Here is a 144,179-nt window from a genome sequence, read left to right as displayed (position 1 = left end):
AGCTCAGTAGGGAGTTGCTGTTCTTGATCGCCATTGAGAGGGCGTTCCATAGCCTAGGGGCCAGATAGGCAAACCTGCGACCTCCTAGCTTTTTCAGTTTGATGGTGGGAGTGACCAGTAAGTGTAGATGGGCCCAGCGGAGATTGCGTGCCGGGCAATGCTTTACAATGAGGTCCTTCAAGAAGTCCGGGCTAGTGCAGTGAAGTGATTTGAATGTAAGGCAGCCTGTCTTAAAGGCGGCTCTTTGAGCAACTGGCAACCAGTGCAGTTCACGCAGCAGGGGTCTCGCCGATTGCCACTTCGGAGTTTTGTAGATTAGTCTTGCTGCCTGGTTTTGGACAATTTGTAGGCGATGGAGCAGAGACTGGGCTAAACCTAGGTAGAGGGAGTTGGAGAAGTCGAGGCGAGATATTACCAGGGAGATCGCAACTTGCACCAGTGCCGCATGCGAGAGCAGATGGGAGATCTTTCGAATTTTTCGCAGCTGAAACATGCTGGATGAGATTACTGCCCCCACGTGACCTTTAAGGGAAAGATCGGAGTCAATGATCACCCCTAGGCTCTTAACCGAACCAGAAGGAGCGGGACAGGGGCCTAGGGCAGCTGGCCAGAACGGTGGGCCCCAGTGTGCCACACTGTTTCCTGGCAGGATGAGTTCCGTTTTCCCTGGGTTAAGTTTGAGTTGATGGTGATTCATCCACTGCTGTATGTGGAGCATCACTGCATGGAATTCTGTTACGGCATTGGGGGGATCCAGGGGGAAGATGATCTGCAGATCATCAGCGTAGTTAAACACCGTGATCTTCCACTTTTTTAGCGAGTGAAGCAGTGGCCGGAGATACAGGTTGAATAATGGCGGTGAAAGGGAGGAGCCCTGAGGAACTCTGCATGCTGTGGGTGCCTTAGTAGCCGTGTAGGGGCCCAGGCGGACTGTTTGTACTCTGCCTGAGAGGAATGACTTAACCCACTCGAAGGCGGGGCCCTGGATGCCAGCCTGTCCGACACGGTGTAAAAGGATGTTATGGTCCACCGTGTCGAACGCAGCGGACAAATCCAGGAGTACTAATGCCTGCGGGACCCCCTTGTCGGCGTTTCCCCTCAGAGCATCCAGAACAACCAAAATGACGGTCTCGGTAGAATGTGCCGGCCTAAAGCCTGCCTGGTTGGATTCAAGGAAGCTAGAGGTCTCTATGAATGTGGAGAGGCACATGGGCCTCAAGAAGTTTTGCCAGGTAAGGCAGGAGGGAAATGGGACGGTAGTTAGAGAGAATGGCCTCCTTTAGAGACCTGGGGACAGTGCCCGTGCTGAGGGATGCGTTCAGGAAGGGGAGGATACTGTGTGGTAGGGAAGAAAAGATGTCCCTGAGAACCGAGGGGGGACAGCAATCGTTGGGAGACCCCGATTTAATGCGGGTTGTAAGCTCTGAGAGGATGCCAAGACTGATGGCGGGAAAGTGAGAAAGGATTAGGGAGAGAGGAGTCCAACGGACTAACGGGGCTGGGAGGGGGAATGGTATTCTTGATAGCCACGATTTTCTCGATAAAGAAGGAATTCAGTGCGTTGCATGTCTCTTGTGTGGGAACCTGAGTGGGTAGAATTCTGTCATCAGAGGAGAGATCATTCATGATTTTGAAGATTTCTTTAGATTTGTTATGGGGAGAGAGGATTCTTTCAGAGACATGTATAGCTTTAGCCATGCTGATTGCACTTTTATATTCTTTGCGGGCCGACACAAAAAGCAGTCTGTCAGAGTTTGAGTAGCCACGTCTCCAATTCCGTTCTAGTTGGTGTAGCTTAAGTTTAAGTTCCTTGAGGTCGCTAGAAAACCATCTGTGTGCATTCCCGTGCCTGGCACGCAAGAATTTAGTGAGGGGGGCGAACATATCACTGGCTTTTTGTAACCAGTTGGCGATGTCTTCCTCCATCAAGTCAACGTTGGAATCGGGGTCGATGATGGGGCAAGTATTGGCCATGAAATCTAAGAAGCCTTGGGAATCGTAGGAGCTCCATTTGCGGGACAGCCCTCCTGCCGGCGTTGGGGGCTTAACCCTCCCTTTAACTATAACGTTGACATCGATCAGGTTGTGGTCCGACCAGATACAGGGGGAGATAATAGGATTGGATAATGCTAGATTATGTGTCCAAATGGGGTCAAGTAGGTGACCCTTGATATGAGTGGGTGTGGTGATTTGTTGGGCCAAATTAAGAGTTCGAATAATTCAGTGGAATGAGGTCCAGCTCGATCGTCATCAAACCAGTAATTAAAATCTCCAAGGAGTAGAATTCTGGTATGGTAGGTCATCAAGTTCGCCATCTGTTCACTCAGGGAAATGGGAAACGAGGGCATGGGATGGGGAGGGCGGTAAATAAGTATAAGCGCAAGAGCGCCTGCATTGGTTTTGAGGTTCATGACTAGGTTTTCCACCTCTGGTAGGGCCAGGGAGGCTGTGGCGATGAATTTGAAATTTTTATGGATGATGGCTGCTACCCCACCCCCAGGTTGACCGGATGAACGATTTACATTAAGAATGTAATACTCTGGAGGGAGGGCGGCCAGGATGTCCGGGGTGGAATCTGAGGTGAGCCATGTTTCGGTGAAGTTGGTGTTAAACCACGTTAAGTGGCTTAATGCCAACTTGTAAATATGGGGTAGAGAGCAACGCCACCGGACTGTCAGAAAAAGTAACGCTCCAGTACTGCCCCTTTGATTGCACTGCGCATGCTGCTCGTATTGCGACAGCCGTGGATTCAGGCAGTCTGACCAATCAGAAGATCCCACCCAAGTGATGTTTTGTTTTTGTTCTTTTCCAGCTCTGCCTGAGATTGCCAGAATGCCCTGCCTCTTCTGCAAGGGAGGGAGGTCGATGACAAACTTGCATCAGCCTTGCACGTGTTCCAAACAGGGGTTGCACGCTTCCAAGACCCCGCGACTGCAGTGGTCCAAAGGAGTCAGCTGGATCAGGTACCAGGACGAGAAAGGGCCGCTGACCGCACGCGGAACGGCCCTCTTGATGTCTCTTCCGCTCTGAGGCGCGGGATCTCGCGCCCATGCCAAACAAAATGGCTGCCCTGAGCTGCTCAAGCGTCCCAGTGCTACGGAAGAGGACAGTGTCAAGGTTGGACAATGCTGGTCCAGGCCTGTCGGAGAGAGGAGAAGGGGGCAGTGTGGCATTTCCAGATGTTGGACTACACGAGCCTCCTTCTGGAATAGTAACTCCTCAGGAGACAAGAAAGATGCTCTTGGGAGAAACGCGTTGTGAAGTCGATCTCTACAGATGTGGCCATGGTTGTGTTCCTAATTGCACTGCACAGTAGATATTTTTGATTATTTTTTCATTAAGACTCACCATAGCCTGTATGATGCTCATTTTAATGTTTGTTGTGCTTGTACAGCACTTACTGCAAACCGAGTGCCTCACGAGCTTTTGCCGTAGGGCAGCGCTGCAGGCCTTCCTGCTACGCTGCCCTGTAGCAAAAGAAAAGGGCAGGAATGCGCCGTTTCTCTCAGTTACGGCGCATTCCTGTCCTTTTCCCCTGCACCGCCACATAATGGACTGCTGTGCAACAACGCAGGCACCTTTGCACCATGGTGCAAGGGTGCCTGCATTGCGGGGAACGATTATTTTTGTGCAGGAAGGGAAACCTTCATGTACACAAACAATCACAAGCGGCTTTTCCCTCTTTCTATGGGGAAAAAGAGGCAAAATAAAGATATTTCTCCTTGTTGTGCCTCCCCTGGGGAGGCATCAGTTTTTGGCCCTGCCTCCGATTGACAATTTCTCATATATCTGAGGCTGTGTCAAAAAGCCATGGATGTTGCTGGGAACGCCCCCAGCAACACCCATTGCACGCCCCTTTAATGCAGAACATTGTGTTAAAGGGAACGATATTTACGAGGCAGCATTAAGCCGAAAAATGTGGCTTAGTGCTTCCTCGTAAATATGGAGCAGGCTCCTGCGCCACGGAACGTCACAAAAAGTAAATTTCTTGAGAGCATTCTTTGGAGGAGTAAATGAACTTGAAGGCAAGCCTGAATATTCCTCGGGGAAGGTTTGTCTAAACACATGATCATATAAGGAGCCTTTTGAGTTCAAAGTGTTTATTGATGGACTAGTGTTGCACTTGCAAGATGTTCCAGAGGCGTGAACCCTGCATTGAGAAAGAACAACGTCCCTACCTCATTGTGCTAAAAGACGGTGCTTGTTTACTGATCACGGTGCTTGGTCGACCTATGCGTGAATATTCATTTCTGACCATACGCTGCACCTTTCCCTCAGTAGAGGCAATAGTTAGAACTTTAAGCTTGACTTGTTGCCCAGCCAGCCTACTTAAATTGCCCCTTGAGACCTTAGTGGAGCAGTGACGTACACCTTGGTAAGGGAAGGCGGCCATTTTAAAGTCAGGCGAGGCTTGCAGAAGGAAATCTGAAGGTTACATGTACATTATGAAGCATGTCCCCTTTGGATGCTTATACAACTGAAGGAAACATTAGATAGACCCTGAAAGGCTTGTAGGGCTGGGCTGTTACCGTTGTTCTCTGTATTCAATCTGATTTCTGTTTTGTTCGCATACCCTTCTACACTAACCTTTGTTGCATTAAATTAATCATTGCCTCCCCATTCACCTCCTCTTAAATAGTTATGTAGCACTATCTTTTGTAAGACTAATTTTTTTTCACTTGTTTAGTCTTTCTGTATGTTACACTTTTCATTCCTTCTTTTGTTTTGTCGCCTTTTTTTTTTTTAAGCTCACCATTTTTTTTCGCTTTCTACACTATAAATTTACACAGTATTCTCAAACTAATCTTGCCAATGTTGTTATTTGGATCTAATACTGTAATATATTGTTGAACATAATTCAAATTATTGCTTAATATGTTGGTTTTCTACAAATGAAATATTTTGCCTACTTCTGGCTACTTTGTTGTAAACTGTCAATCCATGTACTTCTCTGTTACCTCAAATCAATCATGTGTTAAGTATCAATTTTCTATTTATTGTTCAGTTTCACTACAGCCTTCATCTGTGAACCTCACATCCCGTTTTGAGGTTTTCACCCACTTGGGTGCAATGTATGAGGAACTTGTATTTCAAGAGTCAATGACAAAACCAATAGGCTGGCAACTGTTGTTTTTTTACATATATGACAGGCCTTGCAGGTTAAAAAGTAACAAAAATACAAATGTTTCTGCATATATTTACCATAAAAAACTAAGAATGTGTCGTCACAAATATAAATAAATAAAACAAAAACATGAAATAAAAGCAGAAATGAAAGCAGAGATTGGACCACTGGCATTGAAGTGGACTATTTTTAAGATGGAAGTGCACAAGGAAATGCTGTAGTAGGTGAAAGTGTGGTAAATAAATAAATAATACCTCTCTTTTTGAATGCATAAATGAATAACAGATAGCTCAATAAATAAGAGTCAAGATTCGAGGTAGTAGGAGTTTTGCAGGTTTTAATACGGCATAAAGGACAGGAACAGGACAACCTGCACGGGAACAGAATGGTAAGCCCTGGCAGCGCTGCCAGGATCTGGATCGGGACAAGGGATAACTTTTTAATAACAGTACATGGGCATATATACATAACGCAAACACATAGCATTACATTGCAATAGGCGTAGCAGTGGGTGGAGCAATAGGTGTGACGCGTAGCAGTCGCGAAAGATAAGGGTGAAAAAGAGGTGTAACAGGGCGTATACATAGACATGTGATGCGAACGTAACAGAATATGTCATGAATGGGGCGGAAACATGGAGGGGGCTACCTGAGGAGCCGGGACCTCTAACCTGATGGTGCGCGCAAACTGGCAATGACGTATCACTAGGAGAAGCTGGGGGCTATGAACTCTGTGCTAGGAGCAGAGACTGAAGTCTGGAGAGTCAGGGCGACATGTACCTAAGCAGTATCTAGTATCTGATGTTTAGAGAACATGTTGATATGAACTAAGAGTCAGGAGGGGAGAGGCTAACGGACTCTAAGACTGGAGCATGCATTATTCTACATGTAGTGCGTGATGAAGAATATTAAATGACCATTAATACAGTATTTCTCTAACGTGGAGACGTAAAAGCTAGACTATGACGGTAACTATTGATGCGATTCAGTAGCTTTAGGAATGCAGAGGAGGAGGGCTGAACTGATAACTGGAATCATAACATACTCTTGGCAGACTCAGAGGCAGAGCCAGGCTGAGCCGGGCACTGCGAGGCAGGAAGTAAGTGAAGGGTCGAGGATACAGGTGGGGGCTGTATCGCTCCTCAGCGAGGCTTCAGAGGACAGGAGCTGAATCTGGTGTCCGGGCCCTTTTGAGGCCTAGAAACGGGGACTTTACAATGGAATAACGTGCACACTGAGAAACGTGGCAACGTAGCTTTACATAGGCCTGATATTCGTAGTATTCACGAGAACTGGAAACTGGCATACTAGAGGTGGACACAACTATAATTGCGTCTTTAATCGAACATGGGGAATAACATATGCATATTAATCATGCACAGATAACATATGATGGAGGACGCGTAGGGACACAGAACATGGCAGAATTTACTTTTCCACATTCCCTCCTTGTCACTACGTTTCCTTCAGGAAACATCAATATTCATGATACCATCTATCATTTCATACAGTATCATTTGCTCGTCTCGAATTTTCTTGGAACGGGATTTAGAACGGGGCTTGGGACTAGGAATACAAGAGGTAGCACAGATGCCGCAAATCGCAGGGCCACATTGTATACAGAGGCAGCAGCTAAATATGATCGCTACTGCAATACCTAGAAAGGACAAGACTTTCCATCCCCAGGCGGAAATTATACTCCAGAGCCAACCGGACCATGTCCAGGTGCCTGGATTTTGATGTAACAGATGGGCAATTTTATGGAGTCTGGTTATAGCTGAATAAACAGACGGCGCGTTATTAGGAATGAAAATGCAGCAACTAGATCCGATGACTCTACAGGCCCCGCCCCTATCGGCCAATATGACGTCAAGGACGAGACGATTCTGGAGCACGACAATTCTCATAAAGGATTGTTCTTCGGTTAAATTACTTAGAGCAGAAGCAGTCTCAATTACTACTGCTTCGAGTGTTCTGGTTAATCTACGTATCAGTTTACTATTCACGACTGTACCTAAATAAGGGAAGACACCTTTATTGATATCTATATATTGTTCTAGAGCAGTTTCAGTATAATCGACAATCGGGAGGTTTCTCTTGTGTCTAGTATGTACTAGGTGGGAATTCCTATGGTAGTCGGGTGGGGCTAGAAAAACAGGTGGCAGTAGGAAGGCAATGTAACAGGTTCCCTCCCAATCGAGGGGCAGACGGACATATGCAGTTTGACCACAAATAAAATAAGAATGACGTGAAGCTTTGAAAATAGATTTCCCACTGTCACTATACTTGACAATAGTAGTACAATCGCTATGTCCTACGTGTACGGAACCATTATTTCGGACACATAATTCGCCTTTGACTGGTAGTACTGAAATAGCAGGTAAGTCTGGAGTAGTATCAGACTGAACATTCAGGACCATGAAATTCGAAGAATAATTACCTAAATTGTAAACTTCGTTTTCTAGATCTAACCCGGTTCTGTGGGGAAGACCTTGCTTGTCTGGAAAACATGTACTGTTAAGAAAAGACATATCTGTTGAGGATGACGTTATCGTGGACCATGCTCCACACGAACCATTATGTGAAAATGGATAAGGAAAGAGTGGCAGAACTCCCTTCGGTGTCTGGAAAGGGGGGAGTCGACCACACACCCAACAATTAGTGGCATTGCTGGTCTGGTGTGAATAATGTAACATGCGGATGAAAGAATTATTTCGCATAGCGAGGCGGTAAGAGAGTTCATGAGGAGGCAGATCACTAAACGTGTGCTCTACTGTAACATTAGAGGACTTATTTACATGAGAAACTGGAAAATACAAGTAGAATGCATAACTGGTGCAGGAAATCATAATGCTGAGAAATAATATGAAACATAGAAAAACGATACATCGGATTGAGTTTTGACTAACTCTCTCACTATGGGGGTCTATTTTATACATGTCAGAAACAGTCTAACCGTTTCACCTAGGGGAGGACTTAGACAATCAAACTGGCTGACTTATTTTACTAGACCGGAGTTTCAACTTATACTCCTGTTGCGGAGTTTTCTCTAACAGGGAGGGTGCAGTATCATTGTTCTTTGCGGGACAGTCCTTGAGAATAGTACTTTGGTAATCCTTCAAATCCTGGGAAATGTTCTTTGAGACGGGTTTCAGTCCATAAAATTTCTTTACGTGCGAAAGATGCACCCAGCCTTTGCGACCCTCCAACTTCACGGCTGTACGGGTGGCGAGGAGGACCTGTCGGGGCTCCTTCCAGCGTGGCTCCAGCGGACTTGAGCGGTCAAAATTGCGAACCAAGACCATGGATCCTGGAACGATTTCATGCGGTGCCACCTCGGTATTGTCTGGAAATGCGGCGGCAACCTGTGAACGACAAGAGTTGAGGGCAGACATCAAGGAAGCTAGGTAATCTGTCAGCATATTACTTGAAACATCGGTAATACTTCGGGGTCTAGGAGTACCCCACATGTTAGGGGGGCGGCCGAAAACGACCTCATACGGGGACAGACCTGATCTGGAATGTGCGACCATGCGCATATAGAACAAAGCGACTGGCAGAGCTACTAGCCAGTCCACACCTTTCTCCTTACATATTTTTGCGATGCGGATTTTCAGGGTCTGGTTATGTCTCTCTACGAGACCTGCTGCTTCAGGATGGCGTACACAATGGAACTTCCACTGGTACCCTAACAAAAGGGAAACATGCTTCATTAACTCTGATGAGAATGGCTGGCCGTTATCAGAATATACGACCCTAGGAAGTCCATAACGGGGGAAGAACTCACGAACCAACTGCTTGGCAGTGGTCGCGGCTGTGTAATCTGGGACTGGATATGCTTCTGTCCACCTGGACAAAGCGCATACAACTACAAGGACATACTTGAAACCTCGACATCGCTCCATCTGAATATAATCCATCTGGAGGACTTCAAAAGGGTGGTCAGGGGGTTGGAATCCCCCTTGTTCCACCGGGACACTTTTACCTGGATTAAACTGACAACATATCATACAGGTACGGACTTTCTGCTTGGCTGCAGCTCGTAAATGCTTGTTGAACCAAATGTTCTGGATACTGTCTAACATAGCTTTTTCCCCTAAATGTGCTGGACTATGTGCGGTATTAATAATGACTTGAACCATAGAGTCGGGGAGAAACCATGTGGCTTTTCCCTTCGTCACCCATCCTTGATTTGTCTGGACCCCTCCTTGTTCAGACCATTTCTTGATTTCATCGGGAGTAGCATGTAACTGGATATCTATGACATCTTGAGTAGGGTCCTTAACTGTCATACATGTAGTCGGATCTGGAGTGTGTGTCATGTTAACTGGAATGTCTGGAATCTGTGCTGTAAGCTTGGCTGTGCGATCTGCTAGATCATTACCCTGGGAAATAATGTCAGTAACTTTCGTATGTGCTTTGCATTTCATGATAGCAATGGATGTCGGTAAATGTATTGCATCTAACAGAGCTTGAATAAGGAGACCATGCTGAATCTTGGTTCCATGAGAAGTCATGAAACCTCTCTCCTGCCAGAGCACTCCAAAGTCGTGTACGACTCCAAATGCGTAGCGTGAATCTGTGTAAACATTAACTTTCCGGTTCTTAGCGTGTATGCAGGCTTGTGTCAGAGCAACTAGCTCTGCTGCTTGAGCGGACAGGGTGTCAATACGGTGTGTCTTAATAACTTCGGTGTCGGTAGTCACTGCATACGCGGCGACTAGTTCTCCTGTACTTGTTCTCATACATGAACCATCCACATAAAGTGTCAGGTCGGGATCTGGTAATGGAATATCTGTCAGATCTTGTCTTGGCTTTGTCGTAATGTTAACTACTTCCACACAGTCATGTGTGGCAGGATTTAAAGTAACTGATGGTAACAGTGTAGCAGGGTTCAGGATGTTGCAGCGTCTGATTTCTATATGTGGCTGGAACAGTGTCAATTCATAACCTGTTAAACGTGCAATTGTCAAGTGCTGGGTCTGTGTTCGATTTAAAAGAACTTCCACGGAGTGTGGAACTTGTACTGTCAGGGAGTGTCCTAATACTATGGAATCACTTTGTCTGATAGCTAGTGCTGTGGCTGCAACTGACTTGAGGCACGCAGGCAGAGCCTGGGCTACAGGATCTAATGTGCTCGAAAAATAAGCACAAGGCTTGTATTGTCCTGCTTGATCTTGTGTGAGAACAGATAATGCTGTACCTTCGCGTTCTGTGACGAAAAGTGTAAAAGGCTTACTGTAGTTCGGTGTTGCTAGAACTGGAGCTTGGCATAAAGCTTCCTTTAACTCATTGAAGCTAAGTGTATGTTCAGATGTCCAAGGGAGGACAGTCGGTACGGCTGCCTCCTGTGTCGTTAACTGTATCAGGGGCTTGGCTAGAAATGCATACTGAGGAATCCATTGTCTGCAATAAGAAGTAAGGCCAATAAAAGCACGTACCTCCTTCTGGGTCTTGGGCTGAGGAAGACTCGCTATTAACTGAATACGGTCTGGTGTCAACTGCCTACCCCTCTTGGACAGTAAGTGTCCTAAGTATACCACTTGCTGGACACAGAATTGAAGCTTCGAAGGGGACACCTTGTGCCCCATCTCGGCTAGGAAATACAAGACTGTAAGGGATGCTCGCTCGCAAGCACGTTCAGAACGGGCTGTGATCAGTAGATCATCGACATACTGGAGCAGGGCAGTGTCAGTTGGCATGTGAATGTTGTCTAGTTGTCTCTTGAGTGCTTGACTGTAAATACTAGGACTTTCTGTGAAACCTTGAGGAGCTCGTGTGAACATATAGCTCCTTCCATTTAAACAAAATCCGAAAAGGAACTAGCTGTCTGGATGAATGGGGACACTAAAAAATGCGTTCTTGAGGTCTATGACTGTAAAAAATGAGGCTTCTGAATCAATGGCTGTCAATAGGGAAGAGATATCTGGGACAACTGGGTACTGGGGAATAATACATTTATTAAGTTCTCGTAGGTCAATCACTAATCGATATACTGGGGGTGCATTTGGATCAGTACGTTTCATGACTGGAATGATCGGAGAATTGCATACATTGGAGTCAGTTTCTACAACTACTCCTTGAGCGATGAGCTCGTCAATAATTTTGGATAAGGCTGCTACAGCCTCAGGTGGCAATCTGTACTGTCTGATTCGTGGTAACACTACACCTGGCTTGAGAGTCACACGATGGGGTGTGATTTGCATGTAACCTACATCAGTTGGACCTTGCGCCCATAAATGCTGCGGAACATTGGACAATCTGGGATCAAAATCTCGTAATACATAGTGACCCTTGAAGTCACGTAGGAACAGACGTATTCCCTCTGGGGAACAGCATATAACTGCACCTAATTCTTTCAGTGTTTTAATACCTAATAGATTTTCTGGACATGACTTAGTAAGTAACAGATCAGTAGTACGGGACAATGGACCTACTTCTAGAGTAACTGGCTTTGATATTTCATTTACGATAGGTTTTCCTGAAAATCCAAGGGAAACATTTCTTGAGCCTGAGAGCGGAGCCCCTGGAACTTCGGCGTAGCTAATTGTGGTCCTACTTGCCCCTGTATCAATCAAAAACTTTCTGTCTTTCCCTAATACTTGACTGTGAACATAGGGACCTTCTTGATCTACAGGTATCTCGATGAGAGGCAAGCCTACCTCCCTCTCTAGGCTGTTTCATGAATATGGCTGATACTCTGGATACTCAGACTGTGCATACTGGTACATCTGCTGTGTAACATGCTGTGTTGCAGCGATGGGCTGCGGTGCTGTAACTGTCTGTGGTGCATTCTGTGGCTGAGGAATCTGTGAAACTTGTTCTTGTCTAGGCGGACGTGGTCTTTCTTTAGTCTTACCAGTAGCTATGTTGTGTTTCAGAACTGCACACTCGTTTATAAAATGACCTGGCTGTTTACAATAATTGCAGTTCCCTTTAACGGGAGCTGCAGGATGACTGGCTTGATTCGGACCCCTCTTCTGACTGTCTTGAGGAACAGATTGTGCAACTAGTACTTTCATTTTCGTGTCTTTCATACGTTTTCTCTCGTGTTCTTGTTCTTCCCTGATTCTATTCTGGTGGTATTGGAGCATCTGTAACATCTGGGACGGGGTATTAGCTTGCCAGGTACTTTCGACTTTCAAAACTCGATTTTTAATTGGTGGACTTGAATTCTCGACTAATTTAGTAACAAAAAGATGAGGGTATGACTCACTACTTGTCTTGAGGCCACTGTTGATGCTAAAACATTTCTCAAATCTAGAATAAAAATCACTAATGTCTTCGTCTTGTTTCTGTTTACAGGCTGAGATTGCATCCCAGTCTTCCTTTTTCGTTGTTAACAATCTGGGTAAAACTTGAATCAATAATTCAGGTAATTCTTTACATTTTGCTCCAAGACCGGTACCTGGTACTCGTGCCTTGTCTTCAGCTTCTAGAACTGCCCAATCGATCTTTTTCTCTCCCACCTCCCATTCTTTTTCCTTGAGCTTTTCATACACCCCTGCGGGCAGCAGAACCTTTAACATTTTAATTATATCTGGATACGTGTATTCTCCCATACGGAGCATGTCTTTTAATTCTCGATGGAACCCTGCTGGATCTTTATCATGACAGGGGATTAATTTTTTCATCTCTAAGAGTTCCATCTTTGTAATCGGAGTGTAAACAAACACTCGTTCTAGTTCGCCACCCGTTCCTCTAACTGGGTGGACTTCTCGTAACGGATTCTGTCTCTCTATGTAGAATGGTTTACTTTCTGGGGGTGAGACATGAACAAAATGCGGGTTCAAAAACGTTCTATATTTGTGACGCTGTTCTAGAATGACACTAATTAAATCGGTACCTAAACCTTTCCATTTATACTGGAGTAACTCATTCAGGACATCGTGTAACGGACCTGGATCAGAATGTTGACCCTCATACAATGTAATGAGGTGCTGAATCATATACATACCCGCCAGTCGTTGCTCGGCTGGGGGCATTTTCAGAAACATTTGTGCCACTATTTCGTCTGGAAAAGTGGTAGAATCAGTAGTCCATCGGACTGCTGATCGGACTAGTTCTTGTTCACGCATGGTACTTAACTCACTGTAACCGATTCGTGATTTCAGAATGTGATCGGTAGCTTGAAACACTTGTTCTAGAGAACCTTGTTCTGGTGCTGGATGATGGAAAGTTGACTTGTGTTCTAGGCGTAAATGGCGATCTGGGAATCTAGATTTTCCTACATACGCTATTCTGGCGGGATTCTCGTCGTCTACCTCTTCAGTATCAGAGTTACTTTCTTCCTCGCTTACTTGTGCTGCTTTACGCTGCTCGTGTACCCTTATTATTTCTTTACGGATTTTCTTGTACATACTCTCTATACTACTGATGGTCTTGTGCTTACCCTCGGCTATATTATCACTCCACCTTGTCAGGGTTCTCATTTCGGCTTGATCTTTGGTCGGATAATCTTGTTCTCTTATTAAACAATTAATCAAAAACTTTAGTATCATGAGCTGGATCTCGGCTTTCCTTTGAGACATGACTTCGCCAATGCTTTCTGGATCATCCCCTGTACGGATGAAACGATATATTCTGTCTAGATCTTCTTTCATATTCGGTAGGGTGACTAGATACTCGGCCACCTTTCTTACGCGGAATGAATATAAAACCATATTATCCTCGCCTGGGACTGGATCATAGCCGCATTCATTAAGGGCTTTTCTTATTTCTGCTACAGACTGATGTCTGGGCGTACGCTGTGACGCTTGTGCATGTAATTCGGCTGACGTTAAACGCTTGTGTGGCGGCGGGGTCTGAGGAGGACCTCCTCCTGCGGCCCCTAAACTAGAATCGTCGACTGATCCTCTTCGTACTAGTGTGGCAGGAAATTGAAATGCGGGCTGAACTGGTATGGCGGGCTGGACCGGGGGGACCGTAGCAGGTACTGCAAGGGGTACCCCGGTGTCTGGAGGAACGGGAAGTGCCTGATTTACAGGGACTGGCGGAGCGCGAACAGGATTTGCATATTCTGGGACTGTGTCGTCCAAATAGGACGAAATGAAAATATCAGCTGCGGTCGGTTTGTGACGTAGCTTGGTCGGAACTAATGGTGGCGGGAAATTACTGGATGCCTCCGGGGTCGCTTTTGGCAGGCCCTCGGCAAGAAGAGGATACATACCCTTAATAAGAGCATGCCTCTGTCTGTCTGACTGTTCGGTTTTAACTCGTTCACCTATCTCGATTAGTTCTTTTTCTTGGGCTCGTTCCAAGGATTCTCTACTTAATTCAGACTTTCTGATTTCTTTTTCGGTTCTTTTATGAGATTCTTTGCGCCATAACTCGATGGCATCTTTCTGTGACTGTCTGGCTTTCTTTTTCCATAATGCCTCTTCTACTCGCATGATGCACTCGGCATCCCATGTACCCGATACGGGCCATCTATACTTTTCTTCTAACTGTTTGGTATACTCTACCCATAAATCTAGATACAATATGGCGCTTATGCCATGCTTCTGATACATAAAATGACCTGGACTGTCCCTAGGCGGGACAGGAACTGCTGCTTCTAGCAGACCCTTTCTAGTTTTTAACTGACGTAACTTAGAAAACAAGGGCATGACTGGACTGTAATCTAGACACAATACAATACACAATGAACACGATACTTATTCCCCATTCATACCACGACATTAAAATACATGAAGAACATTTAAAATAACAGTTCGAACAGAATACTACCTGGAATACGGAACACAGAATACATGAATTTTCTCGAGAACAGAACTGACTAGAACAGAAACCAGATGCACTGCTGAAACAGTACGAAACTTACCGGTCTCATAAAGAGACACGTCAGGACCCGCATCCACCGAAGTGGACACTTCGTTTGTGGGTCTGTGTACCACCAACCCACGGACCAGAGTCAATCAGATTGACCCTGTCTAGATACTACCCCAGTAACGGTACTCACCGGGCAGCAAGAACGGAAGGCCTCGGACTGGACTGGACTGCTTCGACGACGGACGACGAACTTCGGACTTCAGTTACGGGTGGACCTCCGGATACCTCGGACCTTGGACTCTCGGCTTGGGCTCTGGTCGGGACTCGCCGCGTTCCTCCACCGTCTCGTCTGGATGCTGGACCGCCTCCTCCGTCTCCTCCGTGGGCCTGAGGGATACTTGAAGCAGAAATATCTGCCGGTGCGCAGAAGAGTTCCGTCACGACTGCAGAGGGTCAGGGGGTCGGCGTGGCTTCACCGACGCGTGGGGAAAGGGCAAGTCCCTGTTCGGGCGCCATTATGTGGTAAATAAATAAATAATACCTCTCTTTTTGAATGCATAAATGAATAACAGATAGCTCAATAAATAAGAGTCAAGATTCGAGGTAGTAGGAGTTTTGCAGGTTTTAATACGGCATAAAGGACAGGAACAGGACAACCTGCACGGGAACAGAATGGTAAGCCCTGGCAGCGCTGCCAGGATCTGGATCGGGACAAGGGATAACTTTTTAATAACAGTACATGGGCATATATACATAACGCAAACACATAGCATTACATTGCAATAGGCGTAGCAGTGGGTGGAGCAATAGGTGTGACGCGTAGCAGTCGCGAAAGATAAGGGTGAAAAAGAGGTGTAACAGGGCGTATACATAGACATGTGATGCGAACGTAACAGAATATGTCATGAATGGGGCGGAAACATGGAGGGGGCTACCTGAGGAGCCGGGACCTCTAACCTGATGGTGCGCGCAAACTGGCAATGACGTATCACTAGGAGAAGCTGGGGGCTATGAACTCTGTGCTAGGAGCAGAGACTGAAGTCTGGAGAGTCAGGGCGACATGTACCTAAGCAGTATCTAGTATCTGATGTTTAGAGAACATGTTGATATGAACTAAGAGTCAGGAGGGGAGAGGCTAACGGACTCTAAGACTGGAGCATGCATTATTCTACATGTAGTGCGTGATGAAGAATATTAAATGACCATTAATACAGTATTTCTCTAACGTGGAGACGTAAAAGCTAGACTATGACGGTAACTATTGATGCGATTCAGTAGCTTTAGGAATGCAGAGGAGGAGGGCTGAACTGATAACTGGAATCATAACATACTCTTGGCAGACTCAGAGGCAGAGCCAGGCTGAGCCGGGCACTGTGAGGCAGGAAGTAAGTGAAGGGTCGAGGATACAGGTGGGGGCTGTATCGCTCCTCAGCGAGGCTTCAGAGGACAGGAGCTGAATCTGGTGTCCGGGCCCTTTTGAGGCCTAGAAACGGGGACTTTACAATGGAATAACGTGCACACTGAGAAACGTGGCAACGTAGCTTTACATAGGCCTGATATTCGTAGTATTCACGAGAACTGGAAACTGGCATACTAGAGGTGGACACAACTATAATTGCGTCTTTAATCGAACATGGGGAATAACATATGCATATTAATCATGCACAGATAACATATGATGGAGGACGCGTAGGGACACAGAACATGGCAGAATTTACTTTTCCACAAAAGCAAGAAGTGAATGACGTGAGCAAGTTCATGTACCAACAGAGTCAATGTGTTGCTACTGCACGGGAACTTTTGGGGTATACAGTGTTCTCTGCAGTAGGAGCATTGCACTCATAAGATCTTTTTAAATGCTATCCTTCAGTAAACAAGCAAGAACAGATGTGCTGTTACATTTGTCCATGGTGGCAACGTTTTTAAACAAGCATTTGCAATGCAATAGGTCTCGCATTAGGAAAGTGTGAGCTATTGGTATTGTAAATGACACATTTTTTAAATATGTGTTAGCTTTGAAAATATATAAATTAATAGCATTGTTATTCACAAAGCCAATAGCTTACACTTTCCTAGTGCGAGTCCTATTGGCTATGGCAATGCTTGTTGGTAGCAAGCACGGACAGTGCTGTTGTGGTGCTGAGTGATGATATGGTGGTGTATTAGAGTGAAGTGGTGGTGTCCCCGAGTGATGTGGTGGTGTCCCTGTGTGATGTGGTGGTGTCCCTGTGTGATGTGGTGGTGTTCCTGAGTGATGTGGTGGTGTTCCCAGAGTGAAGTGGTGGTGTTCCCAGAGTGATGTGGTAGTGTCCCAGAGTGAAGTGGGGGTGTCCCCGAGTGATGTGGTGGTGTACCTGTGTGATGTGGTGGTGTTCCTGAGTGATGTGGTGGTGTTCCCAGAGTGATGTGGTGGTGTTCCCCGAGTGATGTGGTGGTGTCCCCGAGTGATGTGGTGGTGTCCCCGAGTGATGTGGTGGTGTCCCCGAGTGATGTGGTGGTGTCCCTGTGTGATGTGGTGGTGTTCCCAGAGTGATGTGGTGGTGTTCCCAGAGTGATGTGGTGGTGTTCCCAGAGTGATGTGGTGGTGCCCCCGAGTGATGTGGTGGTGTTCCCCGAGTGATGTGGTGGTGTCCCCGAGTGATGTGGTGGTGTCCCCGAGTGATGTGGTGGTGTCCCCGAGTGATGTGGTGGTGTCCCTGTGTGATGTGGTGGTGTTCCCAGAGTGATGTGGTGGTGTTCCCAGAGTGATGTGGTGGTGTTCCCAGAGTGATGTGGTGGTGTTCCCAGAGTGATGTGGTGGTGCCCCCGAGTGATGTGGTGGTGTCCCCGAGTGATGTGGTGGTGTCCCCGAGTGATGTGGTGGTGTTCCCGAGTGACGTGGTGTTGTTCCCGAGTGACGTGGTGGTGTCCCAGCGTGATGTGGTGGTGCCCCTGAGTGATGTGGTGGTGTCCCCGAGTGATGTGGTGGTGTCCCCGAGTGATGTGGTGGTGTTCCAGAGTGACGTGGTGGTGTCCCCAAGTGATGTGGTGGTGACCTCGAGTGACGTGGTGGTGTCCCCGAGTGACGTGGTGGAGGGTGGAGGGTGGAGGGTGGAGTGTGGAGGGTGGAGTGTGGAGGGTGGAGTGTGGAGGGTGGAGTGTGGAGGGTGGAGGGTGGAGGGTGGAGTTGGAGGGTGGAGGGTGGAGGGTGGAGGGTGGAGTGTGGAGGGTGGAGTGTGGAGGGTGGAGTATGGAGGGTGGAGTTGGAGGGTGGAGTTGGAGGGTGGAGTTGGAGGGTGGAGTTGGAGGGTGCATTTGGAGGGTGGAGTTGGATGGTGGAGTTGGAGTTGGAGGGTCTGGTCAGAGGAGGATACATTAACAATATACATGCTGGAGTGAAAGGCATAGGGAGCTAACAGCATAGTATGGTTAGGTTTGGAATCATGTCAGCAGCGAATAGTAGCGGAAACAAAGGTCAGGCCAAAGATGTAGCGCTGGCACGCTGAAAAAACGTTCACCTCTTGCACAAAATAATAGTCAAACAAACGCATCACCTAGAAGTCTAGGTTAAATTTAGTGTCCCAGCTAGAACATTTTTAAATCCTTCTGAAAAAAGATTGTTGTCTTTATACAATACATCCACAAATCATACACCTGGAGTAAGAGGGCAACTGTTGATGACGTTTCTGATACTCCAGTACAGCCCGAGTGGCTCTCGGCGGCCGATAGTGTTTAAAAATGCTATAAAACTAAATATACATATAGTGTATCCAAACACATTTGCATTCTAAGGTGGTTTAAAATATGTTTGGAGTCAGATTACCAGAGGCTGGCAGAGCTGCGGTCTCCGGTTTAAACCTGCCCTGGAGGTCGCCACAAATATTTACACACAGGTCACTTATTTGTTGTGTTTTCCAAGGCAAACGTGGTGCATCTAGACTTTACCATTGGCAGTGTACATTTCCACACCGTCCCCACAAAAATAAATGTAAACTATTTTAACATAAGCCTTTCACCAGTCCAAACGTTTAACATTGAAGTAGGGACACTGCTGGCTTAAAATAGGGTAACGTAGCGCAGCGCTACTACAGGCAAACTCCATACAGGCTTGGCATTCAGGACGGACACAGGAGGAAACGAGGAGTGACTATGGGGAAGTACCAAAACAAGCTTTCGGCATTGCTGGTGGTGGTGGTGGTGGTGGTGGGGGGAGGTAGGCAGCCGGGTGGCCGAGCAGCAGTAGCCTTTGATGTGGTGAGAAGAAAGAGTGTAAGTGAGAAATGGCAGAGGGAAAAAGAGCCACTGGGAACGAGAAGTAGGTAGTGAGTGTGCAATGAGAGTTAAGAAGAGACAGAGCGAATGTAAATAAAGAAACTTTGAGTAAGGGGGTGAGCGCTGTCATTTATATAGCGTCCATCACAGAGTCGAAGCCTGGTGGGGGGGGCGGGATGCGAGCGAGTGGGAGGGAACGGGCCAAGCGCGCGCTGGAGAAGCGAGACAGAGCGAAAGTAAATAAAGAAACTTTGAGTAAGGGGGTGAGCGCTGTCATTTATATAGCATTCATCACAGAGTCGAAGCCTGTTGGGGGGCGGGATGCCAGCGAGTGGGAGGGAACGGGCCAAGCGCGCGCCGGAGAAGCGTCACGGTTGAAAAGTTAACATGCATCGTAGGAAATCCGGCTGGTTCAAGAGACTTTGGTTCAGATGTAATAGGTTTCCAGTAATTAAAATTACTCGACCTAAGAAACAAGCATGAACTGCCAATTTCCGAATAATTCATCCATTTCCAGCGCTGCTTAAGGGGCATCTCTACGGTGGAAGCCCCAAAGTTCGGGTGCATAGTGCAGAGGTGCACGTTCTGTCACAAGGGGTGGAGGACGCACTCCTGCCTACTGTAGAAGAGTCGAGGCGTGTGCGCATAGTGCCGAGGTGCACACTCTGCCACAAGGTGTGGAGGAGGCACAGCTATCCACTGTTCAAGAGCAGAGGGCGGCCTGTGTGCATAGTGCAGATGTGCACGTTCTGTCACAAGGTGTGGAGAGGGAACCACACACTTGCATACTGTAGAAAAGTTGAGGCATGTTTCCATAGTGCAGAGGTGCACACACTCTCACAAGGTGTGGAGGACCCACAACTGCATACTGTAGAAGAGCCGAGGCCCGGGTGCATACTGCAGAGGTGTACACCATGTCACAAGAATGGGGAGGAGAAAAGCAACACACGAGGGAGAACAACACTGGTGCGGGAGAAAAGCACACCAGTGAGAAAGCAGCATGAAAAATGGCAGAGCAGTTTAGAAAGTAAGCAGTGGAAGGATGGAAGACTGCCAAGCAAAGAGATGTCAAGCGGGTTACGCAGGCTGACAAATGGTGTGCGCGCCCGGCGCACATGATTGTGATCATTTTTGCGGCCGCTTTGATGTTCTCAGTGGCAGCAAGGCTCACTGAGAACATCAAAGCGACCGCAAAAGTGATCACGCAGGCTGACAAATGGTGCACGCGCCCGGCGCACATGCACTGTACCCGATCCACCTGCAGCCTTTGGGAGCACTTTCAAAAGCCCCTTACTTAATATCTTGCAAAGCATCGCTTGCGCGATAGCTAGGCGAGACCTAAAAACGGACCATGACCATTCAAAAATAGATGGCCACCTTAGGGCGGAGCCTCTGCACTTGGGCAGAATCTCCGCACTCACGGCAGACCCTCCACACTCAGGTGGAGCCTTCACATTCAGGGCAGAATCTCCGCACTCACGGCAGACTCTCCGCACTCAGGTGGAGCCTTCACATTGAGGGCAGAATCTCCGCACTCACGGCAGACTCTCCGCACTCAGGTGGAGTCTTCACATTCAGGGCAGAAACTCCGCACTCGCGGCAGACCCTCCACACTCAGGGCGGAGTCTTCACACTTAGGGCGGAGCTTCCACACTTAGGGCAAAGCCTCTGCACTCGGGGCGGAATCTCCGCACCCACGGTGGAGCCTCTGCACTCGCTGCAGACCCTCTGCGCTCAGGGCAGAGCCTCCAGACTTAGGGGCAGAGCCTCCAGACTTAGGGCGGAGCCTCCAGACTTAGGGCGGAGCCTCTGCCTCTGGACAGAATCTCCAAACTCGTGGTGGAGCCTCCACACTCGCTGCAGACCCTCCGCATTCAAGGCGGAGCCTCTGCACTTGGGCAGAATCTCCGCACTCGTGGCAGACCTTCCGCATTCAGGGCAGAGCCTCCAGACCTAAGGCGGAGCCTCTGCACTCAGGCAGAATCTCCACACTCAAGCGGAGTCTCAGCACTCACTACAGACCCTCCACACTCAGGGCGGAGCCTCCACACTTAGGGCCAAGCCTCTGCACTCGGGCAGAGTCTCCACTCTCGGGGAAGGAGCCTCTGAACTCGGGGCTGAATTTCCGCACTCGCGGCAGACCCTCTGCACTCAGAACGAAGCCTCCACACTTAGGGCAGAGCCTCTGTACTCGGGCAGAATGTCCACACTCGGGTGGAGTCTACACACTCACGGCAGAACCTCCGCACTCAGGGTGGAGCCTCCACACTTAGGGCGGAGCCTCTGCACTCTGGCGGAATCTCCGCACTCGCAGCAGACCCTACACACTTGGGGTGGAGCCTCCACACTTAGGGCAGAGCGGAATCTCCACACTCAGGCGGAGTCTCAGCACAGTGCACCGCATAGAGAACACCATGCGTAGATCCCGCCCCAAGCGCAGAGACTCCGCGCTTGTAACTTTACGCGTCATTAGTCCCTTTATGAATTGGGCCCCATATATCTGTGTCTCTCTTGAACTCCTTCTGGTGGGTCTGCTCAGGACACACTGACAAGGTATCCTAAGGCCAAGCTGGTACAGTAATAACTAAACACAGATAGACAAGCCAATCATCATGGGTGTCACAAAACACCCCAAAGTGTTTAAAAAGTAGATTCTTCATCTCCTCCAAGTTTTTGTTTTGGACTTAAATGCATTATCTGCACTCTTCCTTAGTAACAGAGCCGCTTTGTTCCTGCGTTGCGCAGTGAGAGTAAAAGGAATGAGTGCGCGCTGTAACATATGGACCGGATGTCAGAAAAGATGGCAGCAAATCTCAGGGATGGCGACTCCATGCCTGAAGGAACCAGCCTTTGGTTTTCCAGGAGTGCAGAGGCCTGATTACCTGACAGGCAGGTGCCTAGAAACAGCCCCTAGTGCTGATACAGAGAGCCACTTGGAAGGCAGCGGACTGTGCTTCAGCCCTAGTGCCACCATCTTGAAAGCCCGGGCCTGCCTGATAGACCTCTGACGTGTCCTACAAACGGGTTCATCTGTGGCCCTGGGGGTAGGGCAGCGACAAGGCAGAACCTTAGCTTGGTTGACCGCTGGCTTCAGGGTGCTGGCACGGTGACACCAGAGCGGCGCAACGCAGGGTTCAGTTCAGTTGATGGAGGCGGTGGAGGTCCACAGTATCCCACACCAGGGGCTTCCAGCCGATGACGGCACTTCCAAACAAACCCAAGCCACATGACCTAGGACAGCGGTAAGGCAATGTCAGGCCACGATTGGTTGGTCTGTGGATCATAGCTCCAACTGCATCCTCCGCTGAGAAAAGACTACTACCTCCACCAGAGAGAAGCTGGTGAACTCCTCCTACTCCAAGCGAGGAAGTAAAAAACCTTGGAGGTAGGGTAGACCAGGAACGTAGGGGCATATTTACAAGGGCTTTATCTCCACTTTTTGGCTTAAAAAGACAAAAAAGGAGGACAACCTTACAAATATCGCTAAAGTTCACATTGCGATATTTACAAGGCTGCCCCAGCATTTTAGCACACGTTAGTTTTTGGAGAAAAATGCTGTTTTCTCCAAAAACTAACGTCTGCTAAAATGCAGACTTACCTATCCCTAACATTGAGGTGGATTCTGCTGATACGACCCTGCGGGGCGTATCAGCAAGGTTATTGCCGTTTTGCAGGGAACATCTCTGGAAAACCAGCAATGTTCCCTGCAAAACGGGGATAGACTCGCTATCTCTGGAATTTTTATCGCCCTGGAGAAACGCGTTGTTAATAACACGCTACCAGGGCAATACATTCCAGAGATAGCCTGCGATAATAAAATTATCGCAAAGCATGGCCAGCGATAATTATCGCTGGCCGTTGATAATATGTCCCCTAGTATGAAAGAACAAGTTCTATCCACAACAGGCACCTGTTTTACATGCAACATTTACTGAAGACGGCCAGAAAGACCTTAATACAGGCTCTCGTGGTGAGTCGGTTGGATAATAGGAACGCATTATTGGCCTCCGCCAACGAGTCACTACTGTCTAAATTATAGGTGGTGCAAAACACGGCTGATTTGTCATGGGCCTCCACTCCCAGTCTAAGATCTTTTCACTGGCTGCCAGTAAGCAAAACAACAGTATTCAAAATATGCTGTTAAAGCTCAGCAGGGCAAAGGTTCTAAGTACCGTTGTAAGAGGCTTAAGCGCTATCATCCCACTAGGAGTTTGCGTTCCAGTGATAAGGCGTTACTGTTGATCCCACGCATACGACGAACTAGATGTGGAGGAACAGCCTTCTCTTACTTGGCCTCCTCCCTCTGGAACATATTGCCATTTTCTGTTCGAACCTGCACTGACTTCAGCAAATTTAGAAAATTATTAAAAACAGCATTGTTCTAGAACTGCGTTCGGCTACTTCAGTTTGACTGCGCGCCAACATACCCAGATTCACGTGATTCATGTGCGTTATTAAATCAAATAATAATAAATCTATGCAACATTTAAAAACAAGCATTTGCAATGCAATAGGGTATGCATTTGCAAGAGTGTATTTAATCTATTGGCATTGTAAATGACAATGCCTTTTACTCATCTTTTTTTGATAATTAACACATACATAAAAGGCATTGTCATTTACAATGCCAATAGTTCAAACTCTTGTAAATGAGAGACCTATATAATTTCAAAAAAGAGGCCGCCATTGTCCCGGGCTGCTTGGAAAGTGAAAGCGCACATGGCGTGCTTAATGTTGCTGGAAAGCATGTCGGACCTGCAGTAGGAAAAACTCATTAATAGCGCTTACAGACGAAATAAGACGTACCTTGTAACAACAGAAGTAAAACAGCCAGTCCTCATGGGAGGTTACAAATGAAGACAAGGCAGTACTAAGGAGGGACTAACAAGCCTATTAGCGAATCAGAAGGCAGCATTTTCATAGGACATTGATACAAGCCAATGACAAATATGGGCGGAGCTTCAAATCTATACTCAAATAGAGCATGCCTCGCAGAGCAGTGTATGCGCTGCCCAGACTCGACCCAATAACATACTTTGTCTTTTATTAAAAAAAGCGCAAGGTCACAATACGTTTTTTAATGATAAATAAATTAATGGCGTTGGCCCTGCCTGGGAAATTATATCCTAGCAGTTTTAAGGTACTAAACTGCCCCCTCAACACTACATAGCTGCATTACCTTACATGTAGCGCCCTCTCGGACAGGGGTTATTGCTTCAAGACATGTTATCAGGCTGGTCAAGGGCGGGATCTTAGATGCCAATCCAACCCAAGGGGTGAGCGGATGACCATAGCCCAACATCACCAGCTGTTCCTGCGTCATAAAAGAAGCTAACCGCAGAACACACACTGGCTGATATCAAGTGGGACGAAGAAAGGGCAGTGCAAAATATAATTTAAACAAAAAATGAGCCATGGCCCGGGACACCATCTGCAAGCTACAGCATTGCCACTTGTGGGGAGGGGGGAGAGGTCAACACGTCGAGCGATGTAGTCCAGTGGAACCTTGGAAAGGAAGTATCACCTACACAGGCGTCACATCAAAGAGTTATTACATATTAAACACACATATATATATGTATATATAAAAATGAACGCAGAGGAAAATTCTGGCCTTCTTTTATTTCATTTCATTAATGTCACCGCCCTTAGTGGGTTCCCTTGGCTTTACAGTGCATTGTGGGAGAGATAGTTTCTTGTTTGCCAGACTAAAATTATCACCTTTGTAGGTTCCTCGTACTCCACACTTTTAAAGTTCTATAGAAAAAGAAGGCCAGAATTTTCTTCTGCGTTCATTTTGGCTGTTGACCTCTGATGAAAGGCAGGAGCCTTGAAACGCGTCAGGTCCGAACGAATAACCGAGGAGCAAGTGTGCGAGTCTGTGCCTAAGAGAAAACCGCATGGTGCAGTCCATCGAGAGTGCGCTTTTCAAATGCTTGGGCAGTTGTTTTGAATATATATATATATATATATATATATATATATATTCCTCTCAATTGTCCCCGTCACAGAGGGAACACTTCTGTTGGTGCCCGCGTACAAGACCGGGAGCGTGTCTTAGTTAATTCCAATAACAAACAAGACAAACAAGCATTTACAATGTAATGGTCTCGGCATCATTAAAAGTAGAGCTATTGGCATTGCTCATGACATTTCTTTTTTTTTCCTTAAATCATAAATAACAGCACTCGCTGCTCTGCGCACTCACTGCTCTGCGCACTCACTACTCTGCGCACTCACTACTCTGCGCACTCACTACTCTGCGCACTCACTACTCTGCGCACTCACTACTCTGCACTCTGCACTCACTACTCTGCACTCACTACTCTGCACTCTGCACTCTGCACTCACTACTCTGCACTCTGCACTCACTACTCTGCACTCTGCACTCACCACTCTGCACTCACTACTCTGCACTCACTACTCTGCACTCTGCACTCTGCACTCACTACTCTGCACTCACTACTCTGCACTCTGCACTCACTACTCTGCACTCTGCACTCACTACTCTGCACTCACTACTCTGCACTCTGCACTCTGCACTCACTACTCTGCACTCTGCACTCACTACTCTGCACTCACTACTCTGCACTCTGCACTCACTACTCTGCACTCACTACTCTGCACTCTGCACTCACTACTCTGCACTCTGCACTCACTACTCTGCACTCTGCACTCACTACTCTGCACTCTGCACTCACTACTCTGCACTCTGCACTCACTACTCTGCACTCACTACTCTGCACTCTGCACTCACTACTCTGCACTCTGCACTCACTAGTCTGCACTCACTACTCTGCACTCTGCACTCACTAGTCTGCACTCTGCACTCACTACTCTGCACTCTGCACTCTGCACTCTGCACTCACTACTCTGCACTCTGCACTCACTAGTCTGCACTCACTACTCTGCACTCTGCACTCACTAGTCTGCACTCTGCACTCACTACTCTGCACTCTGCACTCTGCACTCACTACTCTGCACTCACTACTCTGCACTCACTACTCTGCACTCACTACTCTGCACTCACTACTCTGCACTCACTACTCTGCACTCTGCACTCACTACTCTGCACTCTGCACTCACTACTCTGCACTCTGCACTCACTACTCTGCACTCTGCACTCACTACTCTGCACTCTGCACTCACTACTCTGCACTCTGCACTCACTACTCTGCACTCTGCACTCACTACTCTGCACTCTGCACTCACTACTCTGTGTCTGCACTCACTACTCTGCACTCACTACTCTGCACTCACTACTCTGCACTCTGCACTCTGCACTCCCTACTCTGCACTCACTACTCTGCACTCACTACTCTGCACTCTGCACTCACTACTCTGCACTCACTACTCTGCACTCCCTACTCTGCACTCACTACTCTGCACTCACTACTCTGCACTCTGCACTCACTACTCTGCACTCACTACTCTGCACTCACTACTCTGCACTCACTACTCTGCACTCTGCACTCTGCACTCACTACTCTGCACTCTGCACTCACTACTCTGCACTCTGCACTCACTACTCTGCACTCTGCACTCACTACTCTGCACTCACTACTCTGCACTCACTACTCTGCACTCTGCACTCACTACTCTGCACTCACTACTCTGCACTCTGCACTCACTACTCTGCACTCACTACTCTGCACTCACTACTCTGCACTCACTACTCTGCACTCTGCACTCACTACTCTGCACTCACTACTCTGCACTCACTACTCTGCACTCTGCACTCACTACTCTGCACTCACTACTCTGCACTCTGCACTCACTACTCTGCACTCTGCACTCACTACTCTGCACTCACTACTCTGCACTCTGCACTCTGCACTCACTACTCTGCACTCACTACTCTGCACTCTGCACTCTGCACTCTGCACTCTGCACTCACTACTCTGCACTCACTACTCTGCACTCACTACTCTGCACTCTGCACTCACTACTCTGCACTCACTACTCTGCACTCACTACTCTGCACTCTGCACTCACTACTCTGCACTCTGCACTCTGCACTCACTACTCTGCACTCACTACTCTGCACTCTGCACTCTGCACTCACTACTCTGCACTCACTACTCTGCACTCTGCACTCTGCACTCTGCACTCTGCACTCACTACTCTGCACTCACTACTCTGCACTCACTACTCTGCACTCTGCACTCTGCACTCTGCACTCTGCACTCACTACTCTGCACTCACTACTCTGCACTCACTACTCTGCACTCTGCACTCTGCACTCTGCACTCTGCACTCACTACTCTGCACTCACTACTCTGCACTCACTACTCTGCACTCTGCACTCTGCACTCTGCACTCTGCACTCACTACTCTGCACTCACTACTCTGCACTCACTACTCTGCACTCTGCACTCACTACTCTGCACTCACTACTCTGCACTCACTACTCTGCACTCTGCACTCACTACTCTGCACTCTGCACTCTGCACTCACTACTCTGCACTCACTACTCTGCACTCTGCACTCTGCACTCACTACTCTGCACTCACTACTCTGCACTCTGCACTCTGCACTCTGCACTCTGCACTCACTACTCTGCACTCACTACTCTGCACTCACTACTCTGCACTCTGCACTCACTACTCTGCACTCACTACTCTGCACTCACTACTCTGCACTCTGCACTCACTACTCTGCACTCTGCACTCTGCACTCACTACTCTGCACTCACTACTCTGCACTCTGCACTCTGCACTCACTACTCTGCACTCACTACTCTGCACTCTGCACTCACTACTCTGCACTCTGCACTCACTACTCTGCACTCACTACTCTGCACTCACTACTCTGCACTCACTACTCTGCACTCACTACTCTGCACTCTGCACTCACTACTCTGCACTCTGCACTCACTACTCTGCACTCTCACTACTCTGCACTCTGCACTCACTACTCTGCACTCTGCACTCACTACTCTGCACTCACTACTCTGCACTCTGCACTCACTACTCTGCACTCTGCACTCACTACTCTGCACTCACTACTCTGCACTCTGCACTCACTACTCTGCACTCTGCACTCACTACTCTGCACTCACTACTCTGCACTCACTACTCTGCACTCGGCACTCTGCACTCACTACTCTGCACTCGGCACTCTGCACTCACTACTCTGCACTCTGCACTCACTACTCTGCACTCACTACTCTGCACTCTGCACTCACTACTCTGCACTCTGCACTCACTACTCTGCACCATTGCGAAGATTCAGCCTTAATGTATGGACATTCGTACTGTCCAGCATATGTGTAAATGATGCTCCACTTACACGGTCACGGGTATAGATAACCAGCACTACACTTGCATAGAATACTATGAGAAGTCGAACATTCCACAAGGGTTTTAAGCCACTTCTGAGGTACCAGCCAAGTATTTCTGCCTCTTCAGAATCACCAGTGGCACTTTTTGTACATGGTGTGAGGTAAGGGTTACTCTTTTGCTGAGATACAGAATCGCAGAGGCCTCCTAAAAGCAAAGTCGTTCCCCTGTGCAAAACAATTATCTTATCAGGCAGCCCGTGAGACAGTAAGCATGTGCGCAATACGAAGAAAGTGGAACGCGAAAGAATGCAAAATTGGATCGTTTCCCCCGATTTCTGTCGTTTCCCTCAATTTCTGCTTAGGGTCGTGTGACCGAGACTCGAACCCGGGTCCTCTCGGTCCGAGGTCGAGCTCCCTAGCCGTTAGGCCACCTCCTCTCCGCTATAAAAGCGGCATGCGGGGAGCATCTTGTGGTTTTCAAAACCCATTTGTGCGGCCTACTCTCCACCTCCGTATCCCGTGTAATCAGAAATGTGTGGCACCGTCACAAGCCTCTCCGTAATTAGCACCGGGGCTGAGTAACGAGAGAAAGGATTACTCCCTTATAAAGTGCTTGAAACCCGGCTATCGGTATAAAGCGCCACTTAGATAAACAAGGCCACAGTTAATTGAATGTCCTCCATTTTTTAGGTCTAAATTCAATCGCGGGCCCTATGCTTTATCCCGTTCTCAAAGAAAGGGAACTTCGTATCCTTTAATGTAAGTTCTTGAACTGAAAAGCTTATTATTCTTTCAACAGTAGCATGTCTCCCTCTTGTTTAACTCCACCGAGAGTTTCATTTGCAAGAGAGTACCCAAAGCGCTACTGAGAAACTAGGGGCTGTTGCATTTAAATATCCGCAAGCCCAACACCAAGGCTGCCTAGTCTTGAATTTGTCTTGTGCTTTTTTTACTACGGAGGCCGCTAGCAACCCTTCCGCCTTCCGGCCATGTCGGAGGCTGCCCCAAGTATTACATTATTTATCTTGGCGCTGTGCAATGGAGTTTCTTGTTACCCATCTCAACGAGTGTCATGTTATCGACCTTAGACGAATGATAGGCAGGGCAGCCCTACAGGATCGGTGCCTCCTGGTCCTCGTGGTGTCCAGCTGGAGGGCCTACTCTTCAGGGTGCAATTGAGAGACCTGAACTTGCCATCACAACTGTCAGTCGAAATAGGGGGCGGGTTATGCCTCTCACCGTGGCCTCGGTGGCCTGCGCAGTGCCTACCTCCCGGTGCTGGAAGGTATTTCGTGCGTAATAAATTGGACATAAGCTGGGCAGTCTTTAATAAGAGGACGTGCAAGATTATCCCTTTCACCGGCCAAAGCTTATCTCTCAATGGATGGCTGAGGGCCATTGCTCTACAGTTAATTAGCAGCAGAGGTAAATCAGGCTCTGGAAGGAGACGATCTCCACACATCTATCTTTGGAGGGCTTCTTAGGTCAGAGGTCACAAAGGACCGATGTGTGAGGCGGGAGGAGGTCCGAGAAATGAAAGAGCAAACGGCTGGAAAGGATCCCAGTGCATCTGAGAAAACCCAGCGCTGAACACTGTGTATTTCAATATAAACAAGAAATCACTGAGGTCCGTTTTTTTTTTGCCGAGTTTTATATAGCGCAAACTTGACCCGAATCGGGTATCAGAGCGCTTTACAGAGCACCAGTTACGTTACATGAGGACACAACACTCACCTTTAAAGTTGCCGGGGACGGCCGCCGGTGCAATCTGCAGACTGCAGAGTTCACAGGAGAGGAGGGGCTGGGGCCGGGAGGAGCAGCTCAGGCTCGCAGTCCGTAGTCGCAGGCTCCGCTCAGCTTGAAAGGAATTTGAAAAGGAGGAAGTGGGGGGGGGGGGGGGGGGCCAAAGATAAAGGGCAAGATTACCGTGTCACTGTTCTGTTGCATGCAATGGTGTACGCACTCGCACCATCTGGATTGCATTACACGGGCACTCTGACAGCTCGTAATTAAGATTAATCACTCTGCCGTGCTCGTTCTCGCACACAATATGCCACATCGGGCACGCGTAAATTACTTACATCCTATCACGGCAACGCTAATACATACACAGCACAGCGAAGACGAATCACTAGGCAGATGACAAAATACACTAAGGAATGTGTCTGTTCAGACCACTAGAGATCCTTTCTTTCTTCTTTAGCATTAGGAGCTCGAAGCTCCACCCCCTTCGTGGGCGGAGGCCGAGCCCTAAAAAGGGTTCACGCGGCACACTTCTTGGCAGATAAATCACGGTTTATTCACACAGGTCTCTAGCAAAACTCCTACGCGTTTCGAACAAACGTTCTTGGTCACGGCAGTGTTCTACCAAGAACGTTTGTTCGAAACGCATAGGAGTTTTGCTAGAGACCTGTGTGAATAAATCATGATTTATCTGCCAAGAAGTGTGCCGCGTGAACCCTTTTTTGATATATATATATATATATATATATATATACACACACATATATATATAATGTATTATTTTGTAAGAGTAGGTTACATTTTATAGAATGAATAAAGCTGACAAACAATAAGTCTCCTTACTAGAAGTCACTTTTGTGGTTTTCGCTGAAATTACAATAATTAATGTTGGGTGGATCAATGCCCATGGAAATAGAGGAAGGACGTGTGTGTGTGTGTTTGCGAGAGGAGGGGCTTGCATGCTGGTTAGTTCACCGCCTAAACGTATACTTTCCCCATCACCCTGCTACTTTGTCTTTCCCTTTCTTCGTGCATCACCAGCACTAAATTTTTCACAATTCGTTACGCCATATTTCATTAAATAAAGCATGGGCATTCATGTATAAGTATGCGTTGCAGGGGAATATACTTATAAAATAATATTTGCAGATTGCTTTGCGCTAAGAAATAAGTGAAAGATCATTAGGAGCTTTTCCTAAATTGTGCAACAGAAAACCTGCAAAGTGACTATTTGCAGTTAAAATGTTACACATAAATGGGGGAAGTTCACCAGAGGCGAAACACTAAGAGAAGCCTTTCAACGCTCCTGACACTATCACTGAATACAAATCCATCCAAGGTGTACACTGATTTTTAGATTCAATGCACATTAATTAGTAAAAAAAAAAATTGCTCCGACAGCCTTTTAATTTGTGCCGTTATGCAACGCAAAAGGTAGGTGTGCTTTTGTAACCTTGGTCTGAGAAGTTCAGAAAGGGTTGCCCTCCCTGGGGTATTCAGTGTCCCTTGTTTTCACATGGGACAGATTTCTTATTCTATTTACTTTGTTTTTTAAAGTGCTACTAACCCCCCTCCAGTGCTCTAGAGTTGTTTTGTGCATGGATATATCTAATCAAAACAACGGGGATGATGGACGGAGTGTTGAACATAGCAAACACTCACCCCCAGTGAACTGATATGGGTTTAATCCATCACCATTCTTTAGCCCACTCAGCCACCCCATTTCAGACATGTCCATATGCAAATCAGTCTGACCCTGTGCCTCATGGGAACAGTCGAGCTCGAACTGCCAAGCCAGGTCTTCCCTGAACCGGAAACAATCATCCTGGGGCCGGGTCCTCAAACCCACACGTCTTGTTGCAGTCCCCGAATCCACATGCCTTGTAGCGATCCCCAGACTCACACGCCTTGTGACAAATTTCAAGCAATTAATAAATGAATGAATTAAGCATGACACAGTAGAGAAGGACATTTAATTTAGTGTAATATTATAAAACACAATATATATTCCTCTATATATATATATATAGTTACATTAACAGCATATAAATATGTACTATAAAGTTTTAATATGTATAGTCTGCGGTCATGACACAGATCTGCTGTATAGCACAGTCTTCAAATATATTCCTATCCTAAGAGATTTAATTGTACAAAATATTTTACAAATGTATGCGATGCAAAGTGTGAACTGTCGACTATGTCTCCAAGTGTCTCCGTCTGCTTGTACAGTGCTTGTCGCGCTTAGTAAAAATACAACGCATAAGGACATCCTACTGATCCAAAGTACTTACCGACTACTCTGTTTGTAGTAAATGACACCAGAGCAGCGGTTGGTATATCATTTTCAGTTCCAGGATTATATTGATAGGTTATGTAGAGTTAATTTATGGGTCTTGTTATCTGATGACAACCATACCATACAGTCCAATACTACAGCATGTTATTTGACACCAGCCTTGTTATGTGGGTTTATAATAGGCTGTGTTATTTAACACCACCCTTATCATATGGATTATCAGAAAGCACCATGTGAAATAACACCTGTTAGGTTACACAGAATCTAACAACACCCTCATGTTATATGACACGAATGACGTCACATCTTAAAATATAACATTATACAACACCAGCTGTGATATATCAAGTCTTACAAAACAACATGTTATATGACAAAGAACAGAATATATATAGTCACAGAACAAGGCAATATCTTATGAGACAAGCAACGTTACAGTCTAAAAATGCTTCAAGTTGTATGAAGTCAGTCATGCTACATAGTCTTAAAGCGTACCATGTTATGGAGCATCCAATTCACAAAAACAAGTTAGTAAAGCTACACATCACCGATTTCCATCACAAATCCATCATGCGTCCAACACATATTCAAGTCATAGGTTTGCAGGCGCGCTCCTCCTATACTTGCACCATTTTCATATGCTTGGTGGACTCTCCATGTTTATTAGTCACTTTTTCTCCTCCCGGACCTCCAGAAAATACTAGAGTATACTGGGCGCTTGGGTGTTCATTGCATTTCCATTGGGAAGCACTTTATTCCACCCCTTACAATGCTGAAACGCTTACAGTACTGATACATCGTCTGTAAGTCAGTTTTAGAGTCAAAAACTCTTCATATCCTAACTCAGCAAATCAGAAAATGTAATGTGTAACCTAAAATCACTCTTAAAGCATTACAACCACAACAAGTCTTGCAAAGAGGGAGGATAAAGTATGAGGTCTCAGTCACAACATATGATTTTAGAAACGTTACTCACCGTTTCAGATTCATTAAAACCCAGTGCTCTGTGCGTATAAATGTACCGGAGGTCTATGCACATACGTAGTCCTAAATGCCTAATTTTAAACTAGCAAATTGTTTACTAGTACGGGTAGGGTACACATTCAGCTAAATTCTGTCAAACTGTAGGTGAACCATGACAAAGATGTTTAACAAGTTGAATCATTTGCATTGGTGTTCTCTTTTACACATTATCTTCAGACACTTCTGCATTAGTTACTTCCATTGGAACACTCTTACCATCACAGTGTTTTCTTTAATATACAATATGATAAAATATAATAAAATACATTTTAAAAAGTTAATGTTTTAGAACTGATGGGAAGCAAACCAAAAATCCAAGCACCTTTCCAAAGTGGTGCGGATTAAGTGTCTGCTACATGCCAGCTATTCCGAACTCGAAGTTACTTTACTCCGGCTCAGTTCAAGTTACAGCTTATTATCATTTCTGTTTAATGTGGTCGTTATGCACCATGCAGTTTTAAGTTGCTATCTGCTAACTTTTGTTTTTCTGTATTGAACAGGCGTATGGGGAGGCTGCAAATGGATGCGATTTATAGATTAATATAACAAAAACAGTAGAGTGCTTTGTAGAATAATGATCTATAAACATAGGCACTGATAATCCCTCCCAGAGCAGCAGGCCTGGAAGCTTTTCCACAGTTGAGGCACTGGGCAGTGGTACTGCAAGTCTCTTTACAGTTGAGGTAATAGGAAGAAACTCTGCAGGTTTCCAAAGAGCTGGGACATTGGGTAGTAGTACTGCAAGCCTCTCCATAGTTGAAGTACTGGCCAGTGGTACTGTAAGCTTCCTCACAGTTAAGGTACTTGGAAGAACCACTGCAAGCTTTCCCTAGAGCTAAAACATTGGACAGTAGTACTTCAAGCTTCTCCATCATTGAAGCACTGCACAGCAGTACTGCAAGCTTCCTCCTCCCCTAGTTTAAGTCAACAGTGGTGCAAGCTCTTCTGGAGACTATGAGTGGCAGTACTAAATGATTCCCCACAATAACACATGTGACTGTGCTTTGCGACGGAGCTCCTGCTTCACATTCACGTATTCACTGGACTCTGTACTGGACTGCCAACGACTTATGAAGTGCTGCCTCGCCTACTGTTCTTTTGCCTTCCTCTCATTTTCATAATGACTCAAAGTCATGTCTGACCTTTGTTCAAGTACCGTTGATAGTGCCTCTTATCTCTATGCGTTAGGCCACTTCCCCATTGGCCTTCAATCTTTAGCCTATTTCTAGAGTGTCTCACATTTCAATCTGCTTCCAAATGTGTATTTACCACACTCCTTATTGCACAAACTCTCTACAGACGCACCATGCAAAGTTCAAGTTTGCAGAGACAGAAATGTGCACGTACATAGCTGGAACGTTTTTTAAAAAAATGCTGGAGTTCTAACATCTAAAATAAAATAACTCATCTTGCAAGACCTGTTCTTGGAACACGAGCCATTCTAGATAAAACCAGAAAAAAGTAAAGTTTGTCCTTAAAGTCCCACTGCAAAGACTGCAGGAAAGCCAATGGTTTGGCTGAGCAAAGAAATAGACAGAATGTTGGTGGCGCAGAGGGGGGTGAGGATAAGGAGGACGGTAGAGAAGGAATAACTTCTGGATGTTTAGAAGCCAGGAACATACTGAAATGGACGAGGCAGTGGTCACAGCTGGAATGTGGCTAGTATTGCTGGAGTATATGCTGTGGATGCTGGGAAAAGAGGAGGTGCTGCTGAGGGGACTGGGTACGCAACATGAAAAGTAAAAACAATTTGCGAGAGTTTGCCAGATTTTGGAGCAGCCTAACGCATTGGTCACAGAGACAGTAATGATAATTCTACCCTTATTGCTAGGAGGTGTTGAATGCTTAGGATGTTGGATAGTTACTGCTAAAGGAGAGGAATAAAAATGGACAAGAAGGGAGGCTGATGGTAGACAATGAGGGTTAGTACAGGGGAGGAGGGCCGTTCGGGCAACAGAGTCGATGCTAGGACAATGGAGTAGTTCGACCACAGGAAAAGGAGGGGATGACGCGAGAGTGGGGCGGTAGGGGAACTATGGCAAAGATGGTTATTGCTGGGAAATTATTACATTTGGTGCCAGAGATTGAGCGATCCTGCTTGGGGAGGTGGGCAGCTACTTTTATGGGGTGAGTTAGCGCTAAAAAGTGGGGCAATTACTAGTGGAAGCTGGTAAAGGCTGTAAGCAAAAAACCTGGTGTGGATTTAGTGCTGAAGAAAGAGAGATGTCAGTGCCACATGAAGATGGGGATAAATGGGGCAGAACCTTGAATTTCTACATTACAAAGGTATGCACAGGAGAAAGATGGACACTTCTGAATATTTTGTCATTGACATCACAGGGAACAATTATTCTGACAATCTGCAGAATGGTTTACAGCCTACTTTTCCTTTTTTTTATCTGGCATCATTGTTCCACACATCCTAAATCGGACACCAGAAACTTACCCTCCACAATGTCCTGGAGCTGGCGGAGGAGTCTCTGTCTTTCTAGCCTTCATGTTTTGTCTGCTACTGTGTTTCAGCATCCCCCAATCCTCACCGTTGCATATTATAGTGGTGTATGTGGGAGGCATTAACACTCTGCTATATAGACAGGCCTTGGCCAATCAGTAAGGCAAAATGTGGTGACGCCTTCATGTCATTTTCAGAGCTCTAGTCAACCTCTTGCGTCATAAAACCACATCCGAAAATCCTATAAGATATGGCGACTCGCCTCATGCCATTTTAGAGTTTTACTCATCCTTTTGCAGCACAAATACGACAAGGTGAAATTTGTATTACGCCAGTGTAATCATGCACAGTTTTAGTAATTTGGTGTTACTCCTTTTTACGTAAAATTCAAAAAGTATGTTATTATACCACTTTGCATAATTATGCGCCATCTGCAGTGAAAATGTACTGTGAGTGCACTGAAACAATGTGAATGTCAGAATGTGGGAGGCTGTCATTTACTGGAATTGTGCTTTCCTGCACTTTTTTTGTGTGGAATACTTCCTTACATCATAAATGTTTGCATGAATGTGTTTTGTGCTAAAATATAGGACCATATGCCTGCTTCGCATTTTACGTAAGCAGAGTTTTCCTGAAATTATGCAAATAGAAATTACACAAATTTACACTCCTGTAACTCACAAATCCTATAAAATATGGTGCCACCCACAGGTCATTTCAGAGCTTTGCAGAAGTTGTTGTATCATGTGTACTATGGCTCCTAGGAAGACCATGCAGCCTGGTCACTCATGGATATGGAAAGGTGAGCATTAGAGTCCCCTTTCAGATTCATAAAAACAACAGCCACAGGTCATACCTAAGATATAATATGTGCCTCCGCCTGCTCCATTCATCGTTTGTTCGTAACCCTTACTGCCCTCAGTAGAGAGCACTTCATTTCATGCTTAAGTGCAATCGACAAATCAAGTACATCAACCCGCTGTGTAAGAATGCAAATGCTCCTTCCGCAGAGGATGAACCACATTAATCAATAAAAGTGACCAATGCATCTCAGCCGTGGTTGCATTTGCAGGGTCTGCAGATTTCCACCAGAATCTTCTACTGTAACCAAAGGCAATGAAGTGACCAATGCATCTCAGCCGCGGTTCCATTTTCAGGATCTGCTGACGTCCATTTGAATCTTCGACTGTACCCAAATCTTTCTGCAACCACTTTCAAGTGCTATGAATGACTAGTCTCCAGTTGGTAGAAGGCACCAGGTGGGATATAAGATCCATCAATGAATGTTCCCAAAAACAAATATGTTATTAGAGCACCTTTGACCACAAACATGGTGTCGGAGGCCCGCAATGAGTCTAACCGGAATTGGAGATGATGAAAATCCTTGTGCAACCTTAGAACTTCCCCATAACCCCCCCATTCGCTGACATCCATAGGAACGCAGAGCAGCCGTAGATCGCTCCTGTGTTCCATATATTGCATGCTTCCTGGAAGTATATATTACCCCAGCGCGTTGCCTTATCAGCCAGCCAATTGACAACACTTGCTAATACCGAAGCATTCTGCGGCAGCTGTTGGGGAGATAGTCTTTCAGGGCAGCCGTGGGCTTCTCCGGTGTTTGCATCGGCTTCTCTGTTGGATCCAGCTGCAAATCTTGTTCTGTAGCATCCAGCAGCTGTTGCACGTAGCTGGAGGTCCCCAGAAGCACATGTCCCGTGGCCTGCATGGTCAGGAGCGACCAGCGCAGAGCTTCCCTGTGAAGACAGAAGAGAAGAACATCAGGGAAAACGCTAGAGCAGAGGTGGAGGGTAGAACACAGCATCAATTTCTAAAGAAGTCAGGGCTGTACAGTGCTCTGTTGCTCTCTATCAGGTAGTTTGAGTGGGGCCAAGTCTCCAGGTCGGTGGGTGTGGGCAGCGGGGGCTTTGAACAGTAAGGAGAGTGAGGGAGTGTCGTCTGCTGTTAGTTTGAGTGGGGCAATCTCCAGGTCTGGTGGGTGTACGCACTGCCAGGAAAGGCACACTGCAGTCAATCTTAAGTGCTTTTTGCTACTGGGTTCTTTTGAAGTTACCTGCAAGTTTATGAACTACATTTGTATCTACATATTTACTTGTATACTGCACATTTTCCTGGCAGTGCCAGGGCCCCCCTAAAATAAATGAAAAGATCCTCCTCAGTGTATTGCCTTCAACATAGAAGTTTGTTTTTCGGTGTCTTTCTATATTATCCTAACTTGCTCTTCCATAACTTCTTCCATGTTGTGCGAGGGCTGTGGTTTGCAAGCATTTGGAATAAAATTAAATTATATCTAGTGTTAGAAATGGGAGTCTAGTTGGCAGAGGTGGGTACCTTTGCCCAAATAGGGACCCTTGCTTCTAGTCAGGGTAAGGGGGACACACACTTTAGATAACCCCTGCTCATCCCCTGGCGAACTTGGCACGAGCAGACAGATTTATCCCAAAGGCAATGTGTGAAGTATTTGTACTTAGAACACACATTACAGTGATAACACCACAAATGGACACCACACCAGTTTAGGAAAAATCAAGTATCTTTATCTAAACTTCAACAAGACCAAAACAACAAAAATACAACATACATGTAAAGGTTTCAGACAACTTGGCCCATGGAAAACTATGGATGCGTACTTTTCTCACAAAGTACCTGTAGATGCGTCAAAACTCACAAGGGTAAACAGCCACAGAGATGGGAAGCATCAAGAAACAAAGAGATAAGTCCGTTCCATCCCGAGACCAAGGAAGACGATGCAACTGTTCTGCTGCACGCATGAGAAGTGATGCGTCAAATCTGGTCTGTAAGGGGATGTGATGCGTCGACTCCGAGCCGATTCTGGTCAGCGGGTGATTTGTCGGGAAAACTTGCTGCACAGGTGTGATGCGTGGAAATTCGGAATGAGTCAGCGATTGATGCGGCGGCATCAAGCGGCGGTTTCTTCAGCCACGATCCCTCGATGCGGCGGTTCTTGCTATGGCTGTGTCGGGAAAACAGCAGCAAGAAGGGCGATGTGCCGATTTCCTTAGTACTTCAGGTTTCTTCCAGTTCCCAGCAGCAAGCACAACCTCCAGAGGCCCAGAACTGGAACAGGTATCTCCTGGCAGGTCAGAACTCTCAGTAGCAGAGTTCAGGGGAGCTGGGGGTGAAGTTGTTGTGTCCCTAAGACTTCAGAACAGGAGGCCAGCACACACAGGCCCTTGGAGATTTTCTTCAAGCAGGTTCGAAGCAAAGTTCCAGTGTTTGTCCTCTCCTTGGAAGAAACAGCAACTGCAGCCCAACTGCACACAGCAGAGGGACAGTACTCCTCCTCACAGCTCTTCAGCTCTTCTCCGTGGCAAAGGTTCCACTTGAGTCCAGAAGTAATCTAAAGTTCTGGGGTTTCAGGTATAATACTTATACCTCAAATTGTCTTTGTTCTCTTTGTGCAAGGGTCTCAGAGCGCAGTTCAACCCAGTTCTGTCCTCTCTGGTGCAGTTTGACCACAGGGGATGGGGACAGCATTGTGCAATGGAGACAGTCCCCATTCAGGTCCAACAGAATCTCCTTTCACTACTCTAAAAAGCAGCCAAGGTCTATTCAGCTCAGGTGTGAGTCATCCAGGAAAGGCCAGGCACACCTCAGCCCCCCTAGTGGCTGGCTACAGAGAATGCACATCCCCATCTCCCATCACTCCAAAACCATACAATCGCTACACAACCAGGCAGAGGCACACAGAATGGTTAAACAAGAAAATGCCTACTTTCTAAAAGGCAAAAAGGATTAAATCCTAGATTCTTGAAAATATTGCTCACAAAGGAGACTGAACCTTATTTTTTTGCAACTATTGTTGGCATTAATTGTATACTGAGTATCTCTAGTGATTCATACTGAGTACTTTTTGTGATTTATGACAATTCAGTATTTTGGAAAAATGTGCTTATGTATTGATGTCCACTTGAAATAATTTTGACATCGTTTTTCACTTAAAATATCTTTTTTCACTTAAGAATTTCTTTCTTTCTTTCTTTTTTTCACCTGTTTTAGAATCGTTTTAAACAATACGATGTACCATGAAATGACTCGTATGAATTGTTTGTTTCACTCCTGTTACACATAGGTTGTTGCACAACTCAGACAACATATATATGTGGCCATGTTTGTGAAGAACGCTTTCTCTTCTTGGTATAAACATTGTTGTCCATTCTAAAAATACGATTAAAAAGGCGTAAATAATTGCCGAGATGAACGTGATAAAGTTGGTTCATTTCTTCATTTGAATAACACTTGTTCAAATAACGCGAAGTGTGGGTTCTTCTGTTTTGTAAAGCATATATTGGGCCCAACCCCACTTCAGTCCAAAGGGCCATACCCCCCAGTTTTTCAAAATACTTTCTAAAAGTGGAATTTTCAAACACACAAATTAAAAACAATCTCTACTAAAAGTTGTTATTATATATTTAGTTTAGAGAGCCTAAGCTTTATTTCTCCATCTTGTCCCAATTGTAAGTTATACTTGTAAGATGTTACAAAGCATTTCCCATTCCATCCTATGGGGCAAGATAGCCTTTCAATAGTGAAAAATGAAATTGGCAGTATTTAACTATTAGGACATTCAACATACACCAGTACATGTCCTATCGTTCACATACACTGCACCCTGCCAGTGGGGGTGCCTTTGGCCTACAATAGGGGTGCCTTTCATGTAAGAAAAGGGAAGGTTAGGGCCTGGCAAGTGGGTGCACTGGCCAAGTCGACATGGCAGTTCTTAAATTGCACACAGACACTGCAGTGGCAGGTCTGAGATACATTTTCAGGGCTACACGTGTGGGTGGCACAATCAGTGCTGCAGGCCCACTAGTAGCATTTGGTTTAAAGGCCCAGGCACACTTCAGTGCACTTTACTAGGGACTTAACAGTAATTCAAATATGCCAATCAGGTGGCACCTGCTCCTCAGTGCTGGCGGTCCCTGGCAGCTCCTCAGCGCTGGCGGTCCCTGGCAGCCCCTTGGCAGCCCTTCAGCACAGGCAGCCCCCGGCAGCCCCATAGCGCAGGCGCCCCCCGGCAGACCCTCCGCGCCGGCGGCCCCCGGCAGACCCTCCGCGCCGGCGGCCCCCGGCAGACCCTCCGCGCCGGCGGCCCCCGGCAGACCCTCCGCGCTGGCGGTCCCCGGCAGACCCTCCGCGCCGGCGGTCCCCGGCAGACCCTCCGCGCCGGCGGTCCCCGGCAGCCCCTCCGCGCTGGCGGCACCTGGCAGCCCCTCCGCGCTGGCGGCACCTGGCAGCTTCTCACTCAGTCCAGAGCCGTGCATCGGTGCTGCGCCGCTGTACAGAGCAGATAATAATAATAATAATCCACATTTGTAAAGCGCACAATCACCCGTAGGGGTCTCTAGGCGCTGGGGGCCGTCGGGAAGATTAAGCGAGCTATTGCCCAGAGTCACATGGTGCTGGGCTAACCTGCCGCCGGAGCCGGGGATCGAACCCTGATCCCCAGATTCCAGCGTCAGTCGCCCTGGCCGCGGCACCACACCTCTCTCTAGCAGAGAGTTCCCCAACAACAGACTTTGGGGCTCATTATGACTTTGGTGGCCCAGCGCTGGCCAACCCCACCTGATTACTTTTTAGCAGTTGGGCTGGAAAGGCTTTCTTGTCTAAAGTCCTTCTGACGAAATGGGGAGCAATGTTGATGAAGATTGACATTCTGGGCTGCTCTCCATGCCACTGGGGCATGACCGACTATTTTTTACAAAAAACCTCAAAACAGAGATTCATTTCCAGAAAATATCTTTATACTTTTTCTTAATATCAACATCTGAGATGCTTTGCGGCTTCATTCCCAGCACATGGTGACAATATTCATCTATTCCTTCCTGAAATGGCCTTGCTGAACAGTAAATGAAAAGCATTACGTGACGTCAGAATGTTAATGTAATGAGATTTCTAAAGGGCACAGCTACTCAAAAGAGTGTCCCTTTACACGGTATAGTCAGAGAAAGAAGGGGGGATGACAGCCTCTGCGTGAAGAGCCAGGTCTTGAGCTTTTTCTTAAATAATGCTTCATTTATTGGTTGCAATCCAGAGGGAGATTGTTCCAGCCCACCGGGCCCAAAAAGTAAAAAGAGCGTCCGGCAGCCTTAGCCAGTTGCTGACCTAAAGGGGAGGGATGTGGCTTCTGACACAATGCCAGCCAGTGGCTGTGTGGTGCACGGTGGGTTTCCGGTGGTGGTGGTGGTGGTGGCCTTCTGTAGAAAAGTGGTTTCACTACCTCTAGGTGAGATGAGGGAGCCAAGTGACAGCAATATAACCTTTCACAAATTTCTAAAGGATGGTTAGGTGTTAAAAAGGGAGTGTTGTTTCAGAGTCTCGGGCCAATGGTTGTTTTCATTGCCCTGGTACACCGTGCCACTGGATTTACGCAATTGTGTGGCCCCTGCGTTTTTCACATAATAATAGATGTGCCGCATTTGCCATATAATCCATCATCTGCTGCTTAATCTGCAGATTTTAACAAAACAAAAAGGTTTCTAGCTCATACGGTTCAAACGTTACTAAAAATACAGCAACACACAGTGGAAGGCCCTTTGCAATGGTTAACTGGTCACCTTTCTGTTGCTTGTTGCTAAATTTGGGTGTTAAGCGGATTTTAACGAGGTGTAATAAATGTTCAGACAGTGGTAATAAATGTAGAAATGACAAAATACTGAAATTCTATATAATAATGTGCCACATTACGTTGCATGTTTCTCAACCTTGTAAGGCACTTGCTAAAGGCATTTATGGTAGTAGTTTTTCATGCATTTCCAGAAGTGGAAACAATCTGTGAAAGCCGCAAGCCCCCCAGTTTGTGAGGGTTCATCAACTCCTGGACAATCTTTGCCTATTTAGATTCTCTGGCTGCATTACATACTGTCGACCATTAGGTGGCATCATTCAACGTGATCAGCTTGGAGCTGCGGCTGTAAAATGATGCTCATGTGAATGATTTGTTGTTTTGGTCACTTTTTAGGTCTCGCCTAGGTAGAGCGTGCGCAGTCTCTTCGAGACATGCTACATCTAGGATATGGGCTTGAAAAACACCCATTTTTTTTATTGGTTCCTCTGGCTGATCTTTAGAAATGCTGGATTTTCATTGGTGAATACACTTAGTAGATCTTCCTTTTGGAATTGGGTAACCTCCCATGAGGAATGGCCCCCTTACATGTGTTCTTACTGTTCGGTTAGAATTTGTATGGCTACTGCTTAGGTTGCCCACCTAGATTGCTTTTCCACTTCATTTCTCATATATGGGGTGTATTTATTCAGCAGCAGCAGGATCCTGGAGTTAAAAAAAAGAAAAAAACATGAGTACTGCCCGGGTCAGTAATTCTAGTTCTTTCCATCTGGAGTCCTTACACTCACTCAACACTATCCGTCCATGGCATATGTTGCCATATGGATTACAGGTCCCGATCCCCCCTCTTTTGTGGTGTACATATGCTGCTCCCCTGAACAGAACAGATTGGTTCAGAGTACCCACCTATATGTTTTAGTCTTAATAAGAATTACCTTTCGGCATTACACCAATCCCCATCCACCACACTGCCAGGTGATGTACCTCATAACAGGACAACTGTACTTCCGTCGTCATTGCACACAACATGTAAACACCGCATCGGCTCAAACCAAACACAGCTCCTTTCTATCCACACACCCTCTGCAGTGTAAAGTGTTGTCAGTCTGGGCAAGTGCTTCACTTCCCCACATAAGGGTAGTGAGCTCTGTAAAAATGCTACGATACAATACAATTTACTCCAGAAACCCCAGTGTTCGTTACCAGTCAGTGGTTTAGCAAGGGTGCCATTGGCACTTTCAGAGTAGTGAACATTGGTCCTACCTGCTGTCTGCATGGTTCGTAAAAGACTTAGCACAAGGTGTCAGGGGGTACTTTATCTCAGTTATGTCACTTTACCGGCTGCACAAATGAGCAACACCCAGATTGACTTATCCCAGAATTCCACCAATGCTCTCTCTGTTTTACAGATCTATCAGATATATTCGCAGATCATTATTCTGTGAATCAGATGGTTGGAGTATCCCACGCAGAAATCAATTTGCGCATTCAAACGTTTCATTAATATGCACAAAAACTTTCCATATTACACGTTGGATCTTCTCTATAATCAGCATAGTCCAGGCTCCCCCCACCCTCCCAGACAAACTGTGGGCCCAATTCTCCAATGCCGCTCTTCTACACCCACCTGGAGATGCCCAAGGCCAGGATGACCATCAAACGCCTGTCGCAGACCCGGGAATCACATTCAGCAGGATTTAATGACCGTAGCAGACTCGCCTATTAACACACTGTGAAAATTTGCCATTTTACTCAACTTTGTTGCCATAGTCTGCTCACTCTGTCATCTAATTTGATCAAAAGTGTCTTCGCACACATGAGAAGTGCCGAGAGGCCATCGGGACCATAATTTACATGTTACACGCCACATAAATAAATATTACATTTAAGAAAAAATTAAGATGGTCATTCAAGAACAGAACACATGGCCTTCCTGATGCACCACATTAGTCGCTATCTAGTCCCGAGCTCTGCGCGGGCTCTTACGTCAATATTACAGGTGCTACAGGCCAGTTTTCACACTGTATGCAGGTAGAGTGCCTTAGCGCACAGATTGTAACCACCCACTCACTTCATGAGCCGCTTCGCTCCGTAGCACTGCAGGTTGTAGGACAGCGTGTAGCTGCCGTAGAGCGTCGCCTTCACATTGAGGCAGCCGATGAAATCGCGAGGATGCAGTTTGTATAAGTCGAAGCTGACACGCGCCACATCAATTCTTCGAGGCTGCTTCTGGCTGAGGGAGAGGTGGTACCCAGAATTCTGTGGACAATGAAAAAGAATTGAGATACCATGGAGAACCAACTATTCCAACAATGGACGCTTGTGTAATGCACACTTTTCAATGGAATTCAACCTTGTATTCAACCACTGTTCTAGAGAAGAGCAGAAAATACTACTCCGCCTTATTTTGAATTTAATGGTAAACAACCTTTACAACGCAACTTTTACCATGCAGTGCCTTTACGACGCAACTTTTAACAACACAAACCATTACAACGCATTGCGCTGGGGGGCGCTCTAGGGTAGGGAATGTGTTTAATGTACTATCCAACACCTTCCCTACTATCCACGGGGACTGGAGTTGGAATAGTAAATTAAACTATTCCCTATCCAGCGCCTAAAGGCACTATGCGTTGTAATGGTATGCATTGTAAAAACCGCGTTGTAAAAGCATGCGATGTAAAAGCATGCGTTGTAATGTCATACATCCGAATTTAATGCATGGTAGCTTGTTTTTGTCCTAGGATAATCCACATTGCATTTGTATTAATCGCAAGAAATATCATTTCTACAAGAAACTGTAGATAGAAAACCCACGACACAGGAAGCTATCATCGGCTGAGTGGGTACTTAAGGCTGGGTGGGTAAAGGTAACGAGGATAAAGAAGGTAACAAAAAGCAAAACAATTCATTCATTTTGTACTTTAAGCCATCAGAGAGGGGCAAGAGTTTGGGGGTGTAAGGAATAGCTTGAGTACAGCAAGACGTTGGATACGTTTCTGTAAGAGAGACTTCCTGTTGAGAACTGAGACTTCCTGTTGAGGTGCAAGACTTCCTGTTGAGGAGGTGGCTTCAAGAGCAGTTTTGAATGTGAGTGGAGAGGCTACACCCATGAGGTCCATCAGGTTGGCATAGCAGAAGAATGTGGAGTGATCGATGGACCCTGCGGAGGATTTGTGGACAGCGAGTAGGTGAAGGACACCCGAGCACAGGGGATGGGTGGGCATTGGCGATATAAGGGTCTTGTGAACACACTTTGCAATGCACTCGAGGAGCTGGAACTGACACAAACTCATGGTCAGTGGTCAGGGGAGGGAGGTGGAGTGAAGGCAGAGTAAACAGCAAGAGGAGGACTTTCACAAGGCAGAAAAAGATCCACTTGCACCATGTGTACACTTTGACCGTGGTCCATCGTGCTCGTATTGAGTGCGCTCACGAGGGACTTCACCGAGTGGAGGGGGTGGTTAATCCATAACCGAGCCAAAGCTCTCAGGCTGCACTGTGTGTGGAGGAAATGAAGAAACCAAAGTGCCCTTTGTGTTCAGCAGCACTCGCAGGCCTCTGGCAGAGGGAGAACAAGGAGGAACAAGAGAGAGAAAAGAGACTAGTAGAGGCCAGGTCAGGGGAGGCCAGAAAATACATTTCTGTGTTCAAAGACTCGAGCATGAGGGAGGAGATGTGCATCGGCCCAGAGCCACCCAGTGCCTAATAGTACTGACCCTCGCGGAGCAGAGCCCACCCAGTGCCGCGCAGAGCCCAACCCAGTGCCGCGCAGAGCCCAACCCAGTGCCGCGCAGCGATGTGACACCCAACGTCTATCAGCATCGAGTCATTTATTGCCTAGCAAAAGAAACACATATGATGGACGGAATGCAGAGCAAATCAAACGCTGGGTTAAATACATCGTATTTTTGCTCACCATGCCACCCCAGTTTGGACCCAGTCATATGCAAATAAGTCTTGGCCCTGAGCCCCATGGGAACAGTTCAGCCCGAACGGCCAAGCCAGGTCCTCCCTGGACAGGAAACAAGCTACCGAGGACCGGTTTCGTGGCATCATTCAGTCCTTCAATTGTTCTTTTTGCATTTGTCACCCAGAGTGGGACGGGTATACCCAGACATGGGTCAGTGCTCTCCATGCCACTGGAGTCAAGCTATCCTGGCTAATTAGGGGCAATGTCCTGAACCCATTCCCAGGATGCTTGTTTCCAGTCCAGGGAGGACCTGGCTTGGCAGTTCGGTCTGGACTGTTCCCATTGGGCAGAGGGTCAAGACTAATTTGCATATGGCTGGGTCTGAACAGGAATGGCATGGGGAGCAAAAAACTATGGAATTAGACCATTACTGTTGTGAATGTTTGAAATTGTGCAGGATTCTGTCTATTGATTGTTCTTTTTGCATTTATTGTCTAGCAGCCCTGAGCCAGCTATTGACTAATAGTGCGGAGCCACCTAGTGCCTTACAGCTTTGAGCCATCTAGTGCCTGACAGCTCTGAGCCAAACCAATGCCTAACAGCGCTGTAGCTCAGTGCTGAGCCACCCAACGCCTAGCAATGCTGATCACCCAATACCTAGCAATACTGAGCCCCCCAATGCCAAACAGTGATGAGACACCCAGTGCCTAACAACGCAAAATCATTTATTGCTTAGCAGCGCAGAGCCACCCCGTGCCTGGCCGCGCAGAGCCACCCCGTGCCTGGCCGCGCTGAGCCACCCAATGGCTAGCAGCGCTGAGCCACCCAATGGCTAGCAGCGCTGAGTCACCCAATGGCTAGCAGCGCTGAGAGGGATGGGAATTGGAGTGTGAAGCTGAGGTGTGAAAGAGAAGAAGGAGGAGTCATTTGTGATCAGCGCAGAGATGACAAAAAAAGGCCAACGATGGTGATAAAGAGGACGGGAACTGGAGGACTGGGCCCCAGACCGTTATGTGGGGACATGCACACAAACAGGTGGGGACAAGCATTACATCAGTGCCACTCATGAGGCGCTACATCGGTGCCACTGATGAGGCGCTACATGGGTAAAGTCCACATTTGTAAAGTCCACATTTGTAAAGCGCACAATCACCCGTAAGGGTCTCTAGGCGCTGGGGGACGTCGGGAAGATTAAGCGAGCTATTGCCCAGAGTCACATGGTGCTGGGCTAACCTGCCGCTGGAGCCGGGGATCGAACCGTGATCCCCAGATTCCAGCGTCAGTCGCCCTGGCCGCGGCGCCACACCTCTCCCTATGGGGTGCCACTGATGAGGCGCTACATGGGTGCCACTGATGAGGCGCTACATGGGTGCCACTGATGAGGCGCTACATCGGTGCCACTGATGAGGCGCTACATGGGTGCCACTGATGAGGCGCTACATCGGTGCCACTGATGAGGCGCTACATCGGTGCCACTGATGAGGCGCTACATCGGTGCCACTGATGAGGCGCTACATCGGTGCCACTGATGAGGCGCTACATGGGTGCCACTGATGAGGCGCTACATCGGTGCCACTGATGAGGCGCTACATCGGTGCCACTGATGAGGCGCTACATGGGTGCCACTGATGAGGCGCTACATCGGTGCCACTGATGAGGCGCTACATCGGTGCCACTGATGAGGCGCTACATCGGTGCCACTGATGAGGCGCTACATCGGTGCCACTGATGAGGCGCTACATCGGTGCCACTGATGAGGCGCTACATCGGTGCCACTGATGAGGCGCTACATCGGTGCCACTGATGAGGCGCTACATCGGTGCCACTGATGAGGCGCTACACCGGTGCCACTGATGAGGCGCTACATCGGTGCCACTGATGAGGCGCTACACCGGTGCCACTGATGAGGCGCTACATCGGTGCCACTGATGAGGCGCTACATGGGTGCCACTGATGAGGCGCTACACCGGTGCCACTGATGAGGCGCTACATCGGTGCCACTGATGAGGCGCTACACCGGTGCCACTGATGAGGCGCTACATCGGTGCCACTGATGAGGCGCTACATGGGTGCCACTGATGAGGCGCTACACCGGTGCCACTGATAAACACCACATCCTCAGTACAATGAAGAAGGACACCTGCCTTAATTTTCAGGATACATATACCTTTTTGCCTCCTTGTCCACTTGGACGTGGAGCATTTACTCTGTTGAAAAACTCGCTGATTCAACTGAAGGTTGTACATGGCGCAACAGCATCTCTGGGTATTGGAAAAGACAAGCTCACACCGAAGTCAGGTTTCACAGAAAACCAGGATTAATACAAGTAAGAGCAAACCCCAGAGGACCACACATCTCTACAAGCAGATCCAGAGCTCTCGAACCCATGGCCACTCATTAGGACAGAGTCACCCGTGTGCATCACTGCACTCCTAGCTTTCAGGCTCCCTGGTCGCACCATCAGCAGCCTAATGGAATTGTGCCTGCTAATAAAAGCGCAAATCACATGACAGACCATGATACCCTCACGAGCATCAGGAGTGGATTGGCAATGGTGTGAACTGCTACACATCAGAGTAGAAAAGAGAGCGCCCTGTGTGCCGCACTCCGCTCACATGTCTCACCTCACCAGGTTTCCACTTCTGTCCCTTCTCGAGCACGACAAACACGGTCCCGTTTTCCAAAGACTGGAAAAACTCCTCCGTGTCCACACCCGTGCCGTCCTCGTCCAGAACCAGGGTGATGGCGCCGGTAACCAGCAGAGCGTCTTGAACCTAGAGGTGAGGCGAAGACAAGACAAGACGATGGTGAGGATATTGAGACAAGAATGAGGGCAGCTTCACCCAGTAGAACATCAGACGAGGATGAAGGAGAATGTAAAAGAGACAACTAGAAAAGCTAGGAGAGAGATGTGTAAAGGCTAGGCACAAAGAGAGAATGAAGAGAGGGAGGTGACAGGATGAAAAGTTGGCTTGAACCAGTCTGAATTCAAACAACTGGATTTGAACTAATGCACATACACAAGAGTTGTTCTGAACTAATAAACATACAGAGGAGTCAGTCCAAACTACCAATACTTGCATGAGATGAGTTAAACTAAAAAAAACACACATATGCAAGAGAGGAGTTGAACCAGGGAACATATAGAGTCGTCAAGACATTGGTAATGCACAGAGAAGTTGGCCTGAACCAGTCAAGAAAAGTAAGAGATGGCTTGGACTAGTAAACACAGAAGAGTCACCATGAACCGGATAACGCTGCGATGGAGACGCACAGTGCGTACACTCGCTATACGCACCTTGTTGACCAGATCTTCCAAGCTGTCGGCCATGACTCCTTTCCTGATGCTCCGGTCATAGTTATTGACACGAAAGGGCCGAGGTTTCGGTGGAGGGCCGGATAAAAGTTGCTGGGTCATCGAGGCGCTAACGGAGACGCACCTGTTGAAGAGAAGGAAACCGTATGAGGAGGACATGCAAGGAGATGGACAGGCAGATTGAGATAGTTTTATTACTACATCACCCCAGCCCCAGACCTTGGAGTATAATGTGTGTACAGATGTGCACCTATTGTGTGAGGGGCTCTATCTAAAACAAGTTATTCTTACTTAATAAATTACAGAAGAAATACAAAGAGACTACAAGTACTACAGAATGAAAAAGACAGCATTGTATTGTATAGAGCTTACGGCCAGATTCATCAAGCCGAAATCGGCTCGCAGAGGGCCAGATTCTGAGAATCTGGCCCTTTGCGAGCGCTATTTCTGCATTTGGGATTCATCATCCCAAATGCAAAAATCGCATTTATAGAAATCGCAAATTTGCGAATAATTGCATTTAAGGAATCTCAATTTGAGATTCCTTAAATGCAATTCATGAACCATTTAAAAATTGCGAATTCGCAATCTGGGGCCGCTATTTACCGCGAAGTCTGACTTCGTGGTAAATAGCGAAAACTTAGAAAAATGCACTTTAGTGCATTTTTCTAAGTTGTATGTTACACACACACATGTCCTTTGGACATGTGTGTGCGCAACACCAGTGTACATGAGCATTTCAGGGGTGCTACAGGGTATCCTTTGGGCACCCCTGAACCCTTGAAATCGTTTCCTTATTTGCGATTCGCTAATTGCTAATCGCAAATAAGGAATGACTCCCCATTCATTCCTATGGGCCTTTAGGCCCATAGGAATGAATGGGAAAGCCATTCCTTATTTGCGATTAGCAATTAGCAAATCGCAAATAAGGAGACAGTAGAAATCGCTATAATTATTGCGATTTCTACATGAATCCCGTTTTGCGAGTCTTTAATAGCGATTCTTTAATAATCGCTATTAAGGACTCGCAAAAAGGGACTTTGATGAATCTGGGGGTTAGTCCCTATGTGGGGTGCTGCTGATGCGGGTACCCACACGGATATCACACTACACTGTGGAGGTGTGTGGTGGAAGGGTGTTACCTTTGCTTTGAGTATACGTGGGAAGTGTTTCCATATCAAGCATGACGACCACTGAGGTGCGGTCACCTAGTTATGGGACGCAGTGCTTGCTGGTGAGATGAAGGACATTTGAGAGAACGCAGTTTATGGTACGCTGGCAGCTCTCATTAGCACTGTAGGTCCCTTATTGTGTTTGTAATTTTTTGGGTATGAAGTTAGCTAAGACCTTTTGGTTTTAGTAAAATTATATATACAATATACTTACATATGGGAGTTTATTTGTGTCATTCACATATTTTTTCATTCTACACCAACATAAACTGTAAGCAGTGGGTCAGCCCACTTGAGACACGGACTAGCTTCCCTGTGAGCGACTGCGCTCTGCTCTTTCACAAGAAGCTCACCCACACAGCGGTTCCTTCAGTGTCAGGACAATGTGTGCTTTGAGGCAAAGCCTACTTTTGCTTTAAGCGAATGTCTTTTTCTATTAACGTGGCCCCACATATCCCCCAACAATAAAGTTTTAGGAAAACTTTGTCAAAATAAGCACTGGCAAAGCCAAAAGCTGGACATTCAATGGCAAACCTATTGGCTTTGCCAACGCTGGTCTTTTAAGTTCCCAGTACGATTTCCTATGTTGGCTGTGGCACGGACGCGGTCCTCTCTGGGACGGTATAGATTGGGTGGAGGACACAGGTGTGTTGAAGAAATGAGAGCAATACCTGGATAACCTGTCCCAGTCCTCTTTTACGAGAAGGCGGTTATGAGACATCAAGTAAGAAGATTTGCAAAGATGCACTTATCATTCACAATATAAGATGTCGGTGCTGATGATATGCGACTGTTCGCAACTTGCAGGGTAAACTATGCGACAGTCCTCTGGTGACCAGTAATGTGGGGAGATCACTCGGGTCTCTTCAGACCTGTGTGGTTGGTATTGCGTGGTTAGTGGAGCGGGCTGGTAGAATTTGGATCAATGCCCTCCAGTCGGAGACAAGGTTCCGCAGGTCCTCTATAGGGCTGTCCAGCTAATGATGGAGGGTCAGGTAGTGAATTGGTCTAAGATGTCATATGGTGACACAGATTATATCAGGTTAAGACATGCAGACCATCAAGAGGACTAGCTTTACTCTACTCCAGCTTCTAGTTAGAGGTGGGAGGTAATGCATACATGGTTTGCTAGGTCATGGATGTGTTTTGGGGTGAGCTATGGTGGAGTCCTTCATCTCAGCAGTCACGAAACAAAGCGCTAACTGCTGAGTAGCAGCGGGACTTTCTAACATGGAGTGGAAAGGCATATCGAGCGGTTTGGATGTCTCAGTTATTCTATTCTGTTCATATGTCGAGATCATTGCGAGGCCATGGTGGATGGAAGTCCACGGGTTGGGTAGGTTGTCTCTGGGTTTTCTCTGCATGGAGTGCTGGCCAGTGACCGTTCTACAGCTCTGGATCATACTTCAACCGATAGGAATGACAATCATTCCAGGTCACCATCCCACATTCTTGCCTTGTTGACCAGCTCAGGTAGATTGGTATCTGCGACCTTGCATTATGTTGCCGATTTCCTTCCTGAGCAGTAGATCTCAGGCACGGCAGCTCAAAGCTTTTAGAAGTTGTTGTATATTCAGACTTTCTTCAATATGGCTACTTGGTGTCTGTAGTCCTTTCTTAGTGTTTCTATCTTCTAACCTAAGAGTGTTCTTTCTGTGATGTGAAGAATCCAGCCTTGGCAGTTGATGGTCTGGTCAGCTGTGAGGTTTACTGCTCTGCTGCCTAACTTAATAAATATATCTTAATAACCTGAAGACGTGTCTTGCTGCCTACCTAATCTATTTACAAGAGAAGTGTTGGGTCAGCAGGGCTCCATTTTGAACCCAGCATTCAGACATCTGATTGACACCTACTGCCAAGCTAATTCCTAGTTTTGGTTTTGTGCTGCTTTCGTAGGAGGACACACAAACTGTGGCTACCTTGAACGAGGCCCGAATAGGTCTAGGTAGAAATTTCTCAGCTGCATTTCATCTGCTGCTGCATGTCATCAGCAGCAGATTGGATGAGGCAACATTCACTTGAATTAAACGGATACAGAACTCATCGACTTCTTTTTGAGGGAGTCTCTGTGACTGGGTTCCCTGGATGGTGGCCTTCAGAGCTGGGCCCCGCTCCCAAAGAGGCAGTTCGAAATCTTGGAAAGACGATGGGCAAGTCTCTCGCCTATCAAACAAATTAACTCTATCAGATCTTCCTGCTTCTATTACTTGAAATTTGCATTGAAAGTTATTCGTGTACTTTTGGGAACTGAGTGGAAGACAGGGGTTTCTGCTCTCATTTTGTCGCACATGAATTATTGCAAAATGCTTTACCTGGGCTTTCGCAACAAGCCCATCCAGCAATTTCAACAGGTTCAAAATGCAGGGGAGAGAGTACTCTTCAACTTACCTCCCCGCTGTCAGACATTTTCTTATCTAAAGGAGCTGCATTGGTTACCGGTTCATCAACAGGTTAAGTTTAAGATGCTGTTGTTCTGTTATCAAGCGTGCACAAGAAATAACCATTGTTTGTTCACACCGAACAGTCTCACTTCTCCGATCCATGAGATATTGTAACCGCCAGCTGATGGCTGTGCCGTGTATCAAACATGCAACACGGGGCAGAGGAGAGCATTTTCACTCTTCGGCCCTAAGCTGTGGAATCCTCTTACCCATGACTTATGGTCAGAAGATAGTTTCCCATTCTTTCACACAAAGTTAAAGACCGGGCTATTTGTTCAGCACGGATCTTCTTAGCTTACTTTTGTGTCTTCTCTCGTTCGTGTCAGGATGCTCCAAAGGAAGCAGTCGGTACAAAAAGGGGGTGGTGATGGACGGAGCATCTGAACCAATCAAACACTCACACCCAGTCAACAGATCTGGGTTTAATCTATCACCGTTCTTTAGCCCACTCTGCCACCCCAGTTCAGACATGGCCATATGCAAATCAGTCTGACCCGGTGCCTCATGGGAACAGTCCAGCCCGAACTGTCAAGCCATGCCTTCCCTGGACCGGAAACAAGCTTCCTAAGACCGGTTTCTGGCATTCCAGCCGTCTTCAGCCAGACTTGCTTACATCCAGTGGCAAAGTGAGCAAGGGACTCACATCTGAGCATACCCTGCCAACTTATGGCGAACAAAGCGATACAAAAGGGGGTGGTGATGGACGTAAGGAAGCAGTCTGCACTTTACAAATTCACTTTATTAATTTATTCATTCTCTGTTCCAGGGTCAGCAGTTGATGTAGTCATCTCAGGAAAAGATACATTTTTTTGTGTTTTTGAAAGTTTTGAATCTTGGCTGGCAAAGAGCTCGAGGGTTTGGCCACATGACATGAGAAAGGGGCGCCTTCGAAGGATTTCTTATTGTAAGGTGGCAGGATGAATGAACCATGGCGCTGTAGAAGCACAAAGTGCTGTTGTCTTTATATGACTTCAATTTTATTTGGAGGGATGTTGGATCTTTTGTTGGAAAGCTCTGGTGACGATGCAAAGTGCCTTGATCATTAATTGTCTAGGTACGGGTAGCCAGTGGAGAGCTTGCAGGACTAGAGTCATGTAGTCTGCCTTTATGGGACTTAATTGCATTCCTGTTGTGATAAACTTAAATGTAAGATTCTGACAGTAGTCCAAATATGTTATGCATAAAGGGACAGTCCTAGCTGATACTTAAATGAAACAGAAGTACTCAATGAGAACCTAAAAGGCAATTAATTGTGGGACTTTGAGGTTCTTCTGAGTTTCAAAGAAATTTCTAATTTAGGAATCTTGAGTTAAAGGTTTCCTGTATAGTCAGAGCTGGAGACTGGTCAATGGCTTGTCAACAGGGTTTCAATATCTCTCTTACCTCTAGTTGGTGCTCTAATCCCTTAGTGATCCCTTTTGTAAAGGATTGCTCCACCCGTCACCCTCATGATGCTACAGATCATTTATAGTCCAATGCACGCTTTTTGGGGGAAACAAAATATCATTTTGTAGTCTGTGTGACTCGTCAGTATAGGTATGTCGAACATGTTTCGCCCCTTCAGACAGGTACCGTAGAAGGTCTTCATCCTAACTGGTAGAACAAATTACCAATCGTCAGGATCAGCATTTGGGACTTTGTTCATTACAAGTGCTCTTGTGAGTTCAAGGTATAATGCAGCAGGGTCAGGAGCGCCAGCTTGCGTCACTCTTGCTCACCCACCGGACAAAACGAAGATTGCTTTCTGCCTTGTCCCCGACAGAAGGGTTGAAACGTCGTTGATAGACAAAAAACAATGGTTCACACAGAGTACAACACTGCCATATAACCTTAAAGCATATATACTGTTGGCTTGTGGTGTATAAAACACATGGTTTTTGAACTACAAATGTGTTGTTTGTTTCAGTATCCCTGCATCATCAACACTCACTGTATACAGAATAGACAGTGTCTCCATTCACTATAACAATACTTCTATACCTTCTAATGCAGTATAGCCTAAGAAAAGAGAACTGAACATTGCACAGAGAAGAACAGCTCCTAAATTGCATTTAAAGTACTCCATCGACAGCTTTTTTTCTCTCTTCGCCTTCAGTAACCCTCAAACAACAATTTTATAGAAGCAAGAAAAAGTAGTTTACTGGCTTACCACAGTGCCTCGCGGGCAGCCGCAGCTGGGATTTCGTCACTCTCCTGTGTTATCACACTGCTCACTAACGGAGAGTGTCGAAATCCTGTCTGTGGTTGTTGGCATTGCACAGGGACTTGGTATAAATGCCAGGAGACTGTTTTTATACAGACCTCAAAAACTGACCAAACAAATATCAGATCTGAAGTGGAAACTTACAGCCAAATATAGCATTCTTTCACCACATTAATGCCCACCCAAAACACCCCAGTCCTAGAGAGGTTTCATCTTTATTAAGATCTCCAGGATGAGAGGTTTGTCTTTAAAGATGGCAGCCGGCTGCCTTCCTTACTTTCCCCAGTTGGCACTTTCTATATACTCTATAAACATGCGCTGGGCACCATCAATGCTCTTAAGATGCCAAGGGCAGTGAAACCCATGTCTAGGAAAGATCATCCTACCGGATGAGGAAATTAGGTGGGCACCATGGTGTCCAAGTCATAGGACAGTGGCATGGTCTGGGGAGGGCATGAACAAAGCCTGCTGCAGTTTAGCAACAGTGTTGAGGCAAGCATCACTTTTGCAAGACCTCAAAATTGACTACAATTCCAGCGGGGCAGGGAAGAGGGCGAGTGCTGTGGTGTTTGGGGAGGGGGGTGGGGCAATATTTACATTTTATATTTTGTGAGTGGGTGTTCTGCTCTATAGACAAAACTTTAATTTAAAAAAGGTACTCCTTTTTTTTCCATAAAGGGAAGGCATGTCATCCTGTAGCCCACAGTGACCCATAAATAACCACAAAATAGTTAACCTGCTCTCCAAAGAAATAAAAATACACCTCACCTTACAGTGGTCCACTAAAATTGGTTCCTAGCTTCTCCCCACCTATATTATTTGTAATGTTCTACTTTGAAGCCGTGACTTGAAGTCTTTTTACTCTTTCTATAGAAGCCCTTCTCAGACCCACCAAACATTGTGCACCAGAATCACAATATGGCACAACGGGCAGCCTGGGAGAAATAGATTAACACCACAAGGGTCTGTGCTGTGGACACCTAGTCAAGCTCTTGGTGACAACTCAATGCACCAAATGTCCACAGCTTCAAAAATATGATTACCCATTTGTGGGTGTCTTTAATTAATTTGACCTATCAGGGGAAACAAACCCAGCTAAATGCAAGGCATCGATCAGGATTTGTGGAGCGCTGCTGATCACCCATGAGGATATCCAGGCACTGGGGTGGGGGGGGGGGTCCCCGCTGCAGAGTAGATTAGTCAAAGAGCCAGGTGTTCAGGCCCTTCCTGAATTCCTGTAGGGAGGGGGCTGTTTGGAGGTGTGGCTGTTCCAGGATCTGGCGGCCAGGTGAAAGAAGTTGCAGCCGCTGCTCCGATGAATATGGGGCAAGTGGACGATGCAGAGGGATACAGATCATAGATTACGGGTGGGCTGGTGGAAGTTCACCTTGTGGCTGATGTATACGGGTCCCTTGTTGTGTAGGGCTTTACAGGAGTGGGTGAGCAGTTTGAACTGGCACCGTTTTCATGACTCCCGGAAAGAGGTCAAAGCATTGGATGCATTTATGATGGTGGCAAGTTCCTTGCTGATGCTGCTGTTGCCGAGGTTGAACATGCAGTGGGGGTATGGATCCCTGGGTGCTCCAGAGTGAATGGAGCCCATGATGGTGGTGGTTATATGCATGGAGAGTGGTTCCCAAGGGGTTGGTGAGATTGGAGTGTGTGTGTGTGTGTGTGTGGGAGGGGGGGGGGGTCAGTGAGGTTGAGGACATTGTTGAGTTCGGTTGCAGAAGATTGGGGGGGGGTCGAAGTTTTCATAGACGGTGAGGATTTTGTTGTAGACGTCTGCGAGGTAATTGCAGAGCTTCTGAGAGGGGGTGACTGTGTTCTCAGTGGATGTGGGGGATGGAGAATTCCTTGATAATGCTGAATAGTTCTTTGCTGTAGTTGGAGCTGGCTCCAAGGCAGGGGGGCTAGAGCGATGTTCTTAACTCTTTTGAGTTGGTGATGATACCTGTTGAGGGCTAGTTGGAAATTGGATCAGTCAGTGTTTGTTTTGCTGGTGCGCCAGATCCTTTCAAGTTTTCTGCAGGTGCGCTGGAGTGACTGGACATTTGGGGTGAGCCAGCTGTGGTGTTGGGGAGGGTTTGGTGGGTTTGAGGGGTGCTACTATGTCGGCGTAGTGATTCATCCATGCGTTTAAGTTTGACTACCACTTTAAGGTCGGTGGTGGTGTCGCGGTGAGGGAGGTTGTTCCAGAGGTTTTTAGTCACTTTGCTCCAGGTAGGAGAGCTGAGGGGTGGGGGAAGGGGGGAGGGGGGGGGAGTGATGTGCGAGTGGAAATGGATGATGGAATGGTTGGACTAGGTGATTTATGTGGCTTGGCTGTACTTCATTCTTTTGCTGGCTGAGTATGGGGTCCAGGGTGTGTCTGGCGATGTGCGTGGGGTCCATGACTAGTTGAGAGAGGCAGAGGATGTCCATGCTCTCGAGTAGGTTGGTTGTGTTGATGTCTTTGGGATCTACCAGGTGAAAGTTGAGGTCTCTGAGGAAGAGGAAGTGTTCAGTATTGATGGCTAAAGAAGTGATGAAGTCGGAGATGGCCTCGCAGAAGGTGAGGCATGGTCCTCGGGGCAGGGCCGGTCCTAGGCATGGGCGGTATGGGCAGCTGCCCAGGGCCTCGCGCTCAGGGGGCCCCGCCGCCGGCCCCGCAGAATAGACCACAGAGCAGGGGGCCCGATATGAAATGCAGGAAAAGCGCTGCGCGCACTCGCGCAGACAGTAAGGCACTTAGAGGGGCCTCACATCTTCCCTTTCGCCCGGGGCCTCAGAAGGCCTAGGACCGGCCCTGCCTCGGGGGTCTGTAGGCGAGGGTGCCTCTGACCGATGTTTTGCGGTCGGTATTAATTTGAAAGTTGATGTGATGGGGTGGTGCGGTCGGCGGTGGCTGTGCACTTGAGGGACTCCTTGTGGATGATGGCTATTCCACCTAATCACTAGGCCTGGGCAGTGAACTTTGCTCCGTTCGCAGAGTTATCTGCACTTCTCGGAGTGCAGAAAACTCCACTTTGCAGCAGAGGTTTTTCCCCGCTCGCGATCATGAATGGTAAGTTTGCGATCGCAATCAGTAAGTTTGTGAGCGCGAGCTGCCACTTGGGTAGTATTTACCCGAGCCGCAGGAATACCAGCACAAACTGCAGTTCTCACTGCACTCCGCCACTCGCAGAACTTCACTGAGTTTTTTTTGTAACTTCGCGGAGTTCGTGTTGCAAAACTCCACGAACTACGCCCAGGCCTCCTCATCACCGCATCAAAATGTTCATCACCGGAGCGAAGGGAAAAAAAAGGAAATCTTACTGACTATGAAGCCAAGAGAACAGTGACCAAGAAGTGATTTTACCGTGGCAGAGTCATGATAACCTGTGGTGTGTAAAAGAAACCAATTTTAATTAAAGAAAGTACAACGATTTTCTCAGTGTCCAAATCCAATGTGTAGTTGCATTTGAACCATGGGGCACTTTGGAGTACTCTGTGGGACAGATAAGAGTACCACTAAATAAATAGAATGTAAACTATTGGTTTATCCAGGGTTAAATGATACCTAGGGAGAAGGTAGAAAGAAGAACCGGATATACATGGCATGAGTAGGCCTGGTCAGTGAACTTTGCTCCGTTCATAGAGTTTTCTGCACTCTGCTTCACGATGTGCAGCGGAGTTTTTTCTCCACTCGTAATCGTGAATGGTAAGTCGCGATCGTGAGCTGCCGCTTCGGGTAGAATTTCTACCAGAGCGGCAGGAATACCAGCACAAACTGCAGTTCGCACTGCACTCCGCCACTCGCCAGGCCAGGGCATGAGTTAGAGACTTCTCTGCCAAAATGCAAGCAGCATAAAGGGGCAAGGAGCGCTCAAATGGGTCAGAGGGAACGGCAGGCATCTGCACAACTGCAGATTTGTACTAGAGTGCACAGGGAAAGAAAACATTGTGCATGAATAGATTTCCAGCACCCCATGCAGCAACCAGGGGTGCTTCTCACAGGAACAGAAGGCATTAAACAACAAGAAAGGTTGAAATGACTATGGTAGAATGAAAGTTAGGACCACAGAAACCTGCAATAATGCCAATTAATCCAGCAAGTCTAAAAGCCCTTGTGAAAACAAACACTTGTGCACAAGAGTGCAGTGTGACACAAAACTAAATCAAAAGCATTATTAACCCGTTTGCTGCTCTGAACATTCCGCGCCAGTGTGGAACGTTCTATTAAGCAGGCGGGGCTGCGTCGGCCAACGGACGTGCGTAGCACTACCGAGGTAGTGCTCGCGGCGGCCGTAGGCCGACAGCAGCAGCAAACGGGTTAAAGCAGGGCAGAAGGAGGAGGCCAGGTAGGAGATAGAGCAAGAAAACACATGCACTCCCAAGGAGTGCTACAAACAAAAGTAAACAAGCATAGTCAAAGCCAATAGGTCTCACCTCTGAGACTCATTAGCTTTGCCAATGCCTTTTGGCGATGCTGTCCAACGTCAGAGGTCGATACAATGAGTACAATTGAGTTGGGTAACAATAAACAATTGTGCGCCAAGATGCCCTTCTGAGTGAACGCGCCCTTTACAGATATACAAAATAAGCCAAGTAGCTGCCGTCCACCCACTGCCCTGTCAGCCCTCTGCCGCTGCATGGATTGGCCGCGGAAGCTGCCTATTTTCTGTTAAACTTCACAAGCTCTGCACTTCACAAAGCTCTTGAAGTTGAAAACAATGAGATGCTGCAAGATAATATATTTCTGACTTTATAGTTTTATTGGTAATAGAAAATTGGTGATTTGTGTACACTTTAGAAAATAAAAATGCCTAAATGACAACACCGTGCACTGGCCAGTGGTCACAGCATTAAAACTGCAGTGACACCCTGCAGTTGTGACCGTGTCTCCCAAACTGACCAGAGCTCACAACACCATAGAATAATCTGCAGTTATTGAACGACTGGATCACTGTTTGCTTGTGTTGAAAGATTCATTCAACGAAGATGTTGGGCTTTGATTTCTGAACCAAAGAGACACCCAAGGCCGCACTGAATCAGTCCAGACCCAGAGGCTAAGGACTCATTGAGGTGCTAAAATCACGTGACCTGAAGAATTGTGTTTCTGGGGCTATATGTGTTTGTCCTGACAAACGCAGCATAGGTCTTAGCCTCAAGCACCATCTGCTGGAGAGAGTAGGTATTGCACTGGTGCATCTCCCCTGGAAAGGCTTTTTATAACCCTGGGCAATGAACTTGGAGATTTGTTAACTACACATTCCATTAAAAACACGGAATTCAGGCAGTAACTCCGTTCTCCACTGCACCCACAAATGCTTTGATAAAGCAACTTTACATGCTAAAAAGCATATAGCCAATTCACAAAAGTGAACTTTGAAAAAGAAAACTATCAGGCAATGAAAGAGGTGATGATTTTCAGGTCCCCCCTAACCTAGGAGGAGGACCAAGCAGATGCCTTGAACACAGAGCATATTATGCTGAACAATTCAGTGGTGGTCCCGTCCTCTTAGGACCACCCCAAGCACAGTTATGGGCAAGAATACAATCCCAACCAAAGGCCCTGCAAAGCATTATGGGACGAGATTAGCAGTGGGCAGTGAATATTATAGTATCCAATATAAAAATATTCCTCAAGGGGCAGCAGCTCTCAGGCTCAGCTGAGAGCTAATATAAATTCTACGAAGAGCTGCAGTTCAACTAGTCGTTGCTAGGTGTCCCTCAAACTCATGAGGGACACCTAGTAATGACTAGTGGAACTGCAGCTTCATGAAAGGGTTTCAATGCTTTTGTATTGGACTCGTGAGGGACACCTAGTAACGACTAATTGAACTGCAGCTCTTTGTAGAATTATTTTGATATTGGATACTATAATATTCACTGCCCACTTCTAATCTCCTACCAAAAGTATATGCGGTCTCTGTTTTATTAATTGGGAGTCTGATGTAGCCAGGAATTCATAGAGTTTTTGTTCAACTTCGTGGAGTTCCTCGTAGTAGTACTCCGCCAACTACGCCTACCGCGAACTCGACCCGAAGGTATTACAGCGCTTTACATGAGCACCAGTTGAGTTGCACAAGGACAGATTCACTTTTGGTAGGTACTGGGAGTTTACATGATTTGCTAAAAAAATATATATATATATATATATATATCACACAATGTTGGGCCGAGGCCTGAACGTGGTCCCCCAGCTCCAAAGTCGGATTTCTGGCTGTTAGGCCACATCCTCCCACCAGGATCCTCCCACCAGGTTTGCATAAGTGACACACTTTGCAGAATCACAAGGTTGAAAAGGTTTCTCTGCAACATGTCTGCACGTTTTGAAAACTGTGGCCCTTCATAAACTTCATAAAGCTTGAAAGGGTTGAGAAATTTCACGAAGAGGAAATGTGTACCCTATCGCATACCTGAACTGAAAAACACGCTTCAGGCTGTTATCTGACAGGTGTGCACGTGAGAACCCCCAATCAGAGAGCAGCTGCCCGTGAGCAGAGAAAGGAAGTGGTCAGGGATACACCCAGACTAGGATTGGGACATTTCTCACAGGTGAACGAGTTCAGCTGGTTTAAAGTCCACTTCCTGCGTGGCACTGAATAAACACAAGTGTTCCTAAAGCCGAAGGGATGGCTCAGCGAGTTAAAGTCTCATTCCTTAGATTTGCGTTCATCCGCAGGTCACGCGTTTGAATACTGGCAAGGCCAACCCAGCCTTCAATCCTTCTGAAGTCGCTAAACTGAGTACCATCACATGGGTTAATAATACAACAGGTTAAATATGATATAAATGCAATATGAATCATCAGAAACCGACTCTCAAACGCACAACTGTGCCTTGCTACTGGCGGACTGTGCTTCATGTATGTCAAACAACAACTGAACCAGAAAACAAGCTGGCATTATTATAAATCAGAGCGTCTGGCCTCTCACCATTTCAGTGTCAGGGACAGAGCGCAGATGGTTGGCACCTGATGGGCGCCAATGGCAAAGACTTGCTCACATCACAGAAATTACTCACAATGTGCAGAGACGTTTTGAGGCAATGACAAAGTGGGCTCTGGCCCAGGTCCCCAGCCTTTCGGGGGGGCCCTGATAGAGCCAGCTCTGTTCTGCAGAGAGTCCATAATTCTTAAACAGTGGGTTTTAAATAGCGTTCTCCCTTAATTTATTTTTAATGTGTGATGTTCAGAGTCTATTACAGACATTTTGCAAAGACATGTTGTGCTTACGTTTCATGCAACACCCAGAAAAAGGTTCTTTTATATCAAAAGAGGACCTCACATATGAGAAATGGAAGGGTGTCATCTAGATTATTTGAAGTAATAGGAGTGAGCTGCCGCTGAGTTACAATATTGAAAACACACATACATCCCTATCTCGGAATAATAGATGTAAACAGATTTAGAATGTGGACGAGTGTGCCGGTCGGTAACCCGGCGAAAGAGGGCATGAAGGAGCAGAAACTGGAGCAGAAATTCAAAGCGGTTACGAACAGGGGCCCCCTTAATATGCTTGGCCCCAGGGCCCCAAAATCCTTAAGATGTAAATGTAGAGTATTTATATATCGCACTTCTGCCCGGAGGCCTTGTAGCACTGTATTCATACCGCTGTGGAACCCTTCCTGGCTTTTCCCTGTGAAATGTCCACTCCTGGGCACCCCCAAGGTGAAGCCAGGTATCCAAGCGCTGCTGGGGCCGTTGTGGAGATTAAGCAAGCTATTGCCCAGAGTTGCAGAGCGGGACCCATGATTGGAGTAGGCACCGAGGCGAGAATTATCAGGTCCGGGGAAATTTAGTCCAAGAGCCGCTGAGGCGGGAATTGAACCCTGGTCAGACCTCTGCATCAGGGTCTGCCGCTCTAACCATTGAGCCACTATGTCCCTGGTGATCCTCCGAGCAGGGGTACGAGATAAGGAGTATTGTACCGTGCCACTCCTAGTGAGGGCTAAAGTGAAAATCTCTGGCCTAGTACCAGTTCAAGAGGGAAATCTACAGACCCAGCAGCGACAGACGCTGGAGCCATAGGACGTCACTCCATATCCGGCACCCCCCACCCTCCTCCTCCACTCACCGATAGCACCCACGCCTCGCTTATCAGGGGCCGGCCTCACAGAACCCTTGAGGGCTCGGGTCTGTGGCTACCTGGGAGTACCTTGTACTGGGTGGCCTGGCCTCTATCCCCAACGTGTCGCCACAGAGAAATGAACCCAGCCACCTCCCTGGTCACGTCTGCGGGTGCCAGGACAGAGTGGCTTAAAGGGGGTGTGCTGGCACGATGTAGAACATCAACATAATTCAGTAAATGTGGGTTATTTGCATTTTTTAAAAGCTTAATCTAATAGGAGCTCATTGCATTCATAGGGTTTTGTTGCAGTAGTTTCCAGCGCGTCTCAAGTGTGAGAAGGGTTCAACGCTTGGCGATTAGACCAGAATCAAGGAGACGGAATATGATGCTGGAATGAAAGGCAGGGTGGATGAAGGGGGTGGTTGACATGTTCCCTGGTGTGGCAGGTAATGGCACATCATATCACGTGCTACACCAATTCACTGAGTCCACCAGGGGGCGCATATGCAATGATTTGTATTGGAGGCATATAACACCGCTGCATTCGCCTCCACTATCTCTCCCTATCTCCTCTTCCTTTCCCTACCTTGCTCTGTTCTCTGCCTTTTTTGTGCCCTCCTAATACTCCCTCGCCCATACGCAGGGACATGTTAAGGATTTTGAGGACTCTGGGCCACACGCCTTCTGGGGGCCCCTATTCAGAACAGCTTTGAATTTATGATCCAGTTTCTGCTCTTTCATGCCCTCTTTGGCCAGGTCACTGACAGTGCACAGGCACACTAGTTCAAATTACAAATACAATATTTATCACTATCCCTGAATAACGGGTATAAAGGCAACACAGAAGCATAAATCTATTATTACTGCAAATAATTTATGCGACGCCCTTCCATTTCTCACATGTGAGATACTGTTTATCAAGAAGAAACCGTTTTATGTATGTTGCATGAGACGTAAGCACTACTTTTGTCTACAAAGGTCTGCAGTAGACTTTCACGCATCACACACATTAAAAGTAAATTAAAAGAAAACTATTTAAAACAATCTGTTTAAGAATTATACAAGGTCACCAGGGAAAGGGTCTCTCCAGAAGAGAGCAGACAATCGGGGCCCCCCTCAAAGGCTTGGGCCCTGGGCCAACTTTACTCTTGCCTTAAAACATTTCTGGCAAAGTGCAGCATAAGAACATTGCCTCAGAAGAAGACGATTGTAGGCTCTGTAGAGTTAGATTGATTATGCCAGCATAAACACAATCTGAGCAGTGGAAATGTGTTGTATTCTCTGTACTTATGTTTTACTGTATCTCTTTAAGTCTAACATTCTTTTTCCATGATGTCATCCTCCACTGTATTCTCTCCAGTCAGTTAGCTCCCTGCTTTCTGATGGGACCACCAGTTATTCTCTGTAGTACATAATAAATACTTTATATCCTTTTATTGACTATATTACATCATTTACAACACATGGCGACGATAAGCAGAGTGAGCTGAAGAACTACAGAGGGAGAAGACCTCCACTGGTGGGAAAGGGACCACGCGAGTTTGAAAATAGAAAAATTGAAAACGGAAGCTGTTACAAGGAAAAGCTGCAGCCAAGAGAAGAAAATACTGCCCCTCAAGACTAGGAACTAAAGCCACAAAGAAAGAGATGCCAGTTTCACATCACAGCAACAAGGAAAAACTGTAGCCAAGAGAAGAAAATATTGCCTCTCAAGACTAAGAACTAAAACTACAAAGAAAAACTACAAAGAAAGAAGAATCAATTTCTAATCGCAGCAACTGGTGAGTTGCAGAGATTTTTAGACTCTGCCTGCTTCAAAAGACTAATTTTGCTAACCTGTGAGCATCTAGACGACAGTTTATGTCCAATCCTAGCAAGAGTCTAAGGAAAAGAGATCACGAACCAAGACAGAGACTGTGAACTTGTGCGTCTTGTGCAGTGAACAGAAAGCGCAACTGTGAGTAAAAAAAAAAAAAAAAAAATTCTTTTAAATTTGCCCGTAGCTCGACATACATAGTAAACATGCATTAATCTTAACGTCTTTTGAAAATAGACTCGAGCAAAGAAACGCTCAAAATCGGCTGTAGCTCGAGCAGAAGTAAAGCGTCTTTTGAAAAGTGACTCGAGCGGTGAAACACGAGCTTACTCACAGTTGGAACCTTTAGACGACATCTTCAGAATTGAACCATCGGAAGAAGAAGCGAGCGAGCGTCATGACAGGAAGCAGCAGTGACATAACGACGCTGTGTAATGACGCTACGTGGCGGCCATCTTGAGACAATGTTTCGTAACTAGGCAACGCGTTTAGCCGGAACGACGCGTCCTGCAGAGACCACGAATCATTCAAGAACTCGGTGAGTTTAGCGGCGAGAAGCGCTGCTGTTCACAACGAGTATCCCAAAGTAAAGTACTATCCTTTAGGAAGTGTACACAGTATTGTATAAACTGCACAACAATGTGTAAACTACAAGTCTTATTTCTCTGTTAGGCTACACTTAACACAACTGACAATGAACCCTCGAATAATTTATTTATTGTACCATAAAGCAATAAAACACACAACCTACTTGAGGAGGAAGTCTAAAAAAAAAATTGTGAGTAACATAACATTCATCCAGAAGGATCTTCACATATAAAGATACTGATCACCAGTGCACACGAAGAGTGACACCTATACTATATAGGTGACAGAGGAAGGGATTAGTTTGTAAGATGGAGAATCTTAACGTAATTGTACCTCCTATGTTTCTGCAAACAACTGGCGATCCACCCATTGAGTGGGATGAATGGATAGACATTTTTGAGAATTACATAGAAGCACTTGATGGAAAGGATTTTAGCGCGACTAGAAAAAAAGCCCTTTTGTTAAGTGCTTTGGGCAAAGAAGGTCAACGTTCTTTCAAATATCTTCCTTTAGGACTAAGTCAAGATGGAAGGGCAATAACCAATGTGTATACGGAAGCAAAAGCTCGCATGAAGAAGCAATATGCAAAGGAAGTAAATATCGTCATGGCAAGACATAAATTTTACACTCAACCACAAAGGAATGAGGAATCTGTTGACCAATTTGTGGCTAGGTTACGCGAATTGTCCATCAAATGTAATTTCGGAGAGATAAGAGACGAAATGATACGTGATCAATTAATAGTACAATGCCGGAATAAAAAGATGCAAGAAAAACTATGGGCAGCCAAAAATCCTACCTTACAAATGGCTATAGACATAGCGAAAGTGGTTGAAGAATCGAATGCATGCATGAGAGAGATGGAGAGAAAAGATAATACTAGAGAAAATGTTCAAGGGAATAGAGTTTCTTGTGTTGAACCTGTCGAAGTTGCTGCAATACACAGAAAAAGTGTAGATCTGGGTGACAGAGGTCCAAGGAGATACAACAATGGGTTTTCAAGTAATGACAGGAATAGATTCCAAGGGAGGATGTGCAGCAGGTGCGGTAGTACTTTCCATAACTCAGATTTCAGGAAGTGCTTTGCCATCGACCAAGTGTGTAGGAAGTGTGGAAAGAAAGGGCATTTCGCCAAGATGTGCAAGAGTACAAATGCTGACAAAGTGGCTGTTGTGGAAAACAAAGAAGTCGCAAGAGACATTATTGGTGTTGAAGGTGCCAACAAAATATTGTGTTTAGGAGAAGGTAGTATGAGTGAAAGTGAGTCTGGTAGAAGGAACAGACCTAAAGCACAATTTCTTATTGATAAGATAGAAGTCCGGTTGATGGTCGATCCGGGGTCATTGTGGACTATTATCCCCAAAGATATGTACCTAGAAAATTGGAAAGACGTGCAATTATTAGCTAGTGATATTAGTCCCTGTGGGTATCAAGGTGAGAGTATAGATGTGGTCGGATTTATGGAATGCACATTGTCATTTAAGGGCCGTTCTGCAAGAGGGAAGGTATATGTAGCCAGATCTGGTCCTGCAATTTTGGGGTGGGAGCAACAGTATGACCTTGGTATAATCATCAATCCTAGAGCAGCACAACAAGTAATGGTTGTAGATAGTATAACCACAGATTCGATTGTGGAGGGGATGAATGGTTTGTTTGACGAACACATAGGAGAACTTAGAGGGTATGTACATAAAATTGTACTGCGTGATAATGCCATACCTATGCAACACAAGGTGAGAAAGGTTCCATTTATTGCACGTGAGGAAGTGAAGAAGATGTTGAAGGAGATGTTGGACCAAGGGGTGATAGAACAAATCGAAACGTCACCCTGGATTTCTCCCGTAGTTATCACGACCAAATCTGACGGAAAATTCCGTTTTTGTGTGGATCTTCGCACCTTAAACCAGAACATCATAGTAGACAACTTTCCATTACCGAACATCAACGAGTTGGTTTTATCACTAAAAGGAGGAAAGTACTTTTCTAAGCTGGACCTTCGTAGCGCATATCACCAAATAAAGCTACATCAAGACTTCAAGGCGTTGACAGCTTTTATAACAACTGAAGGGGTATATCAATTCACACGTATGCCCTTCGGACTGGCTTCTGCAGCCGGAGTGTTTCAAAGAATGATGGGAGCTGTACTGAAGGGTGTGAACAACGTGGTGTATTTTCAAGACGATGTCTTGATATTTGGGAAGTCTGTTGAAGAACACAATTTAATTTTAAAAACTGTGTTAGAAAGGATGGAACAAGCTGGTTTAACACTAAAGAAAGAGAAATGTAAATTTGCGGTAGAGGAAGTTGAATACCTTGGATATACTCTGTCTATTGATGGGGTCAAACCCAAGAGAGACTTATTAGACTCTATCAGGAAAGCACCAGCTCCATGTGACAAGGATCAGTTGAGGTCTTTTCTCGGCCTCATCGAGTATTATGCTAAATTCGTAAGAGATTTTGCAGAGAAAACCGAAAAGATTAAGGTGTTGTTGAGAAAAGGATGCAAATTTGTATGGGGTATGGAACAGGAAGAGTGTTTTAAAATGATCAAGAATGAAATTTGTGAAGCAGGCATTTTAACTCCGTTCGACACCAACCGTAAGTCAGTCTTGACGGTAGATGCAAGTGCTGTGGGGGTTGGTGCGGTTTTAGCTCAAGTACATTGTTCTGGACTCAAGACTGTAGCTTTTGCTTCAAGAACACTCACAACGGCAGAGAGAAATTATTCTATAATTGAACGAGAAGCTTTGGCTGCAGCGTGGGGTTGTGAGTATTACAGAATGTACTTATGGGGGTTCAAGTTTACATTGTTAACTGATCACAAACCCTTAGTTAAAATCCTTTCACCTGGAGGGGCTGGCAAAGGCTCTGCAAGGTTAGCCAGACTTGCTGCTAGGATTCAAGAGTATCTATACACTGTTGAGTATATTCCAGGTTGGAAGAACTGCCAGGCTGATGGACTTTCTAGACTTCCATTACCTTGGGAGACAGTAGACAAGTTAGGAGTAGAATCACTCAATTCAGAGGGGTCTGTGGCTGCTGTGGACGAAGTAGTGGATATGTGTGCTGGAGCGATTAGTAAGAGTTGGTGGAATACATCCATGACTAAAGATGTGGTGTTGAGCGAAGTGAAAGACCTGATTGTGAAGGGTGCAAGGAGAGAAAGTTGCTTATCCCCTGCACTTCGCCCTTATTTGAAAGTCTTGGAACAATTGTCTGTATTAGACAAAGATGGTTTCATGATTTTGATGGAAGATAAAATTATTCCCCCACAGGAAGTGAGATTTACTTTATTTAAGTTAGCCCACGAGGGTCACCTAGGACAATCCCTCACTAAGAGGAGGATTAGGGAGAATTTTTGGTGGCCCGGAATGGACTTGGAAATCTCTCAGTGGGTGGAAAAATGTACAGACTGCTTGGAAAGCGAGAAGAGACTTAAAGTTGGCAGTCATGTTGGTTGTGGCTCAATAGTTGACCCAGGAAGTCCTTGGCACACCATATGTATGGATTTCATTGGCCCGTTTTATCAATTAAGTCAAGACATGAGGTTTGGGTTAGTAGTAGTAGATGTTTCTTCAAAGTGGTTAGTAGTCAAATTCATGAAGGAGATTACTACGAGCAGTACGATTTCCATGTTGAGTGACATTTTTAGAGAGGAAGGTTTTCCGTCTAGGATTATCACTGATAATGGGACGCAATTGACTTCCCAAGAGATGACTAATTTCTTGAGGAAGTGTGGCATTACACATTCCAGGACCTCACTTTACAATCCCCAGGGGAATGGAATAGTTGAGAGGGCAAACAGGATGGTTAAGGGTGCGATTCAAATGGCGATCTCTTCTAGGACAGATGTGAGAGGATTGGTTAATGACCTGGTTTGGGCCTACAGAACTACGGAAAATGGTGTGACTGGTATGGTTCCTTTTAGCATCATGAGAGGGCGTTCAGCTGGTACCAAATTAGTCGCTGCATGGATGAAAGAGTATATGAATGCTGTTCCTGTTGACCCTGACAATTCTGACAGTGTGAGTGAACCAGAAGGTGGGTGTAAATTGGCAGTAAATGATTGGGTGAAGGTCAAACCTGGCCGAGTTGGTGTTGGGTTAACGAAATTCAGGGGGCCATTTAAGGTTAAGTCTGTCCACAAAAGGTTTGTGACTTTATTTAATGGTGAAAGTTGGAATTTGAGACGTGTAGCACTCTACAAGAAGGCTGAATGTGGGGGTAATGCCCCCCCAGTGAGGTTGGAACGAATAGAACTCAAAGAGTAAGAAGACCACCGGATTACTTACATGATTTTGTTTGCAAGTAACGTTTCTTTCTGTAATGATGGGCATGTACTTGTATTTTGTTTTTTTTATGTTTTTCTTTATGTGAAGGGAAGAGGATATGTTGTATTCTCTGTACTTATGTTTTACTGTATCTCTTTAAGTCTAACATTATTTTTCCATGATGTCATCCTCCACTGTATTCTCTCCAGTCAGTTAGCTCCCTGCTTTCTGATGGGACCACCAGTTATTCTCTGTAGTACATAATAAATACTTTATATCCTTTTATTGACTATATTACATCATTTACAACAAAATGCTGCTCAGGGGATCGCTAGTGAAAGAAATACTGCGGTTAACTGATAATGCGGTAATCATCGCATAGGCTAATAGCCTCCCTTCATTAGTGGAACACTATCAACCAGGGCAAACCCCAAGGACACCGACTTGCCCACACCCCAGGCAAGCAAACATAATCAACACAGGGATTTGTCATGGTTTATGGATAAATTAAGATCACTAAAGAACAAAATATTGAAATTACAAAAGATTAAAACCAGCACCAGGTGGTGGCTAAATGTCTTATCACCAAATTGAAAAGAGAAAATAGTGCAAAATGTAGGAAAGCAAAATCACGTTTCAAAAGCAAAAGATGGCACAATATCTGTAAATGACCAAGGACCAAGAACAGCACTGAATTTTGGAAAATGGTCTGGTAATCGTATGGCCCTTCTCCAGGAATTAACAGCATTGAAGAAGAGACCTCAAGAAATACTATTGCAATTGTACTATGCCAAGGAAAACGTGTTAAGCAGATATACCGGAAAACTATCGTACAATAGCCCTGTTGAACTCTGAAGCTTAAGTTTTCGTAAAATTATTGCCGACTGATCTTGAAATCTGGATTAACTCACTTAAAATCTTACCATTCTGTCAGACAGGGTTTAGAAAAGATAATGAAACCCTGGATAACGTAAGTACCATCATTCTTTTGGCTAAAAATGCAATTGCTCAGAAGTTATCATTGTAGAGTTTTTGGGCCATAGTATGGCTTTTGATAAAGTCAGTCAAACCACTTTTTGGTGGGAGCTGAACAATTGGAAAAACAACAGGATCTTTGTTCCCAGCCATTCGACTACTAAATTGGGGTTTAGAGTCAGAATAAAATTTATGTGGCAATGGCACTATTATATCTAAGAAAATTAACACTAATCAGGGCCTAAAACAAGGTTGTGTCCTGTACCTGTTCTATTCAATTCGTACACATCAGATCTTCAACAAGTGCTACTAGGTCAGGGAGTATTTCCTCGGAAACTGATAAGTCAACATCTCCCACTGCTTCAATACACCATCAATACAGCACTTTTAGATGCAACAGAAATTGGGCTACAAAGGGCTTTAAATGACCTGTTTGTCATGTTTAGTTTGAAGTATTTTGCCGAAATATACTCAAAGACACCAATAATAAAATTTGGTCTTGCGAAATCCAACTTTCTTTTTGCGACTTGAGATCAAAATGTTCAGAGGACACAATCCAAATTCCTAGGTAGAGATAAGATTGACTTAAAACTCACATTTAAAAACCAATTGAAAGCATTAAGGAGCAGAGCACGGTTTCTGCAGCATTAATTAAGATCGATAAGTAACGGGCTGTATAGCTCCACCGGAACGAGCCTGCTGCATGTTTTTAGAGCAGAGTACGAACCGGCCATTATTTATGGGGCTCCAACCTGGGGTACCAAACTGCACCCTGTCCTGGTACAAATACAATCAGAGGAAATTAGGAAGAGGTTGGTCTACTCAAGAGCACGCCGGTTAGTCAATTAGAGTTTGGAATGGTCGACCTCTCTACAACCACGGACACACAATTTGTGAAGCATTATTACTGTTTGAAATATGGACCGATGGCATCCTTAAAAGCATGCCTCTGGAAAGAGCATCAAGACCATTCCAGAATTCACAGAGATAACAGAATGGTAAATTTACAAAAATTGTTAGTGGACTTGCAGTTATATGAGCTCTGGTACCAACAGTGGGATTATGGAAAGTTCATATTAAAAGTAGAGCAAGCACCCAAAGCGTATACTCTTACATCGAAGACATCGAGGTGTTTGAAAGATTGGTGAGGGCGAACTTCTTTTAGCGTCATGTCAGACACCCAGACTACAACCTTACCTTTATTTACGCATGAAACACTCACGATGAGCAAAATCTATTAGGATTGAGGTTTTTACTTACACCCCTTAAGACAACTACGTGGTGGGGCTACCAGCACTCACGCACATGTTGTAGAGGCTGCGGGCAGCACCCAGCATCGCTTACTCCTCATTTGTATATACCCATATGTAATGGCCCTAAGAAGGCGCTACTACGACCAGCTTTATCCGGCTTGGAATAAGGACTCTGGGGCAGCAGGGCCAGCCAACCTACAGCCATTGGCCAGGTTCATCAAGGTCTTGGAGACGGCGGTTCCCATGCTGCGGTCTTTGTCAGCAGATAAGCATGGACTGCCCTGTAGCCGGTCGATTCAAATCCCTGTGTTCCCAACATTGAACTCTGGACACTTTGTAGGTAATGAACAACCGGCTCTGGAGAACGGCTCCATTCTGCTGCTCCAGTGAAGCACCGTCTGCATATATTCCAGGCTGACCTCATCTGTAGTGGTCAGACCTGCCGCTTACTACATGGCGCCATTGAGTGTTAGACGCGGGCGTAGAGCTGGTAGTGTACGTCGTGAAAGCCAAGCCACCTCACAGTTAGGAACTAATCCAGACTTTTCACTACTGCACTTTAGCAATCCCTAATAACTTTATGCCACGTCCAAGATTAGTACCATGTCTGTCGCGAAAACAATGGCAATTTAATGCCTAAAATGATGAATCGCTTCTAACTAATGCACTTCAGCCGTTTCTAATGTCGTCATGTCATATTTTATCAAGTTTTCATCTTGTTACTGCAACTTTTAATTAGTTTTGACTGGCCAGTTTCTATGTGTTTGACCGAAAGTATAAGATGTAACAATAGGCAACTGGACGGCCAATGTATGTGCTCACATATGCACAGTGATCAGATGATTTCTAATGGGTTTCAGTAAGTAATCGATACATTTGCCAGCTGTGAACCCCGAGTTTGGACCTGGGAGCACAGTTTGGTCATCCACAAATGCAGGATTTACTGTTTGAGACCAAAAGCTTCTGGGCACCGCGGAAGACTGGCAGAGGCGGTTGAACAGTTCACTGGCCACACCTCAGAGCTGCCTGCAAAGCCTCTGTATTTTCAGCCAACATATTAAAAAGCACTCCATGTTTTCAGACAGCAGAATGCTCCACTCCTTCCCAACCCCTCTAGGGAGAGACACTCGCTTCCTCTGCCCGCGTGAGGGTGGTACACGCGTTTTCTGCCAGGGCTGCTTTGGGTGCAGGTGTCTAGCGCTTCTTTTAAGGAGTTCCCTCTTGGCACTTCAATGCAGACAAGCAAGTATAGGTACAAGTCGGTTTAAAAAGCTCCAGTCAGCACATTTGGGACATGAACCCTCCAGCAGGTTAGAAGAGGCTTCCAGTGCTAGTCTGAAGCAGAGCCACTCTGGCCAGACAATGGGAGCGTGACCTTTCAAGGCAGAGGTCGAACACATTCGGATAAAAAGCCAGAAGGATCCCCCTAAATCTACACAGACTACTCCCTCCTGGCCGCATGTCAGATCATCAGAGTTACAAATATCGTCTGAGAGAAGTGTTGCGTCCTACATAGGATTTACAACAAACACACTGTCGGAGTGAGTGCAGATTTTGTTCTCTCCAGTGGGACCACATTTATGAAAACAGTATTTTGAACACAAGGTTTATGCACCGATGCATTCTGACCCTGCTGTTCTGGTGCCACAGACTCGCTCCCACGGGGCTCGGGTACCATACAGACGTTTACGTAAAGCGTAGATGGAGAGAAGGCATGATACACACGGTAACATACAACACCGATCCATGCAGGCTAGCACAAGGTCCCTCCCAGGGTCTAGTGTTCCTGTGCCTGACCTCGGCCTCAGAAGGATGAAACCCTCTAGTTCTGAAGGGGGAGTCACCTCCAGGTTCTCATGCATGCTTGGGACACGAACGGTCACCCCCATAACTCGGCTTACTGCGATCTCCACTGATGCACTATGCAGACTCAGCGAACAGCTACCAGAGGCAGACGCCACTTGTGATCTCCGAACATCACCCGAGAGGTAGTGCTCACTAGCTCCATGATTACAGCAACATCAGTCCAATCGAGGACTGATTCAATCGGTGCTGGCTTTCGGGCTGTGCGACCGGTGCCACCGCACCGGGCACCGAGCTTGGAGGGGTGCGCCATTTTGGAATATCTTATAGGTTTAAAACCACCTGCTGCAGAGTTCCTTGTGTGTCCAGCAATTTCTTTTTTAAAAACTTTATCAACAAAGCTCGAGAGACCATGCCGTACATTAGCAATTGCCATAAATACATCATTTATCGAACACAGAGAATCGGTAGCAACACATTCAAGTATAAAGCGGTCAGGTGGGCTAACCCCCATCACATCGCTAGTCCCCTGCTCCCAGCCCTCTTTACCTCCACCACGGCGACCACACTTTTTCCCCATTTTTAGGCACATCTCCTACTTTTATAGACTGCAGCAATTCTCAAGCAATGATACAAATGTCACGATTACTCTGATGATTAATGTACCTGCTATACTGATCTGGGTTTTGTTGAGTTGCACTTTTAATGCATTATAAGGTAGAGCAGAAGGTTATGTACCTGCTAACAAGCACATTTAGTATGTAGTAGGAATATTATTTTTGTAGATAGCTCAGTGGGTTACTGCTTTTGTCACAGTGATCCTTTTGTTACTTGCAGATCATAATCCGTCTCATATAGCACAGTGAGCTATGAACTGGAGTCAGGATATTCATGCAACTGCAAGGCGTAGGTTTGGAACCTTATTTACCCCATCTTTGATTATCCTAGTGTTGTGAAAGAGGTTTCCTTTAGGTAGAAATACTCTTATTAGTAAACCAAATCGAAACTACTATGTTAGTTGTTAGGTTTCGCCTGGCGTTCGCTGCGCAGCAGCGTTCGCGCAGGCGAAATCTTTTGAGAAGCAGTATGGGGCTTTGTCCCGCTTCTCTGTTCCATTGGCTAGCTCCATAAATGGAGGCTAGCAATTGAAGAGAGATCTGTCAGTCATTGCCCGAGCAGATTCGTGGGCGTTCCGGCGATTTTTACTCATCCCGCCCCTTTTAGTACGTCATGCGGCGGTGGGCGTTTTTTTTTTTTTTTTTTTTGGGTCTCGGCATGTTTGTTTCATTTCCAACGTGTGCTTTGCAGGGGTGGGCTGCGCGATTTCACTTTCCTTGATGTGCAGATAAGCGGCATTTTTTACTACTTTTTTTATCCCATTCCCACCCCTCCTCCCGCTGTCCGTGTGCCCGTTCCCGCCCCCCCCCCCGCTGTCCGTGTGCCCGTTCCCGCCCCGCCCCGCCCCCCCTTCGCTGTCCGTGGGCCGTTCCCGCTCCCCCTCCCGCTGTCCGTGTGCCCGTTTCCGCCCCCCTCCCGATGTCCGTGTATATATTAGAAAACAATAAAGGTACCCTTGCAGGTTATACTGCACGTGTAGCACGTCATGGAGACATCGCAATCTGGCTTGGGGACAACTTCCTAGAAGAGCGCCGCAGCCTTGGGGGTGCTTGGAATACGCCTTGGGGGTGCTTGGAATACGGAATAGAGCCAGCAAGAGAGCCCTGGAAGAAGCGACCTCGAGAGAATGCGGTAGCCACACGCAGCCGGGGAGACGGATGAGCACGAGCCGGTCCTGTCACCAGGCGTGCTCAGGGGTCAGGTCAGGCACGCTTTAGGCCCATGAGCCTTTCACCGGGGCAGGGCTTCCCGCTGTGATTCTCTTTCGATCAATATTCGAGGTGCTTTGGCTATCGAGCGAAGCAAAGGGTTGCAGCTAAACTATGCAGTACAGGGAAGTGCAGCCTCGACTGTTCCTCGTAGCGCCGGCCGGATCCCAGCTTATGTTTATTCAGTGAGCGTCCCCTCCATGTCAATGACCACATTATGCAGATCACCTCTCTCTAAACCTTTCCCGGTAGATGCTCTTCAGCAGTGCCGCGGGGGCTCTCTCTGCAACCTACACAACATTTAAACTGGAAATAAAGAATGGGTGTATGTGAGGGTGAGCGAGGGGTGATAGTTTTCTTTGTGCGCTGAAATGCCTTGTTGATAAGTGTGCCATGAAGGTGTTAAATGCGCGATATAGCACATACATGATAGTCACGCTTCTAGCAGAAAAAGCACATCTCTGTTTTCATCCCAGACTTCTAATCCCTGCAGAACTAGAGGCCTTGTTAAAAGACCAGTGCATCCCGTTTTAGAGACAGGGACGTGAAAAAACACTTCCTCGTCCTATCACGACTACCGTATTTCCACACTTCCAGCACAAATAGATTTGCCTTTTTTTCTATCACCTTAGAAGGGTCCCAGAGGTTGAGGTTACTCAGCACGAAGCATTATAAGCAAGAGACTTCCAATCACAGTTCAGGTTTTTGGGCAGTGCACGAGGTGTCACCATGGATCACCTGGTTCATGAAGTCACCGAGAAGCCTGGGAGAAGGTGTTTCAACTGAAGGGCTGCAGGGCAGAATCCGTCCCCGGCCCCTGATGAAAGGCAGAGCGGGTCCGTGGGTGAAAGGAGGAGCTCCGCCGCCCCCGGGGGGTGGCAGAGCCGCACAGGGCACCTCACCTCCGCAGGGTCCGTCCCCACCATGACGGTCCAGTTGTCTCCGGTGACTGGGCTGAGGTTCGGTGGATGAAAGGGGGAGCCGGGGAGAGATGCGAGACAATGAAAGAGCCTCCGAGGGGGCAGCGGCAGCGGGCACTGCGCATGCGCACAGCGCAGGATCCGACCGGGGGGCAAAACCAGCGCAGCGCGGGGGACAGACACTGATCCCCACACACCACATACAGCTCACCCCACACAGCTCACAACACATTGATGGATCACGAGACACAGCTCATCACACACAGCTCACCACACACTGCTCACGAGACACACTCACCACACACAGCTCACTACCATGCATGCCAACATTTCAGAAGAGCAAAGTGGGTGTGTGTGGCTCTGGGTGGGTGTGTGTGGCTCTGGGTGGGTGTGTGTGTGTGGCTCTGGGTGTGTGTGTGGGGCTCTGGGTGTGTGTGTGTGGGGCTCTGGGTGTGTGTGTGTGGGGCTCTGGGTGTGTGTGTGTGGGGCTCTGGGTGTGTGTGTGTGGGGCTCTGGGTGTGTGTGTGTGGGGCTCTGGGTGTGTGTGTGTGGGGCTCTGGGTGTGTGTGTGTGGGGCTCTGGGTGTGTGTGTGTGTGGGGCTCTGGGTGTGTGTGTGTGTGGGGCTCTGGGTGTGTGTGTGTGTGGGGCTCTGGGTGTGTGTGTGTGGGGCTCTGGGTGTGTGTGTGTGGGGCTCTGGGTGTGTGTGTGTGGGGCTCTGGGTGTGTGTGTGTGTGGGGCTCTGGGTGTGTGTGTGTGTGGGGCTCTGGGTGTGTGTGTGTGTGGGGCTCTGGGTGTGTGTGTGTGTGGGGCTCTGGGTGTGTGTGTGTGTGGGGCTCTGGGTGTGTGTGTGTGTGGGGCTCTGGGTGTGTGTGTGTGTGGCTCTGGGTGGGTGTGTGTGTGGCTCTGGGTGGGTGTGTGTGTGGCTCTGGGTGGGTGTGTGTGTGGCTCTGGGTGTGTGTGTGTGGGGCTCTGGGTGTGTGTGTGTGTGGGGCTCTGGGTGTGTGTGTGTGGGGCTCTGGGTGTGTGTGTGGGGGGCTCTGGGTGTGTGTGTGGGGCTCTGGGTGTGTGTGTGGGGCTCTGGGTGTGTGTGTGTGGCTCTGGGTGTGTGTGTGTGGCTCTGGGTGTGTGTGTGTGGCTCTGGGTGTGTGTGTGTGTGTGGGGCTCTGGATGTGTGTGTGTGGGGCTCTGGGTGTGTGTGTGTGTGGGGCTCTGGGTGTGTGTGTGTGGGGCTCTGGGTGTGTGTGTGTGTGTGTGGGGCTCTGGGTGTGTGTGTGTGGGGCTCTGGGTGTGTGTGTGTGGGGCTCTGGGTGTGTGTGTGTGGGGCTCTGGGTGTGTGTGTGTGGGGCTCTGGGTGTGTGTGTGTGGGGCTCTGGGTGTGTGTGTGTGGGGCTCTGGGTGTGTGTGTGTGGGGCTCTGGGTGTGTGTGTGTGGGGCTCTGGGTGTGTGTGTGTGGGGCTCTGGGTGTGTGTGTGTGTGTGGGGCTCTGGGTGTGTGTGTGTGTGTGGGGCTCTGGGTGTGTGTGTGTGTGGGGCTCTGGGTGTGTGTGTGTGTGGGGCTCTGGGTGTGTGTGTGTGTGGGGCTCTGGGTGTGTGTGTGTGTGGGGCTCTGGGTGTGTGTGTGTGTGGGGCTCTGGGTGTGTGTGTGTGTGGGGCTCTGGGTGTGTGTGTGGGGCTCTGGGTGTGTGTGTGTGTGGGGCTCTGGGTGTGTGTGTGTGGGGCTCTGGGTGTGTGTGTGTGGGGCTCTGGGTGTGTGTGTGTGTGGGGCTCTGGGTGTGTGTGTGTGTGGGGCTCTGGGTGTGTGTGTGTGTGGGGCTCTGGGTGTGTGTGTGTGTGGGGCTCTGGGTGTGTGTGTGTGTGGGGCTCTGGGTGTGTGTGTGTGTGGGGCTCTGGGTGTGTGTGTGTGTGGGGCTCTGGGTGTGTGTGTGTGTGGGGCTCTGGGTGTGTGTGTGGGGCTCTGGGTGTGTGTGTGGGGCTCTGGGTGTGTGTGTGGGGCTCTGGGTGTGTGTGTGGGGCTCTGGGTGTGTGTGTGGGGCTCTGGGTGTGTGTGTGGGGCTCTGGGTGTGTGTGTGGGGCTCTGGGTGTGTGTGTGGGGCTCTGGGTGTGTGTGTGTGTGGCGGTGTGTGGGGCTGTGGGTGTATGGCTGTGGGTGTGTGTATGGCTGTGGGTGTGTGTATGGCTGTGGGCGTGTGTATGGCTGTGGGCGTGTGTATGGCTGTGGGCGTGTGTATGGCTGTGGGCGTGTGTATGGCTGTGGGCGTGTGTATGGCTGTGGGCGTGTGTATGGCTGTGGGCGTGTGTATGGCTGTGGGCGTGTGTATGGCTGTGGGCGTGTGTATGGCTGTGGGCGTGTGTATGGCTGTGGGCGTGTGTATGGCTGTGGGCGTGTGTATGGCTGTGGGCGTGTGTATGGCTGTGGGCGTGTGTATGGCTGTGGGCGTGTGTATGGCTGTGGGCGTGTGTATGGCTGTGGGCGTGTGTATGGCTGTGGGCGTGTGTATGGCTGTGGGTGTGTGTGTGTGTATGGCTGTGGGGGTGTGTGTGTATGGCTGTGGGGGTGTGTGTGTATGGCTGTGGGTGTGTGTGTATGGCTGTGGGTGTGTGTGTGTATGGCTGTGGGTGTGTGTGTGTATGGCTGTGGGTGTGTGTGTGTATGGCTGTGGGTGTGTGTGTGTGTGTGGCTGTGGGTGTGTGTGTGTGTGTGGCTGTGGGTGTGTGTGTGTATGGCTGTGGGTGTGTGTGTGTGTGGCTCTGGGTGTGTGGGTGTGGCTCTGGGTGTGTGGGTGTGGCTCTGGGTGTGTGGGTGTGGCTCTGGGTGTGTGGGTGTGGCTCTGGGTATGTGGGTGTGGCTCTGGGTGTGTGGGTGTGGCTCTGGGTGTGTGTGTGGCTCTGGGTGTGTGTGTGGCTCTGGGTGTGTGTGTGTGGCTCTGGGTGTGTGTGTGTGGCTCTGGGTGTGTGTGTGTGGCTCTGGGTGTGTGTGTGTGGCTCTGGGTGTGTGTGTGTGGCTCTGGGTGTGTGTGTGTGTGGCTCTGGGTGTGTGTGTGTGTGGCTCTGGGTGTGTGTGTGTGTGGCTCTGGGTGTGTGTGTGTGTGGCTCTGGGTGTGTGTGTGTGTGGCTCTGGGTGTGTGTGTGGCTCTGGGTGTGTGTGTGGCTCTGGGTGTGTGTGTGGCTCTGGGTGTGTGTGTGTGTGGCTCTGGGTGTGTGTGTGTGTGTGTGTGGCTCTGGGTGTGTGTGTGTGTGTGTGTGGCTCTGGGTGTGTGTGTGTGTGTGTGGCTCTGGGTGTGTGTGTGTGTGTGTGGCTCTGGGTGTGTGTGTGTGTGTGTGGCTCTGGGTGTGTGTGTGTGTGTGTGTGGCTCTGGGTGTGTGTGTGTGTGGCTCTGGGTGTGTGTGTGTGGGGCTCTGGGTGTGTGTGTGTGTGGCTCTGGGTGTGTGTGTGTGTGGCTCTGGGTGTGTGTGTGTGGCTCTGGGTGTGTGTGTGTGTGGCTCTGGGTGTGTGTGTGTGTGGCTCTGGGTGTGTGTGTGTGTGGCTCTGGGTGTGTGTGTGTGTGGCTCTGGGTGTGTGTGTGTGTGGCTCTGGGTGTGTGTGTGTGTGGCTCTGGGTGTGTGTGTGTGGCTCTGGGTGTGTGTGTGGCTCTGGGTGTGTGTGTGTGGCTCTGGGTGTGTGTGTGTGGCTCTGGGTGTGTGTGTGTGGCTCTGGGTGTGTGTGTGTGGCTCTGGGTGTGTGTGGGTGTGTGTGTGTGTGTGTGTGTGTGGCTCTGGGTGTGTGTGTGTGGCTCTGGGTGTGTGTGTGTGTGTGGCTCTGGGTGTGTGTGTGGCTGTGGGTGGGTGTGTGGCTCTGGGTGGGTGTGTGTGTGGCTCTGGGTGGGTGTGTGTGGCTCTGGGTGGGTGTGTGTGGCTCTGGGTGGGTGTGTGTGGCTCTGGGTGGGTGTGTGTGGCTCTGGGTGGGTGTGTGTGTGGCTCTGGGTGTGTGTGTGTGGCTCTGGGTGTGTGTGTGGCTCTGGGTGTGTGTGTGGCTCTGGGTGTGTGTGTGGCTCTGGGGGTGTGTGTGGCTCTGGGGGGGTGTGTGGCTCTGGGGGGGTGTGTGGCTCTGGGGGTGTGTGTGGCTCTGGGGGTGTGTGTGGCTCTGGGTGTGTGTGTGGCTCTGGGTGTGTGTGTGGCTCTGGGTGTGTGTGTGGCTCTGGGTGTGTGTGTGGCTCTGGGTGTGTGTGTGGCTCTGGGTGTGTGTGTGGCTCTGGGTGTGTGTGGCTCTGGGTGTGTGTGTGTGGCTCTGGGTGTGTGTGTGTGTGTGTGTGTGGCTCTGGGTGTGTGTGTGTGTGTGGCTCTGGGTGTGTGTGTGTGTGTGGCTCTGGGTGTGTGTGTGTGTGTGGCTCTGGGTGTGTGTGTGTGTGTGGCTCTGGGTGTGTGTGTGGCTCTGGGTGTGTGTGTGTGTGTGGCTCTGGGTGTGTGTGTGTGTGTGGCTCTGGGTGTGTGTGTGTGTGGCTCTGGGTGTGTGTGTGTGGCTCTGGGTGTGTGTGTGTGGCTCTGGGTGGGTGTGTGTGTGGCTCTGGGTGGGTGTGTGTGTGGCTCTGGGTGGGTGTGTGTGTGGCTCTGGGTGTGTGTGGCTCTGGGGGTGTGTGTGTGGCTCTGGGGGTGTGTGTGTGGCTCTGGGGGTGTGTGTGTGGCTCTGGGTGTGTGTGTGGCTCTGGGTGTGTGTGTGGCTCTGGGTGTGTGTGTGTGGCTCTGGGTGTGTGTGTGTGGCTCTGGGTGTGTGTGTGGCTCTGGGTGTGTGTGTGGCTCTGGGTGTGTGTGTGTGTGTGTGGCTCTGGGTGTGTGTGTGTGTGTGGCTCTGGGTGTGTGTGTGTGTGTGGCTCTGGGTGTGTGTGTGTGGCTCTGGGTGTGTGTGTGTGTGTGGCTCTGGGTGTGTGTGTGTGTGTGGCTCTGGGTGTGTGTGGCTCTGGGTGTGTGTGTGTGGCTCTGGGTGTGTGTGTGTGTGGCTCTGGGTGTGTGTGTGTGGCTCTGGGTGTGTGTGTGTGGCTCTGGGTGTGTGTGTGTGGCTCTGGGTGTGTGTGTGTGTGGCTCTGGGTGTGTGTGTGTGTGGCTCTGGGTGTGTGTGTGTGTGGCTCTGGGTGTGTGTGTGTGTGTGGCTCTGGGTGTGTGTGGCTCTGGGTGTGTGTGGCTCTGGGTGTGTGTGTGTGTGGCTCTGTGTGTGTGTGTGTGTGGCTCTGGGTGTGTGTGTGTGGCTCTGGGTGTGTGTGTGTGTGGCTCTGGGTGTGTGTGTGTGGCTCTGGGTGTGTGTGTGTGGCTCTGGGTGTGTGTGGCTCTGGGTGTGTGTGTGTGTGGCTCTGGGTGTGTGTGTGTGTGTGGCTCTGGGTGTGTGTGTGTGGCTCTGTGTGTGTGTGTGTGGCTCTGGGTGTGTGTGTGTGGCTCTGGGTGTGTGTGTGTGGCTCTGGGTGTGTGTGTGTGGCTCTGGGTGTGTGTGTGTGGCTCTGGGTGTGTGTGTGTGGCTCTGGGTGTGTGTGTGTGGCTCTGGGTGTGTGTGTGTGGCTCTGGGTGTGTGTGTGTGTGGCTCTGGGTGTGTGTGTGTGTGGCTCTGGGTGTGTGTGTGTGTGGCTCTGGGTGTGTGTGTGTGTGGCTCTGGGTGTGTGTGTGTGTGGCTCTGGGTGTGTGTGTGTGGCTCTGGGTGTGCGTGGCTCTGGGTGTGTGTGTGTGTGTGTGTGTGTCTCTGGGTGTGTGTGTGTGTGGCTCTGGGTGTGTGTGTGTGGCTCTGGGTGTGCGTGGCTCTGGGTGTGTGTGTGTGTGTGTGTGGCTCTGGGTGTGTGTGTGTGTGGCTCTGGGTGTGTGTGGCTCTGGGTGTGTGTGGCTCTGGGTGTGTGTGGCTCTGGGTGTGTGTGTGTGGCTCTGGGTGTGTGTGTGTGGCTCTGGGTGTGTGTGTGTGGGGCTCTGGGTGTGTGTGTGTGGGGCTCTGGGTGTGTGTGTGGCTCTGGGTGTGTGTGTGTGTGTGGCTCTGGGTGTGTGTGTGTGGCTCTGGGTGGGTGAGTGTGTGTGGCTCTGGGTGGGTGAGTGTGTGTGGCTCTGGGTGGGTGAGTGTGTGGCTCTGGGTGGGTGTGTGTGTGTGTGTGTGTGGCTCTGGGTGTGTGTGTGTGGCTCTGGGTGTGTGTGGCTCTGGGTGTGTGTGTGTGTGTGTGGTAGTAATTGCTGTCTGCTGAGCTCGTCCGTAGGGTACAATAGGTCTCACATTTGCGAGAGATTAAGCTAATGGCAATGTAAATGACAATGCCATTTCTTCATCTGTTTTCAAAACCAACACATAAATACAAAATTTGTCATTTACAATGCCAATAGCTCTAACTTTTCCAAAGGCGAAACCATTGCATTGTAAAAGCTTGTTAAATCATGAGTTTGTGCTTCTCCAGGCCACAGACTCTCAAAATATGCTGCTTTCCAGTGAGGACGGCATGTGGCTACTACACTGCATAGTGCTCACTGTCGTATGTAACGTTTCTTATACATTGATTTACACACTTGTATAGTTCACTGTCTCTGTGTAATGTGTGGTGTAAAGTGTTCTGATACACCACATTGGCAGGAGTTGTGACGTAAAATTAATCAAATATATGGGTGAGGAGTTAAGGATCGGTGCGGCACACCTTTGGAGGGTGGTACTGAGGGAATCCGTGAAGAAATGGGTCATGGGGGCACCAACATAGATTGTCGCACCAGGCACCACCAGTGCTAAAGATAAATTCAATACACAATTCCAGCTGCTGATGGGAAAGTCCACATTCTTATACACTCTGACCACAGGTCTTCCCCAGCACCATCGCTTCATTGGAGCGCGGGAACGAGGACCAGCGGCGCGCTGGAGGGCGGGAGCGAGGACCAGCGGCGCGCTGGAGGGCGGGAGCGAGGACCAGCGGCGCGCTGGAGGGCAGGGAGCGAGGACCAGCGGCGCGCTGGAGGGCAGGGAGCGAGGACCAGCGGCGCGCTGGAGGGCAGGGAGCGAGGACCAGAGGCGCGCTGGAGGGCAGGGAGCGAGGACCAGAGGCGCGCTGGAGGGCAGGGAGCGAGGACCAGAGGCGCGCTGGAGGGCAGGGAGCGAGGACCAGAGGCGCGCTGGAGGGCAGGGAGCGAGGACCAGAGGCGCGCTGGAGGGCAGGGAGCGAGGACCAGAGGCGCGCTGGAGGGCAGGGAGCGAGGACCAGAGACGCGCTGGAGGGCAGGGAGCGAGGACCAGAGACGCGCTGGAGGGCAGGGAGCGAGGACCAGAGACGCGCTGGAGGGCAGGGGCGAGGACCAGAGACGCGCTGGAGGGCAGGGAGCGAGGACCAGAGACGCGCTGGAGGGCAGGGAGCGAGGACCAGAGACGCGCTGGAGGGCAGGCAGCGAGGACCAGAGACACGCTGGAGGGCAGGCAGCGAGGACCAGAGACACGCTGGAGGGCTGGCAGCGAGGACCAGAGGTGCGCTGGAGGGCTGGCAGCGAGGACCAGAGGTGCGCTGGAGGGCAGGAGCGAGGACCAGAGGTGCGCTGGAGGGTGTGGCTCTGGGTGTGTGTGTGTGTGTGTGTGGCTCTGGGTGTGTGTGTGTGTGGCTCTGGGTGTGTGTGTGTGTGTGGTAGTAATTGCTGTCTGCTGAGCTCGTCCGTAGGGTACAATAGGTCTCACATTTGCGAGAGATTAAGCTATTGGCAATGTAAATGACAATGCCATTTCTTCATCCGTTTTCAAAACCAACACATAAATACAACATTTTTCATTTACAATGCCAATAGCTCTAACTTTTCCAAAGGTGAAACCATTGCATTGTAAATGCTTGTTAAATCACGAGTTTGTGCTTCTCCAGGCCACAGACTCAAAGTATGCTGCTTTCCAGTGAGGACGGCATGTGGCTACTACACTGCATAGTGCTCACTGTCGTATGTAACGTTTCTTATACATTGATTTACACACTTGTATAGTTCACTGTCTCTGTGTAATGTGTGGTGTAAAGTGTCCTGATACACCACATTGGCAGGAGTTGTGACGTAAAATTTATCAAATATATGGGTGAGGAGTTAAGGATCGGTGCGGCACACCTTTGGAGGGTGGTACTGAGGGAATCCGTGAAGAAATGGGTCATGGGGGCACCAACATAGATTGTCGCACCAGGCACCACCAGTGCTAAAGATAAATTCAATACACAATTCCAGCTGCTGATGGGAAAGTCCACATTCTTATATACTCTGACACCACAGGTCTTCCTAGCACCATCGATTAATTGGAGCACGGGAACGAGGACCAGAGGCGCGCTGGAGGGCAGGAGCGAGGACCAGAGGTGCGCTGGAGGTCAGGAGCGAGGACCAGAGGTGCGCTGGAGGGCAGGAGCGAGGACCAGAGGTGCGCTGGAGGGCAGGAGCGAGGACCAGAGGTGCGCTGGAGGGCAGGAGCGAGGACCAGAGGTGCGCTGGAGGGCAGGAGCGAGGACCAGAGGTGCGCTGGAGGGCAGGAGCGAGGACCAGAGGTGCGCTGGAGGGCAGGAGCGAGGACCAGAGGTGCGCTGGAGGGCAGGAGCGAGGACCAGTGATGCGCTGGAGCACATGAGCGAGGACCAGAGATGCGCTGGAGCACACGAGCGAGGACCAGAGACGCGCTGGAGCACACGAGCGAGGACCAGAGATGTGCTGGAAGGCAGGAGCCTGGACCAGGGATTCGCTGGAGGGCATTTCTTACAAAAATCATTCTTACTTGGACAGTGACTTAGGCGAGAGGAGACTCAAGGACTTCATGGCGTATTCCATCCTTGTCAGCACCACTTGTTCGTACCTGGAAGAGAGAAACGAGGTGATGAGAGGGTGTTGGTATTTAAACCTTTTTTCAAGAACAAACAAGCATTTGCAATGCAATAGGTCTTACATTACTGATAGTTTGAGGTATTGGATTTGCAAATAATAATGCAAATGCCTGTATAGTGAGCCAGGAACCAGCATTGTTTGACTCAGTGCAGAACCGCAAGCTGCTCCTAGAGGTCCCTGGTGAGCAAGACATCAGCACTGCATATCTACAAAGTTGGAGTTATTGCCATTTTTAATGGCAATGATTTTTTACCTAGCCATGTTACAGGGTGCAGTACCATATGTGGCCAAAAGGGGACCTCTTTTGGCCACATATGGTTCTGCACCCTGCAGAAGATATGGTATATCCACCCTACCCATAATGCATTGCATGCAAGACAGTACTAAGAGTTGATTCAAATAGCTATGTCCATATATACATTTAGAAGCTTGAAATGCGACAAAAGAATGATTACATTAATTTTGGATTAGGTTGTACTCTGTGAGGAGCTGATGATGGGAAATGTATAGACTGTCTAATATAAATATGAGATGTTCTAGTGAGTGAAGTAACCACTGCCAGCCTAGGTTAGGACCAAGTGGGTGTCCTGCCTGAAGCTTTTTAAGAAAATAGTGCCTCGAGGCTCTAATTTAAACCTAGTTAGAAACACATGTAACTGGGAGTGCCCTCATGGGATGTTACAAGAAGAGACAAGGTGGTGCTAAGGAGGGACTACTAAGCCTATTGGCCAATGAAAAGCCACCAATTACAAAGGACAGGGGCCAATTAAAAAGATGGACATAAAGTGGGCGGAGCTTTATGCCCATATCCTGAATACAACATGTCTCGAAGAGACAGCGCAAGGGCTGCCGAGGCGAGACCTAAAAAGGAAAAATACGCAATGGTGCAAATGCACATCTTCCCGATATCCACAGAGTTTCTTATCTGCAATCTACAAATGTTAGGGGAACAGGTGGACGCATGAAAATGTGAGCCGCGTACATGCCCCCGTCCTGCTTCTGGGGTTTGTGTTGACATGGAAGACTTATAAAAACCCACAATGAATTGATCCAAGTTTATGCTTCGAACATGTAGAACTTTTTTCTGTGAATTGGAACCGGAGTCGCTGCTAAGCGACTCCTGGTCTCTTTGTGTTTCTAGTTTCTTTCTGCTAGACACATTTAGTATTCTGTCTCCTCACTATGTTGGTTCTCACTACTGTTGCTTATGTTTCATTGTTAATGTGTTATTTTGTCCCCTGTTCTCTGCTACAATACTTTGGCTTTTCTGACTTTGGATCCCCCTGTTTTTCATGTATCCCTAATTTTTTTTACCCTGCAAGATTGCCTCCTGGGTATTAATTATGTTTCAGAATACAACATTCCTGCATATGGGACGCTTTCTTTTTAACACTTCTTTTCCTGGCTCTAGGATGGGGTCATTTATTCAGTGCTCTCACTCCTTGAGTGAAGCCTTAGGAGTCTTGGCCAATCCCTTAGTTCTTTCCATTCTGTAGTTCGTTTACAATTAATTATTTTGTAGGTTTATGGATGTGGCTATTAGATACTTAAATATTAAGCAAAACGTAATGGATTTTATTATATTATTTTGTAGAAAGAAACATTTTAATGCAAATTCATAAAATGTGGACAGATCTAAATGCTTACCAACCTTGCCCCCTCCACGCGTTATTTTTAAATAAAGGACCAATGATGGAGCCACCCGCATCATCAGCCATTTCGATTCATCCCCAGATGCTTCCTTGAATGTAAGAGGGTGCTTTTACATTTTAATTTACAATTTTACACTTTGTTATGATTTTTGTTCAAACAAATAAAGACCTTGAAATATTATCCCGTTGCATGGTATCGCTTCTTGAAAAGAATGAAGAGGTTGGTGCAGTTCAATGTCCTTCCTACCCCATTCAAGTCAAGTCTCTTCAGGTATCAGTAAGTTGTCGATCAGCCTTCCCTCTTGGCCTCCCAGTTCCTGGTCTCAGCTTCCCAAACCTTTCCTCGCCATCCAAGTCCCTAACTCTCTACTTCCAAACCCCTTCCTCCATCCAAGTCCCTTACTCTCTACTTCCAAACCCATTCCTCCATCCAAGTCCCTTACTCTCTACTTCCAAACCCTCTCCTCCATCCAAGTCCCTTACTTTACTTCCAAACCCTTTCCTCCATCCAAGTCCCCTACTCTCTACTTCCAAACCCCTTCCTCCATCCAAGTCCCTTACTCTCTACTTCCAAACCCCTTCCTCCATCCAAGTCCCTTACTCTCTACTTCCAAACCCTCTCCTCCATCCAAGTCCCTTACTTTACTTCCAAACCCTTTCCTCCATCCAAGTCCCCTACTCTCTACTTCCAAACCCTTCCTCCATCCAAGTCCCTTACTCTCTACTTCCAAACCCTTTCCTCCATCCAAGTCCCTTACTTTACTTCCAAACCCTTTCCTCCATCCAAGTCCCCTACTCTCTACTTCCAAACCCCTTCCTCCATCAAAGTCCCTTACTCTCTACTTCCAAACCCTGGTCTTCTCCATCCAAGTCCCTAGCTCTACTTCTAAACCCAGTCTTCTCCATCCAAGTCCCTTACTTTCTACTTCTAAACCCTTTCCTCCATCCAAGTCCCTTACTCTCTACTTCCAAACCCTGGTCTTCTCCATCCAAGTCCCTAGCTCTACTTCTAAACCCAGTCTTCTCCATCCAAGTCCCTTACTCTCTACTTCCAAACCCTTTCCTCCATCCAAGTCCCCTACTCTCTACTTCCAAACCCCTTCCTCCATCAAAGTCCCTTACGCTCTACTTCCAAACCCCTTCCTCCATCCAAGTCCCTTACTCTCTACTTCCAAACCCTGGTCTTCTCCATCCAAGTCCCTAGCTCTACTTCTAACCCCAGTCTTCTCCATCCAAGTCCCTTACTTTCTACTTCTAAACCCTTTCCTCCATCCAAGTCCCTAGCTCTACTTCTAAACCCAGTCTTCTCCATCCAAGTCCCTTACTTTCTACTTCTAAACCCTTTCCTCCATCCAAGTCCCTTACTCTCTACTTCCAAACCCTTTCCTCCATCCAAGTCCCTTACTTTACTTCCAAACGCTTTCCTCCATCCAAGTCCCTTACTTTACTTCCAAACCCCTTCCTCCATCCAAGTCCCTTACTCTCTACTTCCAAACCCTTTCCTCCATCCAAGTCCCTAGCTCTACTTCTAAACCCAGTCTTCTCCATCCAAGTCCCTTACTTTCTACTTCTAAACCCTTTCCTCCATCCAAGTCCCTTACTCTCTACTTCCAAACCCTTTCCTCCATCCAAGTCCCTTACTTTACTTCCAAACGCTTTCCTCCATCCAAGTCCCTTACTTTACTTCCAAACCCTTTCCTCCATCCAAGTCCCTTACTTTACTTCCACACCCTTTCCTCCATCCAAGTCCCTTACTTTACTTCCAAACGCTTTCCTCCATCCAAGTCCCTTACTTTACTTCCAAACCCCTTCCTCCATCCAAGTCCCTTACTCTCTACTGCCAAACCCTTTACTCCATCCAAGTCCCTTACTTTACTTCCAAACGCTTTCCTCCATCCAAGTCCCTTACTTTACTTCCAAACCCCTTCCTCCATCCAAGTCCCTTACTCTCTACTGCCAAACCCTTTCCTCCATCCAAGTCCCTTACTTTACTTCCACACCCTTTCCTCCATCCAAGTCCCTTACTTTACTTCCACACCCTTTCCTCCATCCAAGTCCCTTACTTTACTTCCAAACCCCTTCCTCCATCCAAGTCCCTTACTCTCTACTGCCAAACCCTTTCCTCCATCCAAGTCCCTTACTTTACTTCCACACCCTTTCCTCCATCCAAGTCCCTTACTTTACTTCCACACCCTTTCCTCCATCCAAGTCCCTTACTTTACTTCCACACCCTTTCCTCCATCCAAGTCCCTTACTTTACTTCCACACCCTTTCCTCCATCCAAGTCCCTTACTTTACTTCCACACCCTTTCCTCCATCCAAGTCCCTTACTTTACTTCCACACCCTTTCCTCCATCCAAGTCCCTTACTTTACTTCCAAACCCTTTCCTCCATCCAAGTCCCTTACTTTACTTCCACACCCTTTCCTCCATCCAAGTCCCTTACTTTACTTCCACACCCCTTCCTCCATCCAAGTCCCTCACTCTCTACTGCCAAACCCTTGCCTCTCCATCCTAGTCCCTTACACTCCACCTCAAAACCCTTACTCCCTATTTCCAAACCCTTTCCTCTCCATGCAAGTCGTTACTCTCTACTTCCAACCAAACCCGGACTTCTCCATCCACGTCCCTAACTCTCTACTTCTAAACCCGGTCTTCTAGATCCAATTTTCTTACTCCCTACATCCAAAAAACCAGCTTTCCGCTTCAGAAATGGCGCTCAGTGGTGTCTGAAGCACTGAGCGCAAGCTCTGAAGTTTCACTCAGTACTTCTGGATGTTTCCTCTCAGCTTCCTAGCACCCAGTTCTGAGCTTCTGAACCTCCCTCTCCATGCTCCTGAACCGCTCACCCTCGGATTCTAAACCTCTTGCTCATAGCTTTTGAAAGTCCCCCTCTGAGATTCTAATTCTCCTGCTTCTGAACCTCCTGCTCTTAGCTTCTTTACATTCCCTTCTCAGCTTACTCTAAGCTGCTAAAGCCCCCAAGCTCAGCTTCTGAACTTCCCACGCTCAGCATCTCACCCTCCTGCTCTCAACTTCTAAACCCCCCTCTCTTGGCTTCTGAACCCCTGCTCCAGAAGTTTCCCCGCTCATCTTCTGAACGTCCTGTTGTTGTCCACTTCCAGAACTCTCCCACTTTGCTTATCACTGCCCTGAGCTTTTGAAGCCCCACGATCCAAGCTTCTGACCCTCTCCACTCTCAGCCTTGACTCCACCACTCTCAGCTGAGACGCCACCACCCTCAGCTGCGACGCCACCACCCTCAGCTGCGACGCCACCACCCTCAACTGCGACGCCACCACCCTCAACTGCGACGCCACCACCCTCAACTGCGACGCCACCACCCTCAACTGCGACGCCACCACCCTCAACTGTGGCTCCACCACCCTCAACTGTGGCTCCACCACCCTCAACTGTGGCTCCACCACCCTCAACTGTGGCTCCACCACCCTCAGCTGCGACTCCACCACCCTCAGCTTCTCAGTTCCCCGCTCACACCTGCTCATTCCCTCGCTTCTCACCCACCCCATCTTGACTCCTCCACTCTCGGCTTCTCACCACTTCCCGTGACGTCAGGACGAGGGGTAAGTTACCTACCATACGGAGCACCGCCTACTGCTCCTAGGTACGATAGTGCGCGACCTTCCTAGCCATAAGCACAGGGGGCATTCGCCCACACCATTAGGTTCATCCAGAAGGTACACAGTAGGTCTGTATCAATTACACAACACTACAAAGCCAGCATCTCAGGGCACGGTATCGCACAGACACACACTTTCACCGTCCCTACATGAGTAGACAAGGACCTCCTGGTCCCGATGAAGTGCCAAGATCCCTCGGACTATGAAAGGCATGAAACATGTTGACCCCTTCTCAGAGTCCCCAATCTTGGTTTCCACTTTCCCCATTTCTGCTTCTATTTCCTCATTCTCTTCTACCTCAATGCCTGATTTTTGTAAGACCCAAACCAGTCCGGTAGGGAATCCAGTCCTTTGGCAACCTCTCAGCCCATGTACCCCCTTACTCTCCGCTTATCCTCGGCAAGGGTCAGAGGCGGCAGCGACCTGTGCACGAGGCAGCAGTAAAGAAACACTATTTCAAAACGCGACAAGACACGAGGGATTTAAATGATGGTTGACAGACATGGCCAAGTCCAAGACTATTGTGTGTGTGGGGGGTGGGTGTTTCTACAAGTGCTGCAATACGTACCATCGTTTAAATATTAGATGCCATGCCCTGTGGGCTACATAGTACAGGCAGTGTCAGTGAAATCGCTGCTGTTCAAGATGGCGACCTAAATTGATTCCCATACCCACTCCACTCACCGCCATCTGGACAGCCCTGGATTCAGTTGACAAAAAAGGTTTGTTGACGTGGTCTATTTTGTAAGCTGGCATACTACTTTTCTTGGTTTCTTTTCCGCTCGTAGTGCCATGAAGCAGCCAAAAGCGGTACAATAGGAGGTGGTGATGGACGGAGCATCTGAATCAATCAAACACTCACACCCAGTCAAAAGATCTGGGTTTAATCCATCACCGTTCTTTAGCCCACTCTGCCACCCCAGTTCAGACATGGCCATATGCAAACCATGCCTTCCCTGGACCGGAAACAAGCTTCCGAGGAACGGTTTCTGGCATTTCAGCCGTCTTCAGCCCGGCTTGCTTGAATCCAGTGGCAAAGTGATGCAAGGGACTCACGTCTGAGCATACCCTGCCACACTTATGGCGGCCAAAAGCGGTACAAAAGGGGGTGGTGATGGACGGAGCATCTGAATCAATCAAACACTCACACCCAGAAAGATCTGGTCCTGGGAAGCTTGATTCTGGTCCAGGGAAGACATGGCTTGGCAGTTCGGGCTGGACTATTCCCATGAGGCACAGGGTCAGACTGATTTGCATATGGTCATGTCTGAACTGGGGTGGCGGAGTGAGCAAAAGAAAGGTGATGGATTAAACCCAGATCAGTTGACTGGGGGTGAGTGCTTGTATTGTCAACTCTCCGTCCATCACCACCTTTGGTTTTTCTATGAAGCATCCAAAGGCCAACATGTGGAGATGAGTGATAAATATAATCTAGAGAATTACAATTTAAATGAATACAAATTAATACCCTAGACGGTAATAAGAAAACAGGAGTGGGGGTTGAGGAGCACCCTAAAACAAATCCGATAAAGGACAAAAAAAAAAAAAAACACAATTCTTTTACAGCTCATTGGGTGTAGGGTTGAGGAGGACGCTCTGGAAGGAGGCATTCTACAGATGTAGTCCTTTTTTTTCTCTAAATATCTGCCTGGAACGACACAGATTTTCGAAAAATAAACCAGTTTCCCCTTCGATGAAGCAGCTAGGACCTGTTCACTCTGGAGAATAACCCTAACCCAGGCAGAGGGTTGCCCCACACCGGAGAATGCACCCGGGGGACATGAAATGCCAGCTCAGCCCGGCCAGACGGTCGCAAGAGAATTCAGAATCTGAAAAAATACTCACACTCCAGACATTTTGAGGCGATTCCAAGCAGGTCCCGGGCCCAATGCGGAGGCTTAGGATAGTGTTCCGAAATCAAAGCTATTTCTGATATATACGCTTATCCTGCCGGCGCGCGCCCTTTGACTGAGAGAGGCTGGCGCAATCACATGCGGGGCAAAGGGCGCTGCCAGCCTGGCAGCTCTTGTGCAATGCCCCTGTAAAGACGACTGACACAGAAGGTAAGTGTAAGGTCTTTATTATAATAACCTGACACCAGGGCACATCTGTTCGCTGCCACCATAACCTAGTAACTGACAATCAACTGCCAACCTGCCGGTGGTCAGTTAGACATACTGACGTCACAATGCACCGGCAGGTCGCTCGTGCAGAGACATGGCACGAGAGCAATGCATTAGAGGAAAGAACTTTATTAATAAACACAACACATCTCCCTTCCCAGAGCAACTTGTCAGAAAGAGAATGTCCTGGTGAAACATGAGGAAGGGAGGAATGACCACTGCTAATCACAAATGTAATCTTGTAATTTAGCTGGTGGTTTCACCACCCTTCCGTACCTGCTCACAGAAGGTTCATCCTGACCACTAGTGTCTTGCGCCATAACATCTTCATAAATTGAGTCATCGGAATCAGAATCTGCTTCACTGTTTGTCTGGTACCTATATTCTTCACTTGCCTCCTTACTCAGACTACTACCACTGTCTTCTACCCGAGAAGCGTCCGAATAATTCTCACTACCCGAAGGTACATCATTCATACCCAGAGATACAATATTGGTACCACTCGGTTGAGAACCTTCCCCGTCCTCTCGGTCTAGAATCCACTCATAGTCTTGAGAACCGGAAGCCCCTTCCTCATCAGAAATGGATTGAAAGTCAACCATTCCTTTCCTTTCTTTGCATAATGATAAAGCAGAAAAATGCCAAGTTTTCCCATCACTCAAAAGGGCGGAATTACAAAACACTTCTTTAACTTGCAACGGTTGTGAGTAGTGGTGTTTCCCATTGATGACACTTTTGTTATTCCTCACTCTCACATAGTCTCCTGCTTTAATGTTAACCTCTTTACATGAATGTTTTTTGTCATAGTATTTTTTTTCTATGGTTTGACATTTTCTTACATTCTCCTTTATCTCCTCTGGAGACCACATTACTCTTTTGGGAGTAACCCATCCTACATTATCTTTTGTAATGGGGGTCCTCCCTCTCAGAATCACAAAAGGACTAGTACCAGTAGACACACATGGCGTAACTCGGAATGACCAAAGGTTTTTCATAAGTTGCTTCCTCCATGACATGTCATTCTGATTAGCCAATTGAATTATGCCTTTGATCACCCGGTTAAACCTCTCTACAGCTCCGTTCCCTGCCGGGTGATACACAGATGTGGTTTTATGTTCTATTCCTTGGTTTCTCAGGAACTCTTTAAAAATTTTAGACTTGAATTGTGGACCATTATCTGACACCATGCAATTGGGAAGGCCTTCTCTAAGGAATAGCTTCCTCAAAAATCCTACAACACATTTAGCATCAGCTTCCTTCACCACCTCCACCTCTGGCCACTTTGAGAAATGGTCTACTAACACTATTAGGTACAGCATCTCACCATGTTCATGAATAGGCCCACAAATGTCAATTCCCAATCTTGTCCAAGGCATATCAGGACATGACAACGGTTGAAGGGGTGGTCTCAACGTGTATTTTGTCTTGTCCGAGTTTTCACAAGCTGTACACTCTCTGACACCCCTTTCGATTTCCAAGTCATACCCAGGCCACCAGTAAGAATTTCTGACCCTGCTCTTGGTTTTTCCAATGCCAAGATGTCCCTCATGGCAAATATCCAACAGTTTTTTACGTAACTTCTCGGGTGGAACTACTCTTCCATTTCTCAAGATAAGATCCCCCTCTACAGATAACTCATCTCTTACTTCCCAAAATGGACGCAAAAGGGGAGACAATTTTTTCTTTTCTGGCCACCCTGTTCTTATTTTCTCCTTCACTTCAATCAGAATGACATCTTTTCCCATCTGTTCACTCCACTCTGCCCCTGAGATACATGGTACTTCTTCCGTGATATTAGCTACACAGAAGGTGTCAATGTCCTGAATTTGGTCATCTCTGATTGGAAGAGGTAGACGGCTTAGACAGTCCGCCACCTTGTTTCTCACACCCGGAAGGTATTCAACTTCGTAGTTGTATTCTAACAATTTCATTGAAATTCTGGACAAGCGAGGAGAAGCAACCTGAAGACCCTTGGTAGAAAGCACTTTCACCAAAGGCTTATGATCACTTCTAAGGGTGATTTTGTACCCCCAAATGTATTGCCTGAAATAGTTCAAAGCCCAAGCACAGGCTAGTGCTTCTCTCTCAATCACAGAATATTTTTCCTCTGTGGTAGTGATAGAACGAGAAGCAAAAGCAACAGTGACCTCTTTGCCGTTTACATCAATTTGTGACAGGACTGCACCCAAACCCTTGTTACTTGCATCAGTTGTCACTATGCTTTTTAGAGAGGGGTTAAACCCTTGAAGAGGTGGAGCCTCACAAATATCCTCTTTAATCTTCTTGAATGCCTCTTCGCACACAACATTCCACTCAAACTTGTTTTTCTGTTTTATTAGTTCCCTGAGGTGTAAGGTCTTAGATGAGAAATTCTTAACGAATTTTGCATAAAACTCTGATAAACCTAGAAATGCTCTGACTTCTTCCTTATTCTTAGGTGAGGGAGCTTCCCTGATGGCTGACAGTAGTTCTTCTTTTGGTTTAATGCCATCCCCATCAATCTCGTGCCCCAAATATGTGACTTTATTAGTTGCAAACCTGCACTTACGCAGATCGGCTGTAAGTCCATGATGCTCTAGCAACCCTAGGACTCTGTTTAATTTAGCATCATGTTCACCTCTACTTTTGCCCGTGATCATGATGTCATCTTGGAAAATTAATAGATTTTTCTCCTTCTTGAATATTTCACTCATTAACCTCTGAAACATGGCCGCAGCAGAGGCCAGTCCAAAAGGTACTCTTTTAAACCTAAAACATCCCAGAGGAGTTACAAATGTAGTCAGGCTTCTACTCTTGGGATGCAAAGCCACCTGGTGGTAAGCAGAGCTAAGATCGATAGTTGAAAACCACTTAGCACCATTGGTAAGGGACAGCATCTCATTAATCTTTGGCAAGGGAAATTGATCTACCAATATGTTTTTATTTAGATCGCGAAGATCAATGCATAGCCTGAGCTTGCCGTTAGGTTTCTTCGCGATAACCAAAGGTGAAACCCACTCAGCCGATTCAACTGGCTCAATAATGCCCTCCCTTTGTAATCTCTTCAACTCATCCTCCACCTCACTAATTATAGAGAACGGTATGTTCCTAGACTTGTGTATGCAAGGTATGGCATTTTTCTTAAGCTTGATTTCATGTACAAACCCTTTTAGTTTCCCTATGCATTCTGTAAACACCATAGGATACCTTTTTTTAAAGAAATTGTTACAATCTTCCTCAGTTTGTAATATGAGAACTGGGTCAGGACTGTTCGGATCAAGTATTATACCTAGTTCCCCTTGGTCCATCCATCCCAACACTGATGGACCGACCTTGGATATATAAAGCTTGCCCATAGCTTGGCGTGATTTAAATATGAACTCCAGTTCCCTGTAACCTAGCATTTCAATTGGTTCGTAATTAAAAGACTTAGGGGAAATATCAGGTTTCTTCAATCTTGTTCCAATGGTTGGAACAAATTTCTCTAACCATACCTTTTCATTTACAATAGTATACGGCGAGCCTGAATCCGCCACAATTGACATGTCAACCCCGCCAATGTTCATGTCGCAAATAGGTTTTTTCTTCTTAGTAACACTGTCTTCAACATTTAACACAAACAAATTCATGTCATATTCATCTGAGGATGTACAATCTTCTTCTTCCTCATAAATTACAGCTTTTACATTCCTCCCTCCTTTTTCTTTCTTTGGACACATAGCACCAAAATGCCCCACCATACTACAATTTGAACACTTTTGCCTCACTGCTGGACATGACCTGTCATTGGCCAAATGGTATCTACTGCCACATCTGTAACACCTCCTGTCATCTGAGAGTTTACTCTTACTACTAGAATCACTACGTTGTGCATACCTTGAACCCGGCATACTACTTGACTTTTTAGAACTAATCACTTTTGCTACCATGGACTTATCCTCCGTAAAGGATTTTTCCTCTTGTAAAACAGCTTTGGCACACCTTCCAGTTAATTCTGTACATTTAACTATTTCCACAACCTCTTCCAATGGTAATTCTCCCTTCGCCCACAGTTTCTCTTGAACATGTTTATTTGAGGATCTCATAACAACCTGGTCACGAACCAGTTCGTCATGTAATGCCCCAAACCTGCATGTTAATGCCAAACTCTTCAGCGCAGCAACATAATCCTCCACAGACTCTTCCTGTGTTTGCCTGCGTTGAAAAAATTTGAATCTATTCACCGAAATGGAAATAGTAGGTTTAAAATACATCGTTAAATCTTCCAAAGCAATAGTATAAACATCTCCTGGTCTTGCTCTTTTGTTTATGCGATTGTAGATTTTCATAGCCTTTGCCCCCAAACAATGAAGAAGAATATTTTTTTTCTTTTCAGGAGTCAATTCATCTCCCTCAAAGGTGGATAAATAGTTTTCAAAATACTCTCTCCATTCTTCCCATTTTAGGGCGTCATCCCCCGTAGATGGTATGAAAGGTAAAGGTGGAGATAGATTCCAAACATTCCCTGAAGCCATAGTCAATACCTAACCTTAAGCGGTAAGTACTTATTTTCCAATTCAACTTTAAGCTGGAGAACACTTATTCTATTAAATGAGGATAGTAGTCCTTCTTTTATTTTTCCACGTTTTGCTATTTATGACAAACTTATGTGTTCCCTGTCCACATAGTCCACACCAAGAATAACTTCCAATGGTGTGCGTGTCACCGCTGTAAGTAACACGCAATTAGAACATTTCTTTGAAAACGGCGCGTTATTTGCTTAAAAAAAAAACGCCTCCTCTCTCTTTTAATTTTCCTCCGTGAAACTGACTGAAACTCCTTTGCCGGATGACAGACACGCATAAAATGGCCGCCCAACGTCGTCCTGCGTTGCGTTCCACTGACGTCACTCTGCCGGCTGACAGGAATCTCTCCTCAGGTTACCGTGCCTGCGCAGAGCACAACCGCTGAGGTGAAATCTTCCAGAACTTCTCACACGCCGGAGACTCGACTCGCTCTCCCCAATTATCCTCACGCAGCTGTACAACAGTACAAGTGCACTCCTATGCGCAACAGACAACCAACAGCGCAAGGATGCGGGAGAAGGACCGCTCTTCAAATTCTGACCAAAAGTCACAATTGCGGAATCTTCATGCGGAACACTCAACGCTCGCAGCGCTGGCACCGAAGGCTGGGAAACACTGACTCACCCTATTTAATGGCGTTCAACAAGACCTCCAGACCTTCTTTCCTTCCAGGCGTGTTCCAGGAATGAACACAAAACTGCAAAGCCGTTCGCCGATCCCCGACTCACTCCCACATGCTCAACGTGCATGTATAGAAAAGCTGCATCCTGGAAATTCCGCGGAGTGCGGAAAACGATAAACAGGTGGACACCACTGCGCCAGATGCACCCAACACAAACCGGTCCAATGGCCTCCCTGTGGGTTCTTCGTGGTGTCAGGAGCCTCGTCGCCAAGTTGTAAAGACGACTGACACAGAAGGTAAGTGTAAGGTCTTTATTATAATAACCTGACACCAGGGCACATCTGTTCGCTGCCACCATAACCTAGTAACTGACAATCAACTGCCAACCTGCCGGTGGTCAGTTAGACATACTGACGTCACAATGCACCGGCAGGTCGCTCGTGCAGAGACATGGCACGAGAGCAATGCATTAGAGGAAAGAACTTTATTAATAAACACAACAGCCCCATGCAGATAAAATGCTGCACTCCTCCATACATACAGGGCGGTCTGTAGTCACCGTCATTACGTCAAGGTCACGTGCTGGCATTTACCAGGTTTGGTCCCAGCAAAGGCTCTTATTGACTCAGAGAGGAAATGTGACCGCAGCTCAGCGGATCAGAGCTGGTACAGTGCGGAACAGAGAGAGAGAAAAAGATGCAAGTGTATTAGAGAGAAAGAAAAACCAAAATAGGGACATCAAAACAAAGAGACCGAAAGTTGTGGATTGAGAGACACGAACGGAACTACAGAAAATAGAAAACAGGAGAGACAAAGTGAGAGACAGAGAAAAGGATAAAAGAGGAGAGAAAGATAAACCAAAAGAAAAAAAAAGTGTATGACATACTAAGTCATTTAAAGAGTGAGCAAAAAGAGAGATCAAGTGTGAGAGATGCAAAAGTAAGAATTAAAGACAGCAAGATAAGGTCGAAACAAAGCAGAGAAAGAGTAACAGAGAAAGGGGAGCGAGGGAAATGGAAAGGGACTGGGAGGGCAAACCCACAGATTTCTCACAAGTTCACTCCATCACCTCATACTGCTCTTTGCTTCTCCTCTCGGCCACCCCCAGCTGATGCCCCTGAAGTTACTCCAGAGATCACATCCAGAGTGAAACCTTCACTCCACTCCTCACCCCTCGGCCTGTATCCCGTTCCTGTCACGACTCCCACTCTAATGATTCTCACCGCTTCATTTTCCTAAACATTAAAAACAAAGAAATCAAAAAAAATTAAAACCTAAAAAATAAATGTATTTGTAGGTCCTTAAACAATTTAAGAAGGTTCTACTCCACTTTCCATAGGTATTGTTACTGGCAGGGTTGGAGTGGCCTACAGTGCAGCCTGGCAGTGCCAGAAGGTCTGGTCTGATTGCCCAGTTTGGGCTGTTTTTCTGCTGTTTGTGGGCCTGTGTTGTGGTCTGCTTTCTACTGGTGACTTGGGTGATATTACTATAAACATGGCCTGCGGCAATGTCAGCAGCGCATAGAGTCTCGCTCACCTCACAAAACACCTGCACAGCCTCTTTACAAGCTCAAAACTGCTCCGATTTGCAGACGTGGGCCACTTTTTTAGCTCCCTGGTTCGCTCACTTGGGGCCCTTTTCTATTGGTGGCCGGCTCGACTTCCGGTCCCTGTCGGACGCGGGTCAAGAGCCGCCTTTGGCTTCGGTCTTTGTCCATCTGGTCAGGATGGGCGGTCACCGGCCCGGCTCTATCATCCCTTTGTGGAGAGCACCAGGCCTGCTGAGGTTCAAAAGAAGGCCACGGGTGGGCCTGAAGGAGTTAACAATGTTTTTTAATGATCCCGGCTATCCTTGGATCTCACTGCCTTGTCTTCTGCACTGTGGGCAACTCACAGGAGTTCATCCCATAGCTATGCATTGTGTGATCTTCAGCACATGCACCCTTCCCACCACAGCTGGTGTGTTGGATCCATTCTGTATCCTCCTACGGCCCACACACATTAACATTACATTAAATTAAAGTCCTGGCCCTGTGTGCAAAGTATCTACTATGGAATATTTTGCTGCATAAGCCTTTTAAGTTTCCCACTTACAACACAAAATTGATCTTTTAACTCTTTTCCCTACACCTTGACTTTGCCAGCACAACGTAATTCTGCTAATGCCGTCTGTTCAGCAAAGAGACCCCACTCCCAGCTTTCATACAGTTGTGGCCAAAGAGACTACCTCTCTTTCTAGGGCAGCTGGAGGCAACACACACAAAGTCACTCAACTATTATCAAACACTTCCTCTAACAAAAAGCCAGACTGGTTGGATTTGCCAGTGCTTGTTTTATTTGAACAACAGCAAGTTCACAACAATCCTCGGTCACCAGCGCAAGTGTAGAGAAAAACAGGGTGCAAAGTCACCTCACATGGCACACCAGTGCATGCTACTCACGTGTTCGAAAGTGTTCCGGTCACTTACATCTTGAAAGGAGAACATACATACGTGCCTTCAGATTAGCAAGGGACTTCTCTAAGTTAACATGCTGACCATACATCGCTGTATCAGGTTTAGGAAAACCCATCTATAAATAGACTGCACCCACAATATTGGCTATCACTATACCAAGTTAAGGTATTTAGAGAAACAGTCAATTACTGTTCTGCATTCACACCTACCTACCTTGATGATATAGTAATATAGCATGTCCGCCATAATGTTGTCGTGAGTTCCTACACGGCTCATTGTCGTTTTCACTAGGTTAGCCTAAATATGCATGTTGTAGGCCGCTTTTCGTTCGAACACGTTACCAAATATCACATTTGTTTTTGTGCCACATTATATTTTCACACATAGTAGGCACATGTTTTTACATTTAGTTCTTTTCCTTGGATTTAGTCTGAACAGCCTAGGCAAGCTCAAGCATAGCTTCTGGTCATCTCTGAGGTCGGACACTAGCACCTAGACAGAACAGACACCCAGCTGCTGTTTTAGAACACGCATGTTTTGTCATATAACCAGGGACGTGTTGTTATAAAAACACAGAGCAGAGACTTGCGGGCAGAGCAAAGGTCCAGAGTCAGCTGGGATGAAGAGCAACTATCTATGTATGCTAAAATATGGGGTCAACCACTCACACCCAGCAATCTATAGTCCATAATCTATAATCACTTAGCTTCTGTAGGGAGGGTACGTTTAGGCAAATCTGTCAGCTAATATGACCGGGCTTTTCATTGCACATGGTCTGCTAATCATGCTAATGACACGACTGACCTGTATTTCTTTTCTAGTTGTGGGACAATTATTGTATATCAGAGCACGATAGTTTAAATAAATATTGTATACTTCTTTCGTGTCTCTTTTCTGTTTATTGTGGACAGGTACGAGCGAGAAAATGAAACGGGGTGAACTGCTACTGCGATCCCCGGAAGAGTCGAGAGTGTTGTGTTCTGGGGTGCCAATCGAGTGCTCTCTCCGGAAAGGTTAGGAGGGCAAGTGAGGCACTACAGCTAGTCGGATTTGAGCCCTTCGATACTGAGGTGGTATGGGGACTCAGTCCCTACATGCCGAGGTTCTATGGCCCCAAGCTTAGTTCTGTTCCTGAGCAGAATCCCTGCAACAACGTTTATATAGAAGACCAAGGTTAGGGGTACGGTCTGTGCAGACAAAATGTTTGAAACCAGATGAAACTTATTTTAAGAATTTGCCAATCCCACAGACTTTTGGGAAGGGTGAAGGGGCACGAAAAACTAAAAACATGAGCAAGGGCTCTCATGAACTCACTCTGGATTTGAAGAAGGGATGAGATTTGAAAAATGAAATACGTGATTTGAAGGCAATAGTTTCCAGTTTCATTGAAGCTTTTGAAATTATACTCAACATATTACTGGGTGAAAATATCAAAGTAATAAAAATGCTGAAAGTATCAATGAAACATGTAGAATGGTTTCACATGTTCCTATCAATGATAGTATGTACATGTTATGAACCCTACTGGGTGCTGAGTAGCTACTCCCCTTCCTGCACACTTGGGGTGTCCAGTACTGCCAGTTCCCAGGACTGGGAGACATTTTAAGTAGTACAACCATAGTTAATTTACAATAGCAGGATCATGCCTGGACCCAGTTTGTGAATCCACCGTACCCCAAGGGGAGCCTGCGCTCTCGCCGCCCCGGGGCGAATGCCAGATTGCCTGCTGACCAATACTAAAGTGCATAAAAGCAGCTCGTAGCGATAGGACTTTATCAAACACAAAAGGTTCTCGCTTCATTGTCCCCTCGCTGCCAGGAATGGTTCCCGCAGGCTTAGCTTGGACTTCTGGCTGCGCAGTGGAAATAAATGGAGTTAACATTTAACGCTGGAAGGCTTTATTATTGTCATAGCACGTTGCAAGGTTTGCAGGGTGGAAAGTTAATAATCAATTATTTGATTATTTGTTATGTTAATTGTGTAATAATTATATTTTTAACATTTTATTAGCAGGCTGCTGGCTTTGTCGGGTTATAGGGTGGGAAGTTAAGTAAGAATGTATTCAGTAACATTGTAAATGTATTTATTATTAAGCAAGTAGTGTAATTTTATATTTTAGTGTGTGGACTGTTGGGTTTGTAGGGGTGTATATATTTTCACAACAAAACACCTACTGCTACTTCCTATTAGGGGTGGGCGGAATTTGCATAATCGTGTTACGCAAATCTCTGCGAAATAGCAATAAATCTCCACGAACACGCGGAATTGCTTGTTCGCGATGCTTTTCAACTGTTTGCAATCGCTGTTTGCGTGTTCGGGGGGGAAATATCTCACGAACACGCATTTGAGAACGCGAACAAGCAAAAAAATTCACGAAGTCGCGGCAGGCAGAATTTTGGGCAATTTCGCGTTCTCCGCGGAATGCGAAATTACCCAAATTCCGCAAGTTCGGCGAGAGGAACGGAATTTACCGCCCAGTCCTACTTCCAAGGCGGCGAAGAAGGAGAGATGGACCACTGCATACAGGCAAGATGTTTATTTGAACCAGTTAATCCAGCATTGTCTGATGACGCGTTTCGGGCTCGCAAGCCCTTGTTCACATAGAGACTGTGTTTGCTGAAGATTATATATCTCCTACTAGCGGTCGCCAGTAGGTAGTTATAGTTAGGACCTAATTTCCATAGGAAGAGCATTTTTATGTTTTGCTTATAACTTTGGCGTCGTTTGATGAATCTTCATGAAATTTTCTAAACTAATTCTTTGTTCATATCAGCTCCTATGTTGAAAGTTTGGGGTGATTCGTCAAGGGGCGGCCGAGAAAAAAGGGGGCCCCAAAACGGGTTTTCTCCAGGTTAATTTCCATAGGAAACTTTAGACAAGGTTACAGGTCGAACGGGTGAACGGAATTACCCCAAATTTGGCAGGGAGAAGAGTCTTGGTCAAGAAAGCACGCTTTTGTTTATTTGGTGTAAATCCATTCAGTAGTTTGAGAAATATCGAAAGTTTCAGATATTGATATTTGGGCATTCTGCCATCTGATTGGCTGAGGCGTTACTAGCACGAGCTTGCTGCGGATTGGCTGCGAGCGGTGCAAGTGGTTGCAACTAGGAAGTGTTGGTCACCATTTTGTGATTCCGTTGAAGTGAGTAAGGAGAAAAAGGGTGAAAAAAGTAGGAAAGGAGGGTAGGAGCACTGTACCCTATGTGGCGTGTTTATGGTGTTGTATGAAGGGGATGCGAAGCAAAGTATTCACCCCTACCGCTGTGAAAGTGCTGGGCTACGGAAATTTAGTGAGGTATTGCGTAGAGTCTGATGTTGGTGAGGTGAGGTTGTGAGGAACTCGGAGATTAAAGCATGAGCCCAAACTGTGTATCTTATGCTGTGAAGTCATGTGCCGTGGACGCTGCACTACAGCTGTGGAAGCAGTGTCAGCATGTGTTTATACCTACTAGGATGAACTACTGATCCGTACTGGTATGAAAGTCCTGGGGTACGGAATGTATGTGAGGTACTGTCTAGAGTCTCATGCTGCTAAGCTGAGCTGCTGCCGGACTCGGGGATGAAAGCGTGAGCCCAAACTGTGTGTCATATGCTGTGAAGTCATGTGCTCTGGCTGCTGTGCCACATCTGTCCAAGTAGTGTCAGCATGTAGCTATACCTACTCGGAGGAACTTTTGTTTCGAACAGTGTAACTGGTGTATGGTGCTTAGGGGGTGTTATATAGGGAGTGCGAAGGTACATTCACGCGTATCAAATGAATTCGGGATTTCTAAAGTGGAAAGCACTGACTCCTACTGGTCTGATTGCAGTGGGGGCGTAGGTTGAGGTGCTGTTGGAGTTTGACATAAAGCACTGACCCCTATTGTGAACTTTTAACCTGCATGTGCCGTTAAATGTTTGATAAAATGTTGCAAAACTAGATCGTAAGGTTAAAAAAAAAAAATGTATGAACTTTTAACCTGAAGGTGTCGTAGAATGTTCCAGAAAGTGTGGTAATAAAATGGTTGAACTTGTGACCTATTGGTGTGGAATATTAAGTAGATTTTCGTATGGAAAATTCAAAATTAACCAATGGAGATAAGTTTTGGAATGTCGTTGAAGGAATGAAGTATTCTGATTTGTTCTTTACATGTATTTGTGTGTGGAGCGACAGAGAAATTGGGCTGTTACTGGTTCCGTTCTTGATGAAAGCGGTGCTTTACATGTACCGTGTGACAAAGAAAGAATTGTATGCCTGTGTGACATTTGAAATCTGCATACAAGCTACAAAGGTGAGTTAGAAATGAACAAGGTGTGCTTTGTGTTCTGTAGTAGTGATTAAGTATTTGAGGCGATGTTTAAGTTTGAAAGTATTTTTATTTCAAAATAATATAGTGTTAGTAAAGTGTGGTGTTTGTTATTGGTTATAAATTATGCATTAAGTTTGACCTGTTAAATAAGTACTTTATATAAGTTTAGGAATTTTTCATAAAGAAAAAGTGTAGTTTGTCTTCTCTAAAGGACTGTATGGTTTAGAAAATGAGGTACAGCGTGAATTTGGGTTTGTAATGTATTCTGGTGAGAAACAAAATGTTGTAGGTTTGCTTCTTATACTTTGTGAAAATAGTGGGGTGGTCGTGGTGGTAGGAGATGTATATGTTATTAAGTTAAAAGCAATAAAATGAAACCCAGAAATGTTATGTGGGCAGGTTGTACTCTCATTTTTGACATTAAGCGGTAGATTTGAATGTAAATCGAGGTAGGTTGTTGTACTGTGAGGCCATCTAGAGTGTTTGGAGATTACATGGAGAGGAGATGGAGATAGTGAAAGTGATACGTTCCTTTTATATGTAGGCATAGTTTGAATCATTTGAGATATAATATGAACATGGTTTCTGGTTTGCATTTGGGTATAGTTAATAGTTTCCGTAGTTGGACTAGTGAATAATAAAAAGGTAGAGAGACTAAAATATATGGTAGTAAACTTATTAATGATGGTCTGTTCTTATGGAATATAAGTGGTTGGGGAGTGCTTCTTTAGCGGAGATGTTTTATAAAAATGTGTGAGAGATAAAAAAGAAATGAAAATGTGCGGTATATTTGCTGTGTCCCTGTGGTGGATATACGTAGGTGTTGAAGTGGTCCGGGTTTTACTGGTGCTCAGCTTCACTAGCCCTTTTGAGACTCGCGTCAATTTTTCCATGGAATGTCTTTAATATAGATGTAGTAAAGGGACGGTATATCAAAAGTTGGGGAATTACAATTTTGTTTAGTCTCCCCATCCCCTGGTATACACGCGAAAGAGTGTTTAAACAACTTTAGTCACATAATTGTCTAGCTAGTAATGGTGGTGTCGTTCCACTGTTCCCATTTATAACCGTGCTATGGGAATGGTTTATATTTTACCCGCCAATTTGCAAGTTCAAATACTTTTTGCTGATAAGTGTTCCAGCAGACACCTTTTAAAATTAACGTTGTACATGGGTATAGTGGCGCTACTGGAAATGGTGGGGGTTTCTGTTTGATTTCGTACTGTTAAACAAGGGCGGGGGTGGGGTAGGTGGGTATGTTGGGGATTAAAACACAGAAGGTAGTAACGTAGAGATGTTGAGCTACTAAAGGTGATGTAGTACCACTGGGAGCACTTATAAAGCGCCCTATGGTATGGTTTATATTTTACCCGCAATTTTGCATGTTTTAATACGTTTTGCTGATGAGCGTTTCGGGAGACATCAGTTGAAATTAAGCCTCTGTATGACTATAGTGGCGCTTCTACGTTTGCTGGGGCTCTTTATTTTATTGCGTAACGTTAAGCAAGGGCGGGTGTGGAGGTGGTGTAGTGGTACTGAGACTATTTATAAACCGTCTTATGGTATGGTGTATGTTTTAGGTGCAAAATTGCAGGCTTTAATAGCTTTTGCCGATGAGCGTTCCTGCAGACATCTGTTGACATTAAGTCTATGTATGGCTATAGTGGCGGTAACAGGAGTGCTGAGGCTCGTTGTTTGATTTCGTAAGGTTAAGCAAGGACATGGGTGGGGGTGGGTATGTTGTTGATTATAACACAGACATGTGTAGCTAGTAAAGGTAATCTAGTGCCACTGGGCCAGTTTATAAACCGGGCTCTGGGATGGTTTCTGTTTTACCCGCCAATTTGCATGTTTGATTACTTTTCGTTGATAAGTGTTCCAGCACACACCGGTTAAAATTAACCCTGTGTATGGGTATAGTGGCGCTACTAGGAATGGTGGGGGTTTCTGTTTGATTTCGTACAGTTAAGCAAGGGCGGGGTTGGGTGTGGGGGAGGTGGGTATGTTAGTCATTAAAGCACAAAATTTAGTAACGTGCAGATGTCGAGCTAATAAAGGTGAGGTAGTACCACTGGGAGCACTTATAAAGCGCCGTATGGCATGGTATACGTTTTGCCCGCAAATTTGCATGTTTTAATACGCTTTGCGGATGAGCGTTCCGGCAGACAGTTGTTGAAATTAAGTTCCTGTATTCCTATAGTGGCTCTACTAGGTTTGCTGGGGCTCTTTCTTTAATTTTGTAAGGTTAAGGAAGGATGGGGAAGAGGGTGCTGTAGTGGCAGTGTGTCCATTTATGAATCGCTTTATGGTATATGTTTTTATGCCACATTCCCACATTTTTATACCTTTTGTTGACTAGTGTTCCAGCAGACAGCTACATAAATTACACCACATTTCTGTGGATAACAATCTTTGTGTTGATAGACACTCTTGCACTGTAGTAGAAGGCTGCCAGCGTTGATGGCAAATTATGAATCTTGGTGCCATTGTAGATTTCAATGGAAGCTTAGACTATTTCTTTGTTACTATGTTGTAGTCAGGGTTTTAAGTGGGGAAAAAAAGTGGGGGTAAACCTCTTAAAGGGGCGTGGGCTATGCTAGTAGGCACGTGGTCTAAATCAAGATAAGTAGCATTGTGTGCTTTAAAAAATCCCCTCCAATTATCCTACGTTCGGAAAAAAACATTTAAATGATTTCCCTTCCTTCTACAACGTGGCTTACTTAGCATGATGTCTCTAGTCCTCAGTAGTGAGCAAAATCAGTATGCGTACCTCGATGTGCATGCTCTCACTGCAGTGTAATAAAATTAAAAAATTGACTATGCTTGCGAGGGCTGAAAGTAGAGCCTGATAGAGACCCGTTTGGAGGCTCCCTGAAAATAAGGGCCGGTGCTCAGACCCGGCCTAATTAAAGCCAGGCATCCATCCATCCTAAGCACTGCACTATCCAACCATAGTTTAATTGATGTATACATTCCTACTTATATACATACATCTGTTCCTGCACTAATCTTAAGGTATGGTAAGCACCGTGCCATCCATGCAGCCATACGCCTATATATCCATAGATACATCTGTCCCAGAACCAATCCGAAGGGATGTATGACGTTAAAACGCATACTTTTACAACGCATACCGTTACAACGGGACTTTTACAACGCAAATACTATTACAACGCATGTATTTACAACGCATTTTTTTACAACGCAGGTACCTTTACAACGCATACCATTACAACGTAAGTATTGGTAAGTATATATAATTTTTTTAATTGTATATTATTTAAAATTATTTTTATTTAATGTAATTGTATTTAATTTAATTTTATTTAATTAATTTAATTTATATTTATTTTTATTTTATTTTTTTCTTGTACCCCTTTATCTAAAATTCCCAAAACTGACCCTGAACCCTAAAAATACCCCTTTACCCAAAAACCCAAAACTGACCCTGAACCCTAAAAATACCCCTTTAAAAAAAACCTAACATATAACATTTTAAATATAATTATATACTTACCAATACTTACGTTGTAATGGTATGCGTTGTAAAAGTACCTGCGTTGTAAAAACATGCGTTGTAAATAAATGCGTTGTAATAGTATTTGCGTTGTAAAAGTTCCGTTGTAATGGTAGTGCGTTGTAAAAAATGCGTTGTAATGGGTGTTTACCAATCCGAAGCATCTATCAGCCCACCCATCTATCCTAGGTACAGGTCCATGCCTTCATTTATCCTTCCATCCATCCATACATTGATACATCCATTCATCCATCCATCTGGCCATGCATCTACTCGCTCTTTATTCAACTATACGTTCTTATTTCCGTGCACCCGCTGCCCCCGATCCTAAATATGTCGTGTTATACTCATCCACCCAGCCTCTTAAGGGGTCGAAAAGGCTGGCGATAAGCATTGGCAGGCAGATGTTTCTTGTAAAGAACAACAAAGGTTTGAGTTGCTCTTTGTGGAGCATAGGTCACCGCCCTTCTCTGGTGGTGTTTTAAACAAAGATTCATCTAGCGAAAGAAATGTAAGGGAGCTTTTTAGTGTAAGACGTTAATTTAGAAACATAACGTTTTGTCCAGTTGTATATAGGAACACTGCTTTAAAGTGGCTGTGACTCAAACATACTGAATACCTGTACTTCTTACATTTCAGAGAGTATACACCAGAGAGCTAATTTGAGGTGGTGAGAACCTGCAGTTCTATATTTCCATGTGAAGCACAGTATAAGAATATAAAAGCAATTGCAAAGCTTTTATATTCATATTAAAGAGGGGGAGTGAGTCAGGCAAAGCGTTTAGCACTAAAACAAGACAGTGTGTAAGGTTAAAGTCGGGTCATGCTGGAGTTGCCTGCTTGTGGTTGTTTGCAGAGGCACAACCAGAGCGAAATTTCGGGGGAGCTTAATTCTTTCAGGAATAGGCAGAGTGGGGATGTAGGGGCTGTAAAAAGGGGTGAAAAAGAACAGTCTCATTTACAAAAAAATGGTCTTTTCCAGACCTGCGAAGTAGTAGGGTGCGGCTCTGTTTGTGCGCCCGGGAAGCTATCTCAGAGTCCGGGGAAATGGGCGTTGCACGCCTGGTGGTCTGTCTGCTGATCACCTTACGATGATGTTGCTCCTGCGTTGCAAAAAGAGAAGGGAAATCCTGCGAGAAAATGGCTCTCGTTAAAGGATTTCCCTTCTCCTACAATGCGACTCACCTGGCATGATGTCTGCACTTCACAGTAGTGAGCAATGTGCATGCTCTCAGTTTCACTGCAAAAATTAATTTTTTTTATTTTTTTTTTAAAAAGACTACTTTTGCCAGGCCCGGAAAAAGAGCCCCATAAAGATCTGTTTCGAGGCCCCCCAAAAATAAAGTGCTGGTGCTCAGACCCCCACAGACAGCCTCCCTTCCCCCCTCCCCCACCCCCCCAATTAAAGCCCTGAGTGTAGTGTTATGTTTGTGAAGTTGTAGATAAAATTGTTAGGCGAATAATGGTAATTTTTGTGTGTGCCGTTTGGTTGATAATATCCTCTTAAGTACATAGATTACAATTTTAAAAAATTCTGTCTATAAAGTAGTCTGTGGTGGGTTGCAGATAGATTGCTGTGGGGTGGTGGGGTGCGGCAGAGAGGTGAAAAGTATGACGTAGTGCTGTTACATATAAATTGTAAAGAAATTAATAAATACTTGCTGTATGTTCTATGGCCATACTTGTCATTCTATTGCTCCCCTGTCGTGCTCTACCACGTTGCTGCACTGGGTCTGAAGTCGTTAGTAGAAGTTTTGTAATTGTATGTTATTATTTTAACATAGTGAACAGATCTAAAAAATAATTGAATCTATTTTTTTGTTTTTCAGAAAATTGTTTTGTTTGGATTAAAATTTGAAAAATGCCTAGAAGTGAAAAAAAAAAAAAAAAAAAAAGAAAGAAAAATATATATTTGACCGTTAGGAAACATCTTGAATTAGAGAAAAATGAGAGCAGCAGTACAGAAACAGTCGAGCATTAGTGACCAGAGCACCACCCTTTGCCAAGAGACTGTTAGACAATCACAGATTCTGCTCATGAGGTAGGACAGAAGGTAGAGGAAAAGAAAAATATATTTGAACGTTACCAGCAAAAGAATACATAATGTGATGCACAAAAAGAGACAAGTTCCAAGACTGAGCCGAGTGCGACATCTACTGGTGGAAAGAGAGAGGTGTGCCAAAAGATTTCAAACACGGGAGGAGGCGGTGGTGGTGGGGGGGGGGGGGGGGGGGGAGAAGATTGATCGATGCCCAGAATGGAGCTCCAGGTGAGCCCAGAAGCCTGATGGGGGAAGACTACGGGAGGAAAAGTAGTCAAGAAACTGTGAAGTGTCTTGGAAAAGAGACCTGGGCACTGGCAAAAGGGAGAGCAAGGGTCTGAAGCACTTTTTTTTTTTTTTAACGAGTAAGACAGCAGCAGATTTTAAACTTTTTTTTGGGTGGGGGGACAGGGAGAATATTTTGGAAGAAACAGTGGTGATAAAAGTCGAACAAAACTAGAGGCATTCTTCCTAACGCCTTCTCGGCGTAGTAGGCGTGATATAAATGCCATTACAATTACTTTAAATAGGAAGAGAGTGGGGTAGAGGAGAGTGAGAAGGGAGAAAAGAGGAGTGTATGGTAATGTGTGGAGAGAGAGTGGGATGCCTTTTTTTTTTCCACGAGGTAGGATAGCTCAGGAGGCTGCTTGCCAAGTGACAGATGGCACCTAACCTTGTATGTGACCGGTGTAAATATAACTTCTCTCGCACAACAATTTTACTGTCTACCAGATTTTATACAGCGCTTTCCATGCCCACAGAAGAAGATTGCAGCGCTTAATATAAAAGTTAAGAAATACTACATATTCAGAAGGGTAAATATTAATGAGCAGAGGTGTCTACATAACAGAAAGGAATGTAGTGACAGCACACTGAGTGAGAGTAAAGACAAATTAATGCACTGCCCCAAAACCTGGGCTTGAAATTGAAAAACAGAACTGCAGGTACCCTTAACCAGAGTACCTGCTTACACCTGAGAAGTCCTGGTACTCTCCAACCGAAACTACTGCACCTCTGCTGACTGCAGGTGCTATCCCTAAACAACAACAAAAAACAAAAAAAGACGTACAGGCTCCAGTACCGGACAGTATCAGCACATCCAGAGCACCGGGTATCATGTTACTTGGAGTCTCACAGAGTAATCGAGGGTTTTGGTGTTGCTCGTCGTCTACAACAAACTGTGGGGATAGAAAAATGTGCACCGTGATCAATCTCGGCAGACCCTCTTAGGAGTTGAATATTGTTTTGCCAACTGTAATTTTGTAGATATTATTACTTTTTATAAGTATTTGATGCTTACCTTATGGGGAAGATAGTGGTCAGTTCAGAAAGTCTGGGTGGTCTTGGTGACAGGTCATTGATAAAGGCGATAGGCCTGATTGATTCATTGAGAACAGTTACATCAAAAGGTCTCATTTGTGTAATCTGAAGTTACAAGACAGGCAGTGTTGTCAAATTATTTATAGTGAAAACAAAAATAAACGTTAAACCGATATGCCTTTAAGGTAGGATTGTAATTACATCGTGTTAAAGCATGCAGACAGCTATTTTGTTGCATAGAATCTCAAAGATCCCAGCAGTAGACAAGGGTTTTGGTGTGGATAACACCCTCCAAAAACCCAGAGAAGCTTTGCAGGGACAATCCTTGCCACACGCTTTTAGAAAGGGCTATACAATACTTTGACAGCTGTCATTTTGGAAATATTTATACCTGTAGTATTTGGTTGTGTGTGTGTGTATTAAAGTATGTGTAGATGAAGCCTGGCAGCATTACATGTCTACTAAGAGTGGGCGGTAAACTCCGCTCCACCTGAAGAGTTTTACCACTCTGCACTCCGATTGGAGCATGGAGTTTGGCAAAACCTCCCCTACCGATGTGTGGTGGAGTTTACTGCCTACTCCTGGTTTAAAAGGTGGTGACATTTCCAATCACAATACTGATATAAGAGGCTGATGGGGTATTTCTTGCCTAGGCGTGGGGGTGGAGCACCCCTGGCTTTAAAAACAAACAGCAATCACTGGAGCGCGGTACGCATGGTCTTCGAGAAAGCAGAATAAGATAATAGAGCAGGTTACCACATTCCCTGCTCGCGCACAAGCCCTGCAGCAGCAATCTTTTGTGTGCTGTGCATGCAGTCTTCAAGACTGAAAACTGGTACTATGCCTCGTAATATGAATTTAAAAACATAATGAAAATGAAACAGTGTCCTACTACACAAAGTGTTTTTCACTAACATATGTACTGTGTGTAACTAAGCGGCATATGTGGAGCAACACTGGACAGGTGCATCAACCACACCCTGCTTCTGAGCATGCACATGTCCTGCCAGGCAAAGGACCGGCGGAAACCGGAATTAGCTCCGGAGACAGGGCATATTATTATTATTATTAAGCGTTCTTATATAGCGCTCGATTACCCGTAGGCATCTCGGCGCTTGCCTTGGGAACCCGTCCTGGTTTTTCCCTATGAGATACCCGTACTGGGCATCCCCAAGGTGAAATCCAGGCATCCCGCCGCGGGGGGCCATAGTGGAGATTAAGCAAGCTAATGCCCAGAGCTGCAGAGTGTGAACCTGTGACTCAAGTAGGCACCGAAACGAGAATTATCGAGTCCGTTGATTTTTGGGCTCAAGACCCTGCCGCGTCGGGAATTGAACCCTGGTCCCGGGTCTGACCTCTGCTTCAGGGTCTGCCGCCTCTAACCAGTGAGCCACACTTCTCCACTCCACATGAGCCAGGCCCTGCAAGAGATCCAAGGGGAGGCGAATGATGTGCATCAAAGTTGTACGTCACTGTTCTGGGAAGCTTGTCTGTCGGCTGTCAGCCGGGGCCACAAGCCTCAGCCAGCCCTCAAAAGCTCCATGGAATAATGCAGAGTTTTCGGTAACTGCATGAAATTCCGAAAGGTGAAACTCTGCAAGCGCCGCACAGGCCTAATGTCTACTACAAGCTAGTAATAATAATTAAAAACACACCACACACAAACATAAATAGAGGGGGCTTTAGGTTAACCCGCTCAGACACAGATCTGGTTAGTGTCTTTCCCATCCTGCTTCCACCGAGACAGCTTATAGGCATATAGCGTAAGGGAATGATCAGCTTACTTCAGCCAATGGCTCCATGGCCGTATAAGTGGCAACATTTTGCTTTACCTTATGTGCACATCTGCCTAAACATAAGTGAATTTTCTCCTCTGAAAGACCTCTTTTCATGTCTTTTCTTTTTCATCTATTATTTTTTAGAGCTCACAGGCAGAGCAGCTGGGCTGCTTGCTTTCTGCTCATTTCATCTGCTGTGTGCCACATCTTGTGCTGTCGCAGTTTCTAAAACTGGTGACTTCTAGACCAGGCAGCCTTAGGGTGGTCTTACGCGCAACTTTTTGCCTGCCTCCTCCACTTTCCCGACCTCGAGTTTGCTGGCATTAGGACTCTAGCACTGATTCGCAGTGGTAAAGTGTGCAAAGTGCTTGTTTTCTCTCCCCTAATCATGGTAATATTGGTTCATCCCTAATTGGCATAATTAGTTTACATATCAGTCTCTAGAAAAGTGGTACTCCCTGTGCCCAGGGCCTGTAAATTAAATGCTACCAATGGGCCTGTAGCAAGGATTGTGCCAACCACTTATGTAGCCTTTTAACAGTGTTTCAGGTCTGCCACTGCAGAGCCTATATGTGATGTTTATATTGCTAGTTCGACAGGGCAAAATAATCCCTTTGCCAGACTCAAACCTTCCCTTTTTATACATAGGTCATCCCTAAGGTAGGCCCTGGACAACCCAGAGGGCAGGATTCACTGTATTTAGAGGGCAGGACATGTACTTTTTAATTTTGCATAGCCTGATAGTGAAAAACTCCCCAAGTCGATTTTCCCTTAGGATAACATTGGAATTACCCGATTACATTTTCTGAGAGTACTTTTCCAAATGGGAAGATAGAACTGGTTCAAGGTTGGTGTCTCTGGAATCACAATTTAAAAACAAAAACTTAGGGTGAAGTCGGGTTTTAAAATTGCAATTCTAAAAATGCCACTTTTAGAAAGTCATTTGTTTGCTGTAACACTTTGACCCAGGTGCGATGGGCATGCCCAGATGTGGGTCCCTTGCTCACTGTGCCACTGGATTCAAACTAGCCTTGCTAAAGAAAGGTGACATACCCTGAAACCGGTCCCAGGATGCTCATTTCCGGTCCAGGGAGGACCTTGCCTGGCAATTTGGTCTGAGCTGTTACCATGGGGCACAGGATCAAGACCAATTTGCATATGGCTGGGTCCAAACTGGGGTGTCGTAGTGGACAAAAGAACAATGGATTTAACCCAGATCTTTTGGTTGGGGAGAAGCTTTGCATTGTCAGCATTCCGCCCATCATTTGTTTGCTGTAACACTTTTAGAAAGTTGGCAAGTTCTTAATTTTGCTATTTAGTGCCTGCTGCCGGTCTCTGATCACATGTCTGGGGTGGGTGACAATGGTCTTTGTATATTCCTCTTAGACAGACACACACAATGGGAGCTTAGATGTAACCTGATGGGCCATCCTGGCAGGATGGGAGGGAGGAGCTGGTTCCAGCCTTACTTACACTGAATAGGATTTTTCCTGACCTCACACAAATGGCTGCATATTCCCTGTAGTGAGTTTAGAGGTAAGAAGACCTGGGTGCAGTTCAGGGGTTTGTCTTTGAAGTTCCCCCATTTCAAAGGCCCAACTAGGTAGAAGTACTGCACCCCTGACACCACTACTTCAGTACACCTCTAGACCGGTCAAGACTCTGCCAAGGACTGCTGTGCTTCTTAAAGGACTACCACTCTGCTGGACTCCTGCCTTGCTACACTGACCTGTTGCCTTCTTGCCTGGATGAGGGAACCAGACCTGGATCCTTTGAAACCAGAGTGACTCCAAGGACTATCTGGCTGGCCTTCCGATTAGAGGTCACAGGGACAAAAAAAACAAAAAAAAACCTTCCAATTTACCGGCTTCTGCATCTAAAATTCTGCCATCAGTGAGTCTACCCTGCCAAGTGGTGCCACCCCAGCCCTGGACCCTTGGATTACTTTGTGGGACGGGCACATCCTCTGCTGAGCAACGTATCCACAAGCAGAATGGACATATATCCTCAGCTGAAGCAGCCCTCATTCAAGCTGAACTCATGCCCCGCCACTGTTGCATGGATTGGGATTGGACCGGTCACAAAAGACTTGCATCACTGCTGCATCTCGCACCTTGGAACTGATGCGTCACCTTCTGAACCGCCACTGTGTGACGCTTTAACCGGCATAAGCTTCTCCTATCCCTCATTGACAGCAGCCTTGACAACGACATTGACCCTCTGCCTTGCAGGTTCGCTGCATCTCGCATCCTGGACACTGGCCTTCGCATTGCAAACCTCGTCGACAGGATTCTCAAATCAGACACATCAGGACCTCGCCCCACAGCCTTGTTGCATCTTGCAAGCAACGTATTGCCTCTGCTACATGATGCATCTTCAATGCATATCCACGCATTGTTCTGCAACCAGAAGGATGGTCCTTTTGTTCAGCTGGCCTAACTAGGTCCCTGTAGCCAGCCCACGCTCCATCGCAGTCAGCCTCAACGTTTAACTTTGTCTCAGTCCGGCACGACCAGCGATCCCAAATTGAGCTTTTAGCTTCCAAGTGGGGGTGCATTGAGCATTAGTGGTTACAAAGAGACACAGGTCTCTTTGTATGTGGTGCCCTGCTTGGATGGCAAGTGTCAGTGTCCCATTATCTGCGTCGTTCCCTGGAATGAAGGTGCAGCAGGTCACTTCAATCTTCACACACACACCGTTCCCTCCATTGTGGCCATTAAGTCCAAAACATATCAATGCTGTATTACCATAAGGCAGATTGCATGCAGTTCTTCCTTGATTTAATTAAGGCAGAGCTCGGTTATCATTTTAAGCATTTCCAACCTGTTTATTTGCAACCAGCGGGCTTTGGCTTTTATCTACAAAGTGAAGAAGGGTATTGAGCCTTGTGCTGAAACTTGTGTGTCAGTGACCAGTCTAAATTCTTTGGGAATGCCCTAAATGTCCTAATCGCACCCTGTCTCACACCCAGGTGCCACGTGAACCATCTGTATCATGACCAGCGGTCAAGGGACCAACATCTCTCACTCTTTTAGGATATCAATGGTATTAAGACACCGGTGGCACTGAGAAAACCCTTTTAGACTAAGAAATATGAGATTGAGGTGTCAAGGCGCAGGAGGGTGTGGGGGTGGGGGGGGTTCGCAGGTTCCAGTCCATCAAGGAGTGGGTCTGTCGAAGAGCCATGTTTTGAGGTTTATTGCGAAGAGGGGGAGCGATGTTATATGTCCGAGGTGGAGCAGAAGGTCGTTCCAGGCTCTGGCCGCGCAGAAGGAGCGGCCTCCTGATCTGGTCTTTCTGGTGCGGGGGACCACGGCGTAGGAGAGCCGAGCTGATCGTAGGGTCCTTTGGGGAGCGTGGAATTAGAGTCGGCTGTACAGGTATGCTGGTCCGGTGTCATGGAGGGCCTTGTGAGCGTGGGTTAGCATCTTGAAGGTGACTTTAGCTTCGATGGGGAGCCAGTGGAGTGTGTGCAGGTGCTGGGAAATGTGTCAGTGTCCTGGCAGGTTGAGGACCAGTCTTGCAGCAGCGTTTTGGATGTTCTGTAACTTGCGGGGGACGTTTTTGTTTATTCCGGCATAGAGTGTGTGTGTTGCCGTAGTCGAGCCTGCTGGTGACCAGGGCGTGAGTGACGGTCTTTCTGTGTTCGAGGGGGATCCATTTGAAGGTCTTACGTAGAAGGCAGAGGGTGTGGAAGCAGGATGAGACTGAGTTGATCTGGCGGTCCATTTTAAGCTGATAGTCCAGGATGATTCCCATGAACATGAAATACCTTGAAAAAACAATAGGCGTTTTGGGAGAGAAAAAGGAGGACTGTAGCGGCTGGTGTGCAGGCGGAGTGACAAGACGGGGGAACAAACAACAAATAAACATTTTAAAAAAAAAAAAAAAAAAAAAAAAAAAAACTTACATTATGCATACTGTCTGATGCACTTTTCCATGTCCTTGCTGCAGCAAAGACTCCCAGCCTTCCCTGTGGCCAATCCTGATGCTGCTCTCATGTTTGAAGGCAGCGTCACAATTGGCCCAAGTGCTGGGAATTTGCGTTCACAAAGAGACTGGGTGCCTGTGCTTTGCGGTCTCCAACCCAGCCATTCAGCTGGGCTGGAGACCGCTCAGTGTGCATGTTGGTTTGGCCAGCCTGACATGGCCGGCCAGACTGACACACACACACTGACAACAGTGCACCACCTCCTCTTCCCTCGCGATGGCCCCACCCCCAAGTCTCGCCTAGTCCTCAGAACCTTGAAAATAAAACAATAATAAAACGGTTTTATTATCTTTTTAATTTTCCAAGTTTAGGCTGGCGGGGGTGAGGTGGGGTGTTAGGAATACCGCCACTGAAACGGGAACAGTTTGTTTAATTAATCCTTGCAGCCAGAAAATCAGTTCCAGGCATAGGGTCTGAGGACGGTCTCAATTTGCCATCGATCTGAAACAATCTTATATACAGTCCATTGTATGCCATAAAGGATTACGGTGATCCTTGTATGGAAAGGAATGCAAGTCGCTGCCTTTTTTAGTCATAAATGACTCGTTCGATAGATAATCCAGGTGGGCCTCGACCTTGCGTTGACACAATGTGGCCAGTTGGTAACGTGTCTAGTTGTCTGGCATGGGGAGCGCAAGTGACGGTCGCTGCACAATAACAGTGGGTGGGTAATGAAAGAACACACACCCCGCCAAAAGACGCCATGGTGCTAGACTCCCGCTCTCTGGGAGGGTGACAAGCACAGGTTGCCCATCCAATCCAGACGCTGCTCTCATGCTATGAGAACAGCGCCAGGATTGGTCTGAGCAGCCTGATCTGCCACTCAGACGCTGCCTGGGAGCCTGCGGCTTTTCTCCAGCTTGACTTGGAACACAGCTGGGTTGGAGAAATAGAAGCGCTCATGTCCGTGCAAACTTTCATGCACACTTCTAAGTGCCCACCACTTCTGTCGGTCGTAGCCCATCCCCGCATGCACGCACCATCAGCCAGAGGCCCTCACAGAAAAATAAAATTATATTATTGTTTTATTGGTCTGCGGCTGACAGACCAGTGGGGTAACGCTCCTCCGCCATTAGGGAAAAGCCGCCCCTGGGGAGCGCATGATCACTGCTTGTGCTGGGTGTGTGTCCCGATTGGCTATATGTTCCCAACTCATGCGGCATCTGACTTTATGGTGTTTTGGGAGTGTGTGTACCCCCTGCGGCCAGGTGCGCTTTATTGGGGCCAATCTAACTGGTCTATTGTGGTGCAGCTGCGCGTATCTGTGAGATTGATCTGGGATTTCCTGTTTGTGCATTTGTCTGCCGGCTAGTGCCAGAAATTTGTGTAAAAAAAAAAAAAATTTAAAAAAATAAAACATTAAAAAAAAAAAAACACACACACACACACACACACACACACACGCATACCACACCACATGTGCTCTTGTTCACATAAACTAATGTAAGGATGTTCATATCAGCATCAACTTGTTCCATATTAACAAAAGTATACAGTAAACATGTTTTAGGCAACGGGAGGGACGCACTGAACCTGGAGAGCCTAAAGCAAATAGAAAGTAAGCAAATGTGTGTTAAAAAAAAAACACAAAGCCAAGGGCACTCAACGAGCGGAATGCTTTCCTAGGTCAACTTTCTGAAGGTCCCCAAGATGTCTTTAGCAAACCAGACGTGGGCGGAGACCTAAAAAGCAGCATTCACTGTGCTCTGCAGAGCAACAGGAGTGTGTCTCTAGGAATACACCTATGCACAAAGGTTTGCACAGTAACACAAGTGTGTGCAGCAACAGGGTGCACTCTGGTCTACACATTAACACGTGCTTGTGTTATTATGGATGCACAACAACGTGTGCTTTGCTCTTCATATTACCACAAGCATGTAACAAACTTGTCTGGAGCGGTCGTCACAACAAAACGATTTGCATTCAATAACCTAAGTGTTTTAAGTAATGTGCACAGTAATACAAAGGTGAGCAGCTAACACCCCCAAGTAGTGCGGTCTGCACAGTGATACAAGGGCTTGCACAATCACAGTTGTGTTCAGTCGCTGTCACAGAAATGCAAATGTGTGCGATTACTCACTCAGGTGTTCTTGTTTTCACAGTAACACCGGTGTGCACAGTTACAAAATATACACAGCAACACAAGTCAGGATGACTGAAGTCTGCGGTAGTGAATAAACAGTGACACTATACACGTATAGTCGTCTGCCCCGAGACGTAAGGGGCTGCGCAGTAAGACAAGCCTGCACGGGGTGGGCACAGAAATATATGTATGCGTTTTGCAACTGTCACAGGAGCCCATATTTGCGTTCAATCATTGTGTTGCCGATGCACAGTAACAAGTGTGCATACAGCAACAACGGTGCATAGCGACAAACACTAATACAAGCCGGCCTACCAGAACACAGGTTTGAACAAAGATCCCAGTGACATCACCAGTGACATCACCACACATCCGACTTTCACAACCCCTAGGGTCGAGCCAAGGAAAGGGCCACGTTCATGGGCGGGAGGCGCTACATTTCGCGCAAGTGTGTGAAGAGATTCTACACTCTGTGACAAATCTCTTTAGCACCCTGCCATAAAACCCAATAATACCGTGCCCTGTGACGTCCCAATGGCCGCAGGTCACGAGGTCACCCTCAGGCCGTCCTGGAGTCAGATGACACCACTCTGCACAGGTGCAAGATTGTGCACGAACAGCACCAACCGGTCGAGTCGGGTATTTTAAGCTACACCCTGGAGTCTTTTCGGCACACACATGTAAAGAAAACTACACGTCCCAGAATTCATAGCGCACCTGCCAAAATGCGAGGAGATGGCGAAAGTGACTCTCGCTTTAAGGCGTTTGAAACTGATCCCAAATCACCGTTAATAGTGTTTATCACAAGTCACAAACAAAACACCCATTCATTCATTCATCATTCATTGTAAACTTGGGGCCCGAGGCATGCTACAAACATAGAAATGTGTTAGAGAGAAAAGTAAAGCTGTGCTGTGTGAAGGTTATGCTTGTACATGAATGAAAGGTGTCCTGTACCGCGAGCCTAGCACAGGGCATCGAAGCGCTGCACAGGGCATCGAAGCGCTGCACAGGGCATCGAAGCGCTGCACGGGGTGAACGACAAGCTCATGCATTCGAGTGATAGGAGAGGATGCTCGGGTGCGGATGAGTAATTAGATAAACACTATCCCATCACGCCGTCCTGGGGTGGGGGTGGCCCCCAGCCCCCTCGGCCTGGTGTTAGTACACAGCACAGAGAGGTTTTAGGACAGTTTTACGTCTTGGCCTCATTTCCTGCTTCCTGCCCTCCAGCCTCCTAACCGCAGTGAAGGACCCACCGGAGGTACTTACCGGTGGTGAGCAGAAGCCAAGGTTGGGGGGCGCTCCACCGCCTGCGGGAGATGCCGGCCCTCCGTGCCTCCTGCCTCTAGTCCCAGCTGTAGTAAAACCCTCTTACATACTCCCCCCTCCTCCCATGCAGCTCCTCCTCCCACCCACAGCCCTGCACCGAGCCCAGTCCGGCCCCTCCCCCTCCCTCCCTCAAGCACCAGCGAGGCCACCAGCGCTCCTCCCTGCACTGGTCTGCCTGGGAGCACTGGGGCAGAGGTCAGAGCCAGGGGCCCCTGGGCTGGGTGTGTGAGGTGGCAGTGTGCGAGGGCAGCGCCTGGAAGGGGGGATTAGCAACAGCTGCCACCCTTGACCTCACTTCTGTAGCTCCTCCTGCAGCAACAGAGGCTTCAAAGAGGAACGAGTCTGTGCAGGTTACAGACACTCACCTGGAAGAATGTACCGAGGGGAGGGTGCGGGGCAGGGGCCCCTGGGCCGGGTGTGTGAGGGGGCAGTGTGCGAGGGGAGCTCCTGGCAACAGTTGCCACCCTTGACCTCTGCAGCGCCTCCTGTAGCAACAGAGGCTTCTAAGAGGAACGAGTCTGTGCAGGTTACAGACACTCACCTGGAAGACTGTACCGAGAGGAGGGTGCAGGGCAGGCGCCAAGGGTCCCTGGGCCCCAGGGCTAAGACGGCTTTACAGTAAACCTGTCCAGATAACCCTGGTGATTAATGCTCCTGCTGGAGAGCAGTCTTTTGTCTGTTTGTAGTTTTGAATTCCAGATAAACTGTAGTTTATGTGGATAGCTCAGTGGGTTACTGCTTTGTTACAGATGTCCTTTTTAGGTCGAGCTGGTGTAAGCAGCGCGAAGCGCTGCTGTCTCCAGCGAGCTCTATTGTTAGTGACTTGCTTTGGAAGTAGGACAGGAGATGGGCATGCGCATTGCGCTTTGAGCAGGTGTACACGCACGTACACGCACGCGCTGTGCACATCTCCTGTCCCGCATCCGAGGCAAGTCAGCCTCTCGCAATCGTGCACACACACACACGCACGCACACACACACACACAGGCACACACGCACACACCCTCCACCCCACTCACCGGGCTACTTTGTCGCTGCGCTGGTGTCATCTCCTCCGCATCATCTGGCACACGCGGGGCTTCCTCACTCATGGGAGCCCCGCAGTTGCATCGGCGGCCTTAGGCACCACTTATGCTCCTCCTTACGTCTGCTGGCACACGCGGGGCTCTCCCTCTGGCATGGGAGCCCAGCGTCAACACTGCTCCCGTCACACCTGTCGTGGGCAGAAGTCCCGCCCCATGACAGCCGTGACGCTCCCGAACTTCCGGTTTTCGGGCCGGCGGCGGTGAGCAACGCTGTAGACCTGGGTCTACCGGTCTTCACTTAGTCTTTACTGAGTCAATATTCCTTTACATACGATAAATGTAAATTAATTATTGTTATATATTACATGCTTGTAATTTTATTTATGTTTTGTTGCGAGTCGCGTGAAAGCATGCAACTCGTTCCACCCATACCTATTATTCATTCAGTGTTCTAGAGTCATGCCTTACTGCCGTGAAGATTCCTCAGGAACGTTATTCTGAGCGCTTTCTTCTTCATGACTGGACGGCTCTGGTTGTGGGTGTTTCCTGTATTACAATAAACCTACTTTTCAACTTCAATCAAGCACCTCCTGTCTTCAAAAACTTGATGACAAGCGGGAACTTCTCCGCACCCACCGCCAAGAGCCAAACCACTTTCCATGGAAAAATTTCAGGACATCAGCAGCTGATCGTCTCAGAGCTAACCGCTTGAAAAGACGACGTCATCGCTGCTAATCACCCGGGAACCTGATCTTCAAAACCTCCCCGCATTTTTAAGGTCGTATTTACCTCATTTACTTTGAACTCAAGCTTGTGGCAGTTTGTTTGCAGTCAGCCTCTTGCGCTCTGCTGTGCGCTGTTCAAATCTACGCACGCGCATTCAACATTGCTGACTCTTACGTCATAGCACAAGCTTCGCTCTTCAAAACAAGGCCACTGGCTTTCGAAAGTCACGCATAACCGTAACCTTGACAACGGCGTCAGTCTGCCATTTAAAAAAAAGATTAATGCGAAGTTTTTCGATACTTACAATGATAGGCATGCTTCATTGTTTACATTGCCTATCATATTCCATCTTTACAACAGCGATAGGCACGCTTCTATAATTTTATCAACAACGTCCTTGAGCACAGTCATTTCCTCATATTTCATCATATATGCATTGTCTGTTGGTAGTTCATCGTCATCACAGCGATAGGCACACCTGTAAACTATATAATTGACTTGCTTTTGATCTTCATATTGCAGTGTAAAAGCGTCAATGCAAATAGCATTTTGTGTAACGCATCACAGCGATAGGCACGCTATTATATAAATTGCCTATTGTATTTCAACATTTTCAAAGCGATAGGCACACTTTTCACTTCCACATTATAAACACGTTTTTTGATCTTCATATTTCAACATGAAAGTGTCAATGCTTATAGAATTTTGCATAATGCATCACAGCGATAGGCACGCTATTATATAAATTTGCCTATTGCATTTTAGTATTTTTAAAGCAGCTACAGACACGCTTTTGCAATTGGCACTCTTCATCTTCAAGTATTTGTACGCTTTCTTCATTTGACAAATCTTTATAAAGTAGCGTGTGTAATGATGTATGTGAGCGCACTAGTAGTTGGGGGGTGGAGACGTGGGCAGGACAGGAAAGGGAGGTGGCTAGAAGGGAAAGGGGGCAGAAGAGCATAGGGACTTGAAGGGAACAGTATTGCAGAATAAAGCACGTTCTAAGATACCATAGTCAGTGTCCAGTTATTGTAGTCTGGACGCTACATCTGGCGACGAGGATGGGATGAGGTAGCGCATAGATTGATCGTGCTGCTTCCCGACTTCAGAGGAACTGTTACCGCGACGCCACAAGTGTGGTGTCGCCGCCGCGGTGAGAGCGGTAATCTGGGTGCCCACCCCAGCCGAGCTGCCTGTGCTGGGAGAAACTGCCGGCGTTGGTTGCTGATCCCGATTGATCCCCGAGTTCACAGGTCCGTGAGCAGCGGGGAGTGGTGCCAGTCAGCACAGATGTGCGCCGGGATCTGGGTGCCCACCCCAGCCACGTGTGCTGCCCCAGGAGCTAGCTGATTGCTGCCAGGAGCCCACTCCGGTCTTACCTGTTGCCTGGGAGGTTGCTGATTGCTGCCAGGAGCCCACCCCAGGCTTCTTTGCTGCTTGAATAGCCGCGATCGTCTGCCCGATGAGTGCCTGCCAGTGTCTGCCGAGGCCCCGGGGTTGTGAAGCATTGAGCCAAATCTCGCGGGAAGCGAGATTTCGCCGACGGCGGCCATTTTGACGTCAGGCACCTGCACCTATCCCCTGCCAAGGATATCCGCCGGCCATTTTTAAGTCAGGCAGCAGTGGTCCCACCATCAAGCACATTCAAATGCAACCCCGAAAACTGCATTTTTGTGCCACAAGACTGCGTCAAAACCATTGCTTTACATCACGGTGAAGGAAAACGGGCATTCCAATCGCACATCGCCCTTTCGGTGGATACATACAGTGAAATATCCAGTGAACCCAGCAAGTGCGTAACGGAGCGCATCTGGTACCGCCGTGAGTGACTATTTGAAAGTACAAGTGTGTCAAAAAGCTGTCTATAAGAATGTCAGGATCACCGTCACGTCGAGCTCAAGCCTCAACTGGTACCAGCCGACCAGGCATGATGGGTGTATCCTTTCTATGCCCACCAGAACCACTAGCACTTGTGGCAGGAGGAGGAATGGGCCTTCGATGGCAGGAGTGGCTTGAAGACTTTGAAGACTTCATGCAAGGGTCTCAAGTGACGGAAGAAGATCAGAAATTAATTGCATTACGTAACCTCATAGGAAAAGAGGTTGGTCAGCTCATAAAGGAACTTCCCACTGGGGATGCTGTGTCATATGCCAAGGTGAGCGACGCACTAAACAGGAAGTTTCTACACAAAAAGAATGTTGACTACGAAAGGTATACTTTCAACCTAGCCTCGCAAGAGAAGGAAGAACCCATGAGCACATTCATCACACTGCTTCGACGGTTGGCTCGATACTGCTAATTTGACTCGTTCTCGACCGAAGATGCTCTTAGACTTCGCATCATAGAAGGTTGTCAATCGGAGTCACTGAGAAGGCGACTACTAAAAAAGAGTTACACCTTAGATGAAATTGAAGAGATGACTAGAGTACACGACCAGGCGGAGGAACACGCTAAGAAGATGGAAGCCGGGCGGAGTGAGAAGCGAGAACAAGCCTTCCGACTTCAATCTCGCACCACCCGCAGGTCCTCTCATGGTAGACAAAGGTCGTCTAGACCTAAAACTCATCATCAACACACAGGTCGCAGACGTCGCAGCTCAAGTAAAACAGAGAAGAGACGGGAACGTCAACTCAAGTGTTATCGGTGCGGATACGACTTCCTTCACACTGATGCATGCCCAGCCCTTGGGCAACAGTACCGGAATTGTGGGAGGGACAATCATTTTGAAAATATCTGTGGAGAGTCTCGGAAAGACAAGCAGAGGGACTATGGTAGGTCATCTCGTCCAGTGACTACGCGTCATCACGCCAAAGCAGTTCGAGATCACGAAGATCGTCCACTGGATCCTCACAATCAAGCGGTGTATCGCACAAGTCATATTGGTCGAGGAGGTCGCCGTTGCAAGAATCGAGGTCACCATCGCCTGCGTCACAGGACAGTGATGAATACATCTGCCTGGTAGCAGACCCTGATCAACTCAAGAAATACCAGCGACTTGACATCCGGGTGGGTGATCATGGAGCTAAGTTTGTGCTTGACAGTGGCGCATCCTTAAACTACATTCCAGTGACAGAATATCGCAGAATGAATCCACCCCCTCTGCTGAGCCCGGCACATGTGATGGTGAACACATGGATGTCGAGAAAACCACTTCCCTGTCTAGGAAAATTTGCAACCACTCTCACCTACAAGGATCACACTGTGTCCGCTCACATACATGTGATCGAAGGACCAGAGGCAGATTGCCTTCTCAGTCTTCCCACTGCTGAACGACTCAGACTGGTGGAGATCCTCTACAGCAGTGGTTCCCAAACTTTTAACTCCTGAGGACCCCCACTGAATCACTACTGGAAGCCATTTGTACAAATGAAATTTCAAAAAATGAAAACAGTCATTCGCAAAAAATACACAAACAAGTACACAGCAAATAAATACTTGCATTACTAAAGGTTTTATTTTATATTGAAAAATTTGTAAAAATCAAAACATTTTAATGGGAAGGATGGTGCTGCATCTTGGCCTCATTAACAAGCAAGTGGTCTTTTAAAGACCTGTGATGTACTCTGGTGCGACTGTATGTCAGCCCAGGAAGCTGTCTCAGCCCGGGCTGCCACACACGACAGGGGAGGAGGGGGGCTGAAGCCCTTTGAGCCCAATGGGCGTTGCGTGCCTGGTGTGCACTGCAGAAGGTATGGCCTGAGGCTGGAGCCCAGTGCCAGGAACTCACACTATTGCAGTTTAAAGTAGGTAAGTGCTTGTGATAACCTATGAATGCTTGAAGTGTAACTCATAGTATTTGAATGTCACTTAAAATTACACTGAAATTCGGCCGCGCTTGTTCGTCATTATCTTCTGTTCACCCTTTGTTCCTTTCTTCCCTCGTTTCCCTTCTCCCCAGACACTACTTGCCCACCTTTCTGTCTCTTGACAAAGTCGACCTTCTTTCATAATACCTACTTACCTCACACTTCCCCCCCCACCTTTCTTGCAGTCTTTCATGCCTTCTAGGTCTTGCGTTTGCAAAGATTTTGGTTGTAGTAATGCTTTGTTGGACGGTTGCCCCATTCACAAGTCAGTGTGCCAGCCCACTTTAGCTAATCTCACTCAGTAATTTGCACATAGTACTTATTTCCAGACTGTAATAAATGTGTATTTCGTGACACAAAAGCTTCCAACCAAAGATGTTTTTTAATATTGCCTTGTCCCCCGGTAGCTCCCTAACAAAGTTTTACAGAGAACAATATAAGCAATGACAAAGTCAAGACTCGCAGGCAGTGCCGGGCCTACTGACTATGACAATGCTTAGTTCTTCTAGCTTCCTCTTGATGACGTCTGGGGGCCCACTTTAAATGTTTTACGGCACCTTTTCTTCAACATCAGTGTCTATTAAGTGGTCCTGATAAGGGAGCATATTCCACAACCGTTCAGGCATACACAAATAGGTGTTTTACACAGGGGCAGCTTGTAGCTCCCTGAAGACCCTAGCGACTGGTTCCTCCAGGTTCAGACCCTTTTTGTTTTTTGCATATTTTGTATAGCCCGAACTCGACCCGAAGGTATCGGAGCTCTGTACATGAGCACCGTATTTACATTACACATTCAGGCACGGGGAAATTAAGTGATTTGCCCAGTAGCAGCATAACACAATTCGCTATTTTTTGCAAGTATTCCTCATAGACTTAAACAGCTATTATTCCCTCTAGTTATTACCCTCACATAGACTAACTCCCCTGCATAAATGTAAACAGATGTCCTCCCATGATGCTATTTGTAGTGACTGCAGCTCTGCTCATCTTCATGCTGTCGCTCGTCTTTAAAGTAACCAGATTGCAATCAGGCCAATTAGGAGGCTGGAATACCGCAGTACAGAGAGCTGGGTGATTGAATGATAACGTGACCTGCTAGGCCACGCTGCAGCTGCCAATATTAAACCTGAAGACATCAGTATATTATCATAAGAGAAGAGAAAACGCACGCACTGCTGTCCGAGTGTGACTTCAATCACCCTTCAGCTTGCACTAAAGCGGAATGGTGATTGGCCAGTGTGGTGTTGCTGCAATTCTATTGTAGACTTGCCGCCTTGGCGCCAGCTACTTTCACACCTCTTAAGTGCTGTGAGGGTGCATGGGCGTTTCGTTTTTTTACAACAACAGTAGGCAATCAAGTCCTGCGGACCCCCTGGGAATGTGACACGGACCCCTGGGGATCCGCGGACCACAGTTTGGGAAACGCTGCTCTACAGTGTAAGTGACGACCCAGGCATCATACACAAGCCCAGGAAAGCTGCTAATCCTGCTGATTACATGTCGAGACATCCCAAGGTCACAACTACATCTGGGCCCTCCCTAGCTGAGGAGTACATTCATTTCGTGGTTGACCACGCCAGACCAACGGCTGTTCCGCTAGAAGCCATCCGGGATGCCACTGACCAAGACGCTATCTTGCAACTGGTGAAACACCGCCTTCGAACAAACAGCTGGCGGCATTTAGATGAGAACGAGCTAAAGGAACCGAGTGAAAGGCAAGAACTGATTTTGTTCAAACATGTGAAAGACGAACTATCCGTAGCTGAGGATGGACTTGTGCTCCGAGACCAGAGGATAGTCACCCCCATACAACTTCGCCAAGGTGTTAACAACCTGGCGCATGAAGGACATCGTGGAGTGGTGGCGACCAAGAGAGCCCTCAGGGAGAGAGTGTGGTTCCCGTTATTAGATCAGATGGTAGAACTGACGCTGAAAGACTGTCCCCAGTGTCAACTGGTGAGCCAGGGAGAGCCCCCCACTCCCCTTCAAATGTCCACATTGCCCAATGGTGTCTGGCAAGACGTTGCCCTGGACTTCTTTGGTACTCTTCAATCTGGAAAATACATTCTGGTTATCATGGAGGAGTACTCGAGGTTTCCAATCGCCCAGTTTGTCTCATCAACAAAGGCTGCTATCACCATAGCAGTCCTCGGTGAAGTGTTCGCTGCATGGGAAATACTGAAAACAATCAAAACGGATAACGAACCGCCATTCAACAGGCAGGAGTTTGGGGAATTTGCCAAACATCTTAATTTCAAACATCGCAAGATTACCCCTCTCTGGCCACAGGCCAATGGAATGGTCGAAAGGTTTATGACCACCCTGAAGAAAACACTCCAACAAGCGGCACTCGCCAAGAGGGATCCACAAGCTGCATTAAATGAAGTCTTACGAGCATATCAAACAACCCCACACACTACAACTGGCAAGTGCCCCGCTACTCTAATGTTGAGACGATCCATAAGTACCAGGATACCAACTCTGGATGATGCCCTACAATCTACAACGTATGAACTTGACCATGACGATCTTGCTGCAACTGATCAGAAGACCAATGAAAAGATGAAAACATATGCGGACAATCGGAAGAACTCCGCCAGAACTCCGTCCATTCAGGAAGGGGACCGGGTATTGTTCAAGCAGGAACAACAGAGGAAGACGGACTGTCGGTATCGAGCTGAGCCATTGATGGTCACTCAGCAAAAAGGAACTATGATCACTGCGGAATCTGAAAACAAGAGGATCACGAGAAACGTAACACACTTTCAGAAATGCCCTCCTGCAGTCAAGGATGCTCTCACCAATTTATCGAAAGTCATGGCTGGTGAGAATGTAGCAGCTGTCAGCGCTCCGCCAGGGCCCTTGAATCACGTCGAACAAGAGAGTGAGAGCCCAGAAGTTCATCTAAGGCCGCGACGAACAATCCGAAGACAAGTGAGGTTGATTGAAGAACTGTAAATATGTGCACACTATCGTTGAGGTAACAGGCAGTTACCAGCATAAATGACTGATGCATTTGTTCAAGAAAGGGGGAGATGTAATGATGTATGTGAGCGCACTAGTAGTTGGGGGGTGGAGATGTGGGCAGGACAGGAAAGGGAGGTGGCTACAAGGGAAAGGGGGCAGAAGAGCGTAGGGACTTGAAGGGAACAGTATTTCAGAATAAAGCACGTTCTAAGATACCATAGTCCGTGTCCAGTTATTGTAGTCAGGACGCTACAGCGTGGTTAGCAGCCGAGCAAGATGGCCGAAACCGACTAGAGCTCCGTGATCGAGCAATACCCCCAGATAAATCTGACAACTAATCCTGTGTCCGCAAGAGCACTGTGCGGTAGAATACCGATCAGCAATGTCCGTTGCCCCAGGAGAGCCGCTCCAGAGACCGGTAGGAGCAAAAATGGCAGAGAAACGTCCGGCAAAGAAGGCGGGCCTGAGTTCCGACCTGGAGCCGGGGCCTCCAGTGGTGCGGTGACATGCGAGGGAGTGATCCGGAGAGGGCGCGAGGACGGAGCAGCAACAGAGATGGAGGCGGCGGGTTAGAAGCAATCACACAGGCGACCGAACGCGCGCAGTATGTCCCCCTGACGCCCTCACAAAAACTGTGCGGTACGATACTAACCAGCAGCGTCCACGGCCCTGGGAGGGTGGCTCCAGAGCCCGGCGGGTGTGCCGGCGGCGGAGAGAAGATCGGCAAGGAAGGTGGGGGATGAGATCCATCGGGAGTCGGGGCCTAGCGTAACACCGCGATCAACGAAGGAGTGACCCGAGAGAGGCGCAAGGCGGTGGGAGACCGGTGAAAGAGGTGGAGGCCCAGCTGCAACCAAACAGACAGTCGCGCATCGGTACGCGCACAACCCATAACTCGGCCAACCTCTCAACCAAGGAAAAGAGGGAAGAAACGCAGCGTGCAGCTCCCGAAATATACAGCCGGTAAGTTGGGAACCGGCCCAGACCCAGAACCCCGTGACAGGTAGTGGGGGCAGAACTGCGCATGAAAAGGCTGATGAAGACGGCCCTCTGCCCCTTAAAAAGGACAGCAACGCCCATATTTCGGCTGGAGACACTGCACGGGGCTGGCAAACCCACCCAAAGAAATTGCAAGAAACGTTGGCCAAACCTCCCCCCAAAACACAGCGGATGGTATCCCTTGCTGCCCTCTGCACAGTCCAGTGTTGATCCTGGGGAGATAGGCCTTGCCCGAGTGCGACCACGGTAAGAGCAGCAGTCACGGTGCGGGGAGACGCGCGACGCCCATTTGCCAGGTGTGGGGGGCAGGAAACCTGAAAGGCCGGGTGCGGAAGCAACTGACCAGCAGGCAGCAGCGATTAATGGCCACCACACAGGACTGCACCAGCACTGGACGTGGAAGCTGAAATGGGAGGCAGGGGCCCAAAGACACAAACAATAACCAAGCTGGACAAATTTGCGTACACGAAAGACTCTGACCAAGCGCACAGAGATACATTGCGCGCGGCCAACACAGCAGAGGACAAACCGGGTTCATCAGAGGAAGTCACCCTCAAAGATGTAATGGCGGCCTTGAATAATGTACAAACCTCCATTGGATCAATATCTACAGACATTTCCCTGATACGGGCTGACTTTTCTAAAATGACGGAGAGGCTTGTAGACGTTGAGAAGAAGGCGGCCACGTTGACCACTGACATGGCTACCCTACAACAGCAAATGAAGCGCCTGGAAGCGGACAATTAATTGATTATGGCGACACTGGACAATCAAGAAGGGAGCTCCAGATGCAATAACGTACGCTTGGTTGAGGTGCCGGAAAAGACGGGCGGTCCGGCCTAGACCTCTTCGTGGAAAATCTTATCAAGAACCATCTGCAGCCCCGTGGATTGTCCTGCTTCTTTTCGGTAGAAAGAGCACATCGTGTACCAGGAGGCAGACCACGCCCTGGGGCCCCCCTCAACCTATACTAATGAGATTTTTCAATTTTTGCGACCGCGATGCCGTATTACAGGCGGCAAGAATTTCACCCCCATACGAATAGACAATGGAGTGGTTCAATTTTATCCGGACTACACGGCGGTGGTCACTAAGCAGAGGCGCGGTTTTCTAGAGATAAATAAAGAGCTGCGTGCAAGAGAACTCAAATACTCGATGCTCTTCCTGGCAAAATTAAGAGTGGAGGCGGAAGGAAAAACGTGGTTTTTCACTACACCGGAAGAGGCGCAGGAATGGTTAGAAGGATGGCGTCCGGCAAATGGTCCCAAAACACATGGTGGAAACCAACGCAGGAGAAAGGAATCACAACTCTCAATGACTGGGGAACAGAACGAATCCGAAGAATGATCAAACGTAAGAACGCATCTTCTGAACCTGAGAGCGGCTGTCTGAGGAGGGCACCCGCCGCAGCCTAAGTCTACAGATCAGACACGTTATGGATGGCTTGAACTGCACAAGAACTTTTATACGCCGTAACGTATGGGGGCCGGGGATGCAATTTCAGTATGGTATGAGATGACTCAATTTTTACGCTCTGTGGCGACAACTGCATTGCTAAGGGGGACCTTTTGAGAGATCACAGATAGACTCACCCCCACGTGACATGATACAAGTTGTAGAATCGAAGCACTCTGCTCAGTTGGGGAGTCGTGAAGTTTCAGTACCGCCGGGCAGGGAGGGGGTGGGAACGGGGAGACAGTTGGGGATGTCAGGGTTTTGGTTATATTATGCTCTCCTGCTATGCATGTACACTGGTAAAAAATCCCCGCACGACAAAGAAGATGAGGGAGGGTGAAGTTCGAAGATTACGTTTCTGTTGGAAGTTAGATGTATTGTTTTTTCTCCATGGCAACTTGGTAGGCATTGACCGCTACACAATCACACACTGTTTGTCTCACAAACGACTGTATCGGATAAAAGCAACACCCAAGTATGTGTACGATATCGCAGCAACCTGATGGCATAGAAACCCACCCAATAACACCGGCACAGCCAACCCCTCCCCTAACTGTAATCTCCTGGAATGTTAATGGGCTGGGTAATAAGATTAAAAGGGGATTGGTACTTCAATACCTAAAACGTAAGACACCGGTGGTGACACTACTCCAGGAAACACACCTTATGGGCTCAACATGCAGGGCACTTGATTGATGGGGGTTTAAGATGGTGGCCCACTCAGCATTTACCACAGGATCCCGAGGGGTGGGATTACTAGTCCTAAAAAGCTCACCGCTGATTATAATAGGAACATGGACAGACGACCAAGGCCGATTTGTAGCACTGTCCTGTCAATGGGAAGGGAAAATGTACAATATGATATCGATCTACATTCCCCCTACACTCCACCAAACGGCGTTCCAGGATCTAATTAAGTTTCTACTGGACCTTCCAGAGGGTGAACTGATTATAGGGGGTGACTTCAACACAGTAATGGACACTGCCCTAGATAGATGCCCCCCCCAGGGAACCCAATAGGACCAATCAACTACTAAAGGACTTTATAGACTCCATGGGACTGATAGATATATGGCGCAGACTGCATCCTGCGGAACGACAATATACATTCCACTCAGGAGTACATAACAGTCTCTCGAGGATAGATTACATTTTAACATTGGCATTCACACAAGGGAGACGTTTAGAGATAGCTCACCTACCCAGGAGCATATCAGATCACTCGCCGGTAATACTTAGATGCATTTCTTAAGTAGAAGGCGCACTTCCCCAATATATCCCGGATACTTGAAAGTTCCTACGATCGTCATGGCATTGCTTAAGTCTACAAAGCAGTACTTCGTAGAAAATGAGAGATCAGTAGACTCGCCGAGTATACTACGGGAGGCATATAAAACAGTGATTAGAGGACAGGCCATATCATTAATCACAAGTCATAGGCAGGAACATAGACAAAATATAGAGGCGCTGGAAGAGAAAGTCAGACAGGCAGAAGAGGCACATGCAGCAAACACCACAGACACCACTACACATGACCTAGCGCTAGCTTGCCAAGAATTTAAGACATTCGCCTCGGCAGAAATTAAAGCTAAACACACAGCCACAAATCATCTGATATCTGAGATAGGGGACAAAACAGGTAAACTGCCGGCTTGGCTAGAGAGACGTGAGAAGGCAAGCCGCTGGATTGGCCAGCTGACAAGGGAAGATGGCACCAATACAACAGATCCACAGCAAATAGTGGAAGAGCTAGCATCCCGTTATGAAAAAGTGTATACGCCTACGACTACGGCCACAGTGGACGAAAACCTGGACTTTCTGTGCGGCATAAAGCTGGCCACGCTGTCGCAAACGGAAAGTTTGGGTCTAGAAAGGGCATTGACTGCGGATGAATTGGGTAAGGCACTAAATGCACTCCATACGGGGAAAGCACTAGGACCCAATGGACTGCCGAAAGAATTACACAAAAAGCAGCAGTGCCGCTCTTGCCCCGACTACTGAATATGTATACCGAGAGTATGGAAAAAGGCACACTACCAAGAGACCAGCGCTTGGCTACTATAGTGGTGATCTATAAGCCGGGCAAACCACAATTAAATTGCTCGTCTTATCGCCCGATATCCCTAATGAATGCAGAGGCCAAGATTTTAGCAAAAGCCCTCGCATCCAGCCTGTAGCCATACCTTGCGACATTGATTCACCCTGACCAATCTGGGTTCATGCCGGGACGCAATACCGCCTTAAATCTGAGACGTCTTCACAGAGTACTGGCCCGGAAATCGGACATACAGGAGGATGCAGCGATGCTATCATTAGACGCAACAATAGCGTTCGACCTCATTGAATGGCCGTTCTTGTTTGCTGTCCTCTAGAGGGTAGGTTTTGGTCCAAAATTCTGTGCTTGGATTAAATTGCTGTACACAGCCCCTTTGGCACAAGTAGTAGCAAATGGACGTATCTCAAAAGAATTCGCATTAGGAAGGGGCACAAGGCAGGGCTGCCCCCTGTCGCCTCTCCTGTTCGCAATGGTACTAGAACCGTTAGCAACTTGGATAAGACAGGACGAGGTGATCCGAGGGATAAGATGGGGAGCGACATGGGAAGACCGCATCTCGCTTTATGCGGATGATGTGCTGATATACTTGACATCCCCGGCACGATCACTGAGCTGCCTGCTGAATATGTGCACTGTATACGGGAAGGTATCGGGATACAGAATTAATTGGACAAAGTCGCTTCTTTATGTAATGCACGGCCCCACACCACAGCTTCCGCAGGGATGTGAGCTACAGGTCTCAACCTGGGGATTTAAATACTTGGGAATCTATGCTACGACACAGCAAACATTATTTGTAGACGAAAACCTCATAAAACCACTACTGAAATTCCGACAGGACGTCACACATTGGAGGTCTCTCACATTGACACTTTGGGGGAGGGCTGCCCTCTTTAAGATGATTGCCCTGCCTCGGTTTTTATATGCCCTCCAAAATACTCCATTTCCGGTCCCCCCACAAATTTTAAAGCAATTGAAGCACATGTCTCCACGCTACTATGGGGCGGCAAGACAGAGCGAATAGCACAACACAAGCTGACCCGTAGTTGGTTTGATGGAGGGATTGCCATGCCTAACATAAAATTGTATTATTGGGCGGCTCAACTTATGGTAATAAATCACTGGATACATACACCGCAAGACGAACCAGCCTTTCGGATGGACAGATTCGTTCTGCCTGCGGACCAGTTAATGAGAGCCCTCTACACCACCAAAAGAAAGACTACACTTACAGGCCCCACAGCACACACAATTAAAATCTGGCATGTGACGCAACAGGCGCTAGGCTGGGAGGGAGTACTGACGCAGGCCACCCCCCTATGGGAGACCCAGAAACTAGGGAACTTGTCAAGAACGAAGGGTTTCAAGAAATGGGACCTCATTGGTATCAGTAAAATAGGGGACCTATGCTCAAAAGGGGAGGTGGTTCCATTTGCAACACTGCAGGAGAAATATGAACTAGCAGGAACCGAACTGTATAGATACACCCAAATCAGACACGTCCTTACAAGTGCCATTCCTCAAGAGACACAATTACCGGAGACCGCTCCCTTAGAGGACAGACTCCTCACTGACCATATGGACAAGAAGGTTATTTCCCTAATGTACCGTAAGATCATAAATAACTTACCTGACCCGACGACGGCCTTAAGGGAGCGATGGCAGACGCATGTGGGCGACATGGAAGACTCTGACTGACAGGATGCATTGGCATCACCACGCGAAGGGGCAATACCATCCAAACTCAAACTAGTACAGCTAAAGATACTTCACCGCATGTACTTCTCCCGCACCACGCTACATAAAATTAGCCGCGCACCTGACTCACTGTGCTTGCGAAACTGTGGACTCCCAGGTACATTCTACCATATACTATGGGAATGCCCATGGATACAAATATACTGGGGCAAAATCATGAGTGTGATATCACAGGCAGGGGGGGTGGGGGGGTAGAGGTCCTGCCAAACCCAAGAAGGTGTCTCCTAAACGTGTAGGAACTCACGGACTTGAACATGCAGTTGCAAAACTGGGCTACATTGAGGAGGACAATTGCTAGAAGGAATATAGCTAGGAACTGGGGAACAGATGTACTGCCCACATACCAGCACTGGAGAAATTATTTATATGAGGCAATGGTGGCGGAAAGGGCAGTTTTCACACACAGGGGATGCCCCATGAAATGGACCAAGATTTGGGGGAAATGGAACAAATTTAGGGGATACATATACGAACCCCCGCAAACAGAATCAAGCCCTGACACAAGACCGGGATGATGGCAATGGAAGAGACAAGGCCCGGTCCGGATATACGACACTATAGCAAGAAGGGAGGAGGCGAAAAGCAAAAATCTGATGCAAATATGGTAGGGTGGGACGAACTGATTATCCAGATAACCAATATGGCTCATTGTAAAGGAATCACGGTCAACATAATAGAACATGATGTAATGGAGAATGTTTTGATTTACTATGCAAAATTAAATAAAATAATGTTTAAAAAAAAATCTTTATGAAGTACATTTTCTTTACGTCACAAGTGTATACTCTTCCGCATGGCTTCTTCTCAAAAATTTCAAACACCAGCTCCATTTTTACAAGTTCCTGGTAAACCTTCTCTCAAATGGCGCAACTGGTTAAAAGGCTTTGAGAACTATTTGGTGGCCATTGATGCTACCAAATATTCTCCAGCTCGCAAAGTTCCTATTCTCTATGACTGTCTAGGTGTTGCTGCTCAACAAGTTTTTGAGAACCTTCCAGTATTTCCTTCTCCTCCTGATGCAGGTGATAATTGGGATACTTACCAAGGAGCTCTTGCACGTCTCAATAAGCAATACGACGATGAACCTAGCATTGTTTTAGAACATCACCATTTTTTCAAACGTAAACAGAACGTGGATGAAAGCGTGGAAGACTACATTGCTCAACTCTGAATTCTAGCCTCTACTTGTGATTTCGGCCCAAGTACTGACATTTCTATTAGAGATCAGTTCATTTTTGCCTGTTTTTCAAAGAAAATCCAAGAACGCCTACTACGTTGTAAAAATCCCACTCTAACAGAAACAGTAGACATTGCTAAAGGCATTGAACGTGCAACAATTTCGTCTACAGGAGTGGCTCAAGAAGTCATCTTGGCAATTCCCCTAATTGCACTGCATCTGGAAAAAAATTTCCTCGTGTAAGAAAGTTGGTCACTTCCCATCTGTTTGCAGAGGTCGCAAAAGATGTACCAGAGTTAATAAGATGGAACTTAACGAGAATCTAGAGTCTTGTTCGACCGAACTTAATGATGTTTTGTTGTCAATTGAATGTAATTCTGTTAAATTGTCTAAAGTGAAGGATCCATGGTGTGAGTTGATTATTGGTACAATCTCTCTACAAATCAAAGCTGATTCAGGCTCACTGATCACCATTTTATCAGACCTTACATTTTACGCAAATTGGGGTAGTAGTGTTACTCTCTGCAAGTCTGATGTCAACCCTAAGGCATTTGGGGAACAAGATATAGATATGTTAGGCTACTTTCATTGTGATATCGCATGTCTTGGCAGATACACTTTTACAAAAGTCTACGTTGCCCTTAAAGGCAGAAACATTTTAGGTTGGTTGGATCAAGCCAGGATGGGTTGAATTCTCAAGCCTGGTTCTGATCAACCTATTGCCTTAGGTGATATTCCACTGGATTATTACACTAGTCACGAACATGGAAACTTAAATGTTGCTGAGTTCTCATTGCCCAGTCATAAAGTTGATAACTTACTCAAGTTATTTCCCAATGTTTTTCAGAATAAAATAGGTTAGGTGTTGGGTTTTAAGCATGAAATTTGCTTGAAGCCCAATGCTCAACCAATCATCCATAAAGTTTGTCGTCTTCCTTTAAGCGCAAGGGATGAATTAAAGAAAGTTTTGAAAAACTTGTGTGATGAGGGGATTATTACACCCTGTGATTCATCTGAATGGGTTTCTCCCATAGTTTTGGTGCGCAAAAAGTTCGGCGAAGTGAGATTATGCGCCGACTTACGCTCCTTTAATAATAACATCATCGTGGACTGCCATCCCCTACCCAAAATTCACGATTTATTATCTAATCTGGGTGGGGCCAAGTATTTCTCCCTTTTGGACCTGAAGTCTGCGTATCATCAAATTCCCTTGCCCCCTTAAGTCTCAAGAATTAACAACTTTTGTTACGCCATTTGGGGCCTACAAGTACTTAAGACTCCCATTTGGTTTAGCTTCAGCAGCTAGCATTTTTCAAAAGTTAATGGATAATTTATAGCAAAACATTCCTGGGGTACAAGCCTACCAGGACAATATCCTAATTTTTGCCAATGACATTTCTGAACATGATCAGACTCTTGCTAAAGTGTTGGGAGTTTTTCAGAAAGCTGGAATGACTGTCAGGCATGACAAATGCAAGTTTGGTGTCCAAGAATTGGATTATTTGGGCCGTTCTCTTTCTCCCAATGGCATCAAACCTAGGTTTTCACTAATAAAAGCTATTAAGGATGCCATGTCTCCCAAAGATAGGGACTCCCTTCGCTTGTTTCTCGGTCTAGCAGAGTATTATGCTAGATTCGTTCATGGCTATGCTCAAATTGTTGAACCTTTGAGGGCGCTCTTGAGAAAGGGAGTTAAGTTTTCATGATCAGATGACTTACAAAAAGTTTTTGAGCATGTAAAGAAACTCATCGAGGACTCGCCGGCTCTGCATCCTTTTTCGGATGGTTCGAAGTGTTTTATCACTGTTGACGCCAGCCTCACTGGTTTAGGAGCTGTCTTGGGACAATGGGTGGGAGGCAAGGAACATACGGTTGTCTTCGCATCCAGAACACTTCTTCCAGCTGAAACTAGGTACAGTACAATAGAAAGAGAGGCACTGGCTTGTGTTTAGGCTATACAGAAATAAATTCAAGTCATATATTTGGGGTCGTGAGTTTGAAATTTACACGGACCACAAACCTCTCATGCACATTCTTTCAGACAGCACTTCTAACAGGGCTTCTGCAAGACTTGTTCGACTTCTGTCCAAACTTCATGAATTTCACTTTACCATCAACATATTTCTGGGGGCAAAAATTTCAGGGCAGATTGTCTTTCAAGAATTTCTTAAACAATAATTCTGTTGTTGATGATGACATTGAATGTGTTGTTGCTACAATTGATGCCATTGCGGAATGTCAACCCCTTTCTGAAACTGAATGGAACTCGGCCTACAATTATGATCTTACACTTTCCAGGGTCAAAGATTTTATTGTTAACAAATGGCCTGAGCGTAGAACCCTTTCTCCAGAGTCAAAAGCTTTTGCGAATGTTTGGAAAGAACTTTCAGTAGTCAACAACATGGTCATGCTCAATGATTTATTTATTCCACCTGAGTCCCTACGGAATTTGATCATTCACTTTAGCTCATCAAGGACACCTGGGTGTTATAAAAACATGTCAACGCATCAAACAGTTCTACTGGTGGCCCTCCATGGATGCACATGTCAGGAGAATGATCGATAATTGTACACAATGTCTTCTCTCTGACAAACATTGGAAAACTCTTTCCACTCCTTTATGTCCTGTACCACTTCCTGCAGGCCCATGGGACAAAGTAGGTTTGGACTTTTCTGGTCCTTATGACATTTTACCAACTGAGCACAAATATTTGATTGTTTTGGTTGACTACCATACCAAATGGTTATACTATTCTTTTTGTAATGCAGCATCAACTGATAATGCTGTCAAATTTTAACAAACCTTGTTTGACGTTGAAGGTTTTCTCAAAACCATTGTCACTGATAACGGAACACACTTTGTTTCTCAAAAGATGTGCTCTTTTCTCAAGACACATGATATTTCTCACTTTAAGGTTGCATTGTATTCCCCCTCTTCGAATGGATTGGTTGAGAGGAGTAATCGAATCATCAAGGAGGGAATACAAACCGCAATCTCTGCTAGGTTAGATCCTTTGTCTTTTGTACATGACAAAGTTTGGGCATACAATACCACTCCACATGCTACTACAGGTATTGCACCATTTACTTTACTTAGAAAAAGAAAAGTGCATACGCATCTTAATCCAAGTTGGTTACATGAAAATAGTTATTTTTCTGTTAATTCTCACTCTATCCAAGAACATGTTAAAGCTAAACAACATGCCATCAAATCACGCTTTGATGCAGGAAAACACTCCTTAGATCAGCCTTTACAAAAAGGAGATTGGGTACTCATCAAAAATCCTAAAAAAGTCCAAAGGACAATCTCAGTTCTCTTCTCCAACGTTAGTAACGCATGTCAGTAAAGCATCTGCCCTTCTTGATAATAAAGGGTGGTAGAACAAGAGGGCTCTTGTCAAGATATCCCCTTCTCAGGCTAATGTCATCAGAGAACATTCCTCTTCAGAGTCAGAACATTGTGACTGGTTTGATTTGGTTTGTGAGCAACCTTCTTCTAGTAGGGTGTCAGAAACACCTAAAGGTCAATTCACACAATCTGTTGCTTCTGACCATTTACCATTACCCTTGGATACAGCTTTTGGTGAATCTTCTGAGGCGACAGATAAAAGAGCATCACGTTTAAAACAGATCTCTTGCAGGTTAAGAGACTTTGTGTTGGAATAATAGTCCACCTGTATTCTACTTTGCATTTCAGGGTTTATCCTCTTGTTTTAATCTTTGTATTTGATTTATTTGTTGCCGTTCAAAGGAGAAGATGTTATATATTACATGCTTGTAATTTTATCTATGTTTAGTTGCGAGTCGCGTGAAAGCACGCGGCTCGTTCCACTCATACCTATTATTCATTCAGTGTTCTAGAGTCGTGCCTTACTGTTGTGTAGATGTAGGAAGGTGGATATCGGACTATGGTTACCCCCAAACTTTTTGCCTGGTGTTTAGCTGCTTTTTTACTTTAGTTGGCCTGGGATCCTGCTATTCAGGGCCCCAGGCTAATTGCTCTCTCCTTAAAATGGACTCCATGTACCTTAGGTACATACACAATTGGACCTGGTTCACCTTATTGGCCCCTGTAACAGTGTACCCCAGGTACCCAGGGCATAGGTGCTTTCAAGGCCTACCAGGGGCTGCAGCACGTATTGTGCCACCCCTGGCCTGGCCTCCATATTTGACACAACTGGCTGATCACTCAGCAGTGGAGAAGTGTGGCTTAGGGGTTAGAGGCGGCAGAATCGGAAGCTGAGATCAATCCTGGACCAGGGTTCAATTCCCCGCCTCGGCGGTCTTGGGCTCAAAAAAATTCCACGGACTTGATAATTCTCGTTCCGGTGCCTACTCGACTCACGGGTTCACACTCTGCGACTCTGGGCAATAGCTTGCTTAATCTCCACTACGGCCCCTCGCGGCGGGATGCCTGGCTTTCACCTTGTGGATACCCTGCTGGGGTTATCTCACAGGGGAATACCAGGACGGGTTCCCAAGGCAAGCGCCTTGATGCCTTCGGGTGATACGTGCGCTATATAAATCGCAATACATTTACATTTACATTTACTCAGCTGGGGTAAGTTGGTGTAATCACCCCTTACTTAGGTATAGTATGCCTATACCTAACCTCAAATGGACACATATGTTCCTATCAGCCACTCCTATGGAAGGCCTCATCAATCCTGGAGGCAGAGTGCTTGGAAATATGTGAGATGGTGCTTTGGCATGAGCTGAGCCTGTCTGCAGCTTTCGGAACCAAGTCGTTTAGCTGTTTCATGATACTGCCATACCATATACTCTTAAGTGCATTATGAACCTTGCGGTTAAATGCTAACTTTGGTTTGGCTTTATCAAAACATGTCGAGTAAGGTGTCATACGAATTGGAATACTACCCCCTCACCAGTTCTGGCGACGTGGGTAGCATTCCACCCTTTTAGAGGAACACGACATGTACCTAACCTGAATCCCGGTTAAAGTTAAACGTGAGCCTTAGCATCACAAAATGGATGCTGCCACCACAGACACAAGTCTGACCTCCTGCTGCTGGGAGTCCTTCCAGCGAGGGAGGCTTGGACAAAGGGTTTCCTGCCTTGGGAGGTGCTAGCACCACCCCAGACAGGATTTTGTGTATTGGGTAGGACAGGGCTGAATAGAATCAGACATGCCTGGGGCACACAAGGTGTCCCTGTGCATAGGCCAGTTCAAACCGGTGCTGGGGCTCTCCAGCCCCAGTCTTGGCGCGAAGCTGGACAAAGGAAAGGGGGTTTAACCACCCCCCTTCCTGGTCCCACCCAGAGGAAGGACCTAGCAGGTGATCCGGCCCCTAGAATTGGAATAAGAGTAGGAGCTGTGTCCCAGGACTTCAGATCATCCTGAACTCGACTTGAAACTAAGAAGAAAACTGGACTTCGACATTCTGCTGCACAGAAGACTGAAGAGAATCTCCCTTGTGGCCAAGGAGTGACCACCCTGTGAATACAGGCACCAACCAGCAACTCGACGTCTGCTTTGCCGCCGCCTCCCGCCGGAGCCCGAGCCCAGAGCCTGACAAGACCCAGACATCTCAGAGCCCGATCCACAGTCCCTAAAAAGAAGAGACCCGTGGAGGCACCGAGAGACGTGGGACCGGACCCCTTGAAAGACCCCCGAGCAGCTGACTGCGCAGCACCCGAGGCACCCTCGATGCTGTGCTTTGGGGTTTGAGAAGCCCCAATACCGAGCAGCATTTGCACCGAAGATCAGCCCCACAGCATCTCCACGATCTGTGTGGGGCCCTTTTGCACTTTGCCACTCGACGCGCCATCCCGGCCACTTGCCACGTGGCTAGCGGCCATCTTGGCGACGAAAACTACGAACAACACCGCTGGTCTGGTTGCTCCAGACGGGCCCTTGCTCCCCTGAAAAGGAGCACCCGCTCTGACCTTGCTGGTCCGAGTGAGAAGCTTGCATCGATTTCTGCGTGGCTTGCATTAGCCAAGGCCTGTTTGCTCCGATCAAGAAGCCGACACCGCCAACAGCGAGAGCCTTCGTGGGACAGCTCGTTACCAACGCCTGGACGTCTTTGACCTCTTCGTGTCCATGTGGCTGCAGAGACAATCTTCACTTGTTTGTACCCGACATTGCCTGGTTCCATCCTGGTTCCACGGTAGTCACTGGCTAGTGACTTTGAACATTGTCCCCTCTGCTTTCAGGTCTTAACCTCTTCAGATCCACTCTTGGATCCACCGGAACTCTCCTCAACGACCCGCCTGCAGCATCTTCATCTCCAGGCACCATCGACCTGCGTGACGAAACCCGACACTACTTCGCACCTGTGCACCCGCTTCCTGTCGGTGAGGTAACTCAGCAACGCCGGTGTTCCCACACTGGTATACACCTCTAGTACCTGTGTCTAAAATTTTGTCCTTGTAGGTCCATCGGAAGGTTCCTTAAACACTAACTTTGTAACTTTTACGCACCATTGACATTGCATTGGTGCATGCGTGCGCTTTAAGCGCTGCACCCGAGTCTCGCGGGCCTTTCCCGACTTCATCACTGTTAGTCCCGAACAGCTCCAGCGATTCCCCAGGCCCTAGGCCTCTTTCCTTTCCCCATAGTGGTTCTTATACCACTATTTTAGTATATGGTTTAGGTGGCCCCTAGGGCTCATCCAAAAGTGCAACTTTTGTATATTTAAACTGTGTTTTGTTTTAACGCATTTGCTTCTGTGCTCATAAAGAGTATAGGGGATATTTGTAGTAAATAAATATATATATATTTTCAATATATATCTGTGTGGTGTCCTTTCATTTGGTATTCAAGGGGATTGTGTATGGTAAAACAGCTTGCTTCACATGCCTTTACAGAGTTTAGCCTAAGACTGCTTTGTCCACGCTACTAGGATAGCTGGTCTATAAGGTTGACTTACAACCAATCATCATAAGGGTTGCTTGGCATGGTACAAGGT

The 144,179-nt window shown here is 47.1% G+C and overlaps 1 protein-coding gene across 2 annotated transcripts; it reads right to left on the bottom strand.

Annotated features, from left to right (window-relative positions):
* Positions 1-32,126: 32,126 nt before the first annotated feature.
* Positions 32,127-121,302, bottom strand: CIDEC (cell death inducing DFFA like effector c). Of its 2 annotated transcripts, none has more exons than XM_078661846.1 (6): positions 121,216-121,302; positions 85,782-85,859; positions 49,762-49,903; positions 49,088-49,237; positions 44,622-44,809; positions 32,127-37,700 (listed from the first exon to the last, which is right to left on the bottom strand). In XM_078661846.1, exons 2-6 carry the CDS (start codon positions 85,832-85,834, stop codon positions 37,493-37,495), a joined length of 741 nt encoding a protein of 246 aa, XP_078517972.1. In that variant the 5' UTR covers positions 85,835-85,859; positions 121,216-121,302; the 3' UTR covers positions 32,127-37,492. The 2 variants fall into 2 exon arrangements, with proteins under 2 accessions (XP_078517972.1, XP_078517971.1); XM_078661845.1 differs by lacking the exon at positions 121,216-121,302 and adding an exon at positions 93,026-93,153.
* Between the last annotated feature and the right edge of the window lie 22,877 nt (positions 121,303-144,179).

The sequence above is a fragment of the Lissotriton helveticus genome, chromosome 9 (genome assembly GCF_964261635.1).
Source record: "Lissotriton helveticus chromosome 9, aLisHel1.1, whole genome shotgun sequence".
In the NCBI taxonomy this organism is placed as follows: Eukaryota; Metazoa; Chordata; class Amphibia; order Caudata; family Salamandridae; genus Lissotriton; species Lissotriton helveticus.
This window is presented reverse-complemented; position numbering and strand designations above follow the sequence as displayed.

What these genes read in the sequence shown, in the direction of transcription:
- CIDEC (XM_078661845.1), bottom strand. An exon ending in TCGCCTAAGTCACTGTCCAA is followed by an intron (nt 49,904 to 85,781) that starts GTAAGAATGATT and finishes TCTCTTCAACAG; the next exon opens with GTGCGTCTCCGTTAGCGCCT. An exon ending in AGAAGTGGAAACCTGGTGAG is followed by an intron (nt 44,810 to 49,087) that starts GTGAGACATGTG and finishes CATTGTCCACAG; the next exon opens with AATTCTGGGTACCACCTCTC.